This window comes from Falco peregrinus, chromosome 16 (assembly GCF_023634155.1).
Source record: "Falco peregrinus isolate bFalPer1 chromosome 16, bFalPer1.pri, whole genome shotgun sequence".
In the NCBI taxonomy this organism is placed as follows: domain Eukaryota; kingdom Metazoa; phylum Chordata; class Aves; order Falconiformes; family Falconidae; genus Falco; species Falco peregrinus.
In genome coordinates this window covers 3,801,890-3,909,205 of record NC_073736.1, presented here as the reverse complement: position 1 = coordinate 3,909,205, position 107,316 = coordinate 3,801,890, and the positions used below count along the sequence as shown (strand labels likewise).

General features: G+C 53.2%; 5 protein-coding genes and 1 long non-coding RNA gene across 6 annotated transcripts; 2 read left to right on the top strand and 4 right to left on the bottom strand.

The window, feature by feature from the left end:
• Window positions 1-1,434: 1,434 nt before the first annotated feature.
• ITPR3 (inositol 1,4,5-trisphosphate receptor type 3) lies at window positions 1,435-45,076 on the top strand. Its single transcript, XM_005239656.4, has 58 exons — window positions 1,435-1,745; window positions 9,746-9,816; window positions 13,682-13,803; window positions 16,984-17,070; window positions 17,255-17,413; window positions 17,546-17,644; window positions 17,766-17,849; window positions 18,776-18,922; window positions 19,301-19,396; window positions 20,513-20,563; window positions 21,145-21,287; window positions 21,456-21,555; window positions 21,868-22,028; window positions 22,716-22,857; window positions 23,099-23,260; window positions 23,413-23,585; window positions 23,714-23,833; window positions 23,996-24,178; window positions 24,263-24,514; window positions 24,803-24,947; window positions 25,098-25,245; window positions 25,556-25,752; window positions 25,898-26,027; window positions 26,326-26,383; window positions 26,596-26,761; window positions 26,917-27,081; window positions 27,267-27,335; window positions 27,805-27,930; window positions 28,105-28,227; window positions 28,415-28,615; window positions 28,983-29,234; window positions 29,333-29,458; window positions 29,752-29,877; window positions 29,994-30,114; window positions 30,850-31,034; window positions 31,171-31,319; window positions 31,500-31,608; window positions 31,780-31,870; window positions 32,109-32,278; window positions 32,952-33,126; window positions 33,209-33,393; window positions 33,754-33,954; window positions 34,368-34,478; window positions 34,760-34,855; window positions 35,121-35,222; window positions 35,500-35,586; window positions 36,193-36,303; window positions 36,779-36,971; window positions 37,984-38,109; window positions 38,581-38,753; window positions 38,885-39,049; window positions 39,543-39,735; window positions 40,221-40,316; window positions 40,762-40,886; window positions 41,156-41,321; window positions 42,080-42,240; window positions 42,771-42,932; window positions 43,234-45,076. The coding sequence occupies exons 1-58, from the start codon at window positions 1,657-1,659 to the stop codon at window positions 43,300-43,302; spliced, it is 7,995 nt and encodes a 2,664-aa protein (XP_005239713.2). The 5' UTR covers window positions 1,435-1,656; the 3' UTR covers window positions 43,303-45,076.
• A 152-nt stretch (window positions 45,077-45,228) lies between these two features.
• On the bottom strand, window positions 45,229-49,526 carry LOC101924058 (ubiquinol-cytochrome-c reductase complex assembly factor 2). Its single transcript, XM_055819610.1, has 4 exons — window positions 49,351-49,526; window positions 46,546-46,620; window positions 46,129-46,198; window positions 45,229-45,407 (listed from the first exon to the last, which is right to left on the bottom strand). Exons 1-4 carry the CDS (start codon window positions 49,486-49,488, stop codon window positions 45,313-45,315), a joined length of 378 nt encoding a protein of 125 aa, XP_055675585.1. The 5' UTR covers window positions 49,489-49,526; the 3' UTR covers window positions 45,229-45,312.
• Window positions 49,527-49,807: 281 nt separating this feature from the next.
• Window positions 49,808-51,152, top strand: LOC129785747 (uncharacterized). The gene is made up of 2 exons (XR_008749944.1): window positions 49,808-49,990; window positions 50,021-51,152. It is a non-coding gene; the product is annotated as an uncharacterized LOC129785747 (long non-coding RNA).
• Window positions 50,986-61,241, bottom strand: IP6K3 (inositol hexakisphosphate kinase 3). Its single transcript, XM_005239655.4, has 5 exons — window positions 60,928-61,241; window positions 55,834-56,056; window positions 54,635-54,807; window positions 53,819-53,994; window positions 50,986-52,571 (listed from the first exon to the last, which is right to left on the bottom strand). Exons 1-5 carry the CDS (start codon window positions 61,124-61,126, stop codon window positions 52,101-52,103), a joined length of 1,242 nt encoding a protein of 413 aa, XP_005239712.1. The 5' UTR covers window positions 61,127-61,241; the 3' UTR covers window positions 50,986-52,100.
• Window positions 61,242-72,874: 11,633 nt separating this feature from the next.
• LEMD2 (LEM domain nuclear envelope protein 2) lies at window positions 72,875-85,910 on the bottom strand. Its single transcript, XM_055819766.1, is given in 10 exon segments — window positions 72,875-75,055; window positions 76,231-76,333; window positions 76,425-76,526; window positions 77,567-77,712; window positions 80,082-80,161; window positions 80,812-80,888; window positions 82,161-82,236; window positions 82,944-82,984; window positions 84,310-84,733; window positions 84,735-85,910. Coding segments are annotated over 10 exon segments (2,316 nt in total). The 5' UTR covers window positions 85,851-85,910; the 3' UTR covers window positions 72,875-74,904.
• A 541-nt stretch (window positions 85,911-86,451) lies between these two features.
• Window positions 86,452-94,877, bottom strand: MLN (motilin). The gene is made up of 4 exons (XM_027789865.2): window positions 94,743-94,877; window positions 93,080-93,199; window positions 91,563-91,671; window positions 86,452-86,549 (listed from the first exon to the last, which is right to left on the bottom strand). Exons 1-4 carry the CDS (start codon window positions 94,860-94,862, stop codon window positions 86,452-86,454), a joined length of 447 nt encoding a protein of 148 aa, XP_027645666.2. The 5' UTR covers window positions 94,863-94,877.
• Between the last annotated feature and the right edge of the window lie 12,439 nt (window positions 94,878-107,316).

The window sequence follows — 107,316 nt, the reverse complement described above, 5'->3', positions numbered from 1 at the left end:
ATGAGAAAAGCATCATGCTTTTTTTTTTTTCCCTCCCCTTCCGACATTGTTTTTGCAGCAGGCAAGTTTTAATTAAAGTGAGGAACTAGGGCACTTGCGCTGTCCAGAAGATGCTCTGAGGATGTGGTCCTTTTCCACCAGTGTTATATTGAGAGCCTGGAGCTGGGCTGACTGTGGAAGGGCCCCTTATGGGCTGCAGTAACTGGGTGGGCTTCGGAGGGGTGGGGGGGCTCCTTCCTGTTCCCAGCTCCCAGCGTGATGAGTGGGATGGGTGCAGCAGTACTGGGTGCTGAGTGAATCCTGCAGCACCATCAGGTTGGACAGGGCGGGGGACGGTGGCTGGGGGGTCACCCTGGCTTGGGGATGCTGCCGAGCAGGGGGGTTGGGACGATGGGGCAAAGGCACGAGGGTGACGGAGGTAGCGAGATGTGGAGCAGGCATTGGGAGCTTGGAAGTGGCAAGCTGGCAGGAGGCAGCTGGGTTTCGGGAAGCCGCAAGTGCTCGCCTGGGGCAGAAAAATCCAGTGGGAGCTGCCTTGTCCCCACCTGGGGCTTTCCCCGCTGCCGGCGCTGCAGGATGCTGGCCTGCAAGGGCTGGGGGATGCGCTGGCCGAGGGGCAGCCCTTGGGGTGGCCGTGGGGATGGGGACCTGCCGGGGGTCTGGCCCTGCTGCAAAGTGAGGAGGGGGACGAAGCGAATGGCAAGAGCAGGATCTGGGGGGGCAGCCCCGGGCAACCCTCGGGGTGGCAGTGGGGACGGGGACCTGCCGGGGTTCTGGCCCTGCTGCAAAGTGAGGAGGGGGACGAAGTGAGTGGCGAGGGCAGGATCTGGGGGGGCAGGGGAGGGGCTGCGTGGGGCAGGGGCTGGTGCTGGCAGCTGGGGGCCTCAGTGTCCCTGTGCCACGCGTGGGAGGGCGCGGGAGGGGGGTAGATACATCCCCACCGCATCGGCTGCTGGTGCCTCGGTGGGGGGCGAACACCCCCCGGACCCCCGCACCCCCAGAGCCCCGGTTGAGGACAGGTTGTAGAGACCCCCGACGGGGCGGGCTGGGGGGTGTGTGTGTGTGTATGTGTGTCTGTCCTGGGGCTGCCCGTGGGACCAGCATCCCCACGCGTGGGGCAACGGGGCGTCCGCCCCCCCTCCCCCAAGGCGGGAGGCGGGGAGGGGAGGGTGGGGCCTCATTTTGGGCATCCCCCCCCCCCCCCCCCCCGGTCCCAGGCGGCTCCGCTTCTCCTCCCAGAGCAAAAATATTTGCATGCTTTTGCGAGCAGGACTTCCTGATCGCTCTGCATTGGCTGCAGGTAGAAAGCTGGGCAGAGCCGGAGGCACGGCCGGCCGGCCACATCTCCTGCAAACCTCTCCTGGAGCTTCATCTCCCCCCCCCCCCCCCCCCCCCGCCTTCCTCCTCCTCCTCCTCCTCCCCCCCCCGCCCCGTTCCCCTGGCTCCCCTCCTGCACGGCACATGTAAAAGTTGTGCGCGGGGCTCCCGCTGCCGTCCCGCTGCCCGTTGCTGCCCGCAAGGAGCCGGGCTGGGATCGGGATCAGCCCCCCCAGCAGGGATCCGTCCCCCCGCCAGGCTCCCCTCGCCCCATGGTGGATTTCGGGACGGGAAGGTGACTTGGGGAAGCAGCGGCGCTGCGCCGGGGCCGGGGCGACCATGAATGAGATGTCAAGTTTCCTGCACATCGGGGACATCGTCTCCCTGTACGCCGAGGGCTCCGTCAACGGCTTCATCAGCACTTTGGGGTGAGTGGGACGCTCCCCTGGCTGCCCGCCAGCCAGCTCGGCCACCGGGATGGGACAGGATGGGATGGGGAGGTGGTGCTGAGACTGAGCCCGCTGGGGAAAAGGGGCTGGAAAGCTCTGGGTGCCCACCAGTGAGCCCTGCCACCAGGATGGGATGGGATGGGATGGTGGTGCTGAGCCTGAGCCCGGTGGGGAAAAGTGGCTGGGAAGCTCTGGGTGCTGCAGCAAGGGGGGGCACAGGTGCTGGGCAGGGGAGGCTGTCTGCCCCCGGGTTCTTCTCCGACTCCAGTTGCTGCCAGGGGCAGGATGTGGCTCTGGAGGGACCCTGCAGCCCACCCGCTCCGGCAGCCTGAAACTGTTTCATAGAATCATAGAATGGTTTGGGCTGGAAGGGACCTTAAAGACAATTTAGTTCCAACCCCCCTGTCGTGGGCAGGGACACATTTTCCCCGTTAGGGGCTGGGGGAGATGAAATGGGCTTACGCAGCATGAGGGGTTGGGGGGGTGTTAAGAAGGGGTTGGGGGTGGCTGAGGGTGATGGCAGGGGCAGCCGGGGTCCCTCCTGGGGCACGGGGTCATGACAGGCTTCCAGCTCTGTCCGGTGTGGCTGGAGGCTGCTGGCCCTGGGACAGGCAGTGATGGCTCTCACTGTCCCCCCTTGGGATCCCACACATTTGGTGGTCAGCAGGAATGGCTGCAGAGCCACCAGCATGCGGGTGCCCATGGCCACCAAACGCTCCTTAGGGCTGGGGGGACCAGGGCACTGCTGGGTCCAGGCTGAGCCAGCTCCTTGCAGCCTCCTGGACATGTCAGCACGGGCGAGGGCATCTCACAGCCCCAACCCAGGGGGATGAGCGGAGAGCTCGGAGACCTGTCCTGGATCCCTTCTGTTTCCGTGCAAGCCAATGGTACCCAGGCAAAGCCAGGCCAAGACGATGCCCTTCTCCATCCTCTGGCTGCTTGCTCCCATTGGGAGCGTTTGCCCTGCGGCGCGGGCAGAGGCTGTGTCCCCACGGTGTGAGGGCTCCAGCAGGGCTGCTGGATGTCCTGGGGCACGGGTGGGTTTTTTCCTTCTGCCGAAGCAGGGACCCAAACCTTGGCCACAGCCCCAGGCGGGTGGACGTGGGGCTGTGCCAGCGTGCCTGCCCCATGCTGCATGTAGGAGAGGCTGAGCTCAGCCAGGAATGCTGGCTTGGATGGGATTCCTGGGGCAGGAGCTGCCCGGCTCTGTAATCTGCGATGAATGCACTTGCTCCCACATGCCTATGTATAACCAGAGACGTACATACCTTCGCCTACACGTGTTCGTGCATCCACCGCTGGGCACACGCAACCTCTGGCTTAATACCCACGGAAGCCTTCCTCCAACTGGCTGCGGAATGCTCCCAGAAAGGGGCTGCTGGCTGCAACCGGGTGCAGACCCAGGCCCAAAATCCCAGTGCATGCATGCATGCAGTTATACGGTGCTGGGCAAAAGGTCCTGCACGTGCAGGATGCAGCCTGTCTGTGCCCAGCCCTCCCTGGATGGGTGGGAAGACATCCCAACGGTCCTTTTTGGAGACGTCTCCCTGTAGCTGGGCTGTTCCCCCAGTGCCAGAGCCATCCCGAGGCAGGGGCTGCAGCCTTGGCAGCTCAGCGCTGAGCACCCCTCCAGCCTGTCGGTGAAATCAGGTCTGGGGGAGGCTCTGCTGGGACCCGATGCTGGTTATCAGCCCATGGAGCATGTCCCAGTGGCTCGCTGGGAGCTGAATTAAGAGCTGTGTAGGCTCTTTGGGGCTCCAGTCCCTTTGCAGCTCTGGCCCTCGGGTCCCCCTTGTTGCCGGGTGCTTCTCTACATTTATAAGCATCTGAAAAAGCAGGGCTTGCCTCTTCTTGAGGCCCCAGCCCCACTTTTGCTGGCCAGCCCCACTTTCCCGGGGTGCTGCTTTCTCCAGATTGTTTCCCACCCTCTGAAATTGTTTTCCCTTGTGCCCTGCGACCTGGGAGACCCAACCACACCTTAAATCACTCCTGCGATAAGGGACTGGGTGACTCACTGAGAGTGCTTGTCGTCCCTAAACCCTCCTGCCACAGCTTGGGACCTTATTTAGTTAATTTGCAAGGCAAATAGCTCTGCCAGCCCCGGGCAAGGTGCTGTGTGCCTGGCTGAGCACCCTGCCAGGGGTGCTCCTGCCATCCTTCCTTGCAGAGGGACTGGGTTTGGCTGTAGAATCACTGGGGGTCTGTGGTGGGATCCTCTGTTTGTATGGGATGATAGGTAATGTCACCAGGTGCTGGTCATAAGTGTCACGTTAAGGGATGTACCCCAACGTGCCGATGCTGTGGGGTCCATGGGGCGTCCTGGCTGATGTGGGGGTGAATGTCAACTAAATACCGATGTGGTGATGCTTACAGGCAGTGCTGTGGGGCACGGGGCTCTGCCCGTGGGCGCTCGGGATGCGCTGCTGGTGGGAGGCGCAGCGGAGTTTGGAGCCTCTTGCACCAAGCTCCTCCGCAGCCGCGTTTGCAAAATGCCTGGAGAGGCTGAGGAAGGGGAAAAAGGTCTGACAAGGGCATGGGGAGGGAGGTGGGCTACACGCGGGGGATGCTTCCTCTTGCCTGTCTCCACTGCAGCTCCTGTGGCGTGTTAAACTCATTAACCCCAGTGCTTTGTCACTGGTGGTGCCTGGCCCGGAGGCAGTGGGGCTGGGAGCCCAGCCGCTCCAGTGGCAGCATGGAGCCCTGCCCTGCTCTGGGCTGGGAAGGGTTTCATCCAGAGGACACCGGCTTCTCTGGCCACCCTCGCCTTCGGAGGGGCCGGGTACCATCGTTTGCAGGAGCTTGCCGGGCTCTTACCAGCTCCACCACAACAGCAGCAGCTTTCCCTTGAGCCCCGGCTGCATGGGGGTACCTGGGGGCTGGACTGGCTACCTGCACAGCACCAGCCAGGTGGCCCCCGGTCAGTGGAATGCCTTGAAAAGCAGCGAGGAAGCAGAAGCAGGCCCCTTATTAACACTAAGTCTCGATTTAATTTATTTTATTTTACTTTTTGAGGTGCTTTCGTCCTTTTTGTACAGGGAGCTTGCTGGGGATGGCGGAGGGGGTTGGTGGCAGAGGTGGGGGGAGCCCTGCCGTCCCTGGCTGAGCCTCCTCTGCTCCCAGTCCCCCCCAAATCACACTGTCGAAGGCCCCCAAGCACAAACCCTTCCTCCTGCACATGCTGTCCGCAGCGGGCGTTTGCTTGGAAGGAGGAAAAACATCCCGCCGAAGGGTGGGGAGCACTCCTGTGCGCTCCAGTGCTGGCCTAGGTGGGGGAACGCTGAGCCAAAATACCCAAACTAGCTAAAATGCTAAAGACAGCCCAAAAGGAGGAGGTTACTTAAGCAGTCCCATGGGAAGGCAGGGCGAGAGCTGGCTGCTGGGAAGCAGCAGCACCCTGAGGTGCTGGTGGAACTGGGCTGAGGGCAGCCACGCTGCTGGTCGCATCCCTTGGCTGTGCTGCTCTGCGCCCTGGGGGTGACATGGTCTATTGGAGGAGAGGTGGGGGACAGGACGGGTGTATCAGGGGTGCCAGAAGTGGTTCTGGGGACATGGGAAGGTGCCCAGAAGGAGTTTGTGAGATGCAGGGACCCAAGGGTGGGTTGGTCTTCCCTCTTGGCTTGATTTGAGGCTACTCCTGGCTGGGAGGTGGGACAGGGCTCTGCGGGGCCGCCCGACTTGACTGCCGTGGCTTTGCTACTGCAAATTAAAGGTGTCCGAGGAGATGGCAGCTTGAAAGAGTTTGGAGCAAAAGCAGCCACCTGGGGCAGGGATGTGGGGTCGATGCTGAGCAGCAGCTTTGCCGGGGCACGGCACCCCCCGCGGGGAGGTCATATGTGCAGCTGCTTTGGTGCTTAGGGACAACTCCAGGGAGATCTGTGCTTGGGGAGAGGGAGCTTTTGGGGCTGGGGTGGGGGGGAAGAACCGCTGGTGTGGGGTGTGCTGTGGGGATCATCCAGGCAAAGCAAACCAATGGCCAAGCAGGGAAAGGAGCTCAGAGACCTTGACGTGGCTCCTGCGCCAGCGTGAAGGATGGGGTGATGCTGGGAGCCCTGGGAGACATTGCTGTCATGCCTTCCCATCACATCTCATGTCCCTGAGAAGCCAGCACCAAATGGCTGGAGCCAGAGAGGAGCAGAAATGCAGTGCAGGTGCCTGTGCTTGCCAGGGAGGTGTGTGCCCCATCTCTGCCATCCCAGGGGGGTCCCAGGACCTGCCGGGAGCTCGGGGACCGGCACTGTGGGCTTGCAGCTGGGAAGGGCCGGTGGCAAACCTGCCGGAATGGCAGTTGGCTGTTTAAGGTGAAATAACACCTTTGATATCTGTAATTGTGATTGCAGGTGGATTTGCGGGGTGGAGCAGTTCAGGGAAACGCAGCTGGTTAAAGGGTAACTCCAGCATTGCCAGGTCAGGATGAACTTGTCTCTGCAGGGAGAAGCACACGGGGCCAAGAACGGCTTCTTCCTCCCGGCACTGGGACGGTGGGGGAAAAGCTGTATTTTTGTGGCTGCCCTGTGTTCCCTCACTTTATTTTTATTCCTCCCTGTCGGCTCAGTGCCCATCCTGTAGCCTGAGGCAGAGGGGCTGAGCTGGCCCCATCCCCAACAGCGAGCTCTCCTCATCATCATCCTCTTCCTCACCTCCAGAGGTTGGTTGGGCTTTGTGGGGATGCTCCTGCCTGCCTTGGGGCTCCCCTTCTCCCACAGCACTGCAACCCCCCGCACCCCTGGACCATGGCGTGCTGGAGCTCCCCTCGGCATCGGCTGTGTGGCAGCCGAGGAAGGCTCCCTCCTCTTCCTCAGCCCAGGTTTGCATCGCAGGAGCGGTGCATCCCTGTCAGCCCCAGCTGGTTGCCATCGCTGGGGAAGCTCGGGGTGTCTGACCGCCGTGGATCGCAGCGCTGGATGAGCTGCTTTTCCCCTGACCTCCGGCGAAGGCTCTGCCTCGCACGAGGCCAAGCGCTCTGGCCCCGGGCCAGGGAATCACTTTGTGCTCAATATTTTAAAGCACGCAGAAAGCTCTGCTGGAAGCACAGCCATGACTTGCATGGCTTAAAGCTAACCAGATGCTTTGCCCGCGTTTTGCTGGGCTGTGGGCAGCAGGCTCATCGATGCCCAGGGTCCAGCCCCTCGTGCTCCCTGCGGGTAATGGGATAAGGCAAAGCGTGAAATTTTCATCGCTGCACCCCGCCTGTTGCTTCCCTCCTGATCTTCCTCCAGGTGCTCCAACACCAGCAGCCTGTTTTCTCATTAACACCTGAGACATGAAAGCAGACCTCCGCATGCCCCGCATCCTCTCGGCAGCGAGTGCCCCTGCATCCCTGCTGCTCTAATAGCAGAGGGAGCTTCCATTTGCCCCATCCCGCTGCAGTAATGCTGGTTATTAGCAGAAGCTGTCCTGGCCCCCGCAGTCACCCAGGTGACTCATGTCCACTCTGTCAGAATCCTTTTTCTTTTCCGCGATTTTTAACCGAAGAATGTTAGTCCAGAGTATCAGTTTAATAAAAGTAACACTTGGCGTTCCTGCAGAGCGTATAATCCTAGTATTAAAGATGCTGAAACTGCCATGAGATCATTAACTATAATTAAGACTTCCAGCCTGGCAGGTCACTATCTCTAATCCTGCCTGGTGGAGAGGTAACGCTGGGCACTGGGAAGCAGCAGGCGAATGCTGCAGGCAGAGCTGGTGTGGGTGGGAGGCCTCTGTGCTGTTTGCTTTGGCACTGGAAATGGGCCACGCAGGTCAGGCGCTTCCTCGGAGACCCCTTGTGACAATGGAGGATTTTTTATTTTTTCATGTGCGCAGGTGAGTTGGGTGCTCTGCTTTTGTAGGCACTGGTGGGAGCTGGGCACGTGCCTGGCTCCGTGAGCTGGACCCGTGGGCTGGTCAAGGCTCAGCCTTTGGTGGTCTTCGTTCCCAGGCACATCAGAAGTGTTTGTTCCTCCCTGTGTCCCATGAAAATACTAGAAATAGAAACCAAAACCACCTACAAGTGGCACCGGAGCTGGGCTGAGGCTTTGCATATGCCCTGCAGGGTGAGATGTGTGGTACGTTCCCTGCCCCCAGCTGTCTCTCCTCTGGTTTTTCCCCTCTTTCCCTGTCCTCCCAAGGCTCCGCGCCCCGCAGGAGTTTGGGAACGTGCCCGACTACTTCCCTGCTGTTATGGTGCATGGAAAAGGCATTGTGTTTGGGCAGCCCTTGGTCGGGACCCCAAACCCCCCCATGCTGCTGACCATGAGTGTTTGCAAAGCCAAGGCAATCCTGTCTGGCAAACAGCTCACTGTGTGTTTACTGAAACCTTGTGGGTTTGGGGTTTTTTGTGCAATCTTCTAGGTCTTTGCTAATTGTTTCTAAGCTTCTGCTGCCACCAAAAGCGTTACAGAAATTGCTTTTCTCTCTTTATTTGAAGTCTAAGGTTAATCTCCCCCAGCCCCTGGGAGCTTTAAAGATAAGAGGGAGCTGGTGGCGGGGGCAGTGGCAGTGCTGGGTGTTCAGAGCACCCTGTCAGCCCGCGCCTCCGCTGCCAAGGACGCAGCAGCACTGGGGTCCCCCGGGGTCCCAGTCGGTTAGCACAGAGGCCAAATTCCTCTCTGTGGAGCTATTGAAAGGAATTTTCCCCTCCTCCGGAGAGTGGCTGTGCTGGGGAGACTGGATCTGTGAACAAGGGATCGGTCTCTTTTGCCAACCCTCTGCAGCGCAGCGTGTTCGTCTCCAGCAGGTTTGTGGGGGGTGTTGAGAGCCCCTTGGGGAGCAGAAGGAGCAGCATGGGCTCCGCTGTGCCCTGTGCTGCCGTGCTACATGCATGCACCTCATTTCTCTAGGCAGCATCTTCCCTCCTGTCCCAGGGACAGAGCTGCCCCCGCCATGGGTGCTCCCTGCCGGGTCCTGGGTGCATTCCTGCATCCACCCGGCTGCCTGAATTCAGCCTCCGCAGGTGGGGACACGCTTCTCACTTCCTTGCCCGTGGCAGGAGCGTAGTTTCTCTGGCTGCATCGCTTCCCAGGGGACGGGAGAAAGCGGGCGAGCGGGTACAGCCTGTCTTGCTGGAGCACCAAGTTCCCTTGAAAGCCTCCCGGGTGGTGCAGACGGGCTCCTGGTGGCCCCGGCGCCATAAGCTCCTCGGGCGATGCTCATCCCCCTGCGCTTTGGGTGCCAAGCAGAACCCCATGCCCGCGTTGTGCTTTGCTGTTCTTGGTAACTTTGAAAAGCAACATCCCTGCCATCCCAAAATGGGTCCTCAGCACCCGAGGCCAAGCCCGCGGGGTTTTGCTCAACGCTGGGAAAACAAAGAGGTGGTCAGGGAGGAGAGGCACAGCCCTTTGCATCTGATGGGCAGAGCCAGCACCCCTGGTCAGATAATAATTAATAACTGGTTTTTGGGGGGCCCCTGCCACCTCCATCTGCAGCAGCTACACCCTCCATGCCCCTGCGGGGCGAGCTGCCAGCCAGAGAAGGAGAACCATTGAATGAAAGTTGAACTCATCACATTTTTGCCAGATTAACAATGAAATAAGACTGCAGCCAGTGTGCTGTGCAGGGGAGTGGATTCGGCTCAGCCGGGAGCTGGGCAAGGCAGGATTTGCTCCAGCAGGGAGCAGGCGTCAGAGCCTCCCACACGGGTCACCGAGCAAAGAGCCCGGAGCGTGGCTGACATGGAGCATCGTGGTTCTTCGCTGCCGATTTGTATCTGTTTGCCCCAAGGGACAGGGATGGAAAATGCACGTGAAAGAAATGGACGGTGGTGAACAAGGGGTGACGTGTTCGGAGCAAGCACCCAAGAGCGGCTGCTTGCTCCGGGAGCTGAGCATTGTCGTGCTAAATATTTATAGAGTGCAAATGGGTGGGAAACAGGATGATGTCGCTTTGGGCCAGGTGACAGTGGCACGGTGCTGTGGTTTGTGGTGAAGTCGCACGGCTCACTTGGGCCCCGCTGTCGTCTCATCATTTCTGACACCCTGCTTCTGGTTTTTGTCCCCACGCAGGCTGGTGGATGATCGGTGCGTGGTGGAGCCAGCCGCTGGCGACCTGGACAACCCACCCAAGAAATTTCGAGGTGAGGCTGGGACTGGGCTGGGGCAGCTCCATCACTGCCGTGAGCATCCTCAGTGATGATGCTGGCCCCGAGCATCCATGCCAGGGATGGGGAGAGGGGTCCCAGCTAGCCTGGGGCTGGGATGTGCTGCTTGTCCTTTGCAGAGGAGCTTGGAGGGTTCTGGAACAGCCTCCATAGCCTTATTTCTGTGGCTTGGCCAGACCACCTACACTCCTCTGTTGGCCTCTGGGGCTATTTATTAGAACCACCTCCATGGTGGGATGGTCCTTGGGGCCCCTTAGCCCAGCCCTAGGGAGCAGGGGTGGCTGGAAACCATCTTCTGCAGAGGTGGGTCCGACCATCCTAAAATGCAACCCTAGGGATACTGATATCCTGGGTGTCTACCACCAGGAGCCAGGGACAACAAGGGACAGACAGAGGGGCGGCTGCAGCAAGCAAACCATTTCAAGGCAAGCCTGTTAGCACTTAGCACTAATTACATCTGCTGTGCTTGGCTGCACCTCAGAGAGAGCCAGGGGATTAAGCCGCCCATTTAAGAGGCAGGCAGGGTTTAGGGAGTGATGGTGAATCCCCATCTGTCCTTGGCCCGTCAAGTTTCATGCTGTGGCGTCTCCTCCGGCGCTTGGGGCTGTGCTTGTTGTTTCCCATTTGGGCGAGGGGCAGCCCCAGGCAGAGCAGGCAGGTCCAGGCGGAAAAGAGGATGAGTCAGTGGAAGCTGGGGCGGCTCCTGGCCTGTGGAAACGGTCTGGAGAAGTTAGGACCAGTTGCTGGGAAAAGTAGCTTGTGCCTCCTGCTTCCCTGATTTCAAGCCCTGGGGCTGGCTGGCCGGGTTGCCTCAACCTTCAGGCTCCCCGGGGAGCCCTGGGGGATCACGTCTCTTGCCCTGGGGGATCACGTCTCTTGCCCTGGCATCACATCTCTGCCCTACGCTGCACCTACCTGGGAAATGCTATTTTTGTGCCTGGCTGCACCGTGTGCTTGTCACGCTGCAAATGCAGCATCCCAGGGAGCATCCCAGTTGGGTTTGAGTGCTCCGGGGCATGGAGCTGGGAGTGTACAGAGAGCTGTGAAATTTCCCCAAACCGGTGAGCACGGTGTTGGATTTGGGGTTTGGGTTAGGGCAGCTGTTCCTTTCATCCCAGCAAATGTCATTTCAGGCCCCCTTTTAAAAAGGAATCTTTTAAAATACTGGTTTCCCACGCTGCTTTGTGCCTTCTCCTTTTTCTCAGGGTTTCTTTAACATCCCGCAGTGGGGTGCCGTGCCGGCACCCTTCCCCACGAGGGTCCCACCTGAGCAGCCAGCTGCCTCTTCATGAGAGCTGTTGCCACTAATTTGCATGTGGGGCTGATTAACAAGCTACCCGACAGCTCCCCAGAGTCCCGCACAACCCGGGGAGCCATCCTGTTCCTGGATATTGGTGGAATTTCACCTGGGGCTGGATGGAAAGAGCTGGAAACAGGACAGCCGGTGCAAGCCTTGTCCCAGCAGCCACACCATCTCCCTGCCTGGACATGGGTGGGTGTTGGATCTCTTTTCCAGGCGAAGCTTTGGGCTCGACTCAGCCCTGCTCCATGCAAACCCCTATCAGGATATCCAGCTGCTTGTTTTAATGGCCGGAAAAGTAGCAGTCTGCCTTCTCGATAGCTATCACCGCAAGGGAGGTAAAAACAACGGACTGCTGCTGTTTCCTTGCAGCAGCGGCAAGAGGCTTAAGAGGATTTTCATGTGCTGCTGCCGTCCCCGTATCCTGCGGCCGGACCCTGCCCTATCCTGCGCTGCAGTGAGACGCATGTGGGTCACGCCGGGGTCTGGCTCGGCTTCCCGGTGGGAAACAGGACCCTTCTCCCGGAGTCAGGTCCAAATGGTTTTTTGGAAATGCCAACCTCCCCCGGGAGCCGGTCCCTGCGGTGAGGGACACAGCCGCCTGCCTTGCACCGGGGCTCAGCCCTCCGAGACACCTGGCAGTTATTTGCTTTTTTTTGCGGTTTCTTTCCCCCAGCCAAGGCTCTTCCCAGCCCTGCGTTCAGGCACGTCAGGAAAAAAGCAAATAAACCGCTTCGATCCTGTGCTGAGCCAGCACCGTGCTGCAAAGCCAGTGGGTGGTGAGACCCCCGGTTGTGCCACTGCCCCAAGTGCCCCACGGCCCCCGCTGCGGGTTTGCGGGAGGTTTTGTCTCCGTGGCTGTGTGGGGTGGTGGCAGGTTGGCCGAGCATCGCTCTGCTGGGCTGCTCCCACCAGGCAGTGCTGACATGGGAGTTTTCCTCAACTTCCCTCTTTTCCACCCACCATCCATCCATCTTGCAAAAAAATTGTCGGTGCTCAGGCCGGTGCCAAAATCTCCGGCTTCCAGCATGAGCTTTGCTGGAGACTTTCTGTGTGCAGACGATGCTGTGCCTCAGTTTCCCTCTTTGCAAAAGAAGACTTAATACCAAGATGGGGATGTCAGGCATCCCCTCTGGGCAGGGCGTGCTTGGAGCCAGGGGTTTGATTTACACCTCTCTCTTAATAGCTATGTTGGTTTTTTTCACTCCCCCTTAGTTTCTACTTTCTACCAGGTCCTCTTGCAGCCTAATTAGCAATTTAATGCAAACGATGTAAGGTGCTGCAGGTGGCCCAAGCATTCCTGTAGCCCTGCTCGGAGGCAGTGGGAGAAGGCAGCCAAGCATTGCAGCAGCTACACTCGGACCCCGGTGAAAAGCCCGGCGTCACGGCCTCCTTGGCACGGGATGTGCCATTAGCAAATAGACCTGTAAAACGAAATGTGAAACTTGGCCCTTTCCCAGCAGCCCAAGCCGGTGAGAACTGTGCTCTGCACTTGTTTGTTCGTCACTCCCAGGTAAATAAATACGTGCTTGCCAGCTACTTGGGACTGGGGCCAGAGATGGAAGTGATTTTTTTTTTATTTTTTCTTTTCTTTTTTGTGTCTGAAGTTTCTGGGCTGCTATTTCAGGCGTAATTAGGGCGATCCAGGCTGCAGAGCCCTTCCTTCCCTCGCCCTGTACGGCTTCCAGCCCTGAACGAGGGTTTAGATGTGTCTCCTTGTCTCCAGGCATCTGCTTCTCCTGCTTCTATTCCCAAAGCATGGACCTGGCGCCTGCGCTTTCTGCCCCTCGTTCCAGCCACAGCAGCCTGGGGAAAAACAGGCAAACGGGGGCAATCTGCAGAGCAGGGGCGCAGTGCAGGTGTTTGGAGGAGCTGGGCTGCAAACCTGTGCCCTTCAGGTCCCCAAAGCGTTTCTTGTAGGGCTTGGAATGTGCTTGTTGCCGTACAGATTTCAGGAGCTCGTAGCTTCCATAACCCATAGCAGAGGCTCCCCGCGAGCGGCCGCGGGAGAACAGCAGCGTGGTGGCAAAACCGGTGGATCCCGACGGGTGTCCCGTGGGTAGCGCAGCGAGGGAGATGTGGAGACGTGTCCTGGTCTCACAGAGCCTGTGTCCTGCTGGCTTCCCTTTCTCCCAGCAGGATCTTCTCCTCCTTTGGTACAGCTGGGCTGCATCAGTGCTTTTTTCTTCCCCTGAGGTTTTCCTTCCCAAATTGCACGGCTGTTTCTGATGGAAATAGTTCTAACCACGAGTCCAAGAAGCGGAGTCACTGCTGGACTCATTATTTTCCCTGATTTGAAACTAATCCACCAGCTAATAGAAGGTGACCAGTCCCAACCACGTCTCCCTTGGACCCCCAGCGGCGGACAGGGTTGTTGGGGGGTAGCAGGACCACCTCGCAGCGATGCTGCTGGCACAGGAGCAGGACCCCGGAGAAGTCCTCTCTCCCGCCCCTCAGTGACACTGGTCCCACTGGGGACACACTGGTGGCCGGTGACTGTACGGCTGCTGCAGCCTCATTCTTGCCGTCCTCTCCTCCCAGACTGCCTCTTCAAAGTATGTCCCATGAACCGCTACTCGGCCCAGAAGCAGTACTGGAAAGCCAAGCAAACCAAGCAGGACAAGGAGAAGATCGCGGATGTGGTGCTGCTGCAGAAACTCCAGGTGAGCCGACGTGAGGGGCCATCCCCCCCAGAGTGCACAGTCCCCATGGGGTAGTTGGATGATGACATCCAAACCTCTCGCTGTGCAAATCCTGGCGTGTTTTGCTTCCCAGACAACAGCCTGCGTGGAGGCCAGGACCTGCCCTGGGTTTTGGTGTCCTTGGGGTGTCCCCCTTCGCTCAGCTCTGTTGTCTCCTGTCCCACCGCCCTCCCCTCCCCATGGACCACTAGCCACAGCCACCGTTTCTAGAGGAACGGCTCCTAGAGCTGTCAGCTCTTAATTAATCACAGTGTCTTAATAAGGGGGTTGAGACAGGAGCTCTATCAGGTGTTTTGCACTGGGGTCTGCAGGGTGGTCCCCGGAGGGGCTGGCCCCCAGGGATGCAGGCTGCACCCTGGGTTACCCTTCTTGTGCAGCGCTCTTATCCAGCCTCGGATGTGGGAGGCAATTGACCCTTGGATCCTGCCGCTGGCTCCTGACGGCTCCTTTGCTTTTGTGCCATGCCAGCACATGTGCCCTTGGCGCAGCGGGGAGCCCTGGGCAGCGCGGCGTGGCCGTACTCAGTCCACGCTGTGACAGCACAGGGCGAATACAGCAGTGACCAAGAAGCCACAGATGATTTCGTTGCTCCTGGTGCAAGGGAGATGTCCCAGGGAGGACCTGCAGAAAAGGATCCAGGGGACTGAGCTGGTGGGGAGAGGAAGGGAGAGCAGCGATGCTGCTTTTGGGATGAGAGGTGATGCCCACCTGCCTTGCCACCCTTGCTGCCGTGCCCAGCTTTTGCCGTCTCAGCCCTTCTGATGCTCCTGGTGGGGAGGAGCCCGTGGCAGAGGTGCTGTGTGAGCACAGCCCCACACACCCCGCAGCACCCAGGGGTGCCTGGCGCGGAGGAGGAAGCTGCCATGGCCAGGTCTTGCTCCAAAGGTCTGTGGAAGAGAAAGGCTCTGTTGACTTCCACGAGGTTTGGAAAAGGCCCATGTTAAACATTGCATAATCGCCTCAGCTGGCGAGGCCCGAGGATGATTCATAAAACCGAAGCTCAGGAGAGATTCATTAAATCATCTCATGAGGCTTCAAGCCCAGCCCCACCAGTCCGGGTTTGCCTTTGGGGACCGAGGTCTGATGCAGTGTCCGGACGGGGTGTCCCAGCTTGGTTCAGAGATGCCGGTCGAGGGTCAGTGCCTCCTGCTGCAACCAGCCCTGTGTGGCTGCTGGTGTGGGGAAACACTATTTCCCTGCTCCGGTTAAACTGTAACTTGTAAGGTCGACAGCTGTACTGGCCGTGACTGGACAGTGAGGCTCATTTCTGAGCCTGATTGATTGCACCTTGGTTAAGATTTGTCTTAAAGAGATTCTGTCATTTCCTTGCTCCTTTCCGCCTGCTCCTGGTGTTGCCCTTTTGGCAAATGCTCCTCCGGGTCTGGACGGAGAGCTGGGGGAGCCCGGCCAGGGAGGGGGTGCTCGGCAAAGCACTGTCCCTGCTGCTGCAAAGCCCCTGGGTGTCCTGGCAGGGCACTGGGCTCCAGGCTGGAATTTATCAGCGTCTTCCGCAGGCTGAAAACATCTTCCAGCCCATGGAGATAATTTCCTGAAGCAGATGTAGCCCGCGTCTTCAGCGGAGAAACCCTGCTCAGCCATCCACGATGCCCACGGTTACCTTTCCGAGCTTGTGCTCTTGCACTGTTGTTTTTAAGTGGGTTTAAGGCACTTTTTTCTTGTTTTCTTGGCTGACTAACTGCAGGTGCAGCCAGATGCTGTGCCAACATTCCCTCCCCGTTCTGCTGATCTCTCCCCACCCTCCCTGCACCCTCCCAGGCTGCCCACCCCCACGTGTGACCCTGACACCCCATCCTGCCGTGGCCTGGGGACAGACTTTGTCCCATCCAAGGGAACATCAGCCCCCATGGACTTGCATGCTTGGGGCAGCCAGTTCCCCCTCCCAGCCCCACTGGCTTTCGGCAAGGGAGGAGCTCAGATCTGGACGCAGATTTAGGACATTCCGCGGTGCCGGATCTCTCACCGGCGCTGTATTGCTCCATGGGGCTGTTGTTAAATTCCCAGCTCTGCAATCGGTGCAGAATTTCTTGGCAACAGGTTTGTTTTCCTGATAGCAGCAGCCACCGCCACAGGGCTCACATCCCCGGGTGGCCCCCAGAGCTGCGTGGGGACGGAGGGTTAACTGAAGTGGTGGCAACGTTCAAAAGAGCAAAGGGTGCACAAACAACGTGTGCCAGGCGTGTTCAAAGCCCCAGCATCGCCTGCTCGGGGACTCACGGATGGACTGCCCCATCCTCGCCGTGCGGAGCTGCGATTTCAGCTGGTTCCCAGTTCCTCTGCTATCAAGCGAAAGGAAGGGAAAGCAGGATGGGAAGGGGTGGATGCTCTCCCAGCTCCATCCCTTGCTGCCGTTCCCCATCCCAGCCGCGGGGGAGCTGGGCTGGCACTGCCCAGGCTGTGCCCAGGCTGGCGCCGGGGTGGTTGGCGCGCCTTCGCCGTTCCCAGACGGATCTGCTGCGGGAGCAAGTTCTTGTCTTGCTCCATGTACATCAACATCACTCTGCTGAGTGTCAGAGTGTCATGGAAAATCTCTGGGGTTTTGGAGAGAGGGACTGCAAGCAGTGCTGAGCAATTCACTGTTGGGGCATCTTAGCCGGTGGGGACCCATCCTGCTGCATCTACTGCAGCAGGTCTGGACCTGCAGCCGTCTCTGGGCACAGCACCACCGGCACAGCGCCTTTTGCTCTTTGGTCTTGGTGCTGCCAGGAGACCCCAGTCCCCACGCCCCTGCTGCAGCGGGGCTGAGATGGGTGCATTGCCCCAGTCCCTGGTTTGTGCACAGAGTCCCCTTTTGGTGCTGCCCTGTGAGACCTGCTGGGGTTTTGGGGGAATTCCAGTGCCATTTTGTCGCTGTCATAATTTTTAAATCCTCGGTTTAAAGCTTGCATGGAGTTCATACAGCTGCTCAGGGCCACACCGTGGTCCTGGGCTGAGCTTTTGGATGCTAAGGACCATAGTGTAGCTCTGGCCTGCGTTGTCTGGGGGACAGAGTGATGCTGATGCTGGATCCCAGCCCTGTCCCACCCTCCCCGTAGCTGAGGGTGCGGGTGGCCTCTCTGGGACACGCTCCCGCAGAGTGAGGAGGGTGCTACTACACTCAGCTCTCCTCCTTTCGGCATTCAGCATGCGGCCCAGATGGAGCAGAAGCAGAACGAGACAGAGAACAAGAAAGTGCATGGGGACGTGGTGAAATACGGCAGCGTCATACAGGTACAGGCGCGTCTTACCCCTCCTCCGCGCTCGGCAGATGAATTTTTTTTTGGGGGGGGGATGCACAGATCCAGCACATATGAGCCAGGCAGCTGCTGGGAAGCAGCTTGTGGGAGACCTCCTGGGTACGCCCAGCCTGGGGGGCTGTACTGCTGCAGCTCACCCCAGCATTTGCTTTTTCCAGCTTCTCCACATGAAGAGCAACAAGTACCTGACGGTGAACAAGCGGCTGCCAGCCCTGCTGGAGAAAAACGCCATGAGGGTGACACTGGATGCTACCGGCAACGAGGGATCGTGGCTCTTCATCCAGCCCTTCTGGAAGCTGAGGAGCAACGGAGATAACGTGAGCGCGGGGCTGAAAAGCCCCTAAATGAAGATGTGCAGAAAGCAGCGTGCGTGCTGCCTGCCAGGGCTCAGCTCCCCACCGGCTGCCCGGTCTCATCCTCGCTCCTCCCTTTCCCACTTTGCTCCCCAGGTAGTCGTGGGAGACAAAGTCATCCTGAACCCTGTCAACGCCGGGCAGCCGCTGCACGCCAGCAACTACGAGCTTGCTGACAACGCTGGCTGCAAGGAGGTACGGCGAGGCTGGGCTGCCTCGGCATGGTCTGGCTTTTAGGGCTCGCCTGGTTGGTTTTTTTTTTTTCTTCCTTTTTTTCTTGTCCCAGGGATCTTGACCGTGCTCTCTTGCTCCTTAGGTGAACTCTGTCAATTGTAACACCAGCTGGAAAATCAACCTTTTCATGCAGTTCTGCGACCACATGGAGGAAGTGCTGAAAGGGGTAAGGAAGGAGGTTCGGCTGCCGCCGGCCACCTGGGACATGACAGGCTCCAGGGACCCACCACTGGGTCCCCTGCAGGGACAGGACATGTGAACAGCCGTTTGGCTCTGTGACAAGGGCAGAGGAAAGAGAATCCTGCCTTGAGGACCTTAATTTCTGGAAGAATTCATCAAGTGGAGAACGTAACAGCGAGCTAGAGTTGGATATTTTAGTATCCTGGCAGCAGGTACCCAGGGGGGCATGCAATTACCCTCTGCCTTATTGTATTAAATTGGCTCTCGAGGACAATACGAGGCACACATAGTACCAGCAGCGGCTTCTAGCTGCGAGGACAATTTTCGGCTGTTTAGCCGTGCAGCAGGGCTGGCTGTTGCCTGGGAAAGGAACTTTCCCTGCAGAGCTATTGTTTGGCTCTGAAGTCCTCCAGGAAGCAGCTGGATGGATATTGATTGTTATGATCTTACAGACCCTCGTCCCCAGGCGCTGCACTTATCCCCAGCTTCCCGCATGCAGTGCATCCTCCTCCCTGGGGCGTTAATGCCTTAAACACATTGGTGAGCAGAGCCTCTGCCCGCTCCAGGGGTGTAAAGTGGTGGGTTTGCACCCATTTTACATCCCGGGGAGTGGAAGCAGAGGGAAGCGAGTAAAGGGAGCGATGGCATTGCAGAGTGCGGGGTGCCCCGTGCCCGTGCAAGGTGCCTTCCCCTGGGTTGAGAGAAGCATTTGTGCTGCCAAAAGCAGGTTTTAGCACAGCTCAGGGAGGTAGGACTGGAATTGCTGATGGTGTCCTGCCATGCCATGGCTGGGAGCTGTGCCCTGCTCTGGACCGTGTGTGGGGGCAATCCCATCCTGTGGGTCGTAGGAGAAGATGCATTGGCTTGTAGGAAAACCATGTCCCTGGGTCTCACCACCATGTCCTCATCCAGGGGGATGTGGTGAGGCTCTTCCACGCCGAGCAGGAGAAGTTTCTCACCTGTGACGAGTACAAAGGCAAGCTGCACGTCTTCCTCCGCACCACCTTGAGGCAGTCGGCCACCTCGGCCACCAGCTCCAATGCCCTGTGGGAGGTGGAGGTGAGCGGGGAGGGCATGGAACGTGTGTCTGCAGGCTTTCGGGGTACCTCTGAGGGCCACTGCACTTTCACCCGGGGGGGTTTGCTAGAAGGAATGGTTATCTCTATACATTGCCATCTCTGGTAGCCTGACTGCCCTGGTGAAAGCTGGCACGGAGCTCCAGGTCTTGTGAGGGTGCTGGGAACCGTGGCTGCTGATGGATGGGTGCTGGTGTCTGTCTGAGCTCCACACCCTGAGTACATTTGCTCGTGGCCGCCTTGGAGATAGGACGGGGCTCTTATCACCAGCGTGTTTGCCTGGGGTCAGCGGAGGCTGGGAGACAGGACCGGCATCCCGGCTCCACACAGCCCCATGCACCGTCACCTCTGCTTCTCCCAGGTGGTCCACCACGACCCGTGCCGAGGGGGAGCCGGGCACTGGAACGGCTTGTACCGCTTCAAGCACCTTGCCACAGGCAACTACCTGGCAGCGGAGGTAAGGGGGTGAGCAAAGGGATGCAGAAACCTGCCCTGCCCTCGGGAGGCTGGTGCCATCCCTTGCAAAGGCAGCGCCCCCCCTTAGGCAGAGCAGCGATGCTCAGGGTGGCCTCTGGCCCCACTCCAGTTTGATTTCAGAGTTTTCCTGCCCCCAGCCTCCGCAGCTCCTTCTTGCTGGCAGGAGGCATTGGCACTGGGGCTGGGAGCATCATCCTCATTTACTTGTTTGCCAGGCTATGTTTTCCCACCGCAGTCCCCCTCCCCACGGTGCAGGGGTTCGCTCACCAAATTGCTGTTCCTGTCACCCTCCTCTTCTGGCCTGGGGGGACAGGAGGGGGTGGCCGGGGGTTTCCTCTGGGCCAAGGGGCTGTACCAGTGCAACCTCCTGGTGCGAGGGAAGCAGGAGATAATTTATCCTGCTGTCCTTGCCTGGGGAGGGTGTGGGCAAAATCTGGGCCTGGAAACACGGTCTGCCAGATTTTTTTGCTCCCATTTAAGACCAGCTCAAGGCCTCCTGATAGAGGCACAAAGAAGTTGCTGCACTTAATATGATTTATTTGGTGCTATTGAGCTGCCATGACCAAGGGCTACACCCTGCTGCCAGGGGAGCAGGCATGTGCCGGGGGGTATCTCGGTGCGCTTCCCTAGCTGGAGAAGACAACCAAAGGCAGCCCCCAAGGCCCTTTCCACCACTGTAGGATGGAAACCAGCAAATACTGGAGCTCTGAAATGACTGCTTTAAACCAAAAGACACTCAGGTGACATCATCTGCAGAGGAAAGAAGATCACAGGTTGATCCCCATCCTGGGTTGCTGCTGCCCGGCTTGTGGTGCTCACTGAGACCTCAGCCTCGAGGGATTTACAGCAAGAGCTCGTCTTGCTGCAACGCAGAGCCCCGGGTCTGCTCGCCAGGGCTCACCCTGTCCCACTCCTTGGGGACAGAGCGCTGTGCACTGGGGGGGTCACGTCCTCCAGCCCCATCTGGGCAGGTTTCCTCTCTCTGTGATGTGATCGAGGAAGGCAGGAATAGAGATAACACCCCCTGCTCAGGGTTTTGGAGGGACCGAGGGGGAGGACTGATAGCTGTCTTTCATCTCCCTCTTTAACTTTTCAGGAAAACCCAAGTTATAAAGGAGACGTGGCTGAGCCCAAAGCAGCGCCCACGGTGAGCTGTGTGCAGCCTCGCTAGCAGAAATGCTGCTGCCGCTGCCTGAAATCATGCCGTCTCTTAAAATCTGCCTGAAAGCAGGGAAATGCCCCAAAACAGAGCCCTCTGCGGGGACAGTGCTCGCACCGTGCCGCCGGGTCCTGCTTGGTGCCGAGGCTGCGGCCGGAGGCTGTCCCACCGCCCAGCAGAGCATCCCCGCATCCCGCACTGTAGAGTAGTATCCCTACATCCCGCTTGTGAGAGGACCCTGCCGCAATCTGTTGGAAGGGTCCCAGTGCATGTTGGATCCCCAGGCCACGGGGAAGTGCTGGTAGAAAAGAGATTTGGACTTCCAGGGGTTTTTTTTGCCTTGTTGCTGTCGGTGAGGTTTGGAGAAGGGATGGCCTCGTAGCTCAGGTGCATCGCGCCGTGCTTGTGCTCTTGCAGCCCCTCGTGCATCGCCGCGCTGCGAGGCTCAGCCCGGCATCTGAGCAAAAGCTTCTGCTCTGAGCGTAGCCGCTGCGTGTCTCCAACGCCATGCGCGCAGGGAGGCTGGGCTCAGCCCCGCGCCGGGCTCAGAGCCGCTTTCCCCACTGCAGGGGGGCAGCAGCCGCGCCAGCCGCAGGAACACCGGGGAGAAGATCAAATACCGGCTGGTGGCTGTGCCCCACGGCAACGACATCGCCTCGCTCTTCGAGCTGGACCCTACCACGCTGCAGAAGACGGATTCCTTTGTCCCGCGGTATGTAGAGCACATGCTGCCACAGGGGGGGTGAAATGAAGGTGGGCTCCATTGCGTGGTGTGGAATTTTGGCAAGTCTGTTCTTACAGGGGCTTTGCTGGGTGCTGGGGGGACTGGTGGGGGCTGGCGTGTCTGTGTGGGGGTCGCTCACAAGGACACGTTTTGCAGGAACTCCTACGTGAGGCTACGCCACCTCTGCACCAACACCTGGATCCAGAGCACCAACGTGCCCATTGACATCGATGAGGAGAGGCCCATTCGCCTCATGGTATGGCCCCGCTCCCTGCTCCCGTGCATGGATTTATCCCCTGTGCCCCAGTACCTCTTAGCATGCTCCTTCCCACCCATCACCCAGCCTTTATGCAGGGACTGAAATACCTTGATGATGTAAGGGGGTGGCTATACACCAGCCCAGAGCCCATCCCGGTAGCCCAGAGCCCATCCCGGTAGCCCAGAGCCCATCCCATCCCTTCTGATGGGGATGAACTGAGTCACTGACTTCACCCGGGCTGGTGGCAGATGGTGTGTCATGCTTGACGTTGCCCTGTCTGTGTGATGCTGCTTTCCCGTTGTTTCCCAGCTGGGCACTTGCCCCACCAAAGAAGACAAAGAAGCTTTTGCCATCGTCTCCGTGCCCGTGTCCGAGATCCGGGACCTGGACTTTGCTAATGACGCCAGCTCAATGCTGGCCAACGTGGTGGAGAAGATGAACGAAGGTTTTCTCAGCCAGAATGACCGGAGGTAAAAAGTCATTTCCCCTGGGAGATGGGGCCATGCTGGGCTCCTCCAAGGGCTCTCCAGCATCGCTGCAGGATGGGGCCCCTGCCTGGGTCTCGGTGCCAGTGCTGTCTTGCTTTCCTGCCCACAACCCAAATCCACGCCTGCTTCTCCCAGGAGTCTGGCAAGGAAACTAGATAACGCCGCAGCCCCGCTCCAGCCCCTCCTTTGCCGCTAGAAAAATATCCGAGGGGCTGAGAGATGGCCCCTTGATAGGGGCAGCCGGGTTAGTCACGGTATTATTTTTAGGTGGGTGGGTTCGTGGTGCTTCCTGAGCAAACACAGATCCCCCGTGGGACGGAGCGAGCTGCTTCCGTCCTGCCAGCCCGCCCTGCACGGGTCCCGCAAAGGTGACTAAGGGGGCAGAGGCGTTCAGAGCAAAATCCCTGGCATGAATCATGAGCAAAGGCCCCTGGCATTTACCCAGGCACATACAGTTTTCTTGGGAACCATAGGGGCTGCAAACCTCTTGCTTCAGGGCAGCCGTTTCCCTCTAGGAGGGAGAGGAGGATCAGCCAGCAGCTTCCCTGGTGGTCTTCTGAGCCCTGAACGTGGGCTCTTTGGTCCTCCAAAATGCGCCGGCATCATTGCAGGGACCCAAGTCTGGGTGAGCAGCCTCCCCCTGCCCACTTGCACCATGCCCCTTTGCAGGTTCGTGATCCAGCTGCTGGAGGACTTGGTGTTCTTTGTCAGCGACGTCCCCAACAATGGCCAGAATGTGCTGGACATCGTGGTGACCAAGCCCAACCGGGAGCGGCAGAAGCTGATGCGGGAGCAGAACATCCTGAAGCAGGTGAGTGGCCCTGAGACGCATCTGAGCAAGGGCAAGGGCTTGTGGAGATGTCCTGTTCTGCCCAGGGCCCCGCTGGAGGAGAGGGATCTGGAAAACCCCATGGAGGAGGTGTAGCTGGTCTCCAGCTCACGGCCCAGTGGTGCGCCAAGCCCTCCTGGCCAATACTGCTGGTGTCTGGCCATGTGTGGGGGGTGACGGTGTGGAGGGGAACACAGCACTTACCATCTCTGCTTTTGGGCAGATCTTTGGGATCCTGAAAGCCCCCTTCAAGGACAAGGGTGGGGAAGGGCCCCTGGTGCGGCTGGAAGAGCTGTCGGACCAGAAGAACGCTCCCTACCAGTACATGTTTCGGCTGTGCTACCGCGTGCTCCGACACTCCCAGGAGGACTATCGCAAGAACCAGGTGCATGGTGGATGACGGGGGGAGCCCCCATCCCACCACGTGTTGCAGAACCCGGAGGAGTTGCTGAGCTTTCGGTGGTGGGGCAGGGGGGCATTGCCGGTCTCCAACACCCAGCCCCGTGTGCTCACCCACCGCCTCTCTGCCTGCTCCAGGAGCACATTGCCAAGCAGTTTGGCATGATGCAGTCCCAGATCGGCTATGACATCCTCGCTGAGGACACCATCACGGCCCTGCTGCACAACAACCGCAAGCTGCTGGAGAAGCACATCACGAAGACGGAGGTGGAGACCTTCGTCAGCCTGGTGCGCAAGAACCGCGAGCCACGGTGCGTGTCCACAAAGGCCCCATCCCAAAGAGCTTTGTGCTGCGTGATGGGTGGGATGCGCCTGGACCAGAGGAGGAGAGACCCCCCCGGGGACCCCCCTTGCACAGCGAGTTGTCTCTGCTCTGTAGGTTTTTGGACTACCTCTCTGATCTGTGCGTCTCCAACCACATTGCCATCCCCGTCACCCAGGAACTGATCTGCAAGTGTGTGCTGGACCCAAAGAACAGCGACATCCTCATCAAGACGGAGTGAGTAGCCAAGGGGGGAGCTTTTCCATGTCGGGGGCTTGGTGCCTGGCCCTGCCTTCCACCAGCTCCCACAATGTCTTGGTAAAACCCCCACCAGCCCTGGAGGTGCAGCCACTCTCTGTCTGTGGGAGCTTCTCCGGTTTTACCCCTGTTCTGTCCTAGGCTGAGGCCAGTGAAGGAGATGTCCCAGACCCATGAGTACCTGAGCATCGAGTACTCGGAGGAGGAGGTCTGGCTCACCTGGACGGACAAGAACAATGACCACCATGAGAAAAGCATCCGGCAGCTGGCACAGGAGGCCCGGGCTGGCAATGCCCATGATGAGAATGTCCTCAGCTACTACAGGTGACGACCCTGCGGCATCTTCTCCCCAGGTGAGGGTGTAACGGTTGCGTGGCCTCACTCCCTCTCCCCCTCGTCCTTGGGCAGGTACCAGCTGAAGCTCTTTGCCCGCATGTGTCTGGATCGCCAGTACTTGGCCATCAAGGAGATCTCCCAGCAGCTGGGTGTGGACCTGATCTTCCTCTGCATGGCAGATGAGATGCTGCCCTTCGATCTCCGGGCATCCTTCTGCCACCTCATGTTGCACGTGCATGTGGACAGGGACCCCCAGGAGCTGGTGATGCCTGTGAAGTTTGCACGGCTCTGGACTGAGATCCCCACAGCCATCACGATCAAAGAGTGAGACATGTTGGGGCGTGCAGTGGCTTTGAGGGACAGGGCAGGAGGTGGGATGGCAGATGCCATCCAGTCTAGGGATTGGCCTGACTATAGCAGGGACTGGGAGGAGGGCATTTTTGGAGTGACTTTTGTGGGTTTTGGGCTTCAGAAGGAGGTAGGCTGCATCACAGTCATGAGCATCACTTCTGCCCACGATGGCTCAGCAGCTGCCTGGCCAAGGCTCCTTCCAGGCTGGGTGTGAGCAGACTCGCTGCCATCCACCTCACTCCCACCACCTTCCCTTTGCAGCTACGACTCCAACCTCAACGTTTCACGTGATGACAAGAAGAACAAGTTTGCCAGCACCATGGAGTTCGTGGAGGACTACCTCAACAACGTGGTGAGCGAGGCAGTACCCTTCGCCAACGAGGAGAAGAACAAGCTCACCTTCGAGGTGCGAGTCCTGCCAGTGTCACTGGCACGTCGCAGGGTGCAACTGTCCCTGAGATGAGGGTGGCCGTGCTGGCACCCCTCTCCCCTGTGTTTGTTTCTCCCACTCAGCCCCGAGCATGGCGAGGTCTGGAGTTGCCTTGTCCTTCCCCAGGTCGTCAGCCTTGCCCACAACCTCATCTACTTCGGCTTCTACAGCTTCAGTGAGCTGCTGCGCCTGACGCGGACGCTGCTTGGCATCATTGACTGCGTCCAGAACCCCCAGCTGATGATGCAGGCGGTCTATAACGACGAGGTGACGGGTGAGTCCCCGCTCCGTAATCAGGCATGGTCCTGCAGGAAGGTGTTCTCCATGGCCTGACCAATGCTTTCCAGTTTTGGCTGCAAGAAAACGAGCCACTGGTTTGCTGACATGGAAGCTTTGGCTGGGTCTGCACTGGGAGGTGGGAGGTGTTGAACCCTTGGCCATGCCAGAGAAATAGCCAGTCCCTCCTGCTCGTTCTCTGATTAGTATCTCCAGCATTTTCCAGTCTTAAGTGGGTCCTTCTGCTGGTCCTCTGCCACCTCCCTTTCCATCTGCGTTAACCCTGCCCACCATGGCTGCCTCCGCAGGGAAGAACGTGCGGAGATCAATCCAGGGCGTTGGGCAGATGATGTCCACCATGGTGCTGAGCAGGAAACAGTCCATCTTCAGCCCCCCAAGCCTCAGTGCCGGGTCTGCCCCAGAGCAAGTGGACAGAGGGAGGAGCGTTGAGAGTGAGAACATTGTGGTGATGGAGACCAAGCTGAAGATCCTGGAGATCTTGCAGGTTGGAGCTGCTGGGGAGGGAGAAGCTTTGTGGAGCTGTGGGTGGGATGGGGTGGTGTGGAGAAGACATGGTTTTCTGGTGCAGAGAGACAGCTGGCATGAAGAGGGCACTCACTTTTCCTTGCTTTCTTCTTTGCTGCTGCCAGTTCATCCTGAATGTGCGGCTGGACTACAGGATCTCCTACCTGCTTTCTGTCTTCAAGAAGGAGTTTGTGGAAGTCTACCCCATGCAGGACAGCGCGGCCGATGGGACAGCTCCAGCCTTTGACTCCACAAGTAACTCTCCCACTTTGCTCCTGGTACACCTTCAACTCGGCAAACCCCGCAGGCTGGGGGGACACCGGCGGTGGGGGTGACAGCTCCAGCAGCTCTCCGCCCACCGCTGCCGCTGCAGGGAGCGTGGCGGGGCATGGAGTTTGGGCAGATGGGATGAGGTGTCCTGTGTCCATCGTGGATGCTGGGAGCAGGGGCCAGGGAGCTGGGGCCAGGGAGCTGGGCTGGTTCCTGCAGGTTCCTGCCAAGGTACAGGGATGACTTGGGCCATCCCGTTCATCTCCCTTTCCTCTCCCTTCAGCCGCAGCCATGAACCTGGACCGGATCGGTGAGCACGCGGAAGCCATGTTCGGTGTGGGGTGAGTCCCTGCCCCCTCCAGTGCATAGTTAGCCTGGCCGTAGGGCTCTTTCTCTCCTGTCCATACTGCCGAGGCTGAAGGCTGCAGGTGATGAGGAAGATGAGGCTCTAAAGGCTACTGCAGCTGTCTGCATCAGCCCCCAGGCGGGACTGAGTGCATGCAAGCTCCCGCCTGGCTGCTTGGTGTTCCAAGCGCTTTTGTCCCGGCTTCAGGAAGACGAGCAGCATGTTGGAGGTGGATGACGAGGGAGGGAGGATGTTTCTGCGGGTTCTGATCCACCTGACGATGCACGACTACCCGCCGCTCATCTCCGGCTCCCTGCAGCTCCTCTTCAAGCACTTCAGCCAGAGGCAGGAGGTCTTGCACACCTTCAAACAGGTAACCCTGCTGGCACGCTGCTCTGGGGCACCTCTGCACCCACCCTTGGCTCTGGGTGCAGGACATGGGATGGGTCCTGGCCCCTTTCCTTGGGAAGGAGGTCTGGGAGAGGAGGGGAATGGGGTTTGTGCCTCAAACTGGGAATGTCATTGCAGGTGCAGCTCCTGATCTCAGCCCAGGATGTCGAGAACTACAAGGTGATCAAGTCAGAGCTGGACAAGCTCCGCACGATGGTGGAGAAATCGGAGCTCTGGGTGGACAAGAAGGGCAGCAGCAAAGGGGACAGCACGGTGGAGGGGAACAAGAAGGAGAAGAAAGAGGTGAGAGCCCTGAGCAAGACCCTGGAAACCGGGGTGGGAGAGGAGTGGGAGGCGAAGGTGCAGCTTGCTTCGGTCCTCTCGGTGGGCTGGAAGAGGAGGGTCGGGGGGGTCCTGCAGGGTGTAGTTATGCTCCAGGCTTTGGAGAGGTGCAGTGGGATCCTGGTGCTGTTCCTGTCCCCTTGCAGCACACTGCCGACGAGGAGGTCATTGCTCCTGGAGAGAAGAGCAGTGAGAACTACCAGATAGTCAAGGGGGTAAGTGAGACCCAGTCTTGTCCCCGGGGCTGTTCCTGGAGGCACGGCCAGCGATGTCTGCCTGGCCTGGGCTGGCGTGGGGGCACCAGCAAGAAGGGAAAGGGAGAAATCATGGAGGTGGGGGGGGGGGGGGGGATGATTTCCAAGTTCTCCTGGTTCAGTAAAAATGAGTCCGAGCGAGGTCTTGTTCCTGCCAGCTCGGGAGAAGGAGGAACCCTGTTACATCCCCAGGGCTGGCGAGTGAGCCTTGTACTGGGGGGACTGGAGGACAGGGGGGGTGATGGCTACGAGGGCTCCCTGCGTGGCACTGCAAGGAGGGTTTCTGAAGGGGGGGTGCCAAGATTTGGGAGCAATGCAGGGAGCACATCTGGGTTTATGGAGGGCACATCTGGATTGCAAGCAAGCCCGTGGTGCTGGTGGCCACGCTGATGGGCTCCCAGGCTTCCCACCATGGTCCTTCTCTCCCTAGATCCTGGAGCGACTGAATAAGATGTGCGGGGTCGGAGAGCAAGTGCGCAAGAAACAGCAGCGCCTTCTGAAGAACATGGATGCCCACAAAGTGATGCTGGATCTGCTGCAGATCCCTTATGAGAAGGTGGGTGGGCAGAAGCTGGCTGGTCCTGAAGTACCCAGGGCAAGGGGTGAGGGATGCGGGGGGACCCCTGCACGGCTGGGTCCTGCGGCTGGGCAGGGCAGAAGGGGCAGCAGCCTGTCGCTGCTCTCCATCCCTTGCCAACTCTGGGTATTTCTTTTCTCTGCCCTTCCTCAGGGTGATGCCAAGATGATGGAGATCCTGAAATTCACCCACCAGTTCCTGCAGAAGTTCTGTGCTGGCAATCAGGAAAACCAGGCTCTGCTGCACAAACACCTCAACCTGTTCCTAACCCCGGGGGTAAGGAGAAGGGGCTGAAGCGTGGTTGCAGGTGGCAGCAGCAGGAGCGACTTCAAGTACCGCTCCTGGGGTCAAGAGCAAGAGATACAAAACCCAGGCGGAGACCCCAGGAGAGGAAGGGTCAGGGCAGGAGGAGAGGCTGTTCCTCGCATCCCACCGGCCTGACTCTGCTCTCCTGGTCCCACAGCTCCTGGAGGCTGAGACGATGCAGCACATCTTCCTCAACAACTACCAGCTCTGCTCAGAGATCAATGAGACGGTGCCGCAGCACTTCATCCACTGCGTGGCCACCCACGGCCGCCACGTGCAGTACCTCGATTTCCTGCACACCATCATCAAGGCTGAGGGCAAGTACGTCAAGAAATGCCAGGACATGATCATGACTGAGGTGAGCATCTCTTCCCCCCAACCTGTGGGGCATGAGCGGGGGGTGTAGCAGGGCACGGCTCCTGGGAGGGGCACCGGTGGCTTCTGCCTTGAGGAAGAGCCTTCCCAGCCGTGTTGGCTTCTCCCTGGAGTAGGAAACATCTCCAGGAGCTTAATGCAAGGTCCAAGAGCCGATAACCATTTTGAAGTCCCACAAACTGATTTTTGATTGCACTGCAAATGCCTGGTTTTCCCTGTAAATGCACGGCCCTTTCACCCTTCGCCGGCTGCTGCCTCTCATCGCCCCGCTGCAGAGGACACCGTTTTCTGCCTTGTGAGGTTTCTGACCCTCCTTCTCTGGAGCAGTGACCACTGACCCTTCCCTGCAGCTCACCAATGCTGGGGACGATGTGGTGGTTTTCTACAATGACAAGGCTTCACTGGCCACTCTTCTGGAGATGATGACAGCGGCCAGGGATGGGGTGGAGGAGAACAGCCCTCTGATGTACCACATCTCACTGGTGGACCTGTTGGCTGCCTGCGCCGAGGGCAAGAACGTCTACACAGAGATCAAGTGCACGTCCCTGCTGCCCTTGGAGGATGTGGTGCGGGTGGTGACACATGAGGATTGCATCACGGAGGTACGGGGTGCCCAGTGAGGAGGGTGCTGGTGGCTTTACACTGATTGCCTTCTCCTGATGGTGCCTGTGAACCCGCTCCACCCCTTCCTCCCCGGCAGGTGAAGATGGCCTATGTGAACTTCGTCAACCACTGCTATGTGGACACGGAGGTAGAGATGAAGGAGATCTACACCAGCAACCACATCTGGACTCTCTTTGAGAACTTCACCCTGGACATGGCCCGGGTGCGTGGGGAGGGTTGAGTGGGAGGGACACGGCAGCGATGGCTGCTGCATCGGCTGGGGACAGGTTGGTGTCACCGAAGGTCCCTCAAAGGCTGGGGAGCGGGGCATGGGCACCACGGGGACTTGTGTAGCTGCCCCACGAGGGGCTGGGGAGCAGTCAGGACTCTCTGGTGTAGACCCAGGAGCTGGGTCACTAGCCACGTCCTTCAGCTCAGCTAGGTGCCAGCAGCATCTGGCCAGGGTGCATGCTCCCCTCGCCCTGGTGCCATCATCGTCCTCCCTCCTCCTCACAGATGTGCAAGAAGCGAGAGAAGCGCCTGCCAGACCCTACGCTGGAGAAGTATGTGCTGACGGTGGTGCTGGACACCATCAACGCATTCTTCAGCTCCCCCTTCTCGGAGAACAGCACCTCGCTGCAGGTAATAAGGCGCTGCGTGGACAGGCCATGGCTGGGGGGAGGAAAGCTCCTCATCAAGACCCTGGAAGGTCTGGATACACCTTGCGTTGATACATACCTGCCTGCTTTCTCCTCCAGACCCACCAAACCATTGTGGTGCAGCTTCTCCAGTCCACCATGAGGCTGCTGGAGTGTCCCTGGCTGCAGCAGCAGCACAAGAGCTCGGTGGAAGCCTGCATCCGCACGCTGGCCATGGTCGGTAAGGAGCTGCGCCGCAGCGATGCTCTGTTCCCCACGATCCGGGAGGATGCAGCCACCCTTGGCTGCTTCTGCTCCGGCAGCAAGCAGGAGCCGCCGTCCCTACTGCGGGTCTTGGCAGGGCACCCCAGCGAGAGGCTGCTGGCCAGGAACGGGGAGCTCTGGCTCTGGGATGTGCTTTTTTTGAGCTACATCGCCAGGGATGAGCAGGGCGGGTGTGGGGACAAGCGAAGCCTGGACTTGGTTGAGAGATCCCTGCTGGTGAAGGGCTTGGAAACAAAGCCAGCGTTTGTGGTGGTTTTCCCTTCACCAGGACTTTGCCCTCAGCCCGCTTGTGGCTGCCTGGCTCAGGAGAAGGGTTGTTTGCACTGAGTCACCGTGTGGAAAGGATTGCTCGGTGGTTAGACGCTGGGTGGGGATTTCCCTTTGTAATTTGAGGCAGGGTGCTTACAACATCTCCATGCTGGGCTTTCCCAACCCAAAACTGGTGCTGGGGCCTCTTTCCATCCAAAGCTGGGCTGGTGGGGCTGTGGGCGATGTGCTGCAGCGGGGAGGGATGGATGGAAGTACTCCACCCCTCACCAGCCTGCAGGAGTTTGCTCTTCTATTTAACCCAGACCTTCTCTGCTGCAAATGAAGAGCTGGTGGAGGGGTGGCCTGAGGTGGTGTGGTGGGACCCAGCCAGTGGGCTGGGCTGGGTCATGGCTGTCTCCAACTTGGGCCCCGTCTCCTGCAGCCAAGAGCCGCTCCATCGCGCTGCCCATGGACCTGGATGCCCATGTCAGCTCCCTGCTCAACAGCAGCTCCACCAGCACTGTGCAGAGGAACACCTCCAGCTACAAGACGGCGACGCGGACCTTCCCCCGCGTCTCCACCACCCCCAACCAGTGGGACTACAAGAACATCATAGAGAAGCTGCAGGTGTGGGGCAGGGAGGTGGGGGTGGCATGGGTCGGTGCATGATAGCAAGAAGGTGCTGGCATTGCAGGGGTCCCTCTCCCACGCTCGTGTCTCCTAGGCAGGCATTGGCCCTAAAAGTGTGTGCTGTGACTTGTAGGACATCATCAGCGCCCTGGAGGATCGCTTGAAACCACTGGTGGAGGCTGAGCTGTCTGTCCTGGTGGATGTCCTCCACCGGCCAGAGCTGCTTTTCATGGAGGGGACGGAGGCGTTTCAGCGATGCGAGAGCGGAGGGTTCCTGTCCAAGTGAGGATGCTTTGCAATTGCCCTGGGATTTCTGGGAGGGCTGCGAAGGGCTGGTGACCTTCATCCTTTGTGGGTTGTCCATCCTGGTGTGTGCCTGCAGCCTGGAGGGATGGTGGGGATGCTTCCCTCGGGGACCCCCTTGTCACTCGCGGCTGTGTGACGGTGGCTTTGCTGTACCAGGCTGGTGCAGCACACCAAGGACCTCATGGAGACGGAGGAGAAGCTGTGCATCAAGGTGCTGAGGACGCTGCAGCAGATGCTGGTGAAGAGGAACAAGTATGGCGAGAGGGTGAGCACCATGGTCCCGTGGCGTGTCCTCAGCCCCGCTCCTTGGCTGTATAGCCCCCGTTTCCCAGGCTGGCTGTGCCCTCCCCGCCGCAGCCCATGGGTGCTCAGTCTCGTTCTGCTCTAGCGCTGGCCCAGGCAATGGGAGACTCATGGTATTTATTTGTCTTGGCAGGGCAACCTGCTGCGGAAAATGCTCCTGAACAATTACCTGCAGAACAAGAAGTCCAGCTCCAAAGGGGAAATGGTGGATGCTGCTGGGGGAGGTGAGTGCCCCTCTCCTGCACCTTTCCCATCTCTCGGCGCTGCCCACACATCCCTCAAATTCCCATCTCCTGAGCTGTGATGGGATCAGGTCTGTAGCTGGTTGCCGTGCTCCTACCTCCGTGGGAGTAAAGGATTTGGGGAGGCGAAGGGATGGGACCGAGGTGCCCCTGGCAGTGATGTAGCTGTGCTCACTCTGTGCTACCACAGCATCCCATCTGCCTGTGTCCTGTCCTCCAGGCCAAGACCAGGACTGGTCCGCTATCGCTGCTGTCCAGTGCCGCCTGGACCGAGAAGGGGCCACCAAGTTGGTGGCTGACCTGATCATGAGCACCAAGAATGAGAAGATCTTCCAAGAGAGCATCCTGCTTGCCATCCGGCTGCTGGATGGAGGCAACACCGAGATCCAGGTGCTGAGCCCCAGCTGCGTGGTGGCACCGGTCCCAGGGGGATCGGGCAGCCGTGGGTCGATGGGTGCAGTGTAACGGTGCAGGCACTTGGAAGATGTTGGTGCAGGGCAGTCCTCAGCCCTGGGGTGGCCCCGGGGCAGCAGGTTTTGCCAAAATACTGTTTGGTTGCATATGTTTGCTGGCCATCCAGAGGAGGAGCTGCAGAAATCCGTCTGGCTTTGAGTTTTCCAGTTCGGTGGCTGGATGGAGCTGGAGGGCTGGATGCTGGGGAAGGGGCAGGTTGTTGCAGGTTGTTTCTGGAATAATGCTGATGCCCTCTGCCGGGTATTGCTAAAACGGCTCAGGGCTGCAGCTCCTGGGTCATCTTGAAGCCTTTATCACAGGGAGGTTGAAAAATTGTGCGTGCAAAAAAACCCGAGTGGGGTTCCAAGCTGGGGGTGCTGTTATTGCTGCTGCTCTGTCCCTGCTTAGGGTAAAGGAGAGCACAGTGGCAGGGGACGGTCCACCCCTGCACATCCAAGAGCGCTGTGATGTCCGGGGCTGTTGTATGGAAGGAAACCTGCTCCCCAGGTTATCTTGGCCAAGGTCTTGAGTGCTGGAGGCTCAGAGGGGCAGGCAGGGACAGTTTGGACCCCGTGGGGGACACCTGAATGACTATCCTCCCTCCTCCCAGAAATCCTTTTACAACCTTATGACGAGCGACAAGAAGTCTGAGAAGTTCTTCAAAGTTTTGCACGATCGAATGAAGAAGGCACAGCAGGAGACCAAGTCTACAGTGTCTGTGAACATGAGTGACATTGGGAACAAGCCCCGTGAGGACAAAGACGAGCCTGACCCTGGCACCAAAGGTATGGGGCCGTGTCCCCTTGGTAGAGCCAATGTCTGTCTTGTTGGATAGCCCGATGCTAACGAGGTTGGGTTGCCCTCTAGGACGAGGAGACACCTTCCTGATGCCTGGCACCCCCTCCCGATACCCAATGGCCATAGGGTTTCGGAAGGGCCATGACACTGGGGAGCAGGGCCAGAACAACGAAATGGGAGTGACGGTCTTGATCATGGAGCCTATCCTGCGCTTCCTGCAGCTGCTCTGTGAGAACCACAACCGGGACCTACAGGTTGGTTATGGGGGCTGCGAGGGTCTGGGGGCCAGGACAGAGGCCATGGAACTGGGGTGTAGGATTTTTTGCCCCAGTTTTGTCCAAAAAACCCATTGCACCAGCCACTCCGTGCCTCAGTTTCCCCATCTGCAAATGCACCATCCCTTATGGATAACTTGGTATTGTGGAAGGAGCTGCCCATGGCACCACTGTGTCCGTGGGACCGAGTGCTGCTCTCGGAGGTCTGTATGTTACTGGGGTGCCCCAGCCCAATTCCCCATGGAACTGGGGCTGGAGTGGGTGTCAGGAGGGATCGGGACTGCCCCCTGGACCGGAGCGGTGCCGCTCAGCCCCATGATGGCAGGCTTTGCTCCACAGAACTTCCTCCGGTGCCAGAACAACAAAACCAACTACAACCTGGTGTGCGAGACGCTGCAGTTCCTCGACATCATGTGCGGCAGCACCACGGGGGGGCTGGGGCTCCTGGGGCTCTACATCAACGAGTACAATGTGGCCCTCATCACCCAGACCCTGGAGACCCTGACCGAGTACTGCCAAGGGCCCTGCCACGAGAACCAGGTATCCCTGTGGTCGTTCCTGGCACGCCTGGGCTGTTCCACCTCTGATCTGGGATGCCCCAGGGAGGATCTGGGGGGGATGCGTTGGAAGGCAGCATGGACAGGGCCAGCTTTTGAGTTTAGGCTGTGAACAGGAGCAGGATGTGGGCAGCAGAGGATGCCGGGGTGCACGGGGATGCTGGGTGGGTTATGAGCTACTGCTTGGCTAGATAATACGGTGATGCGAATGGGGGTTAAATAGCAGTGGTGCAAACAGTGCCCTTTCCAGGGAGAGGGGGATCTGGGGATCCTGGGGTGATCGGGCAGGGTCAGTGCTGTGGGCAGGACTCTGTTTCAGACCTGGGCTGTGTTATGGGGTGAAGCAGGGGGGGACTGGCAGCATCCCTGGGATAACACGTTGCATTGCTCCCCCAGAGCTGCATCGTGACCCATGAGTCCAATGGGATCGACATCATCACAGCCCTCATCCTTAACGACATCAGCCCCCTCTGCAAGTACCGGATGGACCTGGTCCTGCAGCTGAAGGTAGGCAGAGCCTCCGGCTGGGATGTGTGTGTGTGTTGCTCACTGCGTGGGCTTGCTGGCCTGGCCACGGGGTGTGCTGGGGGTGAGGTGGCCGCTGTAGCGTGGACTGTGCACGTGTCAGGTCCTCGAGTGTGTGAGCACGTGGGCTTGGTGGGTCTGGGCTGGTGCATCACGGCCGTGTGAGGCTCGGGTGCCTCTAGCACGGGGGAGTTACAGCTGACTGGGGCACAGGGGGTCTCAGCAGGGCACAGCTCGCCTCAGCAAGGGCTTCTCCTCACCAGGATAATGCCTCCAAGCTCCTCTTGGCCCTCATGGAGAGCAGGCACGACAGCGAAAACGCCGAGCGGATCCTCATCAGCCTCCGCCCGCAGGAACTGGTAAAGGCTGACAGTGAAAGACCCCCAGCCTTGCCCCATTGAGCCCCCCCAGCCTCCCCCCTGGCCCGTTGCTGGACCTCTTCTGCCTGTGGGTCCTGATGCAGTTTCTGGTTCGCAATCCAATAAAACCATCTCATCTGCCACGCTGCTGGTCACCTTCTGCACAGGCATCCTTACCTAATAGTTTTCCCAGAGCCATTTGTGGCCAGAGAAGGAAAACAAGGTGAGGAGATGGGGAGAATCTTACTGTCCTGCTGCCTTCCAGGTCGATGTGATTAAGAAGGCCTATCTGCAGGAGGAGGAGTGTGAAAATGCTGAGGTTTCCCCCCGGGAAGTTGGCCACAACATTTATATACTGGCGCTGCAGGTACTGAGCTGTGACAGCAGGGTCCCCGCCAGGGTGGGCTCCCTGTGCTGCCCTGGGCTCCCACTCACTGATTTACATATTTTTCTCTATATTTATTTACGTTTCCTCCAGCCAGGCTGGCCTCCTTGGGGAGGCACGGCTGGGAAATGTGCTTTTGGCTCCTGAAAAGCCACCCCCCAGCCTTGCCAGCCATCCCGCTCCCCATGCCCTGCTCCCGTGTTCACTGGTGGCTGCTCACCAGCCTGTGCTCACCTGGTTATCACTGTCCCTCTTCCAGCTGTCCCGACACAACAAGTCTCTGCAGCAGCTCCTGAAGCCGGTGAAGCGAATCCAGGAGGAAGAAGAGGAGAGCATCTCATCCATGGTACGGAGAGGCTGCGGGAACGGAGGCAGAGCCCCTCCAAGCTGCCCTGATCCTGACTGGAGGCTGGAAAGAATCTCCCACCCTTGCTGAGCCACCCTGCGTCTTGTTGTTGAAGATTTGATGGATTTTGGTATTCCCCAGGGGGACGAAAGAAGGAAAGACTTAACAGTGCCCTTGTAGCCAAAAATATAGGGTGACATCCAGCTCGCCGCAGGCACAGGCTGGTGGCCCTGGTCGGGTGCTGCTTGTGCCTTTCTCCCTTCCCCTGCAGAAAAGGAAGGGCTGAGCCCTTTACTGTCATTTCTTGCCCATGTACCTTAGATCCCAAATGAGATTCAGCAGTAATATGATTTCCCTGGGGTTTTATGGGCATTGATTTGTAATTTGTGGATTAGCAGCATTTGGATGTAATTATTGCAGGGAATTGAATGTCTGTCACCTCGGGGAGGGCTCCTAACCCTTTAGGAAGGTTTAATTCATTTGCTTTTCCCTGAAAACCTCATCAGCTTTGGTAGATTTTGAGGAACGCTGTTGTCAGTGCAGAGCTAGAGCTGACTCCCCCCGCTGAGGCCACTCTCATCCTCTCTCCCTCTCCCCACATCCCAGCTCAGCCTCAATAACAAGCAGCTGACACAGATGCTGAAGTCGACAGCCCCAGTGCAGGAAGAAGAGGAGGATCCGCTGGCGTATTACGAGAAACACACATCCCAAATTGAGGCAAGACCCGTTAGCTGTTGGGTTGCATGTGCATGCACGTGGTCAGTGAACCCCACCTGCGCTCCAGCTGCCTCGTGCCCGGTTATTTTGCCCTATTCCCACCCTTGTGCTGGCAAAAAGCAAATGGGTCTTTTGCTGGAGGCGTTAGCAAAGCTTGTGAGGAGCTGAGGGAACAAGCTGCCTCCTGGACCCTTGCTTTTGCTGCCAGCAGCAGTGGGGATGCAGCCAGTTCAGCAGCCCCATCCTTGCTCGTCAGCATGGATCTCCTGGTGGATACCCAGCTTCCCTCTGGCACAGCCCGGGCTGCCTTTGCCAGGCCAGCTTCTAGCGTTCTAGATGAGTGGCTGGTGATATTTGGATCTGGGTGGAGTGGGAGGGAGGAGGGGAAGGCATATCTGGGTCTAGGAGAGAGGAAACCAAAGCGTGGCAGGAGCAGGATCTGACGGCACCCTCCCCTGCGCCCTGCTTCCTGCAGATTGTGCGCCTGGACCGAAGCATGGAGCAGATAATCTTCCCGGTGCCTGGCATCTGCGAGTTCCTCACCAAGGAGACCAAGTACCGGCTCTTCACCACCACAGAGCAGGACGAGCAGGGCAGCAAAGTCAGTGATTTCTTCGACCAGTCATCCTTCCTCCACAACGAGATGGAATGGCAGAAGAAGCTGCGCAGTAAGAGCAAACCAGACCTTCCCAGCGCCGGCTCCTCACGTAGCCCCTGTTGTGAAACTGGGGGGCAGCTTGGAAAGGGCTGCAAACCCTGGCAGCAGCCTGGAGGTCACGTTTCTGGGCTCCTTGTGCCCCTTGCTCTCTGTAGAGCCCAACACACCCAGCAGCTTGCAGGGAGCGGAGGTTAATCAAGATCCCAGGGGTGATTTTCCTCCATGCCTGTTGGTGCAGCTCCTCAGTAGTCTGAAACGCATCTTAGAGCACACGCCCTGGGATTACGCCTGCAGGTGTTTTCCCCTAGAAAGCCCTCTCTTCATTTGTTTGCAGTTGCCTTCTCCTAGGCCAGAATCTAGAGATGATAAATAAAACTCGTTTCTCTGCACCCTGCAGACCTGCTTAGGTGCTCTCAGGGCTGCATCAGGGCGGAAATCCTGGCGTAAAATAACAGGAGCTCAATAGTCGCGCTATAAATACTGCGATGCAGCTAATGAGGAGTGCAGCAACTCTGAAAACGCTCACAGATCCAGGCAAAACTATCTGAGGAATTCGGCAGGAAACAAGTTTCCAGTATGGGTGGGAAATTGCTGGCTGGGTCTCCTCTGGGACCGAGCACCAGCGCTGGAAACACAAAGACACTGTTGTTTTGAAGAATACAAGCATCGAGGCTGTAGGAGGTGGGTGATGGGGAGGAGGAGGATGAGGATGAAGCTGATCTGATTCCGAGGTGCCAGAGCAGGTCAAAGGGCTGAGAAGCCAAGAACTGTGAGCAGCAGCGTTTTGAGCTTGCAGTCCTATTTCAGCAGATGAGGAGGGAGCTTTTATTAACGTTCTTTTTTTTTTATTATTATTATTATTATTATTGTGATTAACATCGCTTCCTTAAGTGGGAGGCAAGGGTCCCTCCGGGCCTGCTAGCTGTACTGAGCCGATCCCTGTGGATGTCTGGGAGGACAAAGCCTTCCCCGGCCAGCGCAAGGTTGCCTGAGGTTTGTGTGTCTGCCTCCTCTCCCTCCAGGCATGCCGCTGATGTACTGGTTCTCCCGCAGAATGACACTCTGGGGAAGCATTTCCTTCAACCTGGCTGTCTTCATCAACATAATCATTGCTTTCTTCTACCCTTACGTTGAAGCCACTTCCATGGGTAAGCGCCCCAGCATCTGCAGCTCCTCAAGATAGAAGAAAAAGCTTCCTGCACAAGCAGACTGGTCCCCTTACCCGCACGCCCCCCACCTTCAGTCTCCTCTTGACTCCTGAAGACCCCGGTGCTTTCTGCTGGTGCCAGCCCTCCCACTGCTTCCTCCTTAGGGAAAAGTCTTTTCCCCCTGGGCTGCACTTTCCCTGTTTGTAAAATGGGGGGAAGCAGCGACAGAATACGTACCTGCAAAGCCTCCGTCAGTTAGAGTGGTTTTGAGCTCTCAGATAAAAGACGTTAGGAAAACGCGTTAGTAAGAACGATCTTGGTCCATACCAGTCTTTGCAGCCAAACATAATTTCTCTTTTTCTTCCCACTGATAATCAGCACGTGAGTTTTTCTGGACAGCAGCACAGTGTCTAACTGGCAGCCCGCACTTCATCTCATGCCGTTTAATTGCTGTGGGTCTTCTCTTCCCAGGAGTGCTGGATTCCCCACTGATCTCGCTGCTTTTCTGGATGCTGATCTGCTTCTCCATCATGGCCTTGTTCACCAAGCGCTACGGCGTCAGACCGCTCCTTGTGGCACTGATTTTGCGATCCATTTATTACCTGGGGATCGGACTCACCCTGAACATACTGGGAGCTCTCAATGTAAGTTCTCTGTGCGCTGGAAAAGCAGCGTTAGCAGCCCCTGGCTCAGGAGGCTGCTGTGCATTCATGAAGTGCAGCAAACCCTGTTTCTGGTTGTTCCCCCCCCCCCCCAATTTGTGCTCGTTCCCCAGCTGACCAACAAGATCGTGTTTGTGGTGAGCTTCGTGGGCAATCGTGGGACTTTCATCCGAGGCTACAAGGCCATGATCATGGATGTGGAATTTCTTTACCACGTTGGCTACATCCTGACGAGCGTCCTGGGACTCTTTGTGCACGAACTCTTCTACAGCATCCTGGTACAATACATGCAGATGTTTGGGGCACAGAGGCAGCCTGTGTGCCCTGTTAGAAGCTAGAAGGTTCCTGTGATACCTTGCAGGGGCTGACTGATAACAGCAGTGAGAACAATTCACTGTGTTCTAATCTTTGCGTAGGCTGATCTCTCTGCCTTCCGACAGTACCTATTACTGTCTCTTTCCTGGTCTTTTGCTATCTCTCTTTTTCTAATCTCTACTGTATACTTTATCTGGGTCAGCTGGGAGACAACGTGAGCTGGTGAGGGCAGAGGCAGGGGGCATGTGTCCTATTCTTGGCTTTCCTGCTGTGCATAAGTCACTTCATTCTTCTCTGCCTCCCTACAGTAAGCTGGGAAACTTAAATGCTTGATGTGAAAGTTAGTCAAGTTCTGCTGAGTGATCCAAGATCTCAGGATAAAAGGGGATATATGTAGGCCAGGCATTATCAAGAAAAGCACCCTGCGGCATTTCTTTGCTCCTGGGTCCCTTTCAGCTGTTTGACTTGATCTACCGTGAGGAGACCTTGTTTAACGTCATCAAAAGCGTGACGCGGAACGGGCGCTCCATCCTGCTGACAGCCCTCCTGGCTCTCATCCTCGTCTACCTCTTCTCCATCGTGGGCTTCTTGTTCCTGAAGGATGACTTCATCCTGGAGGTGGACCGGCTGCCGGACAGCAAAGCCAAAGGTGGTTCAGCCCTTGCCCTCGGTAGCTGCGGTGCTCGGGTCCCTTCTGCAGCTGGACCATTGCATGAGACCCGCTCCCTCCCCGCTGCAAAAGCACACGCGTGTCTGTGCATGTGCATGCATCGTGGGTTTTACACCCTTGTGCAAGCTCCTGGTAGTGCTGCTTTTGGGGCTGGCGGAGGAGACAGCCGCCTGTGCCAGCTTAGGGGCTCATGCTGCAGAGAGCAGGGCTCTAGTGCTAGGAGTGATGGCAGAGAAGGGGGTAGGCAGCTACAAAACAAAGTTTTAGCACTGCGGAGGTCTTACTGAAGCTCGAGCTGAAGATTCAAAGCCTAGAAGAGGCCAGGAGAATATGAAGCAACTTGGTTTTGAGGAGCTTGAAAGCTACAAGAAGAGGCAGTTGAAAAAAACACCCGTGACAGCAGCAAAGAGCTTTACTGAGGCAAGGTGATGCTCTGACAAGGCTGCGGTCTCTTTTACTTGCAGATGACCCCTTGGGGATGCAAAGGAACATGGAGACCTTCATGGAGTCATGCAGCAGTGACAAAATTAGCTGCTCTGCTGTGCCTACTGCCTTGGAAGGTAAGCGAGCTCATTAGAAAGGTTGACTCTGTCAGTGGCAGAGTAGGTTGGCTGCCTGGCTTGTCAGCAAGCTCAGAAAAAGCCTAGCTTTTCGAAGATGGAAACAACCAACCCACTTTCTGGCACATATTAGGCAAGAGGCCTGCAAATTTTGCACTGACCCTGGCATAAAAAATAGTGAAGTAGATTCAATTTAGTCATAAAGAAAGTGGGAGCTTCGGGAGCGCTCAGCCAAACACCTCCACAGCAAGAAGCAAGCTGGAGGAGCTGCTGGGAGGTTGCTGGTTGGGAGATCCACAAGGAGCACCTGCTCCCAGGAGGATTTGCCGCTGCATCACTGCAGCAAGACTTGTCCCCACAGCTCTGGACTCTTTGTGATCGTCTAGTACTTCAGCACTGTCTGTGCTCTGAGTTTTTGCTTTTATTTCCCCCTGTGGTACTCTAGAAACAGATGCTGACCAGTGGGAACGTGCCTGTGACACGCTGCTCATGTGCATCGTCACTGTCCTGAACCATGGGCTGAGGAACGGAGGCGGCGTGGGTGACATTCTGCGGAAGCCATCGAAGGATGTGAGTTTCGGCAGCGCGTGGGATGCCTTTCTTCTACCCAGTCCTGCTGCATTTACCGCTCTGCAGCTGCCCTCCCTCCCTGGAACCCGTGATGCTTCCAGCTCTACGCCCCACACTGTCCTCCGGTGCTTTCCCCCTCTCTTCTCCTACCGCAGCCTTTATTCCTCCTCACCTGGTGCCCTCAGCCCGTGTAACAAGGCAGCGCGGCTGGAGTTGCTAGAGGAGAGGTGTGCATGGGACAGACATTTATCCCTTTCCATCCATTACAGGAATCCTTGTTTCCTGCTCGGGTTGTCTACGACCTGCTCTTCTTCTTCATTGTCATTATTATCGTCCTGAACCTCATCTTTGGGGTCATTATCGACACTTTCGCTGATCTGAGGAGCGAGAAGCAAAAGAAGGAAGAGATACTGAAGACCACCTGCTTCATATGTGGTGAGTGCTGGGGCCTCACTGGACAGGAATCGCCCCGCAGCTCTTCCTCTCTTCTAAGGCTGAGGGAGGGGAAAAAGTTTCTGCTTTTCATTTGTTTCGCAGCAAAACTTAAATCTGTTTAGCCATGGGTCACTGCAGTGTGAGGAGGCTTAAACAAGGACACAAACTGAGAGGGGAAATTATCCGTATTGTTCCTTGCCTTCTGTTAATGAGGTGTTAAACTAAACCACCACACTGCAGAAGTCTTGTGGCTGTGCATCTATCGCTCCCGAGACCATCGCTTAGCCAGTGGAAAAAAAGCACCAGATTACTAAAGAAATAATGTTCTGGAATACAGAAAATGTTCTGGAATGCTTTCAGTCATCGGAAGGCATCCAAAAAAAAAAAAAAAGGAAAAAAGGAAAACCCCAAAAAATCTGGTTGCTTTTTTCTTAAAAAACCCAATAAATCTGGCTGCTTTTTTTCTAAAAAGATCCACTGGGTGCATTTTAGATACATAGGCAGGAAGCATAGCTAGCAGTACTTTAAATAGAAGCCTCCTGAATACACAACTGGGTTATTTTCCTCCTGTTCTGGATGCTTGTTATGTGCTAAATGCCAACTAATTATTAAAAGCACTTCTTGAAAGTCACACCTGGGAGAAGATGCAATTATCTGTACTTCCCTTCACATTTGTTTGCTCGCTCACTTCTTACCTTCTCCTCCCCTCCCCATCTCCTCCCTCCACCTTCCTCTCCGTTCTTGCCTGCCTTTCCCAGGCCTGGAAAGGGACAAGTTTGACAACAAGACAGTGTCCTTTGAGGAGCATATTAAATACGAGCACAACATGTGGAACTACTTGTACTTCATAGTGCTGGTGCGAGTGAAGAACAAGACAGATTACACAGGGCCAGAGAGTTACGTGGCGCAGATGATAAAGGTACGTGTCCTCTCAGGGCAGCTCTGTTGCTGTTGCAACCTGCCTGCCCCAGGGAAATATCTGAGAACAAGGGGCTTGCCAAAGAAAAATAGTTTTGAGAAGCAGCTTTTGGAAAATACTTAGTAACGCTGCTGTGCCTTAGTTCTTCCTTAGCTGGTTATTTCCACTTCGCAATCTCAGCCAACAAGACATTGTCTATTTGATGTTTTGTACTGTGTGTTTAAGGATTAAACCAAGGGCAGAATCGAAGCAGTAGAGAATGGGACTTCAAGGTGATTTCAAGGCAAGGAGGGAGGGAAAGGAAATTAAGAAAGGAAAAACTTCTGAACTTGAGCCCAGAATGCTGTAAGAAAAAAACCAGAAGTGGGCCATTCGTGGAAAATTTGCAAAGATACAGACAAGACGAGCCTTTGAGAATGTCTTTAATCCCTAAGCACGGCCAGGCTTACTGTCAGGTCCTACCAGGTCTCTTCCCCTTCCCTCCTCCTCATCCCCTCTCCAACTCCCGTTCTCCACGGTCACCTTTCCAGAACAAGAACCTTGACTGGTTCCCCCGGATGCGAGCCATGTCACTGGTCAGCAATGAAGGGGAAGGGGAACAGAATGAGATCCGAAATCTTCAAGACAAACTCAACACAACGATGAAGCTGGTGTCCCATCTCACCTCCCAGCTGAATGAGCTGAAGGAACAGGTACTAGACACTTTTAAAAATAGGAACACCTGGCTGTAGAAACCCGCTGTCCTTACCAAAATAGACACTGATCGCAAGGAACGGGAGGCAGAACCAGACCAAGCTCAGTACAACTTCAGATACAAAGCAAAGGGCTCCTGCAGCTCTTTTTGGGGGGTCATGGACACGTGGGACATGGGCTTTTGCAGAGCTTTCTGGCAGATGCTTAGAGCAGCTGAGTCAGTCCCACGCTTGAGGAGCACGCTAGTGAAAGGAAAGGTGGCCTGGTTTCCTGCCTCACGTGTCCTTGTTTAAACTCTAGATGACAGAGCAACGGAAGCGCAGACAAAGGATGGGGTTTGTGGACGTCCAGAATACCATGAACCACTAAGACACAGAAGCAGCACTGGCTTCACCCACCGAGGGACTGCACATACGTATCAGCTAACAAGGCTGCTAATTCCTGGGTTCCACGCATGGACATCGCCGTCAGAGAGAGCCGGACCATGCAGAAGGGCTTCACAGTCAACATTTTCCTTAGAGCGCTTGTAAGCAATTCAGGAACCAGGGATTGGCCAGGATTCCTCACGATAACCTGGATCCAGATGTTACTCTAATGCCCTTGTAGGAAGATAAATTATACAGGACTTTCATTCCTCATTGCAATAACTCTTTATTTTGCAAATGTGGAGGGTTGTATCTTCATCTCCATGCGCTACATTCTGATGGCCTCCACCTTGGGTGTAGTGTAACTAGCTGTAGGGCTGCAATATTTAACTTATTCCAAGAGTGGCACTAGTACACGTGGGTCTTTGCAAACCAGCCATCGTATTTGCTGTACCTGCTCCACACTGATCCCTCCCCATTTAAAGAATTCTGTTCATCACTGTGGTGCAGTAAAGACAAGCTGAACTCAAGGAGATGGATTTGTTAATTTAACTCACCAGATGAGGATGAGTATCCAAGCTTGTACTAGTGTGAACTAGTTTTTTGCCTTCTGTGGACCAAGAGTATCTGGGCAGTAGCAGTAGGAGACTGCAGGTTTACAGGAGTTCACTGTGAAAGGGGTGTCCTGTGTTTTAGTTTCATCTCTGGTGTAACGTTCTACTTTTTTTTTTTTTTTGTTATTGTTGTTACTTAAGAACTGAAGTGTAAATTGCCTTAACTAAATTAAATACAAAATCATGTTATAATAAAAACTTAAACATGGTAAAGAAAGCTCCCCTCCTGCGCACTCTGCTATGTAATGGGGCTGTCATAAATAGAAATACAGAACAATCCAAGGACATAAAGCCAAACCAGGGCTCTATTACCCAAGGTGCTCCACAACCAATGATCTCTGCTCCAGATGTTAAATATTAACGTAGCATGATGCTCCAGTCAGAAGATGAAGAATGCTACCATGAAGAACTACCTTGAACACCAGCCTCCTTTTCTGAAGTACTGGATTAGAGCCTGCAGCAAAGTTTCAAATTCTTTCACTACTTGCCAGGAAAACACTACAAATACATAAAAAGGAGCAGCTGTTGGTGCTGCCTGGAGCCAAGCTGAGTCCTGGCATCGCCGTGCTCTAGACACTCAGCCTTCCCAAGCCAAGCGGTGCTGTAGCCACCCCGGCTACAGCCCTGTGCCTCTGCCTCCCAAGAACAGACGCTGATGCAAGCATTAAGGCTTTAAAAAGGAATAAAAATAGGCCACAGCAACGGACTAATCACACTTGGATTTTTTTTTATGGCACTATATATACTAACACGGCATTAAAACCTATCTTTATCCCTCAGATATGCAGTAACCCATACGGAGCCTCCTCTTCATGCTGAGGGAAATCTGCACATAGCTAGCTCAACCAGCAACACACCACTGCAGCATCTCATTGAAATCTCAGTTAAACTCTTACACTGCTCCACTGCCACCGTGGTAGTCACCCTCAGTCCTCTCCTGTGTCTTCTCAAAAGGCGATGATTAAAGTTATCCCTCAATTTCCCTGGTACCAGCTCTAACACACAGAAACACAAGCACAGCTGAGCTTTCACATCATCACTACTGCTATCTTCACAAGCAAATTCAAAGCTAACAAGGTTGCACCTACTTGCTCTGTGCATCTCCTGCTTGTTCCAGTTCTTGTCATACACAGGATGAGGTCTAACATCACAAAGTTCTTTCCTCTACACTACATTGCTCCAATACATTTTCAGCACAGATGCATTAAACTATGTCCTAGATTTTCAGGGGAGGGAAAAAAAAAAAAAAAAAAAAGAAAGAGGGGGCACAATATATGAAGGGTGTAAGGTGTAGGTCTGAACAAAAATACTGTTGCTAAGAGGAATAAATGGTTTTATTCATCATGGCAACACACAGTGCTTTAGGAATATATACAGTGGAGAATCTGGGAGTTAGCCTATCACTTTGAGTCCTCTTCAGGTTTCTTGGCATAAAACTTTTCTCGCAGTCTTCTCCATGTACCTTTTTTCATGTCTTCCATCTGTTTCAGAATGTCTGTAAAAGGAGAAAAAAAAGAGAGAGATGGGGAAAGAGGAAGAGAAACAGAAAAGCAAAGGAATGAAAGCCCTCTTATAACAGCTTTGCCTTACATATATTTTCCTTTTTTGACTTTTCATCTTAATGAATTTCTGTTTCAGGACCTGAGGCAAGTTTGTTTTCCCTTCCAATCAATTGTGTGGGGAGTCCCTTATCACTAGCAACTAATATTCCACACACTGCAATCAAAGTTAGGAACTGGAGCAGAACAAAACTGCACTAGTTTCCCATACTGCACTTAATAAATCATTTGGCTGACAGTATTTCTGCATCGTGGTATCCTGTTTTCTCTCATAGTCCAATAAAAAAGAAGAAATACTGAAGGCAATTTGAACATGGTAAAACAGAAGCTGAGGTACATTTTGGAACAATGTGGCAAATGTGCATCTCTTTCACATAGCTCCTGCTATGTGATCTCAAAAAGCCCTTACAAACCCTTTGCTGATCCTGGCCAGTGCAAAATACAATCGACTTTTCACCCTGGTAAGATTACTGAAGATCTCCTCAATTACTCCTAAACTTAGACCTCATTAAACATCCTAATATACTTGCATGGCAGTCCTATTCTGTCCTTTAGTCATGGGTATTTAGTAGAAGCGGTGCAGTGAACACCACGAAGCTTAGAACGTACTTTATCTCCTGCACTGACTTATTCTCAAATCAAGCACAGTATTGGTACCTGTTGCTAGTATCATCTTGCAGTCTTCTACTGTCACTCCAGTGAAGCTCGTGTCTTTCAGGCGTGGATACTTCACAAGCAAGCAAGTAGATGAGAGAAGGAGAGAAAGACGTTACTTGCAGTGCACTTGGAAAGGTTAAAATGTCACCATACGGTAGAGTCCGAGCTCATTGTCACTCAAGCTCTAAGAGTTCTATCCATCCATACCAAGAATCTGCATTGTTCATATATGCCACAGAGGCCAAGGTGTTTGCAGCTTTCCTGGAGTGACCAAAGGCACCAGGTAGTGCTGCATCCCCCTGACCGCTCATTTGTCTGTCAGACACTCCCAGAAACACTGCTGGGACAAGGCAGCCAACTGCAGTGGGTGGTGACTCAGCCCCTAAAAGAGGGATGACGGCTAATGCCAAAGCTCACCTTGTTTTTGTAGTAGTTGGTATGGATTCTGACTAAGCTCTCGTACATTTGGTCACAGGCCTCAGGGTCAGCAATCTGGAAAGGGATAAAAGTATCACAACACTCTTATTTTAAACCTCCACAGCAAAAAACACCTCTCTTAAAGCCTGTGAGAAAGACAGCCGAGGAGCACCTTAGGTGACTTGTCAGTGCAATGCAGGACGCTGGTGACCCCTGCTATGCCGCTCCAGAATGCCGATCATTTTCTTTCCCCTCCACTTCTCACCAGCTTGGCCTATGAGAATAACGAGGCACATGATTTCCAGAATGGACCTTAAACTCCGCTCAAAAAGATTTGGCAGACCAATTGTGAATACGCAGTTAATGAGAATACTGCTAGACAGTTTTCTTCCCACATTTATTGGCTAGAGCTGTGAAATCTGCCAGACTTCTTGCTCAACGGCCACTTTCACTGCCTGTTTTATTCTAAAGCATCAAATAGGATAACATAGTAGAATGGAAGTTAGAAAATCCCGGTGCAGGCTAAAAATATTTATAACTGATTAGGGGAAAGCGGCATGAAAGACACATGAACAGCTTGTGAAGGGTAAATGTATTTCTATTTTGGTCTAGTAAGTTGGAAAGATCTTGCTAATACCTAAACCTCTGATAGGTGCCTCAGACAGGTGCACCTGCCTTGCAGAGCCATCTATTTAGCAGCGTCGATGGCACATCATCTCGTTTTTCTATTTTATTTCACAACAGGGGCCAACTCGACCAGAGCTCTGCATTGCTGCTCCATGACATCAAACATAAATGATTTAAACGGCTACACGAATAAGAATAGTATCAACAGAAACATGTCAGGATAAAATGACATGGCTCATTTGTCCTTGGGACACCAGCACAGGTTCAGCACAAGGCTGGTAATGCCTCCTCTGTGCAAACAAGGAAAATTAAGGCCAGGCTTTCGTTATTCAGTAGGTAATGGCTGCTGCAGGAGAGAGGATATAGGGACAGACAGACTGTCAGGAGTCAGCACCATCACACTGCAGGTGATCTGCAGCTTAATGTATCTTGCAGTCACATTTCAAACGACCCTCCTAATGTTTTAGTAATGATAGCAGAAATAGCTATTAAATGGGTAGCAGAAACAGTATTCCCCCACCCTGTAAAATCAGCAAATCTTATTCCATGTGAATAAAACAGACATTAGACTGATAAAGTATCCTTTATGGTTCTAATTCATTTCTCAGACGTTCCTCCTGCTGTCTGCCAGTACATTTCCCTTTGCTGTATTAAGCCTTTATACATACAAATTGACATCAGCGCTGCAGGCATCAATTTAGATTTTCAAGATGAGTGGCAGCTTTGGGATATTGTAGCCAATTGGTGCGGCATATTCAGCTGTCCCAAGCATATGAAAAAGCAATAAGCATTTTCCGAAATGTCTGCTGCAGACTATTCTGGTGACCAATATAGAATTAGGTGCTATAATGGCCCCTTGAAGTAGAAAACACATACCTGGAACAATGTTTTTATGCTAAAAAAGGGCCCATTTACATTCCACAGCAACACCTCCAAGGCTGTAAAGGTCTGCAGCCTAAGTCAAGCATTAGTTTCTCTAATGTATTTCAGCACCGAAGCCCAAACTCAAACACAATCACAACTGTAGCCAGAATCCAATTTTAAAACTGCTGCAACCTAACCATGTCAGGCAACGTTGCATTTCATGACGCACTCCGCACTGCATCACGCAATCATCCTATCCTATCATCATGGCAAGGAAAACACACTAATTAATTCAATTCCAGCACGGCGCTGACAAATTCACAATGCTTTGTATCTCACTTCTATAACCAGGGGAAGAGGGATGTCCCGAGCACGTAATGTACACGGTGCAAGAAGTGGGTATAAACCACAGCTTGTCCTACGCGAGGAACAAGGGACGTGGCTGATGGGGCTGACTCGGGCCTGTCCTGGGGGCAGCTCTGCGGGGCCTGAGGAAACCTGGAGAGACCCGGGGGCAGCTCTGCAGGGCTCAAGGAGACCGGGGGAGACACAAGGAAGCCTGGGGGCAGCTCTGCAGGGCCCAAGGAGACCTGGGGAGACACAAGGAAACCCGGGGGCAGCTCTGCAGGGCCTGAGGAAACCTGGAGACCCAGGAGCAGCTCTGCAGGGCCCGGGGAGACCTGGGGAGACACAAGGAAGCCTGGGGGCAGCTCTGCAGGGCCCGGGGAGACCTGGGGAGACACAAGGAAGCCTGGGGGCAGCTCTGCAGGGCCCAAGGAGACCTAGGGAGACACAAGGAAACCCGGGGGCAGCTCTGCAGGGCCCGAGGAGACTACAGGGCCTGGGGAGACCTGGGGAGACACAAGGAGACCTGGGGGCAGCTCTACAGGGCCTAAGGAAACCTGGGGAGACCCGGGGGCAGCTCTGCAGGGCCCGAGGAGATCAAAGAGACCCTGGAGCAGCTCTACAGCCTGAGGAGTCCCGGGGAGACCTGGGGACAGTTATGCAGAGGCCTGAGGAGGCCCAGGGCTGCTCTGCAGGGCCAGAGGAAACCCGGGGGCAGTTATGTGGGGCCTTGAGGAGACCCAAGGCGGCTGTGCGGGCCCTGAGGAGACCCAGGGTCACAACCTCCTCCTCAGCTCCCACCGAGCGAGCTCCGAGGCGAGGGAAGCAGCCGGTGGCCGGCACCAAACTGAGATTTGTGCCCCAAACCCTCCGCAGCCGCCTCAGAAGCGCCGTTACACCATCCCCCGCCGGAGGCCAGGAGCCAAGAGGCGCCTGCGCGGCCCAGCCCCCAGCCGCCCCCGCCCTCACCTGCGTGCTCTCCCCCTCACGGAAGGCCTGCGCCACCCGCTGCCGCAGGAAGGCTCCCAGGTCCCGCTGCCGCTTCGTCTCCTCCACCGGCCATTCCTCGCAGAGCTTGAGGAACCGCCGGTACCGGCTGGCCGCCATGGCTGCCGGCGGCCCCCACGTGACCTACGGCAGGCGCGAGGGGCCGCGGCGCGCGCAGGCGCGGCGGGGCGGGCAGGGCCGGAGCGGGGGGGGGTGGTCCGGCGCTGCCCCCCAAAAGGGGAGGCTGGAGAGGGGGGAGGGGGCGAGAGGCGGCATCGTCCACCTGCCCCCCCGGCCCCGGCCGGGCTTTCAGTGAGGGCTGGGGGATCTGCCAGGCGAGGTCCGCAGGCCCAGGCTGCCACAAGGGGGTCGAGGCCTAAGGAGCGGCGCGGCCCAGGGCCCCCCGCAGCCCGGCCCCCGCTGCCCGGTGCCGGTGGCGCCTCACGGCCCGGCCCCGGTGGGGACCCCCCACAGCCCGGCCCTGGTGGCACCTCACACAGCCCGGCCCAGGTGGGGGGCCCCCAGCCCAGCCCCCACCGCCCGGCCCCGGTGGGCCCACGACCCCCCTGTGCTGTTAAAAGGCAGCTGATGAGTGACCTGGTCTTGCCCATTCATTTATTAGGTTGTGATTTATTAGGTGGTTGTTTATTAGGTTGTTGTTTATTAGGTTCTGTCTGTGCTAAGGGGTCTCCCTCCCACGGTGCTGCAGGTTCCAGGCCAGGCAGCCGGCAGCGCGGCACGTAATAACTACCTAAACACTTTGTTTCTGGCCTTTTGGACTCCTAGGAAGCCTGGCCTATTTTTCCCCTTCTCCATATGGAGTATGTAAGCTTGTATGCTGGTTCAGAGCTCCTCTTCTTGGCAGGCAAATGGTTAAATACTTGATAATTATGTGCTGGTGTACAAGGGGTGTGAAGGGAGGGAGGTGGGTGCCTTCTAGCACTAGTCCAACAACAGGTTGCTGTTTTCCTTCCAGGAGCGATGGTGGGTGAGGCATGAGCCACGGTGGGTGTTTTGCTCTGCTGACAAGGCGGTCTGGCTGCTGGTGTCATGCTTAGACCCTTCTTCATCCATCCCCACGCTTAGACCCTTCTTCATCCATCCCCACTTTCAGACCTGATGTCCCGGTGCACGCATCCAACAAGAGGCTGAACATCGACGCAGATGCTGAGGTGGGTCTGTGTGAAGCCCATCGGCAAAACCGTTACCACCAGCAATTGGCGCTGATTGCAGGACCATGGTGCACACGTGTGAGCCAAGGTAATTGGTGACTCAGTCCTTTCACTACCGAAGGAGAGTGTGGCTTGGTTTTATAGTCATCTGAGTTTGTGAGCAAGAAATACATAACACTGAGCAATATCCAGTAAATAATGAGGTCTTCCCAGATGGACTTTAGGCCAAGTAAAATAAGCAGCTGGGCCAGATGACTTAAATTTTCCAGCTATAAATTGTAGCAATTCACCAGCTGTCTGCAATAAAATACCAGTGAAGGAGTCTCCCTTGAGATCTGGTGTTTAAACCTGTGGAAATAACGGCTCCCTTCAAAACAAACAGCCCTAAACAAAAGATAATGTAACTTAAGGATGCTGTGGAAGTGAAAAAGAGATGAACAACAGGTGAGAGTTACTTAGACAATTTTATTTATATCCCCACTCCCCAGTAGTGGGGTTCTGTAGCTCGATTCCTTGTGTAAGGACTTCTCTTTCAGATTTCCCACACCATGCAGGAAGGAATTGTGTTTGTTTCATAATAATAAAATCTGTCCACAAAAGCTGTAAACATTATTTTGAGTCTCTTGTTACTGTCTCCTTCAAACACACACACAATATTTGTATCAAAGAATTGCTAGGTGACCTTTAGTGTCTAGTCCCTGACTCAATCTCACACTTTTTCCCCCCACTTTTTTTCTTCCTTTTTTTTTTTTTTTTTTTTTTTAAGCAAAAGTACCTTGATGTGACTGGTTTTTGTGACTGACATCTGACAGAATCATCGCATTCCCCTATTTCTAGCCCCTACGGAGCCCCTTGCTTAGAAAGTTTCTGAAACGTGCCCTGTTATAATCCCACAGGGATATTAAACCTTTGTGAGGTCCAGTGGTTGGTCTGAGGTCTCTCTGCTTTTACACCTTAAGCAGCACAGAACCTCCGCAGCATCTCGTACGCCCGTGTTTCAACACCTGCACTCTACAGAGAACACCTGACGGTCTTGAAGCGCTGGGCATGTGGAGCGTGAATGTCAGGGTGTGCGTTTTTCCTCTCCTGCTTGTGTCTCTGTGTTCAGCCCGTAGCGTTGAGCATGAGTTGAAAGTAATGCTGCAATCTGTTCAGACCTGCCAGCTCATTTTAATAGTCTCAGTCAAATGCAGAGTATCTCCTTAGCCCGCTTGGCTCTGTGAGTGTAGAGGTGAGCGGGTCCTATTTTATCATTAAGACTCTTTCCAGTAAGGCTTTCTTTTGGCTCACAAATAAATCAAGGACAGCAGTAAAACAAAAAAGGAAAATAAATCTGATTGATTGCAGACAGAACAGATTCTTTCAGCTCTTTGCTTTTTACGCTTGAGTTCAGTAATGGCATGTAGCGGTTTTTGCGCTCTCCTAGCAAGCTGTCCATGCTCTCATTCCAAACCGTGCACGTGCCATCCAGCAGCTGTGAGGGTCCCGTACAACTGACCCAATGCGGTGCTTTTCAGAGCTATCGGTCACTAGTAAATCCAGGCTATTTCACAGAATTTGTCATTTGCCTTCTGAGATATTCTGAAGGATTTTGATGAGATTCTCCAGGCCAAAAATATAGCCGTGGTCTGGCCCGTCGTAAGTCGTGTGATTGCATTTGGAACCTTTAAAAGTGGTGTGGGCAAAGTCTATCATCCGGACGTCAACTCTGGCATGATTAGTGCTGTGTGACGAGCTGCAGTTTGTTTTTGGGAAGTGAAGGTGGTTATCCAAGGGTGCCATGTTCTCCTTCTGCTCCTGTCCATCATAAATGATGAGAAGTGAGCTGGAGTAGAACCTGTAAGAGCTTTGCTTCCTGATGACGGAAAGCAGAGCTTTTAGCCGCAGGATGATGGGCTCCAGCAGATCCGTTCGGAGGTAGTTGCCGTTGCACAGGAACTGGTGCAAGGTTTGCCTGAATCCCTCTGGTGAGAGTTTCCTGCCATAATACTTATCTTTGCAGAGAAAATGGCCAGTGTCCGCTTGGTAAACCTGGAGGAAAGAGCAACGATCCAGGTTCAGTTGTTCAGTTTTCCCAAAGCTCGAGATTTTGCCCTGATCAAAATAGTTCTGACCCAAGGTGAGGGACGGGACATAGATCCTCTGCAGTCTCGCAAAATCCAGCAGTGCTGGCAATGTACTGCAGGCTTCTCGCTGAATCCCATCTCCCGTCTTTGCTGGAGATTTAAACTATTTGATTTAAACCACTAGCGCAGATTCTTGTTGTACTGCCATAAATTACCTCTTTGTGAAACCAAATAGCTGTAAGTCATAGCCGTGTCACTAGTGATTTATTTACAGCATTTTCCCTCTGGCTATGGTAGGAGTTTGCGGTAGTACAGGAATACTCCAGCTTTGTACCTTCTCATAATATGTAATGCATGGGTAGCGATAATCTCGCTTGCTTAAACACAGAGAGACAAGATGTAGACAGAATTTTTTTTATGTGAGGCTCTGGTAACACTGAGTAAGAAATGAGGGAGTGAATTTCGAATCGGCTCACACGCCAGTTGTAATTTAAAGAATAATCTGCTCAAGAGAAGGATGTCAGAGAGCAGGAAGGGACACCGGTTTTGAACCTGGGTGTTTACGCTGCTGTATATGTGCTTTACAATCATCCTTCTCATAATTATCCTGCAGGCACAGCAGAACAACATTTCGAAACGTGCTCAAGAAGTGTGAGTGAAAGAAATGTGTGGTTTCGGTTTCTAGGAGGAAGGGCAGTGATTCTGAGCAAGAGGAACCATCATATTTAGCGCAAAATAAAACCCTCACTCTTGCGGTGACAGGATGAGACGGCTCTGCAAAGGCACGACTGGGGCACCGGGATGCTTTTTTCGTTTTTCTTTTTTGTGCAGCAGCCAAGAGCTGAGCGTGACAGGGAAATCTGCGTTCCTGTACAGGCAGATTCTCAGCTGGGGTAAACTGGTTCCCAGCTGCTCATACTGGCGGCAGTGGGGTGGGGTGGTGCTTATGCTGCCACCGCTTGTGAAAGCAGCCAGATCTCCAGAAGTCAGCGTGGGGAAAGGGTCAGCCTGGACGTGCCATATTCCGCACTCTTCCCTAAGCATCCTCTCCTCTTTGAGGATAGGACACACAGCTGAGCGGCCAGTTCTATTTGCTGGGAGAAGAGAATAAAACTGCTTCATTTTACACCAGCAAAGAGTCCCTTTAGGTTTCCAGCTTGGTTTCAAGCCGCCTGTTGGGCAAACACCAAAAGGACCGAGGCTTCGCCTTACCTGCATCCCGCAGATGCGAACACCCAGCGAGGCAGAGGTGCTTTGTTCACACTTCTTGATGTGCCGGGCTTTTTTCTCCTCCGAGGCATCATCGCCATGCTGCCGGGTTCCCATCTTTAAGTCCAGGATGCAGGGATAGTTGTATTTTGATACCACGTTTTCGAGTAATAGAAACTCTGAACATGAGTTAAGGGAAACCCAATACTTTTAAATTCTAATTGAAAGAGGTCTTAAATCAGAGCAACTGCTGACGCTCTCCATAATAGCTCACAACTGTAATGAGACTTTCTGAGCCAATTTTACCAACGTGTCATTGCTATAGGCCCCTTGCTGCCAATTTCAGTTAATTTACTGTGGTACAGTCCTACCAATTAAAGCACCAACAGCTCCATTCTGCAGTGACATGATAGCCCTGGGCTGTCAATCCAGCACCTTGCCTCAGCGCTGTACTCACTCCGGTGGGTGTGGGGGAAGTTGTTAAACCCTATTACTCACCTGACTGGTGGGTAATGAAGTGTAATAGGAAAATAAAAGGCAAGGCAGCTGCTAATTCCTATATAGTTGTGTTTTCAAATGTATGCCAAGGGGATCCTTGATTTATGCTGAATAGCCTTGATGGGAAGTGGGTTTTTTCCCTTTTTTTAATTTTTTTTTTTTTTATGAACAGTGGGAGAAGATAACAGAGCAACTATATTCTGTCTTTTCCCAGAGCCTGGGCAGAAGAGGGACGCATACTCCTGCAGTAAACCATACATTGATTACGGGCTGTTATTTGTAGCCAAGGCTATGCTGGAGGGGAGAGAGGAGAAAGGATACGATGAAGTTTGTTCTCATTATGCTTGGAGGACATGCGGTTCAGGTGCTGCCTGTGACAGTGCAGTCCCCAGGGGTTGTAGCTTTTTCTCTCTGGCTGGTTTCCATTTGCATCTTCCAAAAGTGAATCTGTGCGGTACTGAAGGTCTGTCCTCAATAGCACCTTCCCTGGGCAGCTAGACAAAGCACACAAAAGAACACGTTTGGTTTATAAACTCCAGAAGAGAATATTCCCTCCCCTCCTCTTTTGTAGAGCCTCAAACTTGATAAGGTAAATGTTCAGGGACTCCCAAAGAAAACATATTGATCATGTCCAACCTGCAGAGATCCTTTGTTACTCTGTAAAAGTAATTTTCAGAAAGCCAGCCATTGCTGGGTGCCAATATTTTCTTTCATTACAATTTCAAAGTGTGCTTGGCTCCTATGAAAAGTGCCATTCATAGCACCAACGACCAGGAATCTCTATTTATCTGCCTAACGGGCACAACACGGGCAAATCGTCCAACCACAGGAATGATTCCCAATTTAGAGCAGCAGCCTTCCAGGAGGGGAGGGAGGGAGCGATGAGATTTGTTCTCCTTGGAGGGTCATTCCTTGGTCTCGCTCGTCGAAAAAAACATAACTCCCATCGCACCGAAGGCAGCGGTTTCACGGCAGCGATATTGCACCCTTTAGCCGCAGCTGACCTCGGTCTTTTCTGAACCAGGCCGAGATGGAAGCGTCTCGCAGAAAGCCTCTGCCGGGTCTGAGGTCACGGTGTGCTTGCAAGCACCGCCGTGCCTCTCAGAGCCAGCTCCCCCCTGGCACGAGGGCAGGATTGAACCATCCTGGAATGAGCAGTTCCCAGCAGAAGGGTGTTAGGTGCTGTGCGCTTGGTGGCCGTTCTCCTGGGGCCTCTCCTCCCTTTGGAGCCCGCTGTGCTCTGAGGGTGCAGGTTTAGAGCAGAGTTTGGGGCATGTGTTTGAGCAACAGCATCTCAGCGACTGCCAAACCTGCTCCGCCCCATCCGCGAGCTGGGGAGGAGGTGAACCACGAAGCCACCAGGCTGGGCTTTGCTTTTCCTCACCTTGGCCGGGCATTGCTTTTGCTGGCTGGGTTTTTGCTGGCCCACCAAACCCATCCCAGTTAGACCCTACCCAAAGCGACAGACAAGGACCAGGAGGAGGTTTGCAGGGAGCAGCCCGCCCATGGCAGACCCTCACCTGTCTTTGAAGGTCTTGGTGACCTGCGCGTGATTCCAGTTGACCAGCGTGTGCTCGGTGCCGGTGCTGGTGCTGGCAGCCCACTTGCATTTGTGCCATATCGTCACCGAGGAGTCGCCGATGGCGTTATCCAGGCGGCTGCAGCTCTCTGTCTGCAGGCTGGGGCTGGCGATCAGGGTCAGGTTGCCGAGGCTGTCCTTTTTGAGGTGCACAGAAACGATGCCTGGACAAAAAGGGGGGAAAAAAACAAATGAGGATGACGTTAACCCATGGGCCACCATCTGCACCAGCCCGTGGTGGTCCAGCCTTCCTGAGCGGGCTGGCGCTTAGCAGGACACCTGCCTCCTCGTGTTTTGGTGGCCTCTCACGCTGACCCCACTCTGCTTTGAGGCCAAATAAACACCATTCGTTTGAGACCCTGGGAAACAGCCACAGACTTTTCTAAAGTTTCCTCCTCTCCAAGGCTCGGCTTGAAACCTGCCTCCTCTGAACGTCATGTTCCTTCATCCTCCATCCCTCCAGGCTTGGCTACACCACGAGTGACCCAGCAAAGGCCCCTGCTTTGGACCGGGAGATTCTGGTTTCTTTATGACAAAGGATTTAGGTCTCGCTTTTTAAGACAGGGCAAAGTTGGAAATGCTTTTCATCGGCAGGAAGCAAAGGGAGCGTTGGGGACAAGGACTTTTCCAAAGACAGCCAGGATGCCAAGTGTCTCCTTTAATTGGAGGGCCCCCGGGAGCAAGGGCAGAGGCATCTGCAGGGGCTGGCAGCGCTGCCTGCATATGTGACACCCTTACATTGTCTTGGTCATGTCCTTCCCCAAGCACCAAGCACCCAAACAGCCGATGGTGGGAACAGGACCCTCACATGTCTGGTCTCCATGCACGAGGCGGGACCGTGACCGTGACCGTGACCGTGCCCATGACCGGGGATTATTACTTTCCACCCTAAGTGCTTAAAACACCACTGTGTATTTTAACATCGCAATTTTCCCTGACTCTTAACAGGAATCGCGGGGCTCGAATGCCATTCAGCCCATCACGGATTTAGCCCAGTCTCAGCGCATCCCTGCATGGGGACGGCTGCCTCCGCCTCTCAAATGACAGAGCAGGAATGGCCATGGCTCACGTACCAGACAGCTCTGACCTTTCTGAAAAAGGCTGATAACCGCAATCCTGCTCCTGCAGCCCTCTGGCAGGGCTGCCTGAGCCTTTCAAGGCAGCGGAGGCATTTTTAGAGCAGGGCCCTTTGGGGCTCTGAGGGGATGCCAGACACATGAGTCGTACCCTGCTGCTTTCAAGTCGCGCTGCAGTATGGGAGATCCAAAAGAGGATGGTCGAGGCTGTTGGACCAGCAAAACTCATCACTGGAAAGAGCCCCCCATCAGCAACATGAGGAGCTGGGTTTTATCCAGCTGTCCCCAGGGTATCCTCACTTGGTCTGTGGGGAACTGCGGGGAGATGCTTTGCAGCAGCTTAAAGAACAAGGGAGCTCTGTTCTCCCGAGCAAAGAATTTGCCAAAGCAAATAAATATGCACGCTCCCTTCTCTCCATCTAAAGTGAGATGGTAGTAAATAAACACAGACAGAAGGATTTGCCCTCTGTGTGTGCGCAGAGCCCTGCCTGCTGAGTTTTTGCTGACTGGGAGAGGCTTTCACCGCCTGAATTGCAGGAGCCCTGTGTGTCTGCAGCCACCAGCCACCTCTGTTAGGCTCAGGGTGCCCATCCCTCCCCGGGTCCTGCACCCCATCACCCTACAGCTCCAGCTGTACTGGGACGCGCTTCCCTCCCACCCCTCTGCTCAGGTACCACAACCATTTCTGTTCCCTTTTGCTGTAAACCCAGCATTAATGGGAACAGCGTGCCATGGCTAAACCAGCTCCTTTTGCACTGAACTGGCGGAGAAATATACACAGGCAGCTCTGCCAAGGGAGCTGGAAGCCTTAAAAAGGGGGTAAGGAATATTTTTAGCTATCTCAGTCCTGTGCTTGTGGTGATGGTGAGCACAGGGAGCTCTGTCTTCCTCAGGCTCCACTGTTACCTTCGCTGAACCCCTTTTGTAGCAAACCCCTATTACGGATAACCGAGAGCAAGCGAAATCCCTATCAGCTCGGATGCCTGCTTTGAATTTTCAGGGGAGGCAGGCAGGAGAAAAGAAAAAAAAAAAAAAAAAAGCTAGCATATCTTCTACCTAAATCAAAGCCTTTTTATTTTTAAAAAGTCACTGCGAGGCGAATGGAGTCCTCGATTCCAAATCTAGCACTACGCCTCAGTTACGGTGCTATAGCAGCCTGTAACCTTAAAAACTGTCCCAATTACATATCTGCAAGTCAATGGAGCTGTGCTGATTTACATAGTGCTGACAATCTGGCCCTAAAAGCGTTATATATAGCATGAAACTATAGGGTTCTTAAGTATCTTCCATTAATATGAAAATTAACGGGGAGATTTGCAATGGCGAGAATGAGCAGTTAAATTGCAAGGGAATGTGATCCTCTCACTCCTGCCAGTTGAAAACTCTTCAGAAACCTACACATCAAGCCTGAAAAATACTTTTGTTTCCTGGTGTGCTTCCCTACAGGTTTTGCATGTGTCCTGCATGTGACTTGTGTGTGCAAAACAAACCTGTTACACACGGCTACCGCCCTTCTATCTACAGCAACAAGAAAACACCTATCTGGGAGCAAAGGTGTACTTGACTTTGCTGGCATTTTAGTGTCACCAAACCCACAATCCCCCTCCTGTCCCGCACCAGTGGGGCAGCCAGCAGGTATTTACGGGTGCTGTCACCATGCTAGTGGCATTCCAGTGAGCCTCAGGAGCATTTTGCTATGTAGCTCTACCCTCACGGATTTATTTTTAAATTTACAAGTGCATTTATTTACTGCTGCGTGCAATAAGAATCTGAGCAGAAGTGGGCTTGAAAACAAGTCCAGCATCCCCTTGCAAGCTCAGCTAGGGGCAGGCAGAAGTTTGCAAGGGGCTGGCAGTGGGAAAAGCTGGTCCCAAGGTCACCAACCTGCCTGAAATGGTTAAGCGAGCGGTAGGCATTTTTCATGCAGCCAACTCGGTGTTAGATGTGAATGATGACATTTGATCAACATTGCACATAATGTCATCATTACATAATGGTCCCTGGGCCGTCCCTGCCCCCGCAGCCTAAGAATAGAGATGAGGAACATGGACACGTGTGAATGGGTGATGAAGACCTCAGAATTATTCCCCCTGATGCTCATCCTACTCATCACCCTCGTGGGAAAACGTTCCACCTCTTTAATTTGCCTGGCATTCAGGGTTGGGACAGTTACAAGCAGGGAAAAAAAAAAAAAAAAAAAAAAAAGTACGTGCCCAATGCCAAATTGGAGAAGAATTGCTATTTAATTACCCTTCATCACAAAACTCACTGGGACTTGCAATAGAAGAGGAAAAGAAGACAAAAAGGTATTAATAACCGGGCCACCCCTGAACTGATGAGCTGGGACCGCTTAACATCTTTATTAAAGAGACGGAGCAGGGGCCAGCTCTCCAGCTCTGAACCCTGGCCCCTGCTAAAGAAAATTGCTTAGAGGAAGCCTTGTTTTCTTTCTTAAGCATCTTTTTAATATCGTCCCATAAATCTGCAAAGGCCTCTGACTTGCTGGGAAAGGGAGAGATTAGATTGGAAGCGCATCGAAAGCGCGGCTGACACTTTGAGCTCTTTTCTGTAACACTGAAGGACCAAAAGATATTTTAAGTTTTTACGTGATAGCTGAGCTTCTCGCCTGGCGCAAAAATCCAGGGTCAGGTGCTTTATGAGCAGCACAAGTCTGGCAGTAAAAGCAGAAATAGTGAGGGAATAAGAAAGGGAGGGAGGGAGGATGTCTCAAAAAAATATTAGGACCCCCTTCCCCAGACACCGAGTGCTGTTTTCCAGTAGCTAAGCTGAGAAATTCAGCTGGGAAAGTGGCTCAAGGCAAGGAGAGTTAGGGGTGGGGGAGGTGTTTGAAGAGGTGCACCAAGCTGAGGGGCAGGTGGGAGGCTTTTCCCTATCCCAGGAAATTCTTGCTTGTGGCAGGACAGCTGCCTGGCTTTGATTTTTAATTTAAGTGGTCTGTACCTCTGGTTTTCCAGAGATCAGCGCTCCCAGGAGCATTGTGGGGAGCAGGGCTTGACTGAGGCGGAGCACCCAGCACAAGTGATGCCCAGTGCATCCCTGGGCAGGCGCATCCCTGGACTGGTGAATCCCTGGGCAGGCGCATCCCTGGGCTGGTGCATCCCTGGGCTGGTGCATCTCTCGGCTGGTGCATCCCTCGGCTGTTTTTTTCAGGCCTGGTATTTCATGGCAGTCCCAAGGATCTCTCCCCCAGCTCATGCTAGTGTCAACCCTGACCCTTTCCTTGTCCTCACCAACAACTTTGCTTCTGACACAAACCTTCACCTCCTCTTGGGTGATTCCCAATTCCCTCTTGGGAATCCTGTGGTGAACAAGACCCTCCTAGCTCCTGCTTTCCTGCACCTATTCAGTGCTGCCATTTGCATGCCATCAGGCCAGCTTATTTGGGGCCATGACCTGCAAAATCCTCAAAGCAAACACTGTTGGAAACCCCATCCTATTCCTGCCCCTTGTTCTGTGTTTTTCCTGTGTTTACCTTCCCTGTCCTGCCTCGGCACTGCCCAGGCTCTCAGTTCCCTGGGATTGTGTTCATGCTCTCAGCCTCCCTCTTGTGCCTCAGGAACAGACCAATTTCAGCCCTGTTTAAAACGAGTCCCCTGTGTTACCAAAGCCAACCACGGCACCAAGGGGATGAGCAGAAGGAAAGATCTCCCGGTGCCATCATCCAGTGCTCAACCTTTATTAGATATCACAGAGTCCCCTTCCAGCCACAGAGACCCAGGAAACTGTCCCAGTCTCACAGACCGGCCGCTGTGCCCGCTCTCACCCGGGAAAGCATCCTTGCTCAGCAAAACCTGCACAAGTGATGGGGGTCCACAGCTCAGACCCAGCCCGACCGAGCCAGCCGGTACCTCCCGCACTGCCACTAGCCCTTTATCCCGGCCTCAGGCCAGATCCTGGTGACAACAGCCCTTGGCTCCTTCCCCACCATCTCCCCTTACCTTTGTACTGGGGCGTGAACTGCCTCATGGCCAAGGGCAGCGACTCGTAGAAGCTCAGCTCCTGCAAGACCAGGGGCTTGCAGACCGTGTGCTCGTCGTACTTCATCATGCTCATGTGGCCGCCCACCTGATGGACGAAGGGCTCCAGGAGGACGGCGGTCCTGCTCTCGCTGGGGTCCAGGGGGCTCTGCCCCACCATGGTGCTGGGCGAAAGGCGGAGGGGGGCTGGCTTCCTTCAGTAGCGGCAAAGGGGGATCAGGAGCAGAGTTTGGGACATACTGTGCCAGGCCAGTTAATGCCCACTCTGGGTTCTCACCGGCGCTGTCTGAAAAACAGAGTATTGGGGGGCGTGAGAAGGGGGGACAAGCCACCGCAAAGCCACCATCTGCGCCGGCACCCTGGGGTCTGCCTGGTGGCAGCCCGTGCCACAGCCGGGGCCGGGCATCCAGGGCACAGCTGGCTGGGATGAGATCTTCAGCTTCCCCGGGACTGGCAGGGACCCGCCATCTGAAATGCAGAGTCCAGAAAAGACCCAATTTAGACCTGTCGGTGGCAAAAGAAGCAGAAGGCAGTGACCGAGAAGAGCTATCAAGTTAATGCGGTGGCCTCGTTAAAGCAGCTGGATCAGGGCATTCCTGGGGCTGGTAGTGCCAGATTATTAATACACTGTATTAACGACACCCCTTGCTGTGGACCAGCCCCAGTTTGCCTTACGAAGCGGTGTTAATGATGGTCTTAGTCTTTCCCAAGCTAAGATGTTCCTTGCAAAGAAGCTTTATTAATAAAGCCTCTGCAATTTCCCATCCCTGCGCCGTCCCTTGCCTCTTAACACTGCTGATGGGGTTAGCAATGTTTTCTGCACCTTCTAAAGGAACCTGGATTTGGGACATTCCCAGCCATTTAACACCGGGGCATCAGCAGGAGCGTTTCCTCCACCGCGCTGACACGTGGCGTGAGGATGCGTCAAACCAGCACCCAGACGGTTGGCACCCCCCGACTCCCCCCCGCTCCCCAGCCCTGCCCTCTGCCGCAGCCCCAAGGAGAATCCAGCACCAGATCCCTTCCTGGTTGTAGCCCCCGAGAGAAATTCCTCCTTGATTTTGTCAAGTCCTGGCTCTAAAACAGTCGAGCGGGAAGAGCACGGACGTGGACCACACCTGTGCCATACCGCCCTGGCAGCAGCACCCTGCTTTCTCTTGCAAGCACCCACCAACGCCCACTTTGCTCTTTGCAAGAAGCCCCTGGGTACCTCTTGCTCTGGTGGGCACCAGGCAGAGGAATCCCACAGCCACTGGGGAAGACAGAAAGGTGGCTGAGCTAATATTTACACCGGAGAAGCAGCCTGGCTTCATACCATCGAGGCAGTAAAACCAGAGGAGGACACTCCAGACCCCAAACTAAAAGGGATGGGATGTGTGTGTGGGGGGGAAATCATCCTTTTGAGGAGGGGTCCATGTTCCTGCAGCCCTCGGAAGGGGGTGTGCTGAGCCTGGGTTTGCCTGCCCCTGTTAGCACAGCCGACTTTCTCCTTGTTCCCCCAGCTTCAGCATAGCATCAGGAGCTTCGCATCCTATTTTTGCCAGCAAAACCCCAGCGCAGCAGGTAACGCCACCTTTGACAGATCCATCTCTCTCCAGCAGAGCCTTGAGGACGTGCTGCTGGGTGAGCGGCACCACCTCCACCCCCACCAAGCTTTACTGGGACCAGGGCAGCACCAGCACCCTCTCCTCCACCAGGAGACCCCGCCGAGGGGACGGTGGTACCTCCCTGCTCACGCCAGCGATAAACCCCCAGGTGCCCATCGTGGTTGTCTCTGGAGAAGGGCAGGCTCAGCCCCCCCACCCCGAACCAGCGCTTCCAGCCCATCCTGGGAGCTCTCACCGCTGAAACGCAGCCTGTTCCTCATCCAGCAACAAAGAGTCAAAGCTCTGCTGCGGAAATTTCCCCTTCATGCTCCTCCTGCTGCAATTAAACCACCGAGCACACAAGCGCTCGGCGCAGGTGCCCGTTTTGTTTTTTTGCCTGGAGGAGTGGGATGAAGTGGGTTGAAGGCGGAGAAGGGGGAGAAGAAACCCACCTGCCCTCAAAACACACGGAGCAGCAGCTCCTTTACCTTCCCCCAAGGTGGGTTTATTTCCCATCCCCCCCACCCCCCCTTTTTCTATTTTTTCATCATCAAACCACAGCTGGAGAGGAATTTCTACTCTGCAATTACCAGCCTGTACCAGCACAGGGAACAAAGCCAGGCCACTTTCATGAGTGCTTTTCAGTCGGGGAAGAAAGCAGCTCTTCAGAGCCTTTCTAGAAGTTAATAAAAGCATTTAGCATTTTGTTAAGTTGCGACAACTTTTTAAAGAGGATTTCTCCCTTGAAAGCTACAGGTTTGCTGTGGATTGTTTCTTTTTCCCTCCTGCCTTCCTTAAAAAAAAAATAGAAAAAAAGGAGGAAAAGCAAAAAGCAAGGGAATTTGTCATAACACCTCTTTGGAGCAGAGAGCACAACACAACTTCAATCCAGTATTTATTGCTTCAGAGACAGTCCAAGGCTGAAACTTGGCTGACATAACACACTTTTACAATTCTGGCAACCTTGGCATTGCAAAGAGAGTTGGGGGGAAGAAAACCCACAATTTGATAAGGCTCTTATTGTTTTCTCTTAAGCAAAACTCAGAGCAAGATTTGCGGTGAGAGAAAGGGGTTCTTTTCATTTAGTTTTTTGTTCTGAAGCAGCTTGTCTATTTGGAGCAGATAAATGTTGCCGCAAACACTTATTGAGCTGCTCTGAGCTCCTCTGAAACAAGACTCTCCTGAAATAAATCACTTCTATCGGCTCAGGTTATCATGAATGCCAAAAGATATTTACATCACTAAAAATACATGAAATTACAGATAAATCTGTGTTGTCAAAAACAAAACCAAGAACCGTGTATATTTTTCTCCTAGCTTAAAAAAAATAATAAAAAAAGCAACCAGGCACTGCAGAAGATGAGTCAGAAAATATTGGGGAAGGAGAATACTTCTCTGTATAGAGAACTCCCCTCTCCAGAAAAAAAAAAAAAAAAAGAAAAAAAAAAAGAAAAAAAACAAGATACTGAAAGAGAGGAGATTTAGCTGTGATATCAGGAAGAAATCTACTGTGAGTGCGGCGAGGCACAGGGTGCCCAGAGCAGCTGTGGATGCCCTATCCCCGGAAGGGTTCAAGACCAGGTTGGACGGGGCTTGGAGCCACCTGGGCTGGTGGCAAGTGTCCCTGCCTGTGGCAGGGGGTGGGAATTAGATGGTCTGTAAATCCCTTCCAACCCCAACCGTTCTATCATTCTATTATTTAAAGCATTCTATTATTTCTCTGATGGCCGGGTACCGTTATCCTTTGCCCTGCTCTCATCTAGGGCCAAATGTCGAAAGAGTCAAAGCAAGTTGTCTATTCCTAACTCTAAACATCACCGAAACAAATCAAGCAGATTAAATTCTCTGATCTCTAATTAGTGCTTACTCCACCTCATCCCAAGCAGAACCGTTGTGGCTCTGAGTCTGACACACTGGGGAACAACCCGCAGGCAGCCCGGCCCCCCAGAGAACGCCCATCCCTTGGAGATAGGTGGGGTCCTCTTGGCAGAAATACTTTGGAATATTAAAAAGCAAAATCACTTTAAAACCAGGTGCCCTGTCAGCGTGCGACCATGTTCTTAGCTTTACATATCATGGTCAGCACCTTCCCCTCTGGGGGTCCTGGGTCTCCAGAGCATCCCAAAGCACCCTGAGGCAAAGCTGGGTTTCAAGCATTGCAGGGAGCTGGGGGGCTTTGTTTGTTTTTTGTTTTTTTTCTTAATTAAAAAGCAAGAAAAAACCACAGGTGTTAATTTGAAGACATCTGTACGTCTGTAGCTCTTGGTACTGGAGCTGACCTGGAATAAAAGCCAGCTCCTGCAGCGAGCACCAGCCCAGCCCCACAGCAAGGGGCGGGTGCGCTTCGCAAAGCCCAGTTGCCCCATTTCCCTTCAGTCTTTGGCCTCTGCAACACCTTGGCCGTAAGGAAAATCCTACTGGTTCCAGCCCCGTGCCCATCCTGGCGGGGCTCGAAGGAGACTGGGGCTGTTTGCACAGGCAGGCAAGCGGCTGCAACCCCCAGTGTACCTTCAAATCTGCCTTTTCTGCTCTTCCCATGACCACAGCCAAAGTCAGAAAAACAGTTGCAGGGCAGCACCATGCCGGGAGCGTGAAGCTCGGCTCTCAGCAAGAAACCCAGCTCTAACCATCCTGCCATAAATCCTTACGTGCAGAAACCCTCAGCTCTTTTATCTTTCGTTTCCTTTCCTGAAATAAAATGACGTTCGTAAAGTTGATGACTGGTCCCCACGTCCCTCATGAAGAAGATGCAAAGATTCAGTTTGCTGCACTGAAGGATTTATTTGGCTGGTTTATGGGAAGCAGCGGGATCGATGGGGAGGGGTGGGAGTTGTGTTTTCCTGGGCTGGCGGGGTGCTGACAGCCCCCTGCCCACCCTCAGGGCTGGCATGGCCATCGGGAGATGGTGCGGGGCTGGCGAGGGCTGGGCTTCCTGGTGGGACTCAGGAACGTGCCTATGGACCATGGTAGCGAGCTTGGGGCTGCCAGTAGTGCCGTGGGACAGGGGGACACCACATCCCATGGGAAAGGGCTTGATCCTGTCACCTCTCTGCCCGATTTCTGCCTTTCACTCCACCAGACACCATCTGCCCCTCTGCTGAGCTGCCCTGCGCTTTCTGGAGATGCCACAAGCACGATGAAGAACCAAAAACCCACCAGGCTCATTTTTTGCGGACCCCAGGTTGCTCCAGAGGTTCACACCAGCCCCCACCCTGGGTGCTGGCTGTCCCCCTCACTCCCATCCCTCCCCACAAGCCACGCTGTGCTCCGAGCTGTGCCGTGCTCGTTCATCCTGCCCGTATCCACCCTGCCCTGGAGGGTGGCCAGTGCCGATGCAGAAGCCACCCTGGACTCACCTGCTGGGTGCGTGTGGCCGGTGGGTTCTCCGTGGGGGCTCGGGGTGCTGCCTGGGCTGCGCTTCTCTGCGGCTCAAGGGTGAGAAATGAGGGAGCGGGGGGAGCCCGTGGACATTTGGGCCATCACCTGACTGCTGCCAGCGCTGGCAAGCGCTTGGTATGTCCAGCTGACTGCTGAGCTCTCCAGAGGGGAAAAACACCCCTGGGTGTTAAAGGCAAACAAAGCCGCCTGCGCGAGAGGGTTAAGGATGGGGGGAGAAGGGGCCAGCCACGTACGAGGCTTCCCAGAACACGTGGCCACACGCCGGCTCGCTTGGGCAACCTCCTCTCCAGGAAAACAACCGTTGCTTTTTTCCGGTCTGTTTTCCACTTGCAAAAGCCCCCTCCCCAGGCTGGACCCCCCTGATGTTTATCCCCTCCCTGCGGGAACAGGCTGGGAGCCAGCAGGGAAAGGGCGGTGGGAGCGGGATGGACACCAGTTTCCCAGAGCTCCCAGCAAACAAACCTACTGGCCGTTTGCTCCCTGTGTGGGGAAAACACGCCAGGGCGACGCAGGGGACAGGCGAAGGGGCTGGGATCGCTGGAGAGAGGTGGGGAGAGGGGCTGGGATGCTGTGGGACAGACTGGACCCCCAGCCTTTTTGGCAAAGAAAAGCTGTTTACGGCAAGGGGGGCAAGGCTGGGGTTTGCCCCCCCGCTGGGCAGCCGGTGAGCGGATCAGGGAGCGGAGCCCGCAGCCATCCAGCCCTGACCCTGCCAACAGCCTCGTGCAGGGAAAAACGACACCTCGGCACTTGGAAGCAGTGGGGGGAATGGAAAAGTCCCGGGGAGCTTCCTGCCAGGGCCAGATTGTCTCCTCCAGTGAGTCAAGGACAGCACATGTCCCCCCCGACCCCCTCCGGACCCCCTTCCAAACACCGGCGTCCTGCCGAGGGCAGGCATCCTCTGGACATGCCGTGCCAGCCCCGTGCATCCCAGGAATACAGGACCCGTGGGTTATTTAGGAGGCCACACGGCCCTGGCATGCCCCAGGACAAGGAGGGTGCCCACCCTCAGCCCCCCGTCCTGGGGCACCCGGGCCAGTCCCCAGCAGTAACTTGGGGACGTTACCAAAGCAGTGTCCGCAGCTGGGGCCCCGCAGGCTGCCGTGGGGAAGGTGCTGGGAGGGCTCTGCAGCAAACCAGCGGGAGGTTGGGAAGAAAATCTCACTGTGGAGATAACGATTGATGGATGTAGTAATTCTGGCTAACTGGAGAGGAGAAAGCAGGCTCGCGAAGACCAGAGGGATCGAACTGATGGTTGGGGGCAGAGGCTGAGATTAAAGGCAAGAATCAAACAAAGACCCTGATTCCTGAGCTCTGACTTCACTCTGCTTTATGCTGGTATTTTAGCTCAGGAAAGTGCCTTTCTGTTGGGTTTTTTTGTTTGGTTTTTTTTTTTTTTAAATAAGCTAGGTTTCTGAAGGAAAAAAAAGCTGACACAGGCACTCTGCCGGGCCAGCCGCTGCACATCCCCCGCCAACAACTTCTGAACCCATCAGCCAGTCTTTGCAAAATGCAACAGAGGCATCAAAAATTCAGGGTGTAAATTCCCCAGAGGTACCTTGCCACCTTCCAGCAACAGGGTGGAACGTCTCCCGGCCACGACTCAGCTCTGCATCACCTGCGCCGTGATGGCCCTGGAGCAGCTAGAGGCCAGGGGAGAGGGCAGGCTGGGAGTAAAACATATAAGGCACGGCTCAGCATCACGGACCATCCTAGCAGCAGGAACATGCTGGTTCCCAGCAGCTGCTTCTACCTTCTCCTGTCCCCCAAGTCAGGCTGGTCTTGGTGTTTCCTCCTCCTTTTCCAGGACCGATGGGGCAGAGCAGGTCTCCACGCCAGCTCCCCCTCACCATGCCCACCACGAGGGTGGCACGGGCAAGCAGCGCATCCCGACATCCCTTATTCTGTCCTTCACGTGCTATAGCACATCACTCCAAAAGCCCCTGAAAAGAGAAGCCAAGCCAGTATGCAATCCCCAAACACATCAGGCTTTATATCTAATCATTACTGGGCTGGTGGGAGGGGGCCGGGCCCGTGATGGGGGGGTCCCTTGGGCTCAGCGAGGCAGGACCGAGCACCCAGATTTGCCCCGTGTCCCCAGCATGGGTGTCCGGCTGCTGCAGCGCATCACCAGCGCACACCTTTCTCCTTTGCAGAAACCCATCCCGCTGGCTATCGTATGGATTTTTAATGCACGTGTTAATTGAAGCAATCTCATTTTGATGGCGGGCGTATTGCCGGGCCGGGAGACATGTCCTTTGCAGTTACCGCTCCATTAAAACAAGCGCACGGAGGATGCCGGAGCTGAGGCCGCCAGCGGCTGCGGGGTCCCCACGCAGGCAGCCGGGCTGATTGCGGCCGCAGAGCCGCAGAGGCAATTACTCAGCCTCTTGTAGAAAGCAGAGCACTCTAAGGGGAGAGCAACCCTGTCTCATATTAAAACTATGCTAATTAGGAACTAATTACGAGCAGAAAGATATTATTACCCTCGGCTAGCCTCAGGCTGCAGCCTCAGTCCTGACTCCAAACCTTTCCCAGCCCGGCACGGACCCGGGCAGGGTGGGCACGCCGTCATTAATAAAAGCGGAGGGCAAAGCCTCGGGTGAGCCAGGGCCGCCTGGTCCCCAGCGCCTGCGCGATCTCAGCACCACCAAGCCTCATCCTGACACGACCTGTGCGGGGCCCTTCTCATATTAAAGGACTAAATTTATATCTGCAGGAGTGCCGGAATGCAACGGCGCGACGGAGGGCAGCCTTGGGCGTTAAGGAAAAACAACAAAACCTGCCGAGGACACACGCAGGGAGCCAGCGCCGACCCCGCTGTGCGGTGCCCACCCTTCCCCCCCCTGCCCAGGCGCCGGCTGTGCAGGGTTTTCCCCTTTCCACCTCCAAAGGCTTTGCACCATCCTAAAGTCTTTGCACCATCCTAAAGTCTTTGCTGCTGTTTTATTTTCTTTCTCCTCAGACAGGCAGCGGTGCCAGGACCTGCAGCCATGGCACGGTGACACCAGGACAGCCCCCCCCGCCCCCCCTCAGCCATACAGCCAGGCTGGGTCCCTCGCCACGCGCCAGCCCCTTCGTGCTGGGTGCTGGAGCCTCATCTGCCGGCTGGCAAACACACATAACCCCTTGTTGAGCTGTCCTTGCTGCTGGTGGCACCTTTGGGACCCCAGCTGGGAGCAAGGCAGGAGCTGGTCTCCCTCAGGGAGCATGGGGACCCCCCCTCCAGACCCGTTTCTGAGCTGTTTTCCATGGAAGTGGCTCAGCTGCAAGCGCAGCCCCTGGCCAGCAGCTCCTCCCCACCCTAGGGTGCTCTGCTGTTGCTGTTTGGATCCTGAGACCTGTTTTGGAGCCGGGATGTAAACACGGAGTCTGGTCCTACACCAGGTCACCGTGAAGTGACACAGGCCAGGCGGTCTCCTCCATCAGAGGGGAGATCAGCAGAGGCTCCAGTGTCCTCCTGCCACCCGGGAGCACATCCCCAGCAAGCTGCTGCTCTGCCATGGGAAGGTGGTTTCAGAACCATGCTTCTGAGACGGGAAAACCGTATTTCAGAACGCCACAGAGAACGGGGCACCTTGGACCCGAGTGACCCACAAAGGCAGGACTGGGCTTCGCTCTCCTGCATCACAACCAGGAACAGATCCGAAGCAGCTGTGGGCACCCACGAGTAAGGTCTGCAGGGAGAAACCGTGCCAGCAGCGCACCACGGATACTGCAAAAAGAAAAGCCGGGGGGGCTTGTAGGGGGTGACTCTTAAGGGGGCATTGAGGACCCACCTGATGGCCTGAAGGGAGCCAGGCGAGGGGGCTGCTGCCTCCCTGGTGCCCAGCACGGACCGCTACCCTCTGCTACTCTTTCACATGGGTACAAATGGCACCCCAAGCCAGGACCTGGGCAGAATCAAGGAAAACTATAAAGCCCTGGAGGTACAAGCAAAAAATGTCAGTGCCCAAGTTATTTTTTTCTTCCATCTTACCAGTAAAAGGAAAGGGCGCAGCCAGAAATAGATGTATAAAGCACATCAACTTCTGGCTTCGCGGCTGGTGCCGTTGTGAGGGGTTTGGCTCCTGTGACAACGGGACATTCTTTGACTATAGCCTGTTAGGGAGGGATGGGATCCATCTCCCTAGAAGAGGCAAGGGGATCTTTGGCAGCCGGCTGGCCAGCTCGGCGAGGTGGGCTTTAAACAGAAGCACCCACGGGGAGGGGCCCAAAGCAGCGATGCTCACACCATCGCATCCACCTGGGGAACAAGCCAAGCCAAGCAGAGCAGCGATACGCGTTCCTCAGCTGCATCCCATGACGAGAAGCAGAAGACCAGCCACCACAAGGGTGTGCGTGGCTACGGAGGGTCCTCTCGCACCCCTCCTGGGGAACCTGCCTGCTCGCCCGCCCCTCCGCAACACCTGTACGCCAACACACGCGGCGCCGGGAGCGACCGGGAGGAATCAGAGATCTGTGTGTGGTCACAGGGCCGTGATCTCGTTGCAGTTACAGAGACGCGATGGGACAGCTCGCACGACGGGAACGCTCCGAGGGCTGCGGTGGGGGTGGGCAGTACAGGGTCTGGCTGGAGGCTGTGGCTCGCGGAGCTCCCCAGGGTCAGAGCTGGGTCCAGTGACCTGGAGGAAGGGACAGAGCGTACCCTGAGTGCATTTGCCGATGATACAGAACTGGGAGGAGCGGCTGATACCCCAGAGACCTGGACAGGCTGGAGAGCTGGCGGAGAGGAACCCAACGCAAGCCAACAAAGTCAAGTGTAGGGTCCTGCACCTGGGGAGGAACAGCCCCGTGCACCAGGTCCGTTCGTTAATATGCACAAAAATATTTTGCAACGCCTACCTGGAGACCGTTCTTTAAAGGTTGAATGAAGTCACGGTGGAAATTCTGGGGCAGGCGTTAGGGAGTGATTGCTTCGGACAGGGGCCATGCCGCAGGGAAGCGCCTGCGGGCAGGACTCACTGGCCATGCTTTTGCTTCTCCGGTTCCCGTTGATCTTTCCAGGAGAACTGGCACAGCGCCCTGACTCCGCGCCCCATAAATAAGGCACAGCATCAGCTGTCATGTCAGCAGGAGACAAAACATTTAATGTGAAAAGCTTTAAATGGAAGCAGGAAATGAAAAGATAAAGGGCAAATTTTATTTTAGATTCCTTGTTGGTACATATTTTCATTTCTGACAGTAAGGGGATGCGATGGCTTTATCAGCTCACCGTTGGAGAATTTATTTATAGAAACTTAATACTTTGCAAGAAAGTGGGAGGGGGGTGTTAGCGACTCTGGTTGAGCAAATGCAAGTTGTAAGGAGAGCAGGGCAGGGGGATGAAGAACCCAGCTATTCCCTCTGCTCTGAATAGACCCGGGGTTCTGGGAAAACTGCTGGAACCACAGAAATTATCAATACGGCGCGTACAGAGCAAGCAGGAGCTCAGCAGCGCGCGTGGCCCGGCTGCTGTCAAGATAGCAAATGAAAGAAGGGACGCGGTGAGAAGACTTATCACAGAAAACATCATGGCAGCTTGGTTGAAAGCAAACATCCTCTGGCACATGTAATTACACCAAACCGAAGACTATTTCCTAACCTTGAATATATTTCAGCTGTAACTTAGCAACCCAAGCCGGGTGAAAGCTTCTGAACAGGAATGCAGGTTGAGAGGAGAGATTTAGCCTCGCATTCCCTTTTGTTCCCATACCTCAGCAACAGCTCCGCGCCAGGGAGGGGGCCAGCTCCCACCGGAGCCACAGCAGCCACGGAGCCGACCTCCTTCCGCGCCGGTGGAAATCTCCCCCTTTGTCATCCAGACCTACGTTACGAGATTTTAATGAAAAGACTGAACACGAGTGAGTCAACCGTGTCCACAGAAGTTACACAACGATGATTCATGGACTACTCCACGCCATTTCACGAGTAGACTTTGAGGAGTTGAAACTCGTGGTAGCGCATGTTGTGAGTCACTGACACTCAGGTGAGAGGAACTGAAAACACTCAAGGAGTTGGACCCTGAGGACAACTCAGACTTGTCATCAAGATGTGCTTACGTGTCTTCTACTCTCCAGGCCACCTTGGAAACCTTGAGGACCTGGTAAAATTTTAGTCCAAGTCTTGACTTTCTGCCCTTCTCCTTGACATAAATACCCACCCTTTCACCGTGCTTTACAATAACGTGGCTTGAAGCCTTGGGACACAAGGAGGGGAGCGATGTGTCCAGTGACAGCAGCCTGGGAGCAAGGGACATCCATCCCGCTCCAGCATCGTACCCAGCACTTCCCTCATTGCTTCTCAGTCAACCTGTACCATCACCTGGCACTTCGCATCATGTCCCAAAAACCAGGTGAGCTAACCACGGCCCCAGGATGCCATGGCACGCAGGGTCAGCGGCGTGGCCCAGCGTCGAGATTCTCTGCAGCAGCTGTTGACTTCAGACACCCGACGTGTGCAGAACTGCCTTCCAGAGAACAAGCGCAACAACACGAGGCTTGAGGCACTCCGGCTGCGTTACCACAGCCTTATTGCACCATCCCATTCCCTGCTTTAAATAACTCCTTTAGTACGGGCCACAGAAATACCGATCAACCCGCTGAACTAATATTTAGTTTCACAACCCTCCAAGCTGTCAATCTCGACAAAAACGCAGCTAAACAAGCTAACTGCTTTTCGTACGTACCTCTGCTGGGCGCCAGCTATTCCCAAAACACAGATTCAAGTTGCAAGCAAACACTCGAGACCGCTGGCTATTGCGCTGAGATCACTGAGCATCACAAGGATCCACGTCGTCTCATTAGGCTGTCACGCAATCCCCGTGCCATCTTCAATCTTATTCTTAGAAACTGCGAGCTCCCGTGGGAAGGATCTATTTGATCTCCCTGAGCGAAAGCACTTGGAACAATTTGTGACTCCTCAATAAAAATAAAGGTAACAAATCATTTGTAATAAATTTATTTGATATAGTGATTTACAGAGCCGAACATATAAACAGCACCAAGCCAGTGAAAATTGTTCTACAAAAACGAGTTTAATACAAAAAGATGACTGCAATGCCTGACTCTTCACTTCTGGATTTGGACGGGTAAAAAAAGCTAACCCAAACCCCACAAATATTTTAGAAAGGCTTAAGAGTGTAGGCACCGGTGTTTGCAAAGATTGCTACGGCAGCAGTGATGACCTTGTTACAAAATTTCAGAAGAATCAAGGCTGCCTTCACTTTATTCCCTATTTTATTAACAGTGGAAAAAGCTGGTCCTGAAGACAGCTGTTGAGTGTCCTCTTGTGTTCAAACACCCTACCTCTGCAACCGAAAAGAAAACATGGGGTAAGAGTCAACTGCCCTCCCCGTGTTTTGTTCCTGGAGAAATCTGCGCTCTCCGCTCGTTCTGGTTGAAGACCCCCAGCAGGAGGTACGGAAGGAGTCTGGCGGCCCTTCCGCAGCAGCCTGCGGGGCACACGGGTGGAACCCCCCCCAGAGCCAGCAGCGGGGCAGAGAAGTGCAGACTTCACACCGGGAGGTGAGCAGGGACCGGCCCAGGGAACCCACCTTGTACATGGCCAGCCTGCCGAGCGGGGAGCCGGGCTCCGGCAGCCGTCCTAAGCCAACCCAGAGCCTCGAGAGGAAGCTTTCCGTGCATCCAGCGTCAGATGAATGCAAGCATTCACGCTGTACCTGTGATGCTAAGGAGAACAACATCCACTCGTTGCATGGGTTCAAATCAACGCTGGCTTCTCTCTGCAGGTTTTACGAGCTTATGCCAGAAATTAATTTGGTCCCTGCTGCCTTAGCGGTGAGCTGGACAGTTGTTTAACAACATCAGGAAGAGCAGATTAGCAGTATCTCTGCCTAGCCTAAACTGCCACACACTGATGCCATTTTCTTTGAAACAAACACTGGTTTGCTGGACATAAAAAGAAACTTAAGTAACCAAACAGTTATAGATACGAAATATGATGCTTGCGGCACAAACAGAGGATTGATCGCTGCTCCTCGCGCCTATTGTGAGGCTGCAGGAACATTGACTTGGCAATCCCTGTATCGACACTCCACACATGGTACATCTCTGCTCTGACACACGGCACACACATTGCAGCTGCCCAGGATAAACACATACATTCAGCCCTAAACAGCCTTTCCAAAGCTGCTCTTTAATAGAAAGCAGTCCCTTTGGCTAGAGCCACAAGAAAGCGCTTTTGGAAGCTTCCTACATCCTTTATTTCCCCACCCCCCCCACCCCCCAGAAATCATAAAGCACACAGACTTAAAAAAAAAAAAAGAAAGAAGTAAAAAAAAAAAAAAAAAGGCAAAAAAAAAGCGCGTAACAGCGTCACAACCACTCTTCCATCCTGCCAAGGCACATCAGACTGCCCTCCCTCTAGGACAACCTTCACCCCACTTTTCCCCCCTCTCCCCCATTTTTAAAGGGTGAAGCCAACACAAACATTTCCTCGCCAGGAAGAAGCAAGTGCTTTCTTTGTATGATAAAAACAAATTCTAATAAAATGCATCTTAACTGCCACCCTAATGTTTCCATGGGAAATGTTAATCTTTAAACACATTCCCTGATGGATGTTGCCACCAGTCAGCCTTTGCAGAACTGAGGTCAAATTTTGAACACCTAAACTTTACAGAGATCTTAAGCCCCTCAATATTAAGTATGCGTTTATTTTTTCTTTTTTAAAAGAGTTGTTCTAGGTTTCCTTGCCTATGGAAGCCAGATATCTACTGTAAGGCTAACTTTGGTGCCATTCTGGCTTCCCACCAGCTCAAGTCCATTTTCCTTCCAAGCCAATGTTATTGCCCTGAATTTCTGTGTGTGAAGATTTTCAGAAAGAAGAGCAAACAGATACGTGCAATCCCCAACCCCAGGAGATTAGGACCATGACCTGCTCTTTCCCACCACCAGAGAAGGGGCTGTCCCCTTGCAGAGGTCCACAGCGACAGTTGCTCAACTTCTGCTCCTCTTCAGTGCTCTGAATCAGAGAGGTAAGAAGGCTGAGTCCATCTCCACACAAGCATATCTTCTCCTGCTACTCTGTGCGATTCTGTCTGAATCCGTGACTCATTTGAAGCCAGGAAGTCCACAGCTCTCTCCCAGACCCGTTTCATTTTTTTTCTGCAAGAGAAACAGCAAGAAAAAGAAAATAAATTAGAATCATATCTTCATTGTGCTTTCCTGCTCAGAGCAATTGTGGCTGCTGATCAAGCTGCCGCCAGCTGCCTCCTGTTCCCTGCGCAGACAGTAAAGGAGATTAAGCCAGAATTCTGGTTTAGAGGCGATTTCAGGCCAGGACATGAAAACACAGGTCCCACCTGGGGGAGCGGATGAGACCCACTGTCAGTACCAGTAACTGATGACTACCCTGGAATTTCAAGCTCAATTTGTATCGCAAAGGGACTCGATCAGCCAGTTGCCCTCACCCTTCCTGCATGCAGAGAGATCTCAGATGAGGGAGGACAAACTGAAGTTCACTCCAGTTTTGAATCAGCATCTAGTATTTGTGGGCACCACACACACAGAGATTGGTTCACAACAGCTGAAACTACCACTAATAGGAAAAGGAATTTTGTGACTGATAAAGGGTGAGGATGCTGAAGAGACTGCAGCACAGGTAGCGTTCTGTGCCATCAGGAGAACAAAGTAGCTCCATTTAACCAAAACACAAGAAACATTCCTGCAGAGGCGAGCAAGCAGCACATAAACCACAGAGCACCAGGCTGCAGCTCTCTGGCCCCATCACCATGGAGCAACGATCTCGACCACCATTTCTTTCTGAAAAAGCGCCAAATCCAGCCAGCTTACATCTCCTTTCCAAGCTGCCCAACTCAAACTGGTAACTGTCCAGGCAGCAACATACACAACCACTTCAGAAGAGCCTCCCAGTACCCTGGTTAGCTCACGGGAACACGGGACCTGTCAGGAGAATAAGGTATGACGACTGAGAAAGAGGATAGCATCCTACACACGTTAGAAGGTGGTGAGAAAATGAGATGCTCCATGCCCAAGCAAAGCAAAATCCAATTACTGTTTGATAGAACAATGACAATACACCTGTGTGACTGCACAAAATATCAGCCCGAGGACTGTCACATTAATCTGCAGCAGGTTAAGACACAGCCTGAGTTATGTCAAAATCCTTTATAAACTGAAAGGCCAGACAGACTCTCCTTGCAGTCCAGCTTCCCATCAATTGTCTGCTCGTGGTCCGCTGCCCTGTATACTGCATTTTTTTAGCTGAGCTGAATAACATCACGCGGACAGCCCTCCTTAATGAATAACATTCAGCTCACCTGCTCTGAGGAGGGATGAGGCTGTCCCGAACGTGGAAAATGCCGACATAGGGGTAACGCTCCAAATTCCGTTCCCATTCCTTATAGTGATCCTGAACAACAGCTGGAGAGCAGGAGGACAAAACAGTGTGAGACCTCAGCATCGCAGAGGGGAGAACAGGGCTACTTGCATTTACAGAGCTGTTGGATTTTACCTATGATCTTCTTCACCATTTCATACATAGCTTGTTCCTCTTCCTCCATCTTCCGCCAGCGATACCTAAGGAAGATCAGGATCGCCCAAAGAGTTACCAGACCTAGAGGAACAAAAACAAATGGAATCCAATAACTGACAGACATGTACTTGCTGGATGCTAGCAGTTTTATTTCCAACACTGCCTCTCCCCAGAGGCAGCTTTCTCTCCCAGGCCCGTTTGGAACTGAATCCAACCAATTCATTTTGTTCACCAGTGCAACTGTGCTCTGCAAAAGCCTCGGTGCTGACAACACCTGCAGCAGAAAAGCACACGTGCACGTGGGGAATGGGGGTTGGAAGGCCTCATCACAGAGTTCCGCCCCCCACCCCAACCAGAAACCTCAGCGCAACCACAGGGCTTCAATTCTCTAAGTCCCAGAGCTATCTCTTTGCTAGAGGCCTCCCCCACAATAATCACTTAGGAAGACTGTCAAGCTTCACTGCTCCGAAGATAGCTGCTTGATAAGGAAATAAAGCCTGGGGCTCCAGCACCAGACAAAAATTCAGGAGATCTATATTGAAGGTTTAGCATTGACAAATGCCCCCCCTTACGACATAAGCTAACTCTACTATCTCAGTCTCTACAATAAACATAACTATCCCCTTTCACCCCCACCTTGTCTGGCTAGATTATAAACTCTCCTAGTCAACACTCATCTCCCGTTATCACCTCACTCAGTAAGACCTCTGCCTCAGCTAGGGCATGACAGACTATTCCAATAAAGCCTCTAACACTGGAATGCTACAAGTCATTATTAAAGAGGCTACAAGACTCTGCAGCTTCGTGCAAGAAAAGAAGGAAAACCCAAATCTTTTAGGTAGGTTAACATACTTACTTTGCAGACCATAGTAATGGGTACTTGAGGAATACCCAGAGAGCTAATCAGCTTGCTGATATAAAGTGTTAAGCACTCTCAGCACAAGAGCAGGTCTACAGGTCTCCCTCTGCTGCCAGAACAAAGGTTAATTAGAAATTAACTCATCAGCAGATTTATCTCACCACTGCTAGTAATTTCATATGGCTGGGAGAATGTGTGCGCACGCACGAGATCATCTCTGGCTAGCAAGGGGAGAAGCTGATCATTAGTATCAGTGACTTACTCCAGAAAAACAGGAAAAGGTTCGTGATGGCAGTGACCATTGCCCGACGGAAACGGCAGCCAAGCCCCATCTGAGGATGGGCCGACTCGAGACAGAACACTTCCTCCACTTTGGTAACTGGTTCCGAAAGGTCTCTGCCTTTTAACCTGATGGGAAGAGGCAGAAAATCTTCACTGAAGAGAGCAGACACTCCAACTGCAGTCTTTAATCAAGACAGAGAGAACAAACAGACTGCAGATGCAGTAACTCGTTCTGTGCACCACATCGAAAATACACCAACGTCCTTGCAGCTCCTCTTTCCAGAACATTTCGGGACTGGCTGCTTAGCGAGGAATGGATATGGCTTCAGAAAAGGCAGCAGGGCTGGAACTCCCACTGGTAAACCAAAGTCTCCCTCTGCAGCCTCTCTGACAGCACCTCTCAGCGTGCAGAAGATTAAACTTTAAATTGGATTCCCACCTCCCAGCACAGAGAAATGGAAATGTTTACTGAGTCACTCATCAGCAATTGCAGAGAGAGCAGTTGAGGGAGACTGCGAATGTCCGTGGAGGTTGCGCTGTTTTCCTCCGTACGGATGAGGATATCAGTTTAGCTAGAAAAGTGACAAGGCATCAACTGTATCTGCAGTGAGAACAGACACGCCCTCGGAAAGCATCCACGGCAAAATCGATAACACAGCCTCCTGCAAAATCACTTCTACACACCTGCTGTGCTATCCGACATGCTTTTAACTCACTTCTTTATACACAGATGTACACTGATGTGGTCTCCTTATTAGATACTCTCAGCCAACAGGCATCAAGTAATTCAGTGAGAGCCATCAGACTCAGAGGAATTGGACTACAGGGGATTTTATTTTTTTTTTTCAGCTACTATCTAATTCTGTGTTTACAATGAATAACCTATTAGACAAAGACATTTTCTCAATACACTAGGGCACAGCTCACAAGCTGCTGACAGCTTGGGTTGGGTTACTGGATTCTAATTGAAGCTGGAGACACGCAGTTGTTTCCCACCCCCTTGTCTTATTTACAACCCAAATTCCATGAAAATACTTAAAACATGCAGCAGAATTGCCCGGTGCAGAGCTCATTTTCAGTTCTGCCTCTCAGACTAGCACCTAGAAAAATAATCTCATGTAGTGTTTCCTAAAAATGCCACCCGCAGGTTTTTAAGAATGCAGAACTCTCATTCTGCACGCTAGGCGGACTTGGTGAAAGTGGATCCATTCGGTGAACAGCCAGCAGAGCTGCTAATTATGAAAATAAAAAAATGCGAGTATATTGTATCACACAGCTCCTGACACGAGCAGTGCTCCCGTATAAAAACATGAACTTGAAAACTCTGGATTGCAGCCCACCTACAAATCCAAACCTGCCACTAAGGAAACTATGTCCTGTCCTGGGAATTTGCCACACACCAATAATCAAAGCAGTAGACGTTGTCTCATCCTTAGATCACAGCAGCAGCAGCAGAATTATTTATTATTTTTTTTTAGAGAAAAATCGAGCAGTGGGAATTCATACAAGCTATGCCCACCAACTCCAACGTTACTACTGTTACAATTCATTTAATCAGAGATACATTTAGCAATGTTAAAATGCAAACAAAAAATGCAGACGAGTTAACACAGACTGGAGGCAGCCTATGCTTCCTGGAGGAAGATAATGATGTCTGCGGACTCTGGATAACAGTCTTTCATTAGGTTATGGCTTGAATGTTGTATTTTTTACCTGAAAAAACTACTCTTTTTGCCATTTCTCACATACTGAAGAGACCACTAGCCAAGAAACCCAAGAGAAAAAAGCACCACGGATGACCGATCAACACCCTGCATAGTCAGTCAAGCCATTCATTTCACCATGTACTGTGTGTTCTGCCAGAAAGACAATGACACTAAAGAAAAGATAACACTCAACAATCCCTTTTCCTTTCCTCCTCACCAGGACTTGCCGCAAAGGATCCCAAAGCATGGGTGGTGTTACCTATTGAAGGCAGTGCTTTGCTGTCCAATAAATCCTTCGGTCAAAGGAGGCAGTTTGACACGATACTGACACTCTGTCTCCAATAATGGTACTGAAGAAAAGTTATCTTGGGAAAAGTGACTACATGGGCAAGTTTAATACGCGTGCTGTAGTTGCAGGACTGGGGGCAGGACACTGACCACCACTTCTAAACCTCGCAGGAGGAACAACACGACTGTTGATAGCTGTAAGTAGCCCTGACCTCAGATTTACACCTCATCGGCAAGACAGCACGTTCATGAACGCGATGTCCCCCAGCGCAAAGGCTGGGAAAGAGACTCCCAAGGAATGAGCTCAGTTGCCAGTTTTTGCTGCAGAGCTGTACTTTTCGTTTGGAAGCTTGCCCAGCAAGCACTGACAAAGCCAATCCCAGATTATCTTCTGAAATCTACCAGCGTACGGGAGCTTTTAGGGCACACCACAGAGGATGTCAAATTACCTATCGGCCAACACCAAGAAACGTATCTTTGACACAGCGGGCTTCCACTTACCATATTCCTAAATCCTTGTTACTGTTTAGTATCCAGTGCAGGGCAGCGTCAAACTTCTGTGGGGAACTACTAGTTACATTCTGTTCAGAAGAATCCATAAGAAGATTAGTTCTCCATTCATTTAAAATACCAAATAACATTTTTTTGTAACAGGAGTGAGAGAATTCATTCCGTATGGTCTGTCCCTAGGTTAATTCTTATCATAATTCTGCAAAATGGAGGAAGGAGAACTAAATCTGAAGGTCTGTCTGGACTAAAGTCTTCTGACTACAGTAGATGATGCATGAAGCACTTGGTGAAATAACACTATCCCAGACTGTTAAGACTAACCACTAAATACAACATAATCTTACTGACAGTTTACCATGAAAGAAATGGAATGCTAGATCAAAGCAGTCTGTCTTCTGACACTTTGGGATATAGAAAAATCCTTCTTCTGCCCAGCCCTCAATCCAGGGAAATTTCTGGTTTCAGAAGACTGATGACTACGGTGAAACAACAAACCATTAAGTTAGATTTACAGGGGCTGAATCAGAGATGTAGGAGAAGATTATTTTCAAAAGAACTGCTGAGAACAGGACTGGCCAAAGGGGAAGCCAGAGATATGGGAACGAATCAAAACAGGATGGGGAAGTAAAACAGATGGTGAATTGCCTTAGTATCTATTATTTATTGCCTTATAAGAGACTAAGCACTATGTTATAACAATAGCTGTTCACAGCCTACTCACCACCACGTGATCCCTCGCTTCACTAACCCAAACGCATTTGCTTTTTAGATTCTCAGGGTTTCCGCATTCAAAATTACCTGGTAAAAAAGTCAGGAAGAAATAATGTTTTGAAAAAAAGCCCTTGATCAGTTCAGAAATACACTGAACTGTCTGGAAATGCTATCCTTTAAAATCGCCTGTAGCTCTGGGCAAAATGATTACAAGGTAAGATTTATACCGTAGGCAGATAAGATTATGACTATTAATAAAATGCTCAGCCACTGCATATAGGTTGGGTAAGGGCAATCAAACCTCATGCTTCAGTGTGTGAGCTACTCAACACAGAACGGGGGTGGGGTGGGGCGAGAAACACTGTTTCTCCCCCTGGCAGAGTACATAACCACCTTTCCGGCCTAACACCCTGCAGAGGGGCTCCTTCCATCAGGTATCAAAGACTGTGGTTTTGGAGTTAATGATCAGCATTCAAAATGCTTCTAGGGAGCCTAAATCGCAGCTCTACTCTTTACCCAGGCAGAGAAATGCTGGCGAGGAACTAAATCTTCTAAATCTTGCTTCACAAAGTTGACTAAACAAATGTGCTGAGAGACTGTGGAAACCTGGTGGAAATTCTGCAGCTGCCAAAGCCTGATCTGAAAAGATTTAGACATTCTGTGAAGCTTAAGTATCTAAAGGCTTCAGTCTTGTTGAGGTCTGAAATCTAGAAAACAGAACTTAAGCACTTTTACTGATTAACACTGCTATACATCTTGCTGAGCAAGTTTCTGCTCATACACTGAAATTTCTAGCTGCCTCCTCCACCACAAAATACTAGTTACAGACCAGATTTCTCATACATAATAGAGCCTGGCTGAACTAATGTGCTCTGCTAGCTCCTCAGCTAAGACAGCTTGGCTTACTCTGTACTGAGAAAAAACTGAGAGCACTACATAATCAGCCGCCCCATTTCAGCAGAGAGCTGGCAATTTCTTAAGTCACTTTGACTTTATTTGTAAGAACACATCAGCTTACACTTACTGGCTCTGAGTGTCTTGAAGACAATCTCAAGATGCTGGTAGAAAAGAACCATAAAACTGAATTTTTCTACCTCAAACTCCCAATATATCAAGTGTAAATAAGGACCACTCCGCAAGAGCACAGTGATACGAGTGCACTAGCTAAGCACTATTCAGAATAAAAATAAACACATCTTTTTCTATTTTCCTATTACCTGACTTTCTCTGAGCTCTTCAAGTGGAACTGACTGTTCCATAAACTACTCTCTTCCAACTGAGGTTAAAAACATCCAGACAGCTGGGAGAGGCAGTTTGCTGAACGCCAGTAAGTTTTTTGTAACAACAATTGGAACTTACCAGCTTGTATGGACAAGTAGTTATACAGCTCGTGCAGCACATTCATTATTATGTCCTTCTGTTTAGCTTGACAGAACTGAAAGTCAGAAACAGGTAACACACATGAATAGACCAGCAGCAACAGGACAGCAGTCAGACTAGTTAAAAATACCAAACCCAAATGCCAGCAGTGGGGTTTGGCTCAGTCACGCACCACTAGTTCAAATTAAACTTACCCACCGCAAACAGCTACAGTTTCTGAGTCAAAAACAAGCTAGGGCACCCTCCAAAAGCGCCACTGATGCCCACAGCCCAGACTGCACCTCCAGACAACCCCTCTGACTGACCACGGATGGGATTCTTTGCCTCCAGAACATCACAGGAGACTTAACCGTAACTCTAATCCAAAACGAAATTGTCTCTCTCCTAATACTACAGGATGATAAAAGAAACCGGGCTGTACAGACGTTTTATCATGGAGTTCAGGGAATTAGGTGGATTAAATCTTGTATTGTTAAAGCCGAACACAGCTTTATTGCAAACCAATATCACTTCTGTTACAACTATTAAAGAAACTGATTCACATAATTGGGAATTTAAATTTTTATCTTTCGGAGTCTCGTATACAGTCCTAATTTAATCTGGCCCATTAATTCCAACTCATCAAGCCACATTTTTTCTGTAAGACGATAGAACTAATTATTTTACAGTGATACTGATATTGTTGGAAGTTACCTAGAATAATTACTCTTCTGAGAGAATCCCCCATCCACAATACTTGAAGATAAATAAATATATGCTTACATCATCCGTTCTTTTGTCACAATCCACAGGCAAGAGATTAACTATGAGAGAGAAGGGGAGGGTGAGTTAGCCGGCTGCAAAACAAGAGCTTTGATCAAGAAAGTAATTAGCTTTTTAAAAGAAGGCTCTGCTTTAAAGGCTGATTCTGCTATTCCTAATCTCATTCTACGTGGTACCTTGCTATGCAAATAACGCACTCAAAGCACTGCTTTGGTAGGCAGCACTGAAAGCAAAACAAATAAAATGGGCACAAGTGCTGAATTCTGTTCAGCTGGAAAGTAAAAACTGAACGTTTTAACAGCTCCTGTTTAAGTAGATGTTTCACGCTCTTTAACTATCCCCTGCTTCACACTGATCTTTTACAATCTAGCAATGCCACTTGCTGCACGCCACGGTCACCTGAAATATCATGGCGGTAACAGGGATTTAAATCAAGCCTCCTCAAGGCAAAAGCAGAGGATTTATTTTATTTGGAGCTGTTAGCTCTGCAGATGATGGCCTCTGGTTAACAGCTCCCTCCCACCCCGACAATTGGATCCACACCGGCCACCGGTCCACCATGCAGTACTTTCCAGCGATCTTAACTCCCCGAGAATTCAAAGAATTTGCAGTTGTGCTGCAAGATTTCTTGCTTCAAAATGCCACGGGTTTCAAAAATGCCTAACAAAGTTGTAAAGGGTGCATCAGAAATTCAGTGACATTGGACAGTTTTATCCCGACTTTGAGAAAGGAGGAAACAGCTTCCCCAGCCCATGCACAGCACACAGACACCTACGGGCACCGTGTGCCGAGTTTAAGGACTTTTCACCTTCCCAACCACATCCCAAACCTCCTCTTCTTTCAGTTCAAAGCCATGAGATGACAATATTTCCACCTGTTCTAGCTGGGGAACTCTGCTTTGAAAACCAGCTGATGGGGAAGCCCCTTTTTATTTCTCATCAAAGCTCTGCCACGCTTGAAGTACCAATTCAACCGCCGCACTTCGCACGTGGCCAGGATAAAGGCCACGGAGGGCTGTGCTGTGCTGGGGCTAACAGTAAAAACACGCAACGGGCAATTACACAGATGTTATGTTACACAATGGACAATCATAAAATACATCCTTGGCCTAGCAGGAATGTCACTCTCCATAAAACCCATGATTTTGAAGAACCGAAGGCCAAACTCAGTTGAAAAAAAAGCACACACTTGGCTTAACTTTCCATGACTAACAAGGTTTCCCATGGGCAAGGGGAGATGGAAATGGGGCCAGAAACGGAGACGTTATGGCAATGAGGATGATAAATGCGATGGCAGTAATAAAGGCAAAGAGGAAAAGAAAGGTAAAGAATAAAGCTTAAAAGCAGGACGAAATCAGCACACGTACAGCTCTCCTCTCTCTTGTCAAGCCAGCCTGACCCCATCATCTTCACCATGAGGATGCCCAGGAAAATCATGAGCAGCACAAAGCTGGCGAGGCAAAGGAACTGGGAGAGGTAGTACTCGAGGCCTTTGGCCTTTCCCTCCGTCTGCTGCTTGGGGGTCGACCGCAACAAGCGAGGGCGGGAGGTCACTCCCTGTCCTGCTCCCGACCTGTCCCACCAGCTCCCCGAGGTCAGCCCCGCATCGCCTGCAGCCCTCCACGGGAACCGCCGGATCAGGCCCCCCCCCCACCCGCTGGGGTTCAGCTCCCTGTCCGCCTCCTTCCGAGCACTGGAAGCCAAATCCTCTTTCCCTCTCCCAAAGTGGTGACTCAAGCCCCCATGTCCCCCCGAGGCGCCCCAGTGGGTGCTGGGTGTCACCTCGCTTTCCCCGCCGCCACAAGCTGTTAGAGGGGAGCCCCTTCCTCTCCCCTGCTGTCTCCCACTGGGCTCGGGAGCTCTGCCCCCCAGTTCCTCCTCCCGACGTGCCCCAGTAGCTCCTGGATTTCAGAGGCCCGCTCTCATCGCTGGGAAGGGGTTTGGGGCCGAGCCCCGCACTCCTGCCTGCGGAGGTACCCCAGGAGGACGCGGAGCTCAGCCCCCCGACCCCATCCAGGGATGTCCCCGACGCAGCCCTGACGCCAAACCCCCCACTTCTCTCTGCGGACGGGCTCCACTGGGATGTGGTGCTCGACCCCCGAAACCTGTCCAGGGATGGCCTCAACCCAGTGCCCAGCCCCCCACTTCTCTCTGCTGACATGTCCCACTGCAACGAGGAGCCTGCGCCCCGAAACCCATCCCGGGATGGCTCCAGCCCAGCGCTGAGCTCTGAGCTCCTCTCACTAAACGTGTTCCACTGGGACGTGGAGCTCAGCCCCCCGAACCCATCTGGGGACACCCCCAACCCAGCGCTGAGCCCCCTGCTGCGCCCTGCAGATGCGCCCCACTGCGAAGGGGTGCTCAGCCCCCCATGCCCATCCAGGGACGCCCCCAGCCCGGCCCCTCCACCTCTCTCCACAGACGTCCCCCACTGCGCTGAGGTGCTGAGCCCCCCAAAGCTGTCCCGGGACAGGCCTCCCTCAGCGCTGGTGCCCAGGCCTCCGCCGCGGCCCGGGGGGGACCCGCGGGAGTCCCCCCAGGCCAGCCCGCCACCCTCCCCAGACGTCCCCCAGCGGGACGCGGGCTGTTGTCCCCCTCCTTCCTCTTCCTCCTCATCCTCCTCCTCATCCTCCTCCTCATCCTCCTCCTCACTGTCGCGGGCGGCCCCGACGGCGCTGAGGTCGAAGCCGGCGCGCTGCCGCGAAGGCGAGGCCTGTTGCGGCCTGGCGGGGGTGCGGGCCGGGCTGGGCGGCGCGCCGCGGCCCCTGCGCTTGGCCGCCGCCACCTCGGCTCGCAGGCAGCCCAGCTTCTTAATGTAGACCTTGCGGGTGGTGGCGGTGATGGGCCCCGGCCGGTAACCGAGCGCGATCAGCTCCTTCCGGAGCTCCGCGTCCGTCAGCTCCGCCATGGCCGCGGCGCTGACACCAGGCCCCGCCGGAAGCGCTCCGCGAGTAGGGAAGCGCGGCCGCCATCTTGGGAGGGGCCCGCCGCACGGGCGCGGGCCGCCATCTTGGGAAGGGCAAACGCGGCGCTAAGGCGCCATGTTGATACGGGAGGCGAGGAGTAAGCGCCATATTGAGAAGGTCGAGGGTAAAGCGCGGCTTCCCGGACCCCGTTCCCGCCATCTTGTGAAGGCAGGCTGGCTGCTTCCGCCATGTTGGGGAGGTCCGCGGCCCTCGCAGAGGGGCAATGGTGTCGGGCGAGAGCTGTTGCTCATCTCAGGAGAGAGGAAAGGGAGAGAAATGGAGAAAGCGAAGGGCAAAAGCACCGCAGCATCTGGGGCCAGCCAGTGTCACTGCCCCATCGCTCTGTGGGACCCCATTCAGGAGCAAGCAGGAGGGTTGAGCACCTCTCACCTCACCCTAACCAAGCTACACCGATGTGCTGACACCTTTAGGGACATTTATGAGGAGAAAGAAGTGTCTTTCCCACCCCCACCCCCCCAACACACACACGTTTTCCTCAGCCCTGTCACCGCTGCCAAGTTACAGTTGTTTAACTGGCACCAATCAAGCAGGCTGGAGCTTTGCCACCGCTTTCGGCAGGATCAGGATAAGGGTCCTCAGGATGTTTGCCGGGGAAGGAGGTTCCCTGCATACTTTGCAGCCTAAAAAGGCAAAAGCAGGCATTGACTTGAAAATTTATTTTGGCAAGGCAGTGATGTACAGTAATTGCTTTTTCCTGCTGCCGCCTATAAAGAAAGTAATGAAAGCAGCTGAAATACTGTGGCGTAATATCAGAATTTAATTAAAGATAATGAAAAAGTAGTGATGAATGCATGCAGACTGTCTGCGCATCGCCGTTTTTATGATTGACACATGATACCGGAGTGGTGGAAACTTCATGGTCCCTCAGGAGCGGGACCTGCAGAAAGTGGGAGCCAGAGGGGTCTCCGGGAAAGCTCAGCGTGGATCCACCCCACCGCTTGCTACCATGAGGCTGGAAATGCTAAACTGTGCCTTCATGGCATAAAAACTTCTTTAGGGATACCCCTCCTTTCACGCTTACTTTGCTGCTGTGCCCTTCTTGTTTAGGCCACCAGACAAAGCTCGCCTCGCTTCGCAAGAAAGCAGCAACAAGATGCTGAGATTTGTTAATCTGGTTAGCAACAACAAATATGTACTTAGTAGAGGCCAGGGAGCCCGTTAAAAGAGCATACTCAGTTCCGATGGGAAGTGTGAATGTGCTAAGCCAAGCCTCCCCTGCTCACTAACTGGAAAGCACGACTGACAGCTAATAATTTAAAGCCATGTCTAATGTGAATACAGAATTAGAATATGCTCTTAGTACACAGTTGCTATAAGCTCACAGCTTTCAGTTTGGAGAAGCTCTGCCTAGACATGCAGATGTATGCTGGCATCTAAGCCTGCGCTCATACAAGCCCATGAATGAAGTGAACTCCTCTTGCTTTGGAGAAAAGGAACAACAGCAAAAAAAAAACCAAACCCAAACAAGGAACCCAGCTCACCCTTTTCAACTTCTTGTATTTCTGGGGGTCAGGGAAGTTACACCACGACAGAGTTTGGCCCAGCAGCCTCAGTGCATGAGCTTCAGAGGGGAGAACATAGGAGTGAGTGGTGGTGGAGAACTGGAAGGCTGGGGAAAAGCTGCAATTCCTTTGCAGAAGGGAGGCTGGTGGTGCTGATGTTCAGCAGGAACAGATGCCTCTTCTTTGTGGAGGGAAATCCACGGCCCCTGTCCCTTTCTCCCTAGAAAGAGAACCCTTGGGAGCATCCCTGCCTTCCCTGGGAAGGTATCTGGACACCTTGGAGAAGCCAACAGAAGACAGCCCTCTGTCTCTCAGACATGACGGAGCCTATATTCCCATGGACAGTCCCCTATTTGTTCCCATCATCCTCTCCACAGTGTTGCTGGTGAGGCTGGTGATGGATTTTCTGCCTTTTGCAGCCCCTTTGTCATCCTCACAGCTCTGGGCAGCGGCAAAGGCTGCTGGGGCGAGCACAGGCCTGCTGATGCTGCAGATGGGCTGTGATGCTCAGAGATGCTCAACTGTGAAAAGCCAGTTTCCAAGCCCACGGCGTAGCTCTTAAATATCTTGGCTGTAAATATCCTGAGCTGGATGTGGGAAGATGGGACAGTGAGGAGGGGACAGCCTCCACCTTCCCTGCTAGTTCAGAAGCTGCCTTAGACCTACTGGCAGTGACTCAGATATCAAACGAGAAGAGCAGGCGTGCCATGCCGTCTGCTTCTCCTCTGGAAGTATGAAGACAAGACTGGTGTAAGCAGAGGGGAAGAAATAGATCTGCACCATCTTCATAAGGTGCCGGAAGGGGGGAGCGTGCTGCACCCCGAAAAACATGGGCAGCAGATGAACCCTTCCACCCCTGATTGACGGGCTGCTGGAAAAAACCCGCCATCCCACCCCCTCGTCTTATCCCATGGCATTTGGACGACAGTCCTGCATATGTCACTGGGGAAGTGTCAAATCTTACTTAGGAGCCGACTGTGCCGATTTAACACCCTGTCACTCACAGCCACGGCACAGGTGTGACCCAAGAACACTGCTTCTCATCCTCCTGATCGCATGTCACGTCCTCAGCCTGCTGAGCTTCTTATTAGGTTAAAAAGTCAGTGCCGATTTCATTCTTTTCTCTCCCTATTCTCCTTTCCCTGCTTCTTTCCCCCAACTGCGTGCCTGCTCATCCTGCCACAACACTCTTGTCTGGTTTCTGGAGCAGGAAGATCTTCCTACCTGCTTGCAGGCATGGAGCTCGGTGCGGCTGGCTGCCAGAGCAGCCTTCCAAAGCACTGGAGATACAGATCTGTCCTGCAACGGGGAGACCACTTTCCTTCTTAACAAGAGCTATAGCCCTGACAGTGGGAGTCATGCCTGGGCTCCATCCATCTTCTCCTTCCAGCAGAAGAGCGTCTGCTTCTTTCCCACCACTCAGGCCCCTGCGTGGGGAAGGAATTTAATTCCAAAAGCTGAAGGCCCCCTTGTACTTCGTTGTGTATTTGGACAGCAACAGTTGTTGCTACAGGACAGCACGGGGGGGTCGTATGGTCACTGTCACAACCAGCCATACATCCCTGAGCTCATTTATCGCTGGGTCAACTGGGAAGAGCCATTGGCAGAACCAGTGGCCAGGGTAAAAGCAGGCCTTTGCTGCTGCAGCTCGTCTGGGTCCAAGCGTTAAGAGGAGGGGGAGATATCCCTGCGAAGTCACATTGGTGGATCTCCTCGTGGAAATATCTGCAGCATCAGCCTCACCATCACTCTGGTGGGAAAGGGTCCAGGAAGCAAATCCAAGAGGCTCACATTTACTTTTTCTCGCTGCCACTGGGAAACTTTCCTTCCTCGATGGCACAGGGGACCGATCAGCCTGGAAAACGACTTGAGTGAAAGAGTTGAACAAAACGGCATGCTAGGGAGACAACTCTGACCTGCCGCTGAGCTTATGTAGGGTTTTTAGGAGCAGTTTGTTCCTCAAGGGGAAATTTTCCTTGTTTTCCTACAGCTGGGCAAAATTAAACCTGGGATAAAGGTCTGGGTCTTTCAGAAATAACAAGTCAACACGCCCCCTTTGAAGCAAAGGGGTTTGCCTCTGATCTTGCTGGGCGCTGGTGTCAATGTGATGCAGCTCTGCTGGTGATTTCCATCCTAGATCTTCCATGGCTATCACTCCACTGCAGACGGATCTGCACTAGCTGAGCTCCTATAGCCCAGCAATACATGCAGTCGCTTTCACTTTCAGCCTAATGGAATGTATAATTTTCTATCTTCCTCCCGCTCAGACTCATTTATAGTAATTTCATAGCTCAACCTGCCTCAGCAATAATCCCTGCAAACTTTGAGTTACACTGAGCTGATCAGTCCACGGACTAGAAGTGTGCCTTTGAATCAAATGTTAAAGCTGGAATCTGTTCCATGTATACACTGAGAGATTTCTTTTCCCCCAAGGGATGGCTTGCAGCAGAGAACATACTGGGAGAGTTGTTCTAGCACAAACACAGCTATTTAAATGAGCCACAGTGAGAACAGAAATTGTGTTAGGTTGGGAGGATAAAATTGGACTGAAATTGGATATATTCACATACATACCATTGCTCTCATCTGTCCTTACTTTACATATGTTGGATTTCCTGCCAATATAAAGGAGCAGCTCTAAAATAAACCAAAGGTATGTAAATGGAGAGCAGTATGTTCCCGTGGAATTACGATTTCACCTCTAGGTTTGTTTGAGAGACAGAAATAAGGCCAGAGCTCTGTGTTGTTTCACACACGCTGTGCCTGTTCGCATCATAGTGACCGGAGAGATGCTCCCCACAAAATTATTTAGATTTATATTGCCTGGGTGAGTAAGAGGGCGTTAAGGGTGCAGGTAGGAACTGCAAATCAGGGCTCCTGCTTTCTCCTAGCAGTGTGGGAGAGAGTGTCCTCCCACCTCCAGAGCAGGGAGCCTGGTTAGGGACACCCAGGTCACCCACCCAACATTCCTCAGTGTACACTTGTGTCACCGGTTTGGTTAGGAGATCCAGTAAACATTTGCCTCAGTTTCCCCGCATTGCCAAAAGGGAGAGCTGAAACTCGTTAGCCCACAAAGATTAATTACTCTGGCTTTACAACATGCTTTGCACTGCTCAGAAGGACGGTGATGTTCTCTAGAACTGGAAACCCTCCCTCTCTTCTTTCCCACACTCGCTGCTTGCCATCTGGCTGAGAGGCATGCAGAACAGGCGACACAAATCCTCCATTTAATTATACTGCGCATTTTATTATCTCACCTCAGATTTTGTTGTTAATCTCTTTTACAGATTTCGTTTACATAAGTGGAGTCTTTTAGCTTCAGCAAGCTACAGTGCTTTCCCTTCTGATTCTGCAGATATCAGTCAGCTAAAAAGAAAAGAAAGGCAAGAACAAGTGTCCTTAAATTTGTCATTCAGTCTTTCCTAGGCTTTATATACCATTTCCTTCCCCTCAGCTCCCCAGCTAAAAAGCTAGAAGGCAAACTCCCACAGGGACAGCGAGGACCCTCTGGTTTGGGACACTTAAGTGCAGGTAACGCAAAGGTCCAGAGCCAACACTCGTGAGACCCATTCCACCACTCCTCAAGTCTGCAGGCAGGAAGAGCTGCATAACTTACTGCCCCTGGGTATTTTCTGTTTCATTCCTATACGCTAAAAGCCAAGCCTAGAGCTGGATTTATTAGCACTCAACACCTTGAATTGCAGCTAATTCTAGCTGTAATTAAGTGTTAGTGTTAAGCCCCTGTGCAGGGAGCAAGATGTTCAGATCTGACTGCAGGTGCTGAGCTGCCTCGCAGGTGTAGCTTGCGTTATCAGCTCTGTTGGAAATTGCACCCTGAAGACTGAGGACTTTCGGGAGGAGGAGTAGGGAAGTGGCAAGCAGTGCCAAGGAGAGCTGCTGGGAAGTGTTGCAATGCTGCTAACAGTCAATATCAGCTCTAGGGCACAGACAGCACCCTAAGAGAGTGAATAACCTTCCCAGAAGAGTGTGTACATGAGAGCGGGTGGGGTATCTGAGGACTCTGTAAAGTGAGCAAACACGACACAAAAGCCCTTCTGAGGAATATAAATATCTTCATGATGATAAGCTGGTGAGAGGAGGGAAAGGCAGAAATCAACCTCCTGACAGTACCGTCTGGGGTGTCCTGTAACGTCTCTGCTAGCAGTTTCTCCAGGACATCTTGGTATTTTTCCAGCTGCCTTGGGGTGAGCCACATCCCAGCTCTGACAGGATCAGCTAGCTGTGGAGGAAGCCAGTAAAGCCAAGGGAAAGCTGAGGAGAGCGGAGGGAGGCAGGCTGGGGTGCTTTGACCCCACTTTGCTCAGGTCAGTAGAGGATCTGGGGCTGATCTGAAGGAATGAGGATGATCCTTATACGGGGAAAGGAAACATTTTGAAGTCAATGCAATTTTGTGCTCTTCAGGGTGCCAAAGTTTTCATGCATTGGATCATCTATGGGCTGACTCAGAAACACAGATAAAGGTACCTCCTGGCAACAGAGACTATGAAGAAGAAAATAATTTCTGAACCTTATAATCCTCCACTATCTCACACCTTGACCCTTCAAGCCATCAGCTTTACTGATGCTGGTGAAGCACCCTGCCTTAGTAAAGGCTGAGGACGAGGCATCATCCCGCCTCCAGACTGACTGATTTTGAGCCAGCTGTAGCTCAGATGTACCCGAAGTAAACAGAGTTGTTCCAGCCATGGCTGGAGGCACAGGAGGGCTTGTGGTTGCAGCAGGGAGGGGTGTTAGACGCTGGGATGTGCCATTTATTTAATGCTTTGAACTGTGAATCCTTGCTGTTTAAATCCTATTATTGATTGTTGGTGCACCACATTTGCAGTAGTTGCACACTAACCTGTGTCTTGGCCAAATTCCAGTCTAGCCAGTCCTCCTGCCTGTCCCGCTCAGCCTCTCCCGCAGTTTGGGGTGGACCTACTGCTCCTTTTGCTGGCAGAGAGAATGGCCGAGCTCACCGCAGGAGTGGCTGCACGGACAGGGCAAAGAGTTCCCTGTATTCAAGTGGAAAAGCACAATTTTCAGACTTGGGTAACCAGGTAAACATGCCTTTGAGGGCTTAGACTGGCACTTTAATCCCTAAAATTGGCAATTTTCTGCTCTGCATACAGACTTCGAGGGGGTGCAGCTGTATGGACCCAAGTTTATAAATAAGGTCTTGCCAGTGCAGAGGACTGTGAGATCGGGGGTGACACCAGACAGCTAATCTGGAGCTGGGTGACAAAGTGACAAGTTAAACCCAGAGCTGAAGCAGAGCTGCAAATTCCTGCCTCGCAGTTGGCTGGTGTTCAATGAACGGCAAAGACAGACCTCATGTTGTTTCCATCCTCCTAAGGGAGAAGCCAGGTGGGTCTGGGGGGTGACCAAGCTGCTGAATGTCCAAGATAATTTATAGGATGGAGGTAAAACCTTTCTCTGATGCAACCTTGCTCAGCTGCCTGGCAGGGCTGCCAGGAGATGGGTGATACTCCTTTATATTTGACTGTGAGCTCCTGGTAACACCCACTGTCTTCTCACACAGCACCACCAAACACTCTGCAGTAGCCAGGCCCTGTGGGCTAACTCCTGGGCTACTTGTCCCCCTGTGTGTCCTCATGGGCTCCTCAGAGTCGCATGGTTCACTGTACCTGGATGGTCCTGACCTTGTTGACATCTGCACCAGACTGCTCAGAGGAGCCTTTCTCTTCCAGCTGCTGCAGTAAGGCTAGAGATTTTTTTTTTCCCCGCGCTCCTTTGTTCCTCTTGTTCTCCTGAAATCTCCCAGCTGAGAGCAGATGGGGCAGTGATGCTGGGACGCAGCACTGCACGGGTACCAAACCTGCTGTGCACCATATCGACAGCGTGATGCCCAGCAGCCAGGAAGGAGCCTGTGGAGCTGGACACAAAGCCAGAGGGACTGGGGGTCTGACCGCTGCCAGCAGCCAATGCAGCATCCTTCCTCAGGGCCACAGCTCACCGGCAAGGGACCCATCAACTGTGGTGGGCACGGCTTCAGGGACTGTAATTCTGACTCCGCAAAGTTGGGTGTGAGGTCAGGTTACAGGATCGAACGTAAAGACCTGTAGCAAACATGACACTCGTAGACAACTCCTTTGAACTGTGCAAAACAACACCGTCAGCAGGACATGGTAGCCAAGTAAACTGACCTTACAGAGCTATTCCAGAGCCTCGTCCTGGCTCTCTTCTGTAGCAGCAGCAATGAAGTTCAAGAAAAGCCTGCACAGCCTCACTGCAAATGCAGAGCTCTGCGCAGACATTATGCAGTAACCAGCCTTTCTTGCAGGTCTGTGATGTCAGCCCTTTCCCATCTGTGGGGCTAAACTTGGCTTCTGGACCCTCCCTTTCTTCCCAGCCCAAAGAGAAAAGCCAAAGTTGCTTTGGGATATGACAAACGTGGCAGGACACATAAAATGCAGCAAAGGCTGTGCTCAGTGTCAAACTGACTGCTTGCTGTGCACTTTCTTTGGTTTGAATGTGTGCTCAGAGGAGGAGAGGCAGCCTTTGGAAGGCTGATTTCACCCACATACATTCAGAAGACCCTCAATCACTAGCAGACACGCAGCTACAAGAGTTGTGGTGTATGAACAATTGATCTGGGGACCGTGCGTGGGTCTCATCATCATCATCAAGGAGGCTGAAGGATGACTGTACTCCCCACAAAAGGCAATTGCTATCCAGCAAGTAGATAGGTGTTGGAAACAAGATTTCTCTCCAGTATGAATGGGTTGTGTCATGCGGGGGAAGCTCACTTTGGCTGTGTTTAAGAAGATGCAGTCTCTGAGGCTGCCTGCCTGACACCTTTCAACAGTATTAGTTTCACATCAAAAGAAAAAAAACCATTCTCCTCTTTGCACATCCCAGTGGTGACAACCATCTGGAGGATGGTTAATTATTTGTTACAACAAAAAGACCCATCAGTATGGTGATGGGAGGCTGCAGCTTCTTTATAAAAATTACAGCCACTAGCATGGAGGAAAGAAAAATGAGACCCACAAGTCAAAGATGATAGCCCTTCACAGGTCTTTTAGTTCTTACGTAAAGGAGCCCAGGCTCTCCTTTTCTAGTCTCACATCTTAAAAGTTGTCTCTGCCCTCTACCATAGCCCTTAGCTTTGGGAAGAGCGAGGGACTGCTGCTATCATCCTATCTCCTCTTTGAACAGAAGGGGCAGCTGATGGAAACAACAGCGGCACGGTGTGCCCTGCCAGAGCTTGGGGGATAAGGGAGGAAGAAACACTTTCCCCGGTTTATTCAGGGCTCCAGCCACTGCAGGACATTTCTTATGGGTTACCTCCTGCATCTTCTGGAAGTTGCTCTGGGTGAAAAAGGGCACAAAGCCTTCAGTTTGTTCAGCCACCATGGACACCGTGTACACCAAGAGCAAACTGGCCGGCGCCACCTTTGAAACCATCGTGAGAGCCTGAACAACACAGGAAAGAAGATACCAGGGTGATAGCGGAGAGGGCCATTTGACAAGATATCCCTTTGGCTTTTGATCAGCTGCAATCCAATTTATTCATCAGCTAACTAGAGGTATATTTACTCTTCCAGTTGCTCATGAGCTGAGAATAGAAGTGGCTTGACTGACAATTCTCCTCTCAAATGCTTTTCTGTAAACAGATTTGTTCTCGAGCAATATCTCCAGAGACTTCAAGCCCAGCCCTTCAACACTGTTAAAGACTCCCTCTGTTCTGCAAGCTTTAGCCCTCCAGCTGTACTGGTTTAAGACCCGTGCACATCCAGAGCAAAATGCTCCCATCAATCCCACTGATAGCAAGGGAGACAGAGTGATGCTGCAAGAGAGAAAAACCTTAAGACAGCTGTTTTGTTAAATTTTGTTTTCATATTCCTCACCCGTGAAAACCTTCCTTGATGGACTGAAGCCTTCAGTAAGCCTCACTGGGTCCAAGAGAGCTGGGAAGGGCATTTGCCAGTCCGGCTCTACAAAAACCTAGTATAAAGGGCTTTAAGAACTACCTTTGGAAGTGATTTAACAGCAACTTCACGTCAGAAGAGGACTTACGTAAACATTAAATGTTCTCTTTAAATATTAAAATATTCTCTCTGGACGAATTTAATGAAGTCTGGTCCCACAGCTTAACTACTCCACCTGATTGGAGCCTGATCTTTAATTAGTTTCAGAAACCTCTTGATTTGGATGTTATTGAAAAGACATTGTTAGGTCAGATTTGACCCCTAGATTAGATTTCCCATAAATATCAGCAAGTATTGAACTGAAGACCAGTGGAAGTTAATAAATATTCCCTTTCTGTAGCACTTGCCAGTCACATCTCCCCGCTGCATGCCAGGCCAGGAGAGGGCTGGCAGTGAGTGAAGGTGGCTGTAGCCCCTCTCTCCCCCCCCCCCTTGGCACTGCTTAGGTGCCATCCCCACCCCTGCCCAGCTACACTGGGTCATCAAAGCCATCACTGCGCTGGGGCATCACCCTGGGTGACCCAGCTAGAGGCACCATTTGCTGCAGCGATCAAAAGAGGCTTTCTCAGGCTCTCCCCTTGTAATACAACATATTGATACGCATGTGTGCTGACAACATGGTGTTATCTCAGTAGCATCAGTCTTTTGTGCCTTTTCATTTATTTTATCACTGCAGTAAAATACTGCCATATACAAAGAAATAAACCCAGTCACCTCCTTCATCTGTTATTGTTGGTCCCTTTGTGAATTGATTTGCTCCCTCTTCCCCCAGAGGAACACTCCCACACATTACTCCAGTCAAAAAATGTCATTTCTGAATGTCCCTTCCTTATTTTGTAAGCAGGACATGTCTTTCAGACCTGAGATCTCTAGCTCAATGCCTCTCCAGGCAGATATGAGCTTTGTTGTTAGTGAATTTGCTTCCTGGCTACAAAGAGAAAGTACAAAGCAGGAAAATCCCAAGTTCAACATCAGCACAACAAAGTACTGCTGTCGCATGAGGCTGGGTGCAGCGCTGCCCAGTCCTGCTCGCACCTGCGTAAAATGAGGTGAAAAGCCAGTTTGGGGGCAGGAGGGGTGAACATCCACGTAGTACTGTCGTGAGCATAGTGACAAGACAGTATGCTTATCTACAGACTGTCTTCCAAAAAAATCAAGTAATTACTGTCAATAGGAACTGTCTGTGACTCATTTTCTGTCTGTTCAAAGCAGCTCCTCAAGCGCAGAGGGCACCCAGGGCTCCCCGTGCCTCTGTAGCATGCTTTGGTGTCTGGTGGGTACTCATGACAAGCAGGGAGGCAGGAGCTGGTGGAATCGATGCTCCTATGATGGGGAACGAGCAGAAAGCACTTTTTCCCTTGTTTAAGCATCGATTTTGTTCCCTCCTCCTTGTTAGAGCTCTCTACTGAAACCAACGTGTGCTGGTAACACCGGTGCCTGTCTGAGCACCCATGCTATGCCCACTCCACTGAGCTCACAAGTGGGAGTGGAGACCAAGCACCTACCTGGTGAGCACAGCCATGGGGTGCTGCAGGTCAGACCTCTTCTTGCTCCTGTTCACGCCTGGACGCTCCTGCTGGCTTTCCCACCCTGTGTAGAAGCACACAGGCAGTGGTGTCCAACGACTTACCTGTGCAGCTGCCCACGCTCCAGCAGAGCTGGTGAAAAACTCCTGGCCTGCATGGAAACAGGTTTGCCAGACAGGGAACATGGTTATCTGCATTGGATTTTTAAGAGTTTCTCATTTCCAGGAAGACCCCCTTTCCTCCCTCCCCAAGATGGCAGCTGTTCTCGGTGGCTCCCACAGCTGGGCAGGTTCCCTAAGGCAGTTGCCTCAGTTTCCCTATCAATAAGATGGAGAAATTCATCTCTCCCAGCTTGTCTTTTTAGATCATGAGCCCTGCAGGATAAAGCTTTTATGATGTGAGTGCACCAGCAGAAAAATAATGCCTGTGTCTTATAATGGAATGCTAGAATGGTTCGGGTTGGAAGGGGCCTTAAAGACCATCTCGATGCCACCCCCTGCCATGGGCGGGGACACCTGCCACCAGCCCAGGTGGTTCCAAGCCCCGTCCAACCTGGTCTTGAACCATGCCGGGGATGGGGCACCCACAGCTGCTCTGGGAACCCTGTGCCAGCGCCTCACCACTCTCACAGTGAAGGGTTTCGTCCTAATATCTAACCAACATCTGCCCTCTTTTCAGTGTAAAGCCACCCCCCCTTGTCCTGTCACTACATGCCCTTGTAAGAAGTCCCTCACCAGCTTTCTTGTCGGCCCCTTTAGGTGCTGGAAGGTGCTATAAGGTCTCCCTGGAGCCTTCTCCAGGCTGAACAGCCCCACCTCTGCCAGCCAGTCTCCACGGAGAGGTGCTCCAGCCCTCTGACCACCTGTGTGGCCTCCTCTGGAGTCATTCCAACAGGTCCATGTCCTTCTTGTGCTGGGGCCCCAGAGCAGGATGCAGCACTGCCGGTGGGAGCAGAGGGGGACAATCCCCTCCCTCAACCTGCTGGCCACGCTGCTGGCGACGCAGCCCAGGATTCGGTTGGTTTCTGGGCTGCAAGTGCACGTTGCCGGGTCACGTTGAGCTTCTCGTCCACCAACACCCCCAAGCCCTTCTCCTTGAGGCTGCTCCCGATCCATTCTCCATTCTCTGCCCAGCCTGTCTTTGTGCTTGGCATTGTCCCCACCCACGTGCAGGACCTTGCACTTGGCCTTGGTGCACTCCATGAGGGTCACACAAGCCCACCTCCCCAGCCTGTCAGGGTCCCTCTGGTGGCATCCCTTCCCTCCAGCGTGTTGACCACACCATTTAGCTCGGTGTCACAGTGAACTGGCCGAGGGTGCGCTCGATCCCACTGCCCGTGTCGCTGGCAAAGGTGTTGAACAGCACCGGTCCCAGTATGGACCCTGAGGAACACCACTCGCCACTGGTCTCTGCTTGGCCATGGCACAGCTCTTCTGAGCACGACCATCCAGCCAATTCCTCACCCACCGAGTGGTCCATCCATCAAACTCATCTCTCTGCAGCTTAGAGACAAGGATGTCAAGTGGGACAGCGTCCAATGCTTTGCACAAGTCTGGGTGGATGACACCAGTTGCTCTTCCCTCATCCACCAGCGCTGTAACCCCATTGTAGGAGGCCACCAGGTTTGTCAGGCACGATTTGCCCTTCGTGAAGCCACGCTGGCTGTCACCAGCCACCTCCTTATTTTCTGTGTGCCTTAGCACAGTTTCCAGGAGGATCTGCTCCATGGTCCTGCTGGGCACAGAGGTGAGACTGACCAGCCTGTAGTTCCCTGGGTCTTCCTTTTTTCCCTTTTTTCAAAAATGGGGGTTACATTTCCCCTTTTCCAGTCAGCGAGAGCTTCACTGGACTGCCACGACTTGTCAATTACAATGGATATCTTAATTACAGTGTCTTAATTATATTTCTACTGCAATGTGGACAAATCATGATAATAACAATGTTGCCACAAAATAAGCAAAATGCAGAATGACGTTTGACACACCTTCATTACAAAACCCATAGATTTATAGCAATAAATCCCCTGGAAGGATCTAGAGCTAATATATAAATTAGAGCTAGAGCTGTAATAAATAAAAATATAGATACTAAATCTATCACCAAAGAGCTTTATAAACTGAGTAGACAAGTGGGGAGTTATCAAAGCAGTCCAGGGGATTTATCTGGCCATTTTGAGTCTTCACATGGCCCCTTTTACCAGCCCATTTTACCATCATAACTGAGCATCTCTCAGCCCTGGACGCACCAATCCGCCTCAGGGACACGGACCTGCGCAGTGACATCTCTCTCCAGACAAACGAGGTGCAGAGAGAGCGAGTGACTTGTGTAAGATCTCATCTTTGCTCTCCCAAGAGCATCAAACAGGCACCGGTGCTGGAGGGTTTGGGATCAGGCCAGAAACGTCCTGGTGCTTCTCACAGACGAGTGGCGACACGCGAGGAAACCCAAGCGCAACCAGGCGAGATGCAAGAGCAAAAAATGAGTCGGGGAAGCGATGAAATCCTCCTGCATCAAATGGCTTTACAGGGTATTATAGCAAGGGTGTGCAGCGGCATTCCTGCCCGGCTGGTTGCGAGTTAAGCACTAGCACTATTTGCCGAAACCGAGGGGGGAAGCACTATTTCCCAAGCCTGTGAAATGACTTTTCTCACCCAGCTCCATCACAGCTAGTCAATACAACGTGTACACACTGCGCTGTGCGTTGGCCCTCACAAGGGACTTGCTGCTGTCACTACAGGCAATAATGTTCAGTTTGGACCAGAGCCCTCCTTAAAAAATGTGGCAGTCACTAGGATGCTTCCCAAATCCCTGCGCATCTACTGCGGCTTATCACCAGGCAGCAAAGTGGTCCTGGCTATAAAACTTCCAGACAGGTCAACACAGTTTTTCTCCCTGGGACCACATGTATGTGTGCTGGTGGAAGGGACATTACATGACAGGTGATTTCCCACCCCCACCCCTTCGCTAAAGAATTTCTGCAAAGCCCATTTGACACCGGTTCTCATTTTAATTGACTTTTCCAGGGTTTTTTTGCATGGTTATGATGGATGCAGCTGACGAGTCAGCAGATGGTGTTGGGAAGTGACAAATTAATTACCAAGAAAGGTCACTTTTTCAAAACACTAAACTTTCCCATGTCTTGTCCCCTTTTACCTCAAAAATGTGGCTGGCTGGCAGGTTTCCCATCCATCTGCGATGAAGCTTTCGGCACTGGAAAGGACAACCTTTAAAATAAAAAGAGGAGAGGAAAATTAATCATATCTGTATTAGCTGCATGCTGTCTGCCAGGTTCATCTCTTAATTATGCAAGAGTAGTCAAAAAAGAAAAGGAAACAGAGAGCTGAAAATAAGGGACCTGACTCCAAGACTTCTCCAGTGGAAGCACCAGAGTGGGTGGGAGCAACAGGCACCTTCTTGCTCTAGGTTTTCCCAGTCCATACAAGCAGCTTTTGGCCTGTCCCCATAAATGAAAATAAAAATCACAGCTGGAAATCTCACTACCTAGCATTATAGTGCAAAACCTCCGTCCTGCTGCAGTCCCTGCAACAATTCACAAGATGCAGGTGCCTGAAACTCTCCTCTTTTTATTAAGCAAAATTGCAGCAGAGGTTAGAAGCTTAACAAAAACATGATGTGCAAAATGGAGTTGCTCGCAGTTCTGCTTGTACCTAACGTTAAACATTTGCCATAATTGGGAGTAATTTCAACAGGAAACTGGCAGTAGAAGTAAAGTCCATTAAGCCATGTATCAATTGCAATGTCAAGGAATCAAGGGAAAATGAGCTCCCTGTGCCAGCGACACTGAGCATTTGTCTCCATGTCCTGTACTTTTCCCTCCAAGTCGCTCTGTGCTCGGGGTATTTTGGCAAGTGGGTTGCATAAAAAACAGGAGATAGAAGCCAACATGAGTCTGAAGCTGAATTTCAGCCCTAGGCTAACGCAGCGGGTGGAGAACACGTAGGGGGAGAGCGTGAAGGATTGAAATCCTGCTCTGCTGCTCCACCTGGCTCTTGGTCAGGCATTGGGGTGCCCCCCAGCAAAGCTCCCAGTTTCAGGGTGAGTGTCAGAGCCAGAGGCACTAGCCCTGACAGCCACCGTGGTCCAAATCCCCTTCTTTTCATCCATATCCAACAGCCTCCTTGGATGGGGCTGGCACATGTGAGGAGAGAGGACGCGGCTTTGTACGTGCCCAGTTTGCTCTCACAGCCCCACCAGCCCCACATCAGCCACCAGGCTTGGAGAAAAAAAAAAACAAACCCACAAAAAAACCTGTCCCCCAACCCCAGCTCCCCTTCCCGATCCTCACAGGAATATCTACCTCACCCCACTCGCATCAAATGGAGTCGGATGGGTCAAAAACCTGGCGCGTGCTCTGCTGAACCGAACGTCTACAGTCACACAGCTGAAGTCGACGTGGGGAAGGAGTTCATCTCAGGCTCCCTGCTTTGCAAGTAGGAGCAGAAAGCTTTCTCACAGCCCAGGCACCATCCTCCAGCTGCTGGCTCTGCATGGACGCGTTACAGATTTAGCAGGCGCTGCCGTCTGTGGCTGCTGAACGTTCCTAATGAATAAAGCACCGGTGGCAAATTTTAATGCAGTTTTCAAAATATTAACGCTAGATAAATATTTGAAGAATCACAGGCTTAAAACACATGTTAATTTGCAGCATAAATATTTTAAGGGAACAGACTTCCCCCTCCCATCCCCACGCTTCGCCTGGTGCCCACTTTAATTTCTCCCCACTGCTCGGCAGTGTAATTCACGGCTGCGTGAGTATCGATAGCAAGGATTTAACTCCTGCTGACTCCCCAAAACAGTTCACCCTCCTGGTTCTAGCAGCAAATCATGCTTTCTTAGATTAATGGGGAAGTTTTCTCGCCTTGATTCTCTCTCCTCCCACTCTGCCTGGTTCCTACAGCCAACCCAGAGCCTGCAGGCTCTTGCTGATGGCAGTGAGCTCTGGTTATGGTGCAGGTCAGACATGGGGAAGGGGAAGGTTTGGATGTGCAGCACAGGGTATGGAGCATCCCACTGCTCAGCTTTCAGAGGCAGCAATCTCCGTTTCACCTGCAAATGCAATGCTCAGTAACTCTTCAGCACCAGCATCTCCAAGAGACCCCAGATGGAGCAGCATCTTTGCAGCAGACCCACCTCCAGCAGGATTGCACCGATTTACATCCTCAGCATCCTCACTGCAACATTGCAACACACCTGCAAGAGCATCCCCCAGGCATTTAAAACCTGACAAATGAGTGCCAGACCCTGTAACACCAAAGCCTCCCTGGAAACCAGGCTTGAGGTGACCCGAAGTGGACACCTCAAAACTGGGGACCACCTGGAAATTCTGTCTGCTGCCCCAGTTTCTTGATGGAAGGACAAAAGAAAGAAGAGAATGTGTATTTCTGGACATAGCCTGGATGGATTTAACTTCTCTACCAGTGATGGAAGAGACAGGCACTGGCCAAAGTGTCTTACCCTGTAACAATTGCCTTCCATTGGAATAAAAAAAAAAAAAAGAAAGAAGAAAAAAAGAATTTAAAAAAGTCCCCCCCCCTTTTTTTTTTTAATAAAATAGATTTCTGAGCTTATAAAAACTTTCTGGTCTTTCAAACAAGGGAAAAAATAAACAAGAAAAAAATGTTTTCTTGTTTTGTTTTTCTTCATTTTTGGTCACTCCTTTGCCACTCTCTCCCCAGTCTGGAACAAGTGAAGAGAGAAAGGAGAGGAGGTGAGAAAACAAGATGGGATGCATCTCATCTGTTTCCATTTTGGTTTTCAAATCCAAAGCACCGGGTTTGCACTTGAAGGTTCAGGAATATTTTTAGGAATGGTAGGAAAACAGAGTTTCATGCACAGGAAGGAGCTGCGGCTGGCTGCTGTCCCCCTTGCCCCTGCTGCCCTGGCTCCTGGGACCCTGCAGACGCAGGGCTTGGTGGGTGGTGACCATGGGAGACCCTGCCTGCATCTGATAAGCTGAGTCCTGAGGCTCTGAGGCAGGAAAATCACTTAGCGTTTCAGAAAAGGAGCTCCCTACCCCACTCACAGGGAATATTTATTAGATTTGATGAAAGAGCAATTTAGCCTTTACACACATCAGGCACCCACTGACCTTTTATTTTCTTATTACCTCCTTTTACCCCCCCTGCTGTTCCCATATCAAACAACAATATATCAGGTTAAGCATAGCAAGACGAAACGCTAAGGCGCTAAGAAGTGCATTAAATTGCTGCTTTGCAGGGCCGCTTGCACTGTCAAGTCAGCAAGAGGATGATGTATGACATTCTTGCTCACACATGGGACGCAAAATTCAGTCCTGTGGTCACCGCCGCAGCTGAAGTTTGCGGGTAAACCCCGTCTCGCTGCAGAAGGCAGCGGCTGTTTTGCTGAGAAGGGGAGGTAAGAGCAGTCCAGATCCAACCACCAGCAATTGCAGTTGTTGCCCATGGAAATTATCTGTCCCTGGGAGAACTGTAGCATGAAAAGGCATTGCTGTGCTCAATGTTGCCAGCTCCCAAGAGATTTCCTGATACAGTGGACTGGATTATGTTGGATGCCCAGGATTTATCAGGGCTTTCAATGGAGAGTCGCCCTTCTCATTCCAGAAACCCTCAGCAGTTAATAGCAGTTTATCTGCAACAGGGGAGAAGAGTTTGCTGCTGCTTTGTCTCCTTTCAGGCTTTCAAGGCACCAATTCATTCTGCAAGGCAACAAGGAAACGGGGTCAGATGCCTTCGGGGCGAAAAAGAGACAGTGCACATGGCAAGTCAGTGTGCTCACTGCCGAGCGAGCGTTCCTCATGGAAGAAACCTGGTGATCAGCGAAACAGCGGCACATCCATCCCAGCTGGGACGTGGGGCTGGGAAAACCAAATGGAAAACCCTGACAACAGCAGAAAGATCTGCAGAGACATTTGGGTCTGTCCAACCGAGTCTGGTTCCAGCACAGGATTCAAATCTGGTAAAATGCCTTATTAATCCATGGATATTTTGTTTAGGTGATGAATAGCAAAGCCTCCCAGCCACAAAGGCTTTAGAGAGCTACACAGTAAAGACTGGTAATTTAGGAGAATAAATATTAGTGAAAGGAGCACAGAAATCAAACATTTTTCCTGCCATTGCTTTGCTCATCTGTGCAGGGCCGTTGCATTTACCTCTCTTCTAATACCACGTGGGGTGTCGGAGCTCCTGGGCAGGATTCAAGGGTTCGTGCAAAGATGCAACCTCTGTGTGAGCAATGCAGAGGCTGGAGGGAGCACACGCCGCGTGTGGAAAGGAAAAAGGGGCAGCAAGTGGGAAGGGAGCAGGAACTGCAGAAGAAAAGGGTCGTGGTACCAGTGTGGGGGATTCAACATGCAATAGGGAGCGATGCGAACCCTCCGCTGGTTTCAGTGGCTGCAGGTCAAACCCTGAGCAGCACAACCCAGAGCCAGCATCGTTATATAAAGGGATGGGGAGAAGCCCGGGGTGGGCTGGATGGAAGAAATGAATCCAATTACAGGATGAAGGGCAAAGGGAGAGAAAGGACACGTTTGGTCTGCAGCAAATCCCTAGAAGGCTTTAAGGCAGGGACAACAAGAAAAGGACAAAAATTAACTGCAGTGCAGGACACCCAGCCATCACCAAGAGGAACAGGGATCTCAAAATGGGACAAAAGGCAGGGGATGGGGCTCTTCAGCTGGCTGAGAGCATGGCCAGGGCAGTGATGTGAAGGATCCTTCCCAGGATACCCAAGGTACCACCAGGACATGGCTTTTCTGAAAGCTCGAACATCAGGTTGACTGTTCATGGTCTTGTAGGGACACTGGGAGAAGCAGCCAGCCCAGCACCAGGGAACAGCCCTGCTGGAAAGCAGAGAACAAGCAAGCAACCCCCAAATTTCCTCTGTGCTGTTTCTGAAAAGATTATAACCCGGCTGGCCATGTCACAGCAGTCTGCAGGCTCCCACAGAGAAAAGCAAGGGCTCTGCACTACAAATGAAAAAAAAATTTAAAAAAACTTGACCCAGTTACGACAAAACGAAACAGCATGTATAAAGCAGAGGGCTACCAACATCCACAATATGGCCCTCAGGAATAACAGGGTTCAACTTCAAATGAGATTTACAAATTAAAAATAAAAGAGCTGGATTATTTCGATTTGCCTAAACCCCCTTTTCTGACTGCTCAGCCGTCCTCAAAGCTGGGCCGCGGCGGGTGCTGCCGGACACTGCAGAACGAAGGTGGCAGTGCTATGCTTTTGCATCCCTCTGGAACTGAATGAAAGCCTTTTTTTTTTTTTTTTCTTTTTTGCCTCTCTGACTCTACAGGTAAACACCTGCCACTAGTCGAACAAAGCAGAGCTTGGAGAGAAGAGCGGGACACAGGTCCCTGACTCCCAGCTCTCCCTGTTAACTCCTGCCTAACACCTACCTGGTTCAAATAGCCCAGAACAAAATCCAGCAAGGGGTTGACTGCGGTTTGCCAGACAGGAAGATCTCACAGGAGCAGACAGCATCTTCTCCGTTGCATTGGCCATCACCCTCGTCAGAAGATGGCTTGCTCCCTTGCACAGCTGCTAACATATAGAGAAATGTGCTTGTGCTGCCCAGATTTGCTGGGCTGTGCTGGCTGCTCATCCCGTGGTGCTGCGTGGCCGGTGAGACCGTCTTGCAAACCTGCCTACTCTGCTACAGCCCTGGTTTGTCACTTAGTTTAAAGTGTTGACAGCACCACACGGAGTGGTGCAGGTTCACAGCTGAGCCAGGATTGCTCAGCTCCTTGGCAGGAAAATGACAGGTCCCAAAGACTTTCTCTCTCTCCAAGGAAATCCTACGATGCTTGTAGAGATGTTACCTGGATCAGCAGCAGGAGGAAAAGCCTGGGAGGTGACAGGGACCTGCTTGCTTGCAAATACCATGCACATGAGATGAGGTTGGCAGTGGTGAAGCTCTCCCCACTTCACAGCTGCCTTCTAGTGCTGGTGTACCCACCCCCCATGAGGCCATACCGGTGGGGAGAGTCTGGAGAAGGAGCTGTGATAGGAAACCTCCACAGGAAACAGGAGCTGGGGTTCCTCCTGCCCAAACCTTGCGGGTGCTGTGAGCAAGGCAGGAGACAGGCTTCCGTGCGCCCTTATTTTTGGGACAGAAATCAAGGGCATGGTAGAAAGAACCTCCCCGTGCAGCAGCAGATCCTTGTCCTGGCTGCGCGCAAGCGTGCAAGCCCGGAGGAGCAGCAGGCAGCCAGCCCCGGCGCCGTGGCTGTCGGCAGAGGGCACGGCTGCCTTCTCAAAACCACCAGCCATGGCCCGGTTAATCCCTGCTGGGGAATGAACGGCCCACCGAACCAAATTGTAAATACAGCTGTGTCCTCCTTCTCCCTGCCACACATTTAAATCTATTTGATCCACTCTAATGGATTGATCTACAAGTTTGTGCACACACATCCTGCTTTGGACGGGGCGGCTGGCAGCGCCTTGCCCATCATGACCTGTCAGCTCCACTCAGCCTCACCTCCGCCGGGGAATGAATCCAATTACAGGATAAAGGGGTTTTTTTTCCCCTCCATATGGTCTCTATAACGCTCCAGCTTTATCTTTCTTTAACCCCTTTCCTGGTGAGGAGCTCACAAGCCCGCTGTAAGCGGCTCAGCGCAGCAGCCACTCGTGGGTGCTATCTGATATGGGGAAACAAGGGTCTTCCCAAGGCAGGGGGGGTACTGGGAGGCACCACACTATTTGCACCTTCCCCCCCCCCCCTCTTCTCCTGCACACTGGGGAGGAACGAGACCCTCCAGGATGGAGATTCAGGGCAGCACGTGACAAAACTCACCAGAAGCGCAAAAGCGATCTCAGCACCGTTCTGCGTTCAGCGCCGGTGCTCGTGGCCACGGTTCAAGGCCCTGTGCATTAGTCCATCACCAGAATCTAAGCACAGATGTTCGCTTCGTGGCTGATTTCTTTTGCTTTTGCATTCCTCTGCACCTTGCTCTGCAAGGCATTCCCTGGGTGCCCTTGGGCAAGTGGCTCCTGTGCCTTTGCCCGAGCAGCAAAGGCGCAGGGCTGGGGAGAGGCACGGCAAGGGGCTCCCAGCTGCCACCATTGTGGGAAGCCCACCTCCCCCGGCACAGCCGCCTGCATTGCTCTGCCTGTCACTCGAACCCAGCGAACCAACCGTATCAGCTCGGTACAAGTTCGTTATTTGATTATCATTATCATTTCTTGCTTTACACAGGACAGGAAAGCCCAGAGCAGCTCAGGGCTCCGTCACGCAACGTGCGGACAAACAATGAATAAGAGACAGGCTCATCTCAAAGAGCTTAGCAAAGCAAAAAGCAAAAAAAAAAAACCTGCAAAGGGGAAGAAAACCCTTCCTTTTCGTAAGGACAGGCACAAAGAGAGCAAGCCTCTCCTCTCACATTAAACAGGG

Coding starts and splice junctions, on each gene's coding strand:
- ITPR3 (XM_005239656.4), top strand. CDS start 1,657: ATGAATGAGATGTCAAGTTTCCTGCACATCGGGGACATCGTCTCCCTG. Junction 28,228..28,414: donor ACCTGTTCCTAACCCCGGGG/GTAAGGAGAAGG, acceptor CTGGTCCCACAG/CTCCTGGAGGCTGAGACGAT. Junction 36,972..37,983: donor ATGGCAGAAGAAGCTGCGCA/GTAAGAGCAAAC, acceptor CTCTCCCTCCAG/GCATGCCGCTGATGTACTGG.
- LOC101924058 (XM_055819610.1), bottom strand. CDS start 49,488: ATGGCGGCCAGCCGGTACCGGCGGTTCCTCAAGCTCTGCGAGGAATGG. Junction 46,199..46,545: donor CCAACTACTACAAAAACAAG/GTGAGCTTTGGC, acceptor TTGCTTGTGAAG/TATCCACGCCTGAAAGACAC. Junction 45,408..46,128: donor CAAGATGATACTAGCAACAG/GTACCAATACTG, acceptor CTCCTTTTACAG/ACATTCTGAAACAGATGGAA.
- IP6K3 (XM_005239655.4), bottom strand. CDS start 61,126: ATGGTGGGGCAGAGCCCCCTGGACCCCAGCGAGAGCAGGACCGCCGTC. Junction 56,057..60,927: donor GTTCACGCCCCAGTACAAAG/GTAAGGGGAGAT, acceptor CTTTTTGTCCAG/GCATCGTTTCTGTGCACCTC. Junction 52,572..53,818: donor TTCGCATCTGCGGGATGCAG/GTAAGGCGAAGC, acceptor TCTTTCCTCCAG/GTTTACCAAGCGGACACTGG.
- MLN (XM_027789865.2), bottom strand. CDS start 94,862: ATGGTTTCAAAGGTGGCGCCGGCCAGTTTGCTCTTGGTGTACACGGTG. Junction 91,672..93,079: donor ACAAGGTCAGGACCATCCAG/GTACAGTGAACC, acceptor CTTCCTCCACAG/CTAGCTGATCCTGTCAGAGC. Junction 86,550..91,562: donor GTTACAGGACACCCCAGACG/GTACTGTCAGGA, acceptor TTGCCTTTTTAG/GCTGCAAAGTATGCAGGGAA.